The 110,138-nt window shown below is 44.8% G+C and overlaps 3 protein-coding genes and 1 long non-coding RNA gene across 29 annotated transcripts; 2 read left to right on the plus strand and 2 right to left on the minus strand.

Moving 5' to 3' along the window:
- Positions 1–5,706: 5,706 nt before the first annotated feature.
- Positions 5,707–39,038, minus strand: LOC123745663 (nuclease EXOG, mitochondrial). 26 transcript variants are annotated; one of them, XM_045726508.2, is made up of 9 exons: positions 38,809–39,038; positions 31,866–31,953; positions 31,450–31,633; positions 25,718–25,869; positions 22,168–22,308; positions 20,692–20,883; positions 13,964–14,163; positions 9,282–9,420; positions 5,707–5,983 (listed from the first exon to the last, which is right to left on the minus strand). In XM_045726508.2, the coding sequence occupies exons 2-9, from the start codon at positions 31,866–31,868 to the stop codon at positions 5,771–5,773; spliced, it is 1,224 nt and encodes a 407-aa protein (XP_045582464.1). In that variant the 5' UTR covers positions 31,869–31,953; positions 38,809–39,038; the 3' UTR covers positions 5,707–5,770. The 26 variants fall into 26 exon arrangements, with proteins under 26 accessions (XP_045582464.1, XP_045582448.1, XP_045582438.1 ...); XM_045726492.2 differs by having other exon boundaries at positions 38,640–39,038; XM_045726482.2 differs by having other exon boundaries at positions 38,629–39,038.
- A 1,392-nt stretch (positions 39,039–40,430) lies between these two features.
- On the plus strand, positions 40,431–65,760 carry LOC123752220 (protein Asterix-like). Its single transcript, XM_069321839.1, has 5 exons — positions 40,431–40,577; positions 55,118–55,284; positions 59,129–59,237; positions 62,169–62,266; positions 64,525–65,760. Exons 2-5 carry the CDS (start codon positions 55,232–55,234, stop codon positions 64,598–64,600), a joined length of 336 nt encoding a protein of 111 aa, XP_069177940.1. The 5' UTR covers positions 40,431–40,577; positions 55,118–55,231; the 3' UTR covers positions 64,601–65,760.
- LOC138363038 (uncharacterized) lies at positions 60,692–66,804 on the minus strand. Its single transcript, XR_011227992.1, has 3 exons — positions 66,541–66,804; positions 62,163–62,288; positions 60,692–61,865 (listed from the first exon to the last, which is right to left on the minus strand). It is a non-coding gene; the product is annotated as an uncharacterized lncRNA (long non-coding RNA).
- A 27,929-nt stretch (positions 66,805–94,733) lies between these two features.
- LOC123752221 (nucleolar protein dao-5-like) lies at positions 94,734–97,096 on the plus strand. Its single transcript, XM_045734280.1, has 3 exons — positions 94,734–95,236; positions 95,370–96,321; positions 96,374–97,096. The coding sequence occupies exons 1-3, from the start codon at positions 94,734–94,736 to the stop codon at positions 97,094–97,096; spliced, it is 2,178 nt and encodes a 725-aa protein (XP_045590236.1).
- Positions 97,097–110,138: the final 13,042 nt, after the last annotated feature.

A 110,138-nucleotide genomic window follows, 5' to 3' on the forward strand; every position in this document is an offset into this window, starting at 1 on the left:
AAGCCGACCATCAATATTCATTCTCGAAAGCTCACTCAAGATAACATGTCGGTTTGCAATATAAAAGGCAGATTTGAGTACTAGGAAGGTGGTATATGACTTTTCAGTGTGCAGGGTAAGAAAGGTGGTGATGCAATGATGCATATTCCTTCCATGCATGATGCCAAATATCTGGGGTGAGAGCATGGTTCTTATTCTATGGAGGAGACGGTTTAGGACCATTCTCTCGAATGTTTTCCAAATGCAGCCAGTAAGGGAAATTGGGCGGAACGCATTATCTTGATTTGGCTTGGGAACTTGAATGATTATACTGTTGGTCCGAGAGATACGAAGTTCCCAGTAACGTAGCTGATATTATACATATCAAGAAGGGGATTTCCTGGTACTAGAGGAAGCAAACGCAATATATCGAGTGATACCATCTTCACCGGGGAAAAGTGGTTTTACCTTTGTTTAGGGCCACAAGTAATTCAAACTCAGTAAATGGCCCGTTGCATTCATCTTCCTTGTGGAGCATGAAGTCAACGAGTCTTTCTCGACCTCCGTAACCAGCATTTAATCTGAATTGTTTGTCTGAGGAAAGATTATTGAAGCTAGAGGTGGTTGCCCAAGCATTGACTAACTAGTTTGCCCTGTGTAGAGGTGAGGGTGTGACGCTTGGCCGATCTTGTCGCCTTTAATCCTGGCAGTGCAGAGGGGGGGGAAGGTGCCTGACAGTGCATAGGTGGGGGGGGGGGAAGGAGGTGCACAGGTCATTGAGGTTTACAGTACCTATAAATGATAATAGGACTAACGATGTTCACGGGTAATAATGCAGCTGATGCTATCCACAGGTCGAACATCTATGTTTTTTAAACGAGCCCATCAAGAGGCTGCTGGAGGCTGGCCGGGTCTTTGCTGTCCAGGATTTAGCTGATGACACCACTCAAGGATAACATTGAGAGGGGAGACTGTGCCTTCATTCACTTGCAAAGCAGCATCTACCCGCCTTTGCTGCTTCAATCAAGGTAGCTTTTGCTTTGATGTCCATAGGGAATGGAAAGGATGGGGGAGGTAGAGGGCAAGGTAGCTTTATTATGCCTTTAGTCTTGTGTAGGGTGAACAAAATTCTGGAAAGGCATCTACAGTAGCTTACCGAGCTTAACCACTGATGTTGCCAGAGGTTCGAAACCACACTAGGCCTCTTAGACCTCCCCAGATCTACCAAGAGTTGGTACTGTAAAGAGCATATTTGATCAATAATATACTCACTCCAAACTCTCATTAGCTTAATGAGACGAGTTTGTTAAATCCACTTAACCACTAATTACAATTACTACCTCTTCCCACTGTTACATGTACAGTTCATACCTCTCTGGACTTGGTGGTACAGGTACTAGACTCTGACTGGCTCACTTTCCCTGGAGAGAATTCTGAATGGCTCTCTGAACCTGCAGGAGATCTTGTCTACAGTACCAAAGTCGAAGATGAATGGAGCCTAGGGATCTGAGATATACCCAAGACCAAGACAGAAATGTAAAGGATCAAAGCAAACAACTGGTTGCAATAATATAACAACCTGTGGCAGCCATGGCGCACGATCATTGCTGCGAGCTAAACCTAACCATGGATGACCTGGAGGACTGGCTGCCTTGTCTATCTTGCCATCCAGGCATCTTGGTCTGGGCTCAAGTGCCCCTCCTGCTCACTTTGTGGTTTGGCATTCTATTCTTCCTTGCCAGCCTTTTCCCTTAGTTGGGGCTCTGTACAGCTTGGGCTCGTGCACTCCTGGGTCATGGTGGTGGATGTGCTGGTGGTTGTGGCAGCTATAGCTATTTCATCTGAAGTTTTAAAAGTATCCTTGAAGCCTGTCTTTAATTGGCAGCAAAGTAATTTATGTAAAGTGAAGATGCTGTCAACATATGGGTTTTTTGCACCAATAAACATTCACCTGCAAATTAACTGAATTGGCACTACATTACTTAAATATTGTGAAGTAAATGATTTGACTGGCAAAGGAAACAAAGGTTCACAAAAGTTTGATAATTCGGTGCTTCACCTTGACACTATTAATTTGTGTGCGTTCAGTCAGCCACTCATCTCTTGCAATTCACATATAGCCTACAATGAAAAATAATGAAGATGTCATACAACTCGGATATATGCCAAGGATTAGTGACAAACTAATTGCCCATTACATCATTAATGCTCATTTAGTATGCATTTTTAGTTTTGAATATGGCATATGATAAAACAAGTATTTGGAAAACAATTCTATACAAAAATTATAACGACAACCATTCATGGCTGCACAGATAAACTACTGACCAAGATTTGAGCACTTGGTTGGTCAAACTGTCATATAAAAATTCACAGCACTTTATTAGTTTGTATTCTTCATTTTGGTCTCAAAATGATAAATATACAATTATTGGAACCAAAAATTTATTAAAATTATTAAGAACTTTTATCTCTAAACTGTGGTGAGGATTAGTCTCCCTCCAACCCTCATTTACCTACAGAATCATTAAGCCAACGCTCTCTTCTCAGTCCTACGCACAACACTCCTGCCTTGTCATTTTCAGCCCAATGGAAATTTTTTTTCACTTGTCATCTTCAGCACCATGGATGCTGCAGTAAGATATATAGTTAATAAAGGCAAACTGTAATACAGATAATGTAATAATTAACTCTCACAGGAATTTTTGTATAGTTGTCTGACAATACTAGTATAATGGTTGTATTTTAATTAAAATACAACAATTATACTATGTTGGATAATAGTACAGTGGCACCTCGACATACGATTGCCCCTACTTATGATAATTTCAAGTTACAATGTAAATTTCATCGAAAAATGCGACTCAACATCCGATGGTGTTGTTGACTTCCGATATTTGTTGGTACACGTTCGGGTCGACCGAGCGTGTGGTTCCCGGTCACGCGGCCGACCTGCCTCAGTTTACTACAGCTGCCTGCTTATTGACGATCGCGCCTATAAGAAATTCCGCTTTTGTGGTGAATTTTTGCATTTTGAACATTAAAGTAATTATTATATATCACGTCATGAGTTCCAGGAAAGTCATCAACAGGATCGCCAGATCTCAACATATGAGATCCCATGTAAGAATGACCATAGAGCAGAAACAAGAGATCATTCGTAAATATGAAGATAGTGTGCGGGTAGGTGATCTAGCTAGGCAGTACAACAAATCTCAGTCAACGATATCCACCATACTCGCTAAGAAAAGGACATTATGAGTGCTAAAGTGGCAAAAGGCGTATCAATAATCACGAAACATAGAACGCAAACACTTGAGAATGTTGAACAGTTATTATTAATTTGGATACACAACAAGGAGTTAGCGGGTGATAGCATTTCGGACACCATCATTTGTGAAAAGGCAAGAAAATTGCATGAAGACCTTTTAAAGAAAACCCCTGGAACGAGTGATGCAGAAGTGAGAGAGTTTAAGGCGAGCAGGGGATGGTTTGAGAAATTTAGAAAAAGAAGTGGAATTCATAGTGTTGTGAGGCATGAGGAGGCTGCCAGCTCAGACAAACCAGCGGCTGAAAGATTCATTGGCGAATTTAAAAATTTTGTGCAGAGTGAGGCATACCTACCACAACAAGTGTTTAATTGTGACGAGACAGGGCTATTCTGGAAAACATTGCCAAAGAAAACATACATTACCAACGAGGAGAAGTCATTGCCTGGACACAAGCCTATGAAAGATCGGTTTACTCTTGTGTTGTGTGGTAATGCGAGTGGCGATTTGAAAATTAAACCCTTGCTTGTGTATCCTTTCGAAAATCCAAGGGTTTTCAAAAAATATAATGTGCAGAAACACAAAATGTGTGTGATGTGGAAGGCTAATGCTAAGGCATGGGTGACTAGGCAATTTTTTACGGAGTGGGTGAATTTGGTGGTGTGCCTTGCCATCAAAAAATATTTGCAGGAGAACAGTTTGCCACTCAAGGCCCTGCTTCTCCTCAATAATGCTCCTGCCCATCCTCCAGGCTTGGAGGATTCATTGGATGAGGAATTTAGGTTTGTTACAATAAAGTTCCTTCCTCCCAACACCACTCCTCTACTTCAGCCTATGGACTAGAAAATCATTGCCAATTTTAAGAAACTTTATGAAAGGGCACTTTTCCGGGGATGTGTCGAAATGACGGATGCCACAAACCTCACCCTCAGAGAGTTCTGGAAAACCATTTTAACATTTATAGTGCTTTAAAACTTGTTGACAAAGCCTGGCAAGAAGTGACTAAGAACCATGATCTCTGGCTGGAGAAAACTGTGGCCTGAATGTGTGATATCTTGATATATATGTTGCCGAACGAGAATTTGAGGGGCTTGAGCCTGAACCTGAAGTGCCTCTTGTTGAGGAAATTGTTTCTCTGGGTTGGCAATTGGGTTTGGAGTTGGATGGTGCTGATGTGGAGGAGTTGGTGGAAGAACACAATGAAGAACTGACCACCGAAGAACTCCAAGCCCTTCAAAAGGAGCAGCAAGAAGAGGCAGCTAAGGAAATTTCTTCAGGGGAGGATGTGCCAGTACAGACTGTCTCTTCCTCAAAAATTAAGAAAATGTGTGCAGCATGGGAAGAATTGCAAACCTTTGCTGAAACGACTCACCCAAACCATGCTGCAGTAGGTCATTGCCTTAACCTATTCAATGACACTGTGATGCATCATTACAGACAAATGTTAAAACGAATGTCTCTTGACAAATTTGTAGTGAGACAAACAAGCACTGAACCACAACCAGGTCCTAGTGGTATTCAGGCAAAGCATAGGAGAGAGAGTACCCCAGAGAAAACATCACTGCCTGATGTGATAATGGAAGGGGACTCCCCTTTCCAAACAGTAACAACTCTCCTCCTCCCCCCTCATCACCATCTTCCATCAAGAGCCCTCCATAAAGGTAAGAGAAACTTTGGTACTATATTGTAGTTAGAAAAAAACATTGTATTCAGTATAAAATGTATTTGTATGTTAATATTTTGGAGGGTAGGGAACGGATTAATTCAATTCCCTTTATTTCTTATGGGAAAAATCTCTTCGCCTTACGATCCGTCTCTGGGAACGGATTAGCATCGTAAGTCGAGGCCCCATTGTATATATATACTGTACTATGTTGTATAATGTTGTATATACTATACAATTATAATTATTTTAATTATAATTGTTGTATTTTAATCAAAATATGTTGTTAATATTTTGACTCGACACTAAAATTTGTTTAGGCATGAACGATCCTCAGTAACACTCGTACAATGGATATTTACTTTCAGCTGTTCTCTCAATTTTATAAGTATGGGTACTTAATAAATATAGTATTTTACAAATTATTTTTGGAATTTTCATACACTGCACAATAGTTTACAATTAATTATGTGGATAGTAACAGATTGGTGGTGGTAACATCCAATGGTGGCTTGGGCGAACAATCTTCACTAATACGAACATATATTCCACTGAACAACTTGCACCAACCACTGTTCGGCCCATCTAGGAATTTGAGCAAGGACTCAGTGTACTTGTATTTTGCTCAAATTTTGTCAATGTTACTTATAAGTTTATTTGCACAGTACAGTAATACTTTTTAATGTTTTCTAGGACAATTTTTCCCACCCATTCCTTGTATCTTTTCTCAACTGCATTTAATTAACATATTTGTCAATTTTATATGTTGGAAAAAGGAGTAGCAAATACTGCATAAACATTTGAAAAACTTTATTTTATACTAAATGGATTACAGTTCTTTTTTTATTGATGAAAATGTTTACCCACTTGCTCCAACTCGTGTTGAAATTTGTGGCTCAAATGTAGAGTCCATATCACTTAAAGGTTTGATTGTAGTCACTTCTTGACAAGGTACCTCAACAGTCTGTACAGCTGTTACCAAATTTCCCATTTCAGAGTCTTTTCTAGAGAGATCCAACAAACGTTTTTGATAGAGCTCTTGTATTTTTGTATCAATATGAATCTCTCTCTCCTGTAACAAGTTGATGTGTGTGAATTATTTTTAGTACATAGAAGCAAATCTATCAAATACACAAGTTTGTTACAGTTTCCTTTATGCAAACACTAGAAGTGGCATACTTGTCTGAGTCTTCCCCCTCCCTCCCTCTCTCTCTCTCTCTCTGCCCAATTTCTTCTTTATCTCTCTGTCCCCATCTAAGAAAATTTAATACGGAGCACCAAAATTGCTAAAAGTTATGGAAAACATATACTCAATTTAATTTGACGAAAATCCAACCCGTCCTCGGGGTTTGTACCCATGTGGTAATCACTTCAAATCCACTACATATTGGTAATTGGTGCTATTGTCTATTCTATATTCAGGTTAGGTTGAAGCAGTATATTATTCCAAAACATATGAAATATGACATTTGAAAACTATTTAGTATTCCCTACAATTTAAAATGAAGGCTTGGATTTTCTTTATGGTAAAAATAAGTTTTCTTTGATATACTCTTAGACTTTACATATTTTAAACCATCAATTTATAACTATTATATTATAAATTGAATATACTGTTTAGGACAAAGGTTCACGTACCCGTTTATAAGTATAGTATACATACAGTATATCATTGGAACCATCAATATGCTTTTTGACCATCACAATATGTATATAACTATTCAGGAGGCATGAGAGGAAAGCTGACGTCTCATTCTAATCACTTTACCATGAGAACAGGCTGTGAAAATCCCAAAGGGGGGGGGGGTCTGTATTTATTAAATGGTGTCACTTTACACTTTTACAACCCCTCCCCCATGGAGACTAGCCCCAAGCATCTGGTCACCTATTTTAGACAAAGTCAGACATTCATTTTAGATATAAAGAAATGGTTAATTACAATATGTAATAACTATTATACGATATTTACATAAAATGATAGGATTAATGGTAATTAAGCTACTTAGGCAGAATTTACCGAGTTCTGAGAATGAAGTACAAGAGCGCACTAATCAATGAAAAAAAATAAGCCACTACTGGTACAGGTATTTTGAAAACACTAAGAAATGAAGACTGTATACAGTATTTAGATTCCAACCCAGAATCCTCCCCTCCCGGGGTGGGGGGGGGGGATTGTGCAGCAATGTGGTGATGTCATGCTAGTTTACATGTTTTCATTTGGGGAGTTCTGTCCACTCGTTTGGATCTTTTCAGTAATTTTTTCACCAGAATAGGGGCTTGTTTTGGGGCACTTACCTTTCTGGGTGCCTAAACTGGTCGATGGCAGACATAGAATGATTCCAACCAGACAGGGGTTTCTATAGACCATTGCTCCTCGTGCCTCTCTGAGGAGGGGCCAGGCTCTGGTTTGTGGTCCCCAATAGGTCTAGAGCTCCATGCACATTGACTGATGCCAGAAATCTAATATACTGTATATCTATATCAGCCTGGATAGCTCTTGGAAGCTGACGGGGCTTCCCCCAGAAAAGCAGAAAAACAATGAAATTCTTCACAAAGAATTGAAGTGCAGTTGTCACTAGGCGGGATACACTGGTAAACTGAGCATGCCTCGCCCTGTGCCCAGCAGAATCCACATGCTCGATCCATACAAAACACAATCAAATCTTCCCACAGTAGGAAAGCCGCATGTAAAGGATATGGGAATAATGATATCTGACGACCTAATGTTTAGGGAGCACAATCAAGCAAATATTGCGTCTACTAGAAAAATGATAGGATGGATTACCATCCTATTACCTTTGCCTGGGCAAAGGCAACCCACACCGGTCCCAGGGAGGTGTATGTGAGCCCCTCACCACAGCAAGGAGGCACCACGGAGGGAGGTGAACCAGAGCAAGGATGGGTGTGGGTAGTTGGTAACCAACAAAAATAAAATTAGTCAAAGAACACAAGCAAGACTCTTGGGCAAGTGCATGAATTTCATAACCACACAGGTGACGTGACAACTGAATATCCCAAAACAGTGTGCCCAGCACTAATGCTTTGGTCCAAGACCTAGACCCAAGGCACTTTGAAAGTACTGTAGTTAATAAACTGGAAAGCAGATTGTCATAATTTGGGAACAAATTGAACCAGCACAAAAAAGATACATCTCAAAGACCTGTCAGTGAAAGAATCCATATGTAAATGACTCTGGAAATAATGTACATTTAAAGCCTCCATTAATATCATAAACCACAAAAGTTTCAAATGATAAACACGCGCAAGTGAGTAACTGTGGTTTACTGTGTCGATTTGAAGTTCTGGTGGAGGTTGCGATTAGTAGCCAGACAGACTAACTAGCCAGTAGTAGAAGGCTACTCAGCAGTCTATTTGAAATCGAGCAGTTTTCATAAGGGTTTTGAGTGAGAACAAACCTTCTATACGTCACTCCAAGATGAATAAAATTTTCTCCAGTCTCCCTGGCCCCAGTACAATGTAACTTGACAGAAATGTGTGAAAAGATCTCTGCTGGGCCACAGCAAAAACTATGCTCAGTTCTGTCCTTGGAAAAACCAGGACATTGCCTAAGGAAGCAACTGAGTGCATTTGCCCAGGAACATAATAAATTATAGTAAATATTTGTGAGACAAATAGTGGATCATACCTGCTGCCAGAAAACAGCAAAGTTGTCTACAACAGATGAGGGAACTAGAGCAAATTTGTACATTCAAGAGGATTTTCACGGTTCAATAAGGCAATGGAAATCTGGAATGATGAAGAGCTAACAAATACTGTACCAGATTCATGACTTTTACAAATTTTAAAATATAGTACCTGTTACTAAAATGCTAACCAAACAAATGGCATAATTTTACAATTATTTTTATTTGCCTGTATACCTATCCCATCATTACTGCAAAACTATTCTACCTATCAGTGCATTTCAAAATAAAGAAAAACTATTAGAAACAATAAAACAAAAATGAATAAAGCAAGCATGCTAAGCCATAATACAAAGCAAGTAACATGAGATTCTTTTTCTCCCAAAGAGTATTAAACCCAAGACAGTGCTATAATGCAAAATGCATCTGGAAAGAATGGGGAAGCTCTTCACTACCACATGGCTTCAAATTCCTGCCACGGCCACCAGAGATTGTGGCTAAAAGGTAAATGCTTATGACATTGTAAACTAGCTCAAGCATATGGACTTAGTTCATTGGTACTAGCATTTAGTGTAATTAAGTGTAAAATAAATTTTAGGTGATTTTTAAATTTGTTATCAAGATATAAACAAATCTAGTATTGTTTATGTACTGCATATATTGTAGTGCATACAGCTTAAAATTTAATATTAAACTGTGCAAGGCCCATTCTGCCAAGCACCTTACCTGAATTTCCTTCCATAATTTTATTAGCTTCTGTAGACTGTTGACCCTCTTCAGCCTCTGAGTAAAGATTAACTGATCCATCTGTGTTTTGGACAACAGATTGCAACCTGTATCTTCACAAAGATCTTTTGCTTCGTCTCTGAAAATTAGTAACGATAATGATTTCTAGTGGTAATTATTATATGGCATATATACAAAGTTATATCCAAGTTATAAGGATATAACATGGATATAATACAAGTTATATCCTTATGTAATGTTCCTGTTTGTGTTAGAAAGATTGATTGAAGAAAAAAAACAGCACTGAATGTAATGAAACGTCATCTTCTGAGTGAGTCCCGGAGGCACCCCGGAGCTATCCAGGCTGATATGGATATCCCTATCTTTGGCATCAGTCGAAGTGGGTGGAATTCTAGGCCTACCGGGGACCATGAGCCAGAACCTGGCCCCCTTAGAGAGGCACGAGGAGCAATGGCCTATAAAAATGCACATGTGATTTTGGAGCATTCTATATCTGCCATCGACCGGGACAGGCACCCAGAAAAGTAAGCGCCCTCAAACAAACCCCTATTCTGGTTAAAATGATGAAAATAGACAAACGAGTGGACAGAACTCCCCAAATGAAAACGAGCAAATGAGCATGACATCACACGAGCCGTGCCGCATGTCTGCGCAGCACACACCTCCACGGGAGGGGAATGAGGAACCCCAGACCTCGGCGCCGGCGAGCCACTCCCTAGTTCTGAGGCTGGATATCAAAATACGCGAAAACCGCCGACCGGAGGGAGGGGAGGGAGGGTTGCCAGGAAGCCTCTGGGACTTGCCCAGAAAATAGTGTTTCATTACATTCAATGCTGGTTTTCTGGGGATCCCTACGATTTCCCGGAGCTACTTCACCAAAGACAAAAACAGAAGGACTTATGCAGGAGGCAGTCGGTGCTCAGATCCCAACACAAAGTCAAGACAGGCTGCAACCGCCAATCCAAAGTGACACAGGCCCAACTTGGCCCAGGAACATTTACGAGGTAGCGTGCGGCCAGGACCCTGTTTGACCACCAAAAAACCCATGCGCGAAAGGCAGCCGAAGACACGGCACCAAAGACGGCAGCAAGCGCAGCAAACATACGAACGTCATGGGCACGGGGAGAGACCGCAAGCTGGCTAGACCAAAAGACCCTGCGGATGACCGGAGAGACCCAAACCCAAGAACAGGGAAGAAGGGAAACCGGATCAACCCGAAGCGCACGCCACGGCTACAGAGGCCGTGGCGTGCAAATAACTGCGGAAAGCCACAACTGGACATAAGAATATGCACCCCCCGGCCAACAAACCAAGCAGCAACACGCCCAGGGACTCCACTGGAAAATAGCTGACCCAACCCCACCAGAAAGGAAGAAACAGCTGCAAATGAACAAACCAATCACCAGAACCCAAAAAAGTAGAAACTACCAACAAACCTGAACCAAACTGAGGGGAAGAGAGAAAAGAGCACCTTGTCCAAGAGAAGGACTGCACAGGTGGTGCATGAGCAGGCTGGAGGTGAACAATGCCCGAGACAGCCCGCAAACGGTGCAGAAGGAACAACAAAGCCGTAGCAATTCGAAGTGGCTCCGCCAGTGCTGTATGAGACAAGGCGACAGTATGCGGCAAAATGACAGTCCTGAACCTCCATGAGAGAAGGACAAGAACACGTCAACAAAAAGCACAGCACACCTACGAAGAGAAAAGAAAAGGAAGGACCGCCAGAAAACCCCTGGCGCTGCCGAGATGAAGCAAGCAGTTGGGACATTATTAAAGAAGCCTTGATCACCTAACAGAGGGTGAGAGACACTATTAAAGATCACCTAACAGAGGGTGAGAGACGCAAGTCAAGATCACCAGACTTGAAGACTCGAGGAGAAGACCGAACCAGCCCCGTCACGGAGTAGACCGATCATTGAAAAGAGGCAGAACCATGGGAAAACCCCTGGGTGCGGGCACCGAACAAGCAGCGCCGGAACCAAGGCTGTCAAGGAACAAGAAGTATGACAGCGAAAGACGAGAAAAAGCCGCTTACAGAAACTGCTGAACCGCAGACTCTGCAAACAGCAACGAAAACCTAACTAGGGTCCAGGCAGAGGCCAGCAAGGAAGCGAGCACCACGCGCCAGAACGCTAAGCGAAAAACAGTGACACTGCAATCCACAGAAGCGGCACCACCAGTCCCAGCAGGGAAGAACGACGCACGCATCACAAAGGAAGGAATGAGGAGAACTACATAAGACATGTACTGCACTAAAACAAAAATGTACTGTCCGGAAAAGGAACACAAAGAAAAGGCCGTAGCCACGGCCAAAATCCAAGCTTTCCCCCCCCTTCCCAACGAAAAGGAACTGGAGGGGCAGGAACGGGTGATTGGAAAACTGCACCCACCAGCAGACACTACAACACAGAAGCTGGTTGAGACAGGCAAGAGAAGATGAAGAGCCCAGACCCATAACAGAACACTGGGCCTGTTCAACAACAGGGAACTGAACAGGAACATAGCCAAACCTAGCTTGAGCATGAGAATTGCCAACATGCACCTACCAAGATACACAACAATGTGTAGTATAGAGGTAGTAATACAGAGCACCATTTGGTTTCCGAACCCCTTGGGGATGAGACCTGTTGGTTAACATGTAAGTTCATAAACGAGAAATAAAGGGAAAAATAAACTAGAAATGTAAAAAAAAAAAATTACAAAAAATTTGCAGAAAAACTCTGGGGGAAAAAATCGACAGGTTCCTAGAGTAAATGCGACCGTATTTTGTTTGTACTCACTAAAGTGAAGTCCTGATCTGCTTTATAAAAGTTCTTAATTGTTCCTAACTGATTATTAAGACGTCTGGCAAACATCCCCTGGATGTTTCCTGCCAGCCTGCAGGAACATCCTGCCAGCCTGCCTGCCAGCCTGCCTGCCAGCCTGCCTGCCTGCCTGCCAGCCTGCCTGCCAGCCAGCCTGCCTGCCAGCCTGCCTGCCAGCCTGCCTGCCTGCCTACCTGCCTGCCTGCCTGCCTGCCTGCCTGCCTGCCTGCCAGCCAGCCAGCCTGCCTGCCAGCCTGCATGCCAGCCTGCATGCCAGCCTGCATGCCAGCCTGCATGCCAGCCTGCATGCCAGCCTGCATGCCAGCCTGCATGCCAGCCTGCATGCCAGCCAGTCTCACTCTGTGCCTGCCTCCCTCCCTGCCATTCTGCTAACGGGTCAAGTGTGTTAGGCTTAAAATTCGGGAGTGAGCCGGTTTCTCCCCCACCACCGACAAACCCACCCCCGCTACATCCCATACTCTTTCTTAAAGGTCACGCGGTTCAACCACGTGACTATCCCTGCCTCCCTGCTTGCCAGCCAGCCTGCCTCCCTCTCTTCCTGCCATCCAGCCTGCCATCCAGCCTGCCTCCCTCTCTGCCTGCCATCCAGCCTGCCCCCCTCTGCCTGCCATCCAGCCTGCCTCTCTGCCTCTCAGCCTGCCTGCCTGCCAAAAATATATGATGATGTACATTTAAGAAACAAATCTGGGTCACAGGTTTGTCGAGTATGGTTAGGCTTACGGAGTCAGCCGGTCCCTCCGGCTGACTCCGTAACCTGACTTTGTAACCCGAAAAGTTCATAAACAGGGACATTCGTAACCCGAGGTACCACTGTACTATATAGATACCACGTCTGTGAAGGGACAAAAACATGCGTTGTTTTTTAAACTGTTTTTCATGTGAGGGAAATCTTGGAAGCCTCTTTACCGATTGCTTTGAAATTTTGACACAACGTTGCATTCGAATAGACGGTTGTTTTTTTGAAAAACAGCACCATCTGTTGCATGTAATAGCAACACACGTTATACTAACTATGTTACGATTCCATTTCAATGTTTCCTATTGCATTGGTAAATTTAATTTCCATAGATTTTGATTTATTTTCATTTTCATTTGACTATTTTGTGTGACATTGCATTGGAACTGAGCTGTGTTGTTTACCATACCATTCATTTCATGATTATAGTTTATTTTTCATTTTTTCATTTTGTTTTTTAACTGTTTTTCTTATATTTCAGTGATGGGAACACCAGATTATTTGATGTTCCCAATTTTCTGATGGGACCATCAAATCATTTGGGAATGCATCAAACGAACATTTGTGAATGCATCAAACGCAGCTCCCCCCTCCCCTCCCGGAGAGGGGGGAGCTGCGCAGACAGAGGCGCGGTGACGTGTGATGTCATACTTGTTTGCTTGTTTTCTGTTGGGGAGTTCTATCCACTAGTTCAGCTTTTGGTAGCAATTTTTACCAGAATAGGGGTTAGTTTTGGGATGCTTACCTTTCTGGATGTTTGACCCAGTCAATGGCAGACATCGAATGCTTCCAACCACATAGGGGTTTCAATAGGCCATTGCTTCCCTTGCCTCTTTGATGGGGCCAGGTTCTGGCCATGATCCCCGGTAGGCCCTAAGAACTCCATACACATGACTGATGCCAAAGTTTGACATTAGCCTGGTATAGCTCCAGGGAGCCGACAGGGCTCCCCCCAGAAATGGGGATGAAACACATACAAAGATTAATCAGGTGAAGTAGGCATGGTAAAGTGATAAGTCTTTCTGCCATATGAAGAGGGCATTAACTGCAGAAACAGAAAAAAAAATTTAAAACAACTTCCCAAAGATTTTCAACCTTACCTTTTCATATTGGTATAAAACTTAATACCAACTCTCTTCTCCAAGTAATCCAGTGACACTTGAAATTCCTTAAGGTGATGTGAGTAGTCAATAGGTTTGTTTGGCACAACAAAGGACCCAGCAACTGTGTCGTTGCCACTTCGTGCTACAATAACTTTGTAGAGGTGTGTGGGAACAGACACCTCATTCTCACCAATCACCTATTAGAAAAAAACAGCGTTGAATGTAATGAAACACCATTTTCTTGGTGAAACCTGGAGGCTCCCCGGCCCTATCCAGGCTGATATCTATCTATTAGCTTTCTGGCATCAGTCAACGTGCATGGAGTTCTTGCCTACCGGGGACCATAGGCCAGAACCTGGCCCCCCTCAGAGAGGCACGAGGAGCAATGGCCTATAGAAACCCCAGTGTGGTTGGAAGTATGCTATGTCTACCATCGACCGGGTCTGGCACCCAGAATGATAGGCACCCCAAAACAAACCCCTATTCTGTTGAAAATATTGTTACCGAAAGCTGAACAAGTGGACAGACCTCCCCAAATGAAAATTAGCAAACGAGCCTGACGTCATCACATTACCGTGCCACTGTCTGCACAACCCTGCACTCCCCCCACCCCCCGGAGGGGAAAGGGGGAGACCCAGACCCTCGTGCTGGCAATCCAACCGGCAGTTTTTAGGCTGGATTTCAAAAACACGCAAAAACACCGCCAACCTGAGGGAAGGAGGGAGGGATGCTGGGGAACCTCCGGGAATCATCCAGAAAATGGTGTTTCATTACATTCAACGCTGGTTTTCTGGGGGCTACCCGGAGCTAACTACCCAAAGACAAGAAAAACACAGCTGGGGACTTACCCGGGAGGCGGTCAGTCCTCACTCCTCAATGTGAAATCGAGACAACTGACTGCAACCGCCGACACAATGCAAAGCAGGCCCTACCAGGTCCCCACCTCACCTTGCTCCAAGGTAGCGAGCGGCCAGGACCTTGTTCGACCTCCAACAACCCTGTGCCTGAATGTCAACCCAAGACATGTTGCCAAAGACAGCAGCCAAAGCAGCAAACTTATGAACGTCGTGTGCACAGGCATAGACAGCACGTTGGCTACTTAATAACCCTGCGAACGACCTGGAAGACCCAAGCCCGGGAACAGGAAGGAGGGAAACCGGGTCAACCCATAGTGCATCCCCAGCCACTGAAGTGGTAGCATGCAAATAATGGCGGAGAGTCTCAACTGGACAACACATGATGCACCCCCGGCCTGACAAACCAAGCATCAACAACCCAAGCACCCCTCTGGAAAGCAGCAGTCTCATTCTTTGCCAGAAAAGGAGACGGCTGCAACCGAACAAACCTATCACCAGGACCGAAGGAGCAAAAACCCTTGCACCAGAGAGCATGAAGCTTCCTGACCTGACCTCCAGAGGCCAAAGCTAACAGCCTTAGAAAAACAATCCTGATCCAAAGGGGCTACTACACACCGAGGAGAAGAAAGAAGAGAGCACCCACTCCAAAGACCAGGACAGCTCAGGAGCCGCATGAGCTGGCCGGAGGTGAAACAACGCATGAGACAGCTTGTGGAATGGGGCTGAATTAACATCAATATTAAACGCAAACTGGAGTGGCTCTGCCAGCGCCGCATGATACCAGGCGACAGTATTCGGCATAAGATGACGGTCCTGGAACAACCATGAAAGGAAGGACAAGACAACCCTATCAGAGACCGAAGTACACCTACTCAGTGATAGTAAAAATCGAAAGGACTGCCAGGAAAATTCATATTACCACCGAGACAAAGCAAGCAGTTGGGAGACCAACAATGAAGCCACTTGCACCCCATACAAGTAATGATAGACTCGAGTCAGAAACTCCAGACACGAAGACTCGAGGAGAAGAACAAGCCAGCCTCGTACTGAGCTGGACTGATCTGCTGAAAGAGGCGGAGCCACGGGAAGACCTTCGGGTTTGGACATTGAGCAAGCAGCGCCTGAAACCAAGGCTGGGCCGGCCACCAAGGAGCCAGAAAAACAACTCTCCCCTAGTAAGTCTCCAAGCGAGCCAGGACCTGGAGCAAAGCTGAATCATGGAAAAAAGGTACAGGTAACCCCACCTCGCCCAGTCCTGCCTGAAGGCATCAACCCCGATGGCCTCACAGTAGGGAAGGACGCCACGTATACCGGGAGACACCTCGACCACACCGACGCGAAGAGATTCACTTCCCGAGGCCCGAAATGTATGGCAGAGGCAACTGAATGAGGTGGCATCGACCGTCCATTCCATGGACAGGGGAATGAACCAGGACAGGCCGTCTGCCAGGACATTGGACACCCCTGAACGTGAACCGCCAGGAGAGCCAGACCCCAAGAACTCACCAGACGAGTCACCCAAAGCGACCAGTTCCAAAGAGCCAAGGACCGCATGGAACCCCCCTCGGTTCAGGCAACAAACCAATAGGGAACAGTCCGAATGGAGCCGGATCGTCAAATCCGCGAGCGACCTGAATCCTCTTGAGCGACATCCACACAGCTGCGAACTCCCGCACCGTGCTGTGAGCCTGACGGAAGGACGGACCCAACCATCCCTAGCCGGCCTGGTGAGCACTAGTCACAAAGCCCCAGCCAAGAGACAAAGCATCCATGAACACATCGAGTGAGGGCTCGGGTAGACGCCAATTCATTGAACCCTGAAAAACCTGAAGAGGAAGCCGGAAATGCAGCAACCGACGCAAAGCACCCTGAAGGTCGAACCCCGCAGTCGCTACAGAGGTGGAAGGGACGTCCATGAAGGGATCAAAACAGCCGACGAAGCCAAACCCAACCCGGTGGGGGAGACCATCATGGCAAAGTTCAGGCTCCCGCACACACCCTCGAGCAACCGTCTCGTGACCCAGGAGCCCCGCAGGAACAGACAAAGGCAGGAATGCAGACGAAGCAGAGCCGCCGGAGGAAGAGACAAGGAAGCTGTCCGAACATCCCATACAAGACCCAGCCAAGACTGAACCTGAAAGGGAACCAGATGGGACTTCCGCCAGTTCACCAGGAACCCGAACTCAGCGAGCTGGGAAAGAACCAAATCCCAGGCGAGCAGACACGCTGACTGGCTGGGAGCCCATACCAGCCAATCGTCGAGGTAGGCCTGAGCCCAAACACCTAACAGATGCAGGCAGGCCACCATGACCCGAGTAAGGCGTGTGAAAACGCGAGGGGCCAGATTCAAGCCGTATGTAAGGCAATGAAAGTGGTAACCTTGATGCCCCACAACAAAACCGAGCCAAACCCTGAACCTTGGATGAATCGGGATGTACCAATACACATCCTTGAGGTCCAGGGACACCATCCAAGCGCTTGGCTCCAACAGAAGACGAACCCGACACAGATTAGTCATCCGATAGGAGGGGCAATAAACCCACGGGTTCAGACGGGACAAGTCCAGAATGAACCGGAGGTTCACACCGTCCCATTTTGTGACTGGAAACAGAAGGGAAATCCACTGGAGAGATGAGGTCGTTTCGACCACGCCCAAGCAAACCCACTCCGAGACGACTCGACAGAGCACAGGTGAAGAGGCCTGCCCGGCCAGCTACAAACCCCCCCGAAGGAGGAGCAGCCACCCATTGTCACCGCAGACCGCACGAAACGACCCGAAAACCCACAAATCGTGGGACCAGGCATAAGTAAACAGAGCGAGCCTCCCCCCCTCCCCCACTGCCCCGTTAATGGGACGAACCACAAAAAGGCTGACACACCTTACGGGAACCTAAACGTCGCACAGGGTGAATCCCCCGTCGACCAGAAACAGACGGTACCAAAGGCTGCACCTCCCCCGAATCTGGCACCACAGGCCTACCACGACGGGAAGATCCCAGAGCCCTGGCATGACTCTTCCGGGAAGGTGTCCCCCCTTCCCCCACAAGCCCCCCGGAGGATTAACAAGTCCGACATAGGACAGCAACTAGCTGAAGCTGCCTGCAGATACTGCACAACTGCAGACTCTGCAAACAGCAATGAACAAAAAGGCGTAGACAACCTAAGAGCCAGGGCCCAAGCGGATTCCAAAGAAGGGCCTTTACCAGTCTTCGTGGTGTAGTGGTAAGACACTCGCCTGGCGTTCCGCGAGCGCTTTGTCCTGGGTTCATATCCTGGCTGAGGAGGATTTACTGGGCACAAATCCTTAACTGTAGCCTCTATTTAACTCAACAGTAAAATGGGTACTTGGTTGTAAAAACGATTCTTCGTAGGGGTCGTATTCCAGGGACCATAGGATTAAGAACTTGCCCGAAATGCTATGCGTATATATATCTCAAAAAAGGATCTTGTATATATCGTATATATCTTGTATATATCTCAAAAAAAAAAAAAAGCGAGCACCGCCTGCCGACAAGTGAGCCGAGAAGTAAAAATGCCAAACCGCATCCCGCAGGAGGGGCACGAACAGCTTCAACAAAGCAGATGACGCACGCATTGCCAAGGGCAACGCACCATGCCCAGAGGCAACCCCAAGCTCCTCCATGTCCAACTCAAGCCAATCCGAGGACAGCTCGAGGAGGAAGAAAGAGGAGGGAAGTCCCCAAATGTAGAAAGGAGTCAACCAACCAAAGGTAGACCCCCACCAGGCAGGGAAAACAAAAATAAAAGAAAAAACCCCACAAGAGGACAACGTACCCAGGGGAAACAGAGCCAGCTTCTACAATAGGTGATAACTAGCTGTGCAGTACCCCGCGCCTCTACCAGTGACGAAAACTACCTCCTGCCCAGAGCCAAATAAGGGCAACAAAAAACCCAGCCGACTCCAAGGGCAGCTATGTACCGAGCATTAAAAGACACGGTGGAGGTAGGCCCCAAGGTGACTTGTGAAAAGTGGCCCCAAGCCCCAAGGGCAGTACTTCCCTTCCTAGGGAAGAAAACCCTAGGCGCATGCAGCCCGAGTACCATAGATATATTTATTACTCTTGGCTCACACACCACTTGTTGTTGGGCGCCTATCTTTCTGGGTGTCAGACCCAGTCAGTGGCCCTGTCATAGCATACTCCCAACCACACGGGGGTTCTTATAGGCCATTGCTCCTCATGCCTCTCTGAGGGGACCAGGTTCTGGCTCGTGGTCCCCGGTAGGCAAAAACTTCCTGCACTTTGACTGATGCTAGAAAGCTAAGATATACATATCAGCCTAGATAGCTCCGGGAAGCTGACAGGGCTCCCCTCAGAAATGGTTTGCAATGGCCAAATTATTTTGTTTAGATAATGTTATGTGATGCAGCAAATATCAATCCGAATGTACATACAGTACTGTATAAGCTCACTTATCCAAACTATGTGGGAAGGACCCCCCCCCCCCCCTCACTGGATAAGCCAAACATTCGGAAAAGCAGAACCCTTACCGGGGAAGCTACAAAGTGAACATATTCGCAATTTAGTTTTGTACCACAACCAACGTAATTTGAATCTATAGAACTACTATTATGAAAAAATATACCAGTACTGTAATTTAAAGCAGACACTTCAGCTTACCTTGTTGCAGTTAGGCTTCTTGATTGATGCTGCATATAGTGTTAAACCTTCAAATCAATAATTCTTGAAAATTTATGTAATCTAACTTAACACACTAAAATTACAGTACAGTACATGAGCTTGGCAAGGTCAGTTTTGACTGCCAGCTGCTGAAGATTTACTGATCTAAGAGCCTTGGCTTGCTATTTTTGCCAAATAACTATCGAGGTTTGTTTCCCTACTGTGTTCATTGGCCCCTCTTATGATAGAATCTTTGGTTCACCTCAAGTACTGATACAAGTTTCCAACTTCTGGATTTGCACAGTTGAATGAAAAATTAATTAACATGTCAACAGTAGACACGAGTAACCTGTATTTGGTTATCTGTGGTGTGCTAGCACAACCTTCATCATAACACCTCCAGGAAGATTGCTGCTACTACCAGACATAGTCTCGGCAAAAAAATTATTAAAGTTACTATGATCACACAGGCTTGACTTGTACACATGGTTTAAGAAATGTGTATTTTTATTATATTAGATAATATTTATTTAGATTTTACTGTAATGAATTGTTTTAACATCATTTTTGGTTATTCTATATAATACAGATTATAGGCCCCTCCACTTCGTCTCTCATCCCCCAGACAGTCCTTCCCAACACCCCCTATTCTGAAGCCACCCACCCCAACACCTGCCATACTTCACGCCTCAAGCCATTGCTGTACGGAATTAATATGGTACCGCCTGATGTCTGTCTGCAGCATCCGGTAAAATCTCCGCTTTTCCTGATCTCTGTCAGGATATAGTGAAGTTTAGCAGAAAGTTATTCACACCTGATTTAAAACCTATAGCTGTCTGCACTATCTACCTCAACCTCCAGTTATTTCAGTTTCTATCTGGGTATGGAGAAGTTTTATCAGAAAAATATCAGGCCACAATTGTCGTTGGATAACCCAAATATTCGGATCATCAGCCTTCAGATAAGTGAGCTCATACAGCATTACAAGTTGTCTTTACACAAGGAGTGGAAGCATTCTGAATGTCATTATATATAGCATTTGTGGCTAAAATCTACCAACAGTGGATGCATAAGTTTTCAGTTTCAAGCTTTGATGGATAAATTTCAAAGACAAGTGCAATAAATGCACTCGGAGAGAAAGTCAACCTCACACTGCATACTTTTAGATAAACATTCAACTGAAAATTTTATTGATACATATGAAAAATGAACAGCTACCATATGTTACCTCGTATGTAACCATTTTCCTGCCATCCTCTTGTTGAGTCGGGAGGAAGAGAGGCCCGGATGTAACCCATACATCCTCGTACATCCCAGTCAAGTCACGACAAAAGATTTCAAATCTATTCCAAAATCCTCCATTATTTTGAATATCTTGTGGTACAATATTTGTGAGGTAGAATGTTTCATCCATAGATTCCTAAAAACAAGAAATTAAATCAGCATATTCCATAAAGACAATAATAATACTGTACAGTGTACACTAATTGTATTATGTTAAGGATTTTTTTTTATTTACTTATATTAACATGAAGGTACATTGGGTTTGTGAGAGTACATAACATTGATGTTTTAACATTCTTGCAAAGACACTTACATGCACAGCATTTTGGGTAAGCCCTTAATCTAACAGATAATTATAAGTAAATAATTTGTATGAAAATTTGAAGAATATTAATAGGTACATTGTAGTAAAATGCGAAGATTATTACTAGATACATTGTAGTATAATTTGAAGATTATTAATAGGTACATTGTAGCAAAATTTGCATTCAACATAACAACTATGACAGAAGTTGATTGCAGTGGTCACAATGGTGAAGTTGCATGTCTTGGGCACAAATATTGGGGGTGAGTGAGCAGCACAATACGCAGTGTGAGTTTGAAGCACTAGGTAGGAAACTATGAGGATGAAATTAGGTACTTTTTGATTTTACGTTTGAATAAGGCATAGGTTGGACAGCTCTTAAATTTGTTATAAAAAAGGGCCCTTTATTTGCATAATGTGTTTGCACAGATTTAGTTTGATGTTTATGTTGTATAGTTATGCACACAGGGATGAGGATACATGGAATTAAAGCATTAATATTGAACTATGTACAGTATACCGATAATATGCATAGAGGAAAAAAGGACAGTCAAACTCTATATAAACACTTACCATGAATATCTGCTTGATTTAATAAAACAATTACAAGTGTAACATCGTATACAATAAAAAGTATAATCTTATCATGGCATTTCTGTACAAGTACTACAAGGGGTTCCGGTAGTACAGTAGGGTTCGTTCTCCATGTACAATCGAAAAGAGTTAGTCAACCTGTTGTGGAGTTGCATCATGGGTGGGGTCAGTAATTCGGGAAGGGGGGACCTCAATAAAACCTAATGTGTATGAATACACTCTGGCTTCTTGTCCCCCCACACAATAAATTATTCTCAAATTATTATGTCTTTTAAAGTGCAAATAAGAGAACATGCTATGCAACATTTGATATCAAAATCACTGAAAAATCCAGGTTAAATGCAGTGAAATGCCTCTTTCTGGTGGATTCCTTGATGGCTTCCTGAAGTACCCAACTGGAACCTTTTTAAGCCTTGTGTACCACAACAAGTTCTAATACACTGTAAATCCCTAGCAACTACCAAAAACCAGGATCATAATCTGGCATCCTCACTAAGGGAACTTGGGAGGACATGTACATACCTGAGACATCTTTTGATTGCCTGCTGGAGACATATGCCCACGACTCCAGCCAGAGCTTCGATAATCGCTGTTCTGAGCTGAAAATTCCTCTGGTATGGAAGGGTCCATCTTAAACCTGGCAGCTTGTCTGTTGGCTGAACCCTGGATAAGTTTAATATGCATTAATAAGTTCAACATCATAACTAAAATTTGAGCAATGTTCAAATGTAATTAACTTAATTTATTATTATTATTATTATTATTATTACCCAGTTTCCCTCTCCGATGGAGTGGAGAGGCATCCGCCAAGAGAAAATAGAGGAACAGAACAAGGAAATAAGCATAAAAATATTAATGTTTTACAAACATTCATTCACTATACTTCCATACTACACAGCACAGCATCAGATAATATCAACTACACCAGCCTCCTGAAAATAATCCATAGCAGCTGCTGACTACTTCATACAAGTAAGGGTACAGCTTAATATTCCTTGTGAGTTCTCAACATTTCCTCCTGCTTCACAAAATGATGCTATTTAGTCTCCTTTACCACCACCACTTCATTGAATTGACTCTTCTTCACATACTCACCATGCCTACCCCTTAATCCATGCTTACTTATTCACTTACAATATCTGTCCACCAATCCATACTTTCTCATACATTCGCCATGCTTGCCCATCAATCCATGTTTCTTCATATACTCACACCTTCAAATCCACTCTAAGTATGTGACTGTAAATTACAGTATATGTACCAGAATATTTATATTATATTTTGTAATTAGGCTAGAGGAAATATAGTGAGCAATCATCTAAATTTTTATCATAGGTGCCATTGAATGCATTCAATGGCATCTGGTAAACCAACAGCCTGGTTGACCAGACGACCAACCAGGAGGCCTGGTCGGAGATCGGGCCGCGGCTGTTAATCCCTAAAATCTCCACGAGCTAGGTAGGTAGGAAACAGGCAAATGTGATCATAAATAAGTTTTTTTGAACATCAAAAGAACCTTTCTGGGCCGCAGCATTTCACTGCTACCACTTCTTCACTTGCATGGCAGACTGGTTCTGTTGATTAGTGTAGATAGTCAGGCATTTCAACTGGTAGTTAGCAAAAGCCCTCCTTTGATGGTCACTTGTGAGGGCCAAGGAGGGTTCCCTAAGGGTTATCCAAATGTTATTCAGATGGATTAAATAATGTGTAAGGCTCCCTGTTATGGTCCAAAAGGGATCATGTGAAAAGTTCTCTCTGGTACAGGTGTCAGTGCTGACTAGCCTAACTGAATACATTCCTGTCCCATGATATTGCAGATTATAATTTTAGGGAGCATCCAAAGGATTCTGCTCAATAAGATGCATTGAAAAATTCAATTAAAGCTTTCTTTATCATAATCTCAACATTTCCACCTAGTAGAATATTTGTAGCATGAGCAAAGGAGACCAGTTCACAAGCACAGGTAGCTGAAGAAGCTAAGGAAGTTATGCATCAAGAATAGTCACAAATATTTTGTGAGAAGTGCCTCAATTTATTAAAAAGCTTTAAGAAGTGCCTTCATTATGTTATCAAAGCCAAAGAAGAAACAACAAAATATCAAGTGTTTGGGTGTGTATAAATTGTATTGAAAAAACATGCAATTATTTTAACCGATGTTGTACTGTAGTTTCACCCAATACTGTATTAATAATCAAACACTTATCCTGTTATAATATACTGTAATAATCTTACAACAAATATTAATGTACATCTTTCAGTTACATTATATTCACCCCATCATTCTGTTTGGACAGTACTTTTTGCACCTACAGTATGTGGACCATCATACATACATACATACACATACATACATACATACATACATACATACATACATACATACATACATACATACATACATACATGTAATGGACAATTAGATAATTAGATATTTTGAAACTACTTACTTTATAGAGTCTGAAAAATACCAGCGTTGAATGTAATGAAATGCCATTTTCTGGGTGAGTCCCGGAGGCTCCCCCGGAGCTTACTAGGCTGATATGCTAAAGTCGGACTTTGGCATCAGTCATGTGTATGGAGTTCTTATGGGCCTACCGGGGACCACGAGCCAGAACCTGCCCCTTCTAGAGAGGCAAGAGGAGCAATGGCCTATAGAAACCCCCGTGTGATTGGAAACATTCGATGTCTGACATCGACGGAGTTAGGCACCCAGAAAGGTAGGCGTCCCCAAATAAACCTCTATTCTGGTGAAAATTGCAACCAAAAGCTGAACGAGTGGATAGAACTCCCCCCCAAAAAACCGAGCAAACTTGTATGACGTCATCCGTCGTCGCTCCACTGTCTGCGCAGCTCCCCCTTCCCCCAGAAGGGGGAAGGGGGTAGTCCCAGACGCACTGCGCCGGCGATCCACACCCCAGTTCCGAGGCTGGATGTCAAAACACGCGAAAAAAACGCCAACCGGAGGGAGGGAGGGATGCTAGGGAGCCTCTGGGACTCACTCACAAAATGGCATTTCATTACATTCAATGCTGGTTTTCTGGGGAGAGCCTCTACGGCTCCCTGAAGCTAACTACCTACAGAGGAAAAGCATAGGGACTTACCCGGGAGGCGGTTGCTGCTCACTCCTCAACCCGAAGTCGAGACAACTGGCTGCATCCGCCACGGCAGCCACGGGGCATCCGGGTGAGCAACCAACCAAGCGTGTTGCAACAAATGAAACCTAGAATGCAACGCCTGCACAGCCTGTACCTGAAGACGATCATCCACAGATTGGGTAAATTGAGTCACCAGCAAGCAGCAATAATCACAGGACTCAGGGTCAAAAGTGTCACCGACCCAACAGTCTACCCCTTCCCCCTCCCGGGAAGGGGTGGAGCTGCGCAGACAGCAGCACAACGACGGGTGACATCATACTAGGGTGCTCATTTTTGTTTGGGGAGGTCTATCCACTCATTCGGCTTTTGGTTGCAATTTTCACCAGAACAGGTGGTTTGTTTTGGGACGCCTACCTTTCTGGGTGCCTAACCTGGTCGATTGCAGACATAGAATGCTTTCAATCACACAGGGGTTTCTATAGGCCATTGCTCCCCTTGCCTCTCTAGAGGGAACCAGGTTCTGGCTCGTGGTCCCCGGTTGGTCCATAAGAAGTCCATACACATGACTGATGCCAAAGTCTGACCTTAGCATATCAGCCTAGTAAGCTCCGGGGAGCCATAGGGGCTCCCCCCAGAAATAAAGCTAAAAACCAAACTTAAATATTTCTAGGCCTAGTATAGCACTTATGTACTGTACTATATTAGGGCCTCAGATTAGGCCTAGGAATGTTAGTTTAGGTAAGTTTTCTTTGCAACATCAGTACAAGAACATTTCCACTTTGTCCAAATTCAGACGTACCAATTTCTACTTTCTAATTGCCTTTTACATCAATATATGTACGATGGTCCTCATCATTACTATAAGCCCCAGTAATACCTAAACAGGAGGATGGGCTGTTATATCATAGGTGGGATAAACCTCGAGTCATGCTGAAAGAGAAGTCATCACACAAATTTACAGGCATAGCTAATCTTACCTTAAGAGATTCAACTGTCAGGTGTTCTGCCACCCAAACAGGTATTTTGCGAGCACAGTCGTATTCAAGGACATAATTTTTTAATTTTCTCTGAATGCGTCCACCACTGGGCCAACCAAATGATAAGACTTGATCAACTCTAGAATTTTCTTCTGAAAATTTTTTATAATTTCAGTATGACAGAAATTTATGATAAAATTACATGTTCCCATAAAGATGCAAAGTTTCATTTTTACAACCTAGATATTTATAAAAATAAATAAAACATATATAATTTAATTTGAGTACCTAATATATTACTACAATACATAATATTGAGAATGTAGTGTGAGGATGGTACCAAGAGAATGTGTTGAGAAGTTATGCTGTGACAAGGCAAATGCAAATGGAGTAGGCCATGAAATTCCATTAGAGAATACACATTACACATACTATGCAAGAGAATGATCTCTCAGCACAAGCCATGCTTACTCATGTTATGAGATGTGCTTGCAAGGTGCTTGCATGATGCAACACCCATATGCTTGGACAGAGATGGGTCATGTCTGGTGTCTAAAGTTTATTCATGTTTTAAAAGAGTTTAATAATGCTGTCCATGTTGACCTATGTCAGTTCACTGAGCTGGAATTAAGCAAGTAGTTGGTTGCTACCTGCGGAATTGACCCGACGTGTTGCAGATTTCCAAGGATTAGTATCCCCGCAGCCCGGTCTCTGACCAGGCCTCCTGGTTACTGGTCTGATCAACCAGGCTGTTTGATGGGGCTGCTCACAGCCTGACACACGAGTCACAGCCTGGTTGATCAGTATTCTTTGAAGGTGCTTGTCATGTTTTCTTTTAAACAATGCGAAAGGTTGGCCAGTTATGCCCCAAATGTGTAGGGGAAGAGTGTTGAAAAGTTTTGGGCCTTTGATGTTGATAGATTTCCCTCTTAGCATGCCTATTGCTTCTTTGTTCTTCAGTGGGGCTATTTTGCACATCCTGCCATGCCTTATGGTCTCATGCGGTGTTATTTCTGTGTGCATATTTGGAACCAGTCAATTTAATATTTTCCAAGTGTAAATTAGTATATACCTTTCCCATCTGCACTCTAGAGAATACAGATTTTATATTTTTAGGCGGTTCCAGTAATTTAGATGTTTTATTGAGCGTAGTCCAACAGTAAAAGGATCTTTGCATGCTCTTCAGGTCAGCAATTTCTCCAGTTTTGAATGGGGCTGTTAGTGTGTAACAATATTCCACTATAGAGAGTAGAGTGACCGTCTTAAAAAGAATGTCTTGAAATGTTTTGTCTTAATGTCTTAAAAAGTATCATCATTGCCGTATCATTTCTTGTTTGAAAGGTTCTTGTTATCCAACCTGTAATTTTTCTTGCGGTTGTGACAGCAACTGTATTGTGTTCTTTAGAAGTAAGGTCTTCCAACATGATTACTCCTAAATCTTTTACATTGCTTTTTCTTTCAATAATGTGGTTTGACTGTTTTATATGTGGTTTCTGCTTTGATGTTTTTGTTTTTTCCAAAGTGGAGTAATTGGAACTTAGCATTATTAAACATCATGTTAATTTTCTGTGGCCCATTGAAAGACTTGATTAACACTGGATAGGAGGTTTGCTGTCCTCTATATTGTCTACTCTCATTAGAATTCTGGTGTCATCCACAAAGGATGATACAGTACTATAGTTGGTATCCCTGCCTACGTCTGATATGAGGATGAGGAAAAGTACAAGAGCAAGCACTGTACCTTCGGGAAGCGAGCTTTTCATGGCGAATGATTCAGATTTTACTTTGGTGAGTATTACACTCTGGGTTCTGTTTATAAGTTGAAGATCCATCACCCTACTTTGCCAGTAATTCCTTTTAGCAGTAAGTAACACCATGGTCACATTTGTCAAAGGCTTTTGCAAAATCTGTGTATTACATCAGCATTTCATTTGTCTTTTATGGCATCTAAGGCCATGTCATAGTTGACTAGCAATTGTGAGAGGCAAGAGCACCCTGTTTTGAACCCATGTTGTCCAGGGTAATGTAGACACTGATTCCATGTGTTTTGTGGAATCCCTAAGCTCAGGGGGAGAAGAGATTGTTAGATGGTATGGGGAAGTGGGGGTTGACACATTGTAAATCATTGGACTAGACCCCCTCCCCCCACAATACTCCAAAATTCCTTACCACACTCCACATACCACAGTGGAGCAGCAAGACATCAACCAGGACAAGAGTGAAAGCAGGTTGCATGCTGGATTGCAGGCTACCAATCAAAAGCGAGCAGTGTTTTGATTTGCTGACAAGCCCAGGGGGAAACAGAGGGACTCCAGCAAGCCAGCAGGTGCCTACAAGCTTCATTCGGGTTTGTGAACTCGGGACGGTAACGTGTCTGTGCTAACGAAGACAACCCCCTTTACCTATAGTTACATCATCACAAGGACACCTTTCAGTACCAGGAATAAATCATTGGTTACTGTAGGTGTGTCTGGATATTGAGTATTGGAACTCTGGATTTAGACTTTAAGGACATGAGCAGGAGAACACAACTCCACGAAAGTAGTACTAAAGGACTAAGTGGGGACAGTGGGGTGCCACAAGTTCAGTGTATACAGTGCATCCAAGTGAATCCTGTGTTTGAAGTGTAAGGACTGATCGAGCCCTACAGAGGATATTCACAACAGGACCTTCAAAACCAGTCCAGATTCCCGGTGGAGGAGATTTCAGCAAATTCAAATTCAATAATAAACAGATAAACTGGGAGCAAATAAACCAGGACTTCACAGAAATAAACTGGGAAGAACAGCTAGAAAATGCAAACCTGAACCAGTGCCTGGAAAAAATAAGCTCAGTAGCACTAGAAATATGTTCAAACCGCATACCTCTAAGAAAAAAGAGGAAGAGATGCAGATTGGAACGGGAACGTCGTTCCCTATATAGGCGAAGAAAACGAATCGCGGAACAACTTTAGAGTCGCACCCTATCTCAAGAACGGCGAAGAAGGTTAGGTAGAGAAATAGAAACAATTGAACGGAAGCTACAAGAATCATACAAAACCCAGGAGAGGCAAAGAGAGCAAAAGGCCATCAGTGAAATAGAAAGAAATCCACCACACTAGTATCAGGCCCCTGCAAAAGGGAGATGGAACTTTCACCGATGACAACAAAGAAATGAGCGAGCTACTGAGGACGCAGTACGACTGTTTTCAGCGAGCCATTAAACACACTAAAGATTGATAACCCAAATGAATTTTTCATGGATACGATACCAACATCAAATCATATATCAGACGTCACCCTATCCCCACTGGATTTTGAAGAAGCCATAAACAGTATGCCTAGGCACTCTGCACCAGGCCCGGATTCTTGGAACTCCATATTCATAAAGAACTGTAAAAAACCTCTATCGCAGGCCCTCCACATTCTGTGGAGACAAAGCCTAGATACTGGCGTTATTCCTGATATACTAAAAACAGCAGAGATAGCACCACTTCATAAAGGAGGAAATAAGGCAGAGGCAAAAAATTACAGACCGATAGCACTAACATCGCACATAAAAATTTTTGAGAGAGTGCTAAGAAGTAAGATCACAAAATACATGGAATCACAGCAACTCCATAACCCCGGACAACATGGTTTCAGAACAGGGCGCTCTTGCCTGTCGCAGTTGCTGGACCACTATGATATGGCATTAGATGCTATGGAAGACAAACAAAACGCTGATGTAATTTACACAGATTTCGCAAAAGCTTTTGATAAATGTGACCATGGTGTTATTGCACATAAAATGTGTTCAAAAGGAATTACCAGAAAAATAGGCAGATGGATCTACAATTTCCTGACCAACAGAACCCAATGTGTAATAGTCAACAAAATAAAATCCAGCCCATCAACCGTGAAGAGCTCAGTCCCCCAGGGTACTGTGCTTGCTCCAGTACTTTTTCTCATCCTCATATCGGACATAGACAAGAACACAACCTATAGCACTGTATCATCCTTTGCAGATGACACTAGGATCTTCATGAGAGTAGGCAACATAGAGGACACGGCAAACCTCCAGTCAGATGTAGATCAGGTCTTTCTATGGGCTACAGAAAATAATATGGTGTTTAACGAAGATAAGTTCCAGCTCATGCGCTATGGAAAAAATGAAAATATAAAAACGGAAACCACGTACAAAACTCAGGCAAATCATAACATAGAACAAAAAGGCAATGTAAAGGATCTGGGTGTACTCATATCGGAAGACCTTACCTTTAAAGAACACAATAAAGTAGCCGTCACAACTGCAAGAAAAATGACAGGTTGGATAACAAGAACTTTTCACACTAGAGATGCTATACCGATGATGATACTTTTCAAAACGCTTGTGCTCTCTAGAGTGGAGTACTGCTGCACAATGACAGCACCTTTCAAAGCTGGAGAAATTGCTGACCTGGAGAGCGTGCAGAGATCCTTCACTGCTAGAATCCACTCAGTAAAACATCTAAACTATTGGGACCGACTAAAGAGCCTAAAACTGTACTCCCTTGAGCGCAGGTGGGAGAGGTACATAATAATTTACACGTGGAAAATATTAGAGGGGCTGGTCCCAAACCTGCACACAGAAATAACATCACATGAGACCAGAAGACATGGCAGGATGTGCAGAATACCCCCATTGAAAAACAGAGGTGCAACTGGTACTCTGAGAGAGAACTCTATCAACATCAGAGGTCCGAGACTGTTCAACACGCTTCCACTACACATAAGGGGCATAACTGGCCGACCCCTCACAGTGTTCAAGAGAGAACTGGATAAGCACCTCCAAAGGATACCTGATCAACCAGGCTGTGACTCATACGTCAGGCTGCGAGCAGCCACGTCCAACAGCCTGGTTGATCAGTCCGGCAACCAGGAGGCCTGGTCGACGACCGGGCCGCGGGGACGCTAAGCCCCGGAAGCACCTCAAGGTAACCTCAAGGTAAGGTAACAGTCTGCATCAGTGACAGAACTGGTGAATAGACCAGTGGACAGTGGGAGCTCCAGTCCCCCCCACCATCAGTTCCCCCAACTGATGGTAGAGGTAGTGCTAACGAGCTCTCACTTGTTACAAGGGATGCAGTCGTTTGTTTACATTGTTGGGGAAGTTTATACAGATAGATATACCTGTTTAACAAGTATACTTGTTTTATATCAGGCTTGTTCGCATTTGTGTTCCTCACGTGTGCCCCAAAGAATGAGGTGATTTGATAAAATGCTATGCCCAAGATTACCATCCGAGTGCTGGCGGGGAATTGGTTCAAATAGCTTCGGCTATCACTTCCTTTTGTCCGGTCGTGATGGTCAAGCGGATTAAGGCGTCCTGTACATACCAGTTGCATTGCTCCTGGCAGTATGGGTTCAAGTCACTTCCGGGGTGTGAGTTTTCAGTTATTATTGTATGTATGTATGTGTATATGTATATATATGTGTGTGTGTGTATGTATATATATATATATATTATTTCAATTCATCTCTTAGGTACCACAAGAGTGTTCAGCAAGAAACATTGTCTAGTAAGTAACACAGAACACAAAAGCTAACAGCAACAAAACATATTAGTATCATTAAACAAAGAACTCTGCTCTTTCCAGCTAGCCACACTTTTCTGGACAAGTTACCTAAAATTAAAGTCAAGGCAGGTTATATTACATTAGTTTAGGTTTGTAACAAGTTGGAAATGAGGAGGGACTCATGATGTAATCAAATATACAAATTAAAAACTTTTACCTCCTGATGATCGAGATACAATTGGGGCTTTTGGCGACTTCGTAAATTGCTGGTAGTCGTCAACAGGTGCCTCAGAATTTCTGAGCCCCAGTTTGGTAAAACTAATCAGTCCTACTGTCGACAGACACCCAGCAACCATACCACCAACAAACGGTAGTTTCATCTTCAATATTCTCAGTTCCCACTGAAAAAAAGTTCTTCTTGTGCTGCTGGATCAAATGAAATTGGTAAATTATTTATAGCAATGAAATATTGCTTAACTGTAAAGTTTTGTCACTTCCACCCTATTACATTAAACAGTGATGCAGTTTGTATTAACTAGTATGAGGCACAGTCTGCAGATAACATGTGGGTCACTGCCTGCAGGCAGGGTCAGTCTACCTACTGATAGGGTGACAAAGGGGTAAAAATCTTACCATCAATTGATCACTCGAGAGGTCAAATTGCCAGACATTCAAATTGACACACACCAACTCATCACTAAACGAACTAAACCTCACATCACTGGAAGAAAGGAAAACACTGGACATTATTACAACATATAAATTCACAGGAAAACTTACAGGATAGAAAAGAACACATTATTAAAATAGAGGAAACACAAAATGATACGTAGGTGAAAAAATCAGCGTTGAAGGTTATCTTGAGGTTATCTTGAGATGATTTCGGGGCTTTAGTGTCCCCGCGGCCCGGTCCTCGACCAGGCCTCCACCCCTAGGAAGCAGCCCGTGACAGCTGACTAACACCCAGGTACCTATTTTACTGCTAGGTAACAGGGGCATAGGGTGAAAGAAACTCTGCCCATTGTTTCTCGCCGGTGCCTGGGATCGAACCCAGGACCACAGGATCACAAGTCCAGCGTGCTGTCCGCTCGGCCGACCGGCTCCCCTTAATGGTAATGAAACTCCATTTTCTGGGAGAGACCCGGAGACTCCCCGGAGTTATCCAGGCTGATATGCTAATGTCAGACTTTGGCATCAGTCATGTGTATGGAGTTCTTAGAGCCTACCAGGGACCACGGCCAGAATCTGGCCCGCTCAGAGAGGCAAGAGGAGCAATTGCCTATAGAAGCCCCTGTGTGGTTGAAAGCATTCTATGTCTGCCATCGACGGGGTCAGGCACCTAGAGAGGTAAGCATCCCAAAACAAACCCCTGTTCTGGTGAAAATATTGCTACCAAAAGCTGAACAAGTACATAGAACTCCCAAACAAAAACGAGCAAACTAGTGTGACGTCACCCGTTGCTGCGCCGCCGTCTGCGCAGCTCCCCCCTCCATGTGAGGGGGGAAGGGGGAGGCCCAGATCTACCGTGCCAACGATCCACCCCAGTTCTGAGGCTGGATGTCAAAACACGCGAAACAAATGTCGACCGGACGGAGGGAGGGATGCCGGTGAGCCTCTGGGTCTCACCCAGAAAATGGCGTTTCATTACATTCAACGCTGGTTTTCTGGAGGGAGCCCCTACAGCTCCCCGGAGCTAACTACCCACAGAGGAAAAAAAGAGGGACTTAACCGGGAGGCAGTTGCTGCTCACTCCTCAACCCGAAGTCGAGACAACTGGCTGCATCTGCCAACCAAAAGCGACACAGGCCCCGACTCGACCCAGGGACGTTAACAAGGTAACGAGCAACCAGGACCCTGTTTGACCGCCAAAACCCCCGCGCCTGATTGTCAGCCCAAGACATATTGCCAAAGACGTCAGCAAGAGCCGCAAACTTGCGAAAGTCAAGTACACGGGGATAGACCACAGGCTGGCTAGCCTTTATTATCCTGTGGATGACCTGGGAGACCCGCACTCGCGAACAGGGAAGAAGGGAAATCGGATCAACCCAAAACGCGTCCATGGACACAGAAGCCGTGGCGCGCAAATAACGGTGGAGAGCTGCAACCGGACACAAAACATGATGCACCCCCGGCCTAACCAACCAAGCATCAACAACCCAGGGACCCCTCCAGAGAGCAGCAGTCTCATTCTTCACCAGAAAAGAAGGAGAAGGCTGCAGACGAACAAACCGATCGCCCCGACCAAAAGAACAGAAACCCCTGTGCCGGAGGAGAGCATGAAGCTCACCTCACTTCACCCAACAGGATCCCCAGGGGCTAAAGCCAACAGAAAAAAAGAGCCTTGGAGAAACAATCCTGAACCGAAGGGGCCACAACAAACCGAGGAGAAGAAAGATAAGAGAGCACTCTGTCCAATGACCAGGACGGCTCAAGCAGCACATGATCAGGCCGGAGGTGAAACAACACCCGAGGCAGTTTGCGAAACGGGGCAGACATAACATCGATACCAAAAGCAAGCTGAAGTGGCTCTGCCAGCGCCGCACGATACGAGGCAACCGTGTTAGGCATAAGTAGACAGTCCTGGAACAACCAAGAGAGAAAGGACAACACCCTAACAGAAGGCAAAGTACAACGACGAAGACGTAAGAAGAACCGGAAGGACAACCAGGAAACTTCATACTGCCGCCGAGGCAAATCCCGCAGGTGGGACACTAACAAGGAAGCCACCTTATCACCATAGAGATGATAAACTCGAGTCAAAAATACCATACGGGGAGCAGTCCAAATGGAGCCGGATCGTCAACCCGCGGGTGACCTGAAGCCCCCGAAGAGCAAACTAAACTGCAGCAAACTTCCGCACAGTGCTGCGGGCTTGAAGGAAAGACGGACCCCTCCGTCCCTGTCCGGCCTGGTGAGCACTGGTCACAAAGCTCCAGCCGAGAGATGACGCGTCCGTGAACACATCGAGCGAGGGCTTGGGTAGGCACCAAGGCACTGAACCCACAAAAAAACGAAGAGAAAGCCAACAGCGCAGCAACCGACGCAATGCCTCCGGGGTCCAAACCCAACGATCACGAGAGGGTGGAAGGGACGTCCCCGAAGGAACCAGAACAGCTGACGAAGCCAAACCCGACCAGGCAGGTAGACCAGCATCGCAAAGTTCAGGCTCCCGCACAGACCCTCGAGCAACCGCCTCGTGACCCGGGAGCCCCCCAGAAACAGGCGCATGCGGGACCTCAGCCGCAGGAGAGACTCCGGAGGAAGAGACAAGGAAGATGTCCGAGAGTCCCACACAAGGTCCAGCAATGTCCGAACCTGGGAGGGAACCAGATGGGACTTCCTCCAGTTCACCAAGAACCCGAACCCGGCAAGCTGAGAAAGAACTAAATCCCTGGCCAGCAGACAAGAGGACCAGCTGGGAGCCCAAACCAGCCAGTCGTCGAGGTAGGCCAACACCCGTACACCTAACAAACACAGATGGGCCACCACGACCCATGTAAGGCGTGTGAACACGCGAGGTGCCAGGTTCAACCCGAATGGGAGACAACGAAAGCTGTAACCTTGACGCTCCACAACAAAACCGAGCCAGTCCCTGAACCCCAGATGAATTAAAACATGGCAATAAGCATCCCGGAGGTCCAGGGATATCATCCAAGTGCCCGGCTCCAACAGGAGCTAAACCTGGGACAGCGTAGTCATCCGAATGGAGGGGCAATGAACCCAGGGGTTCAGACGGGACAAGTTCAGGATGAACCGCAGGTCCGCGCAGTCCCGTTTCGGGACCGGAAACAGACAGGAAACCCATCTGAGGGACGTCATCGTTTCGACCATGCCCAAGCAAACCCACTCCAAGATGACCTGACAGAGTGCAGGGGGAAGAGGCCTGCCCCGAACCCCCCGAAGGAGGGGGCTACCCAACGCCACCGGAGGCCACGCAAAACGACCCGAAACACCCATGAATCGCGGGACCAGGCATGAGCGAACAGCGCAAGCCTCCCCCCCCTCCATCGCCCCATCAACGGGGTGAACCGCGAAAGGGCCAGCGCCCTTTACGAGACCCAGAACCTCGCACAGAGCGAACACAGCCATATTATTATTATTAACATCTTTATTGACAAAATTAATTACAATTTTGCCTAATCTGAGCTCTCAACTGTCAATCAATAGGTGAACAGGTTCCTGGGCCAATTGGACTCCATCATATCTACATTTGAAACTATGTATGGAGTCTGGAGTCTACCTCCACCACATCAAGTCCTAATGCATTCTATTTGTTAAGTACTGTACTCTGAAACTGAGAATGTTCTTTTCTAATGTCTCTGTGGCTCATTTGGGTACTAAGCTTCAACCCGTGTCCCCTTGTTTGCGTACCACCTGTGCTAAAAAGTTTATCTTTATCTATGGTAAGCAACAGAGGTCCTACAATAGAGCCTTGAGGCCCCACTTACAACAGTTTCCCACATAAGCTTACTGGTAACTGACAAGGACCATGGACATGTACCAAATATCAGGCAGCCAGGATCCTTTTAGAACTCTAAAACTTTGGAGCCTGAATATCAGACCATGACATGAAGAAAATCGTAACCATAGCTGTGTTCTTATTTATTTATTTATTTATTTATTTATTTATTTATTTATTTATTTATTTATTTATTTATTTATTTATTTATTTATTTATTTATTTATTTATTTATTGAGATATATACAAGAGTTGTTACATTCTTGTACAGCCACTAGTACGCGTAGCGTTTCGGGCAAGTCCTTAATCCTATGGTCCCTGGAATACGATCCCCTGCCGCGAAGAATCGTTTTTTCATCCAAGTACACATTTTACTGTTGCGTTAAACAGAGGCTACAGTTAAGGAATTGCGCCCAGTAAATCCTCCCCGGCCAGGATACGAACCCATGACATAGCGCTCGCGGAACGCCAGGCAAGTGTCTTACCACTACACCACGGAGACTGTTAATTTATTTTAAATATATACAAGTATTTATATATATACATTTATATATATATATACATTTATATATATATATATATATATATATATATATATATATATATATATATATATATATATATATATATATATATATATATATATTTATATATATATATTATATATATGTATTTATGTCATACCTAGTAGCCAGAACGCACTTCTCAGCCTACTATGCAAGGCCCGATTTGCCTAATAAGCCAAGTTTTCATGAATTGTTTTTCGACTACCTAACCTACCTAACCTAACTTTTTCGGCTACCTAACCTAACCTATGAAGATAGGTTAGGTTAGGTAGGGTTGGTTAGGTTCGGTCATATATCTACGTTAATTTTAACTCCAATAAAAAAAAATTTGCCTCATACATAATTAAATGGGTAGCTTTATCATTTCATAAGAAAAAAATTAGAGAAAATATATTAATTCAGGAAAACTTGGCTTAATAGGCAAATCGGGACTTGCATAGTTGGCTGAGAAGTGCGTTCTGGCTACTAGGTACGACATTTATATATATATATATATATATATATATGTATTTATAAATATACAGTATTTATATATATACAAGAAGGTACATTGGGATTGTGAGGATACATAGTATAGTAATTACAATCTTGTAAAGCAACTAGTACGCGCAGCATTTTGGGCAGGTCCTTAATCTAAGAAAATTTTAAGTAGGTAAATACTTGCAACATTTATAAAAAATGGTAACAGTTACAAGGCAAGAAAAAAATAAAAGATGAGAGAAAATTGTAGGCATATTAAAGCACATAGGTAGCTCAGATTGATTGCAATGACAACTTGAATGGTAGTTGGCAAAAATTGGTAGGCACAATACAGCATATGGCTAGCACATAAAGAAGACAGCAATGAACACAATGATAAGGTTGTTTGGGTTAAGTACATAAAAATTGGGAGATTGGGTAACACTAGATACAGAGCAAATTTAAAGCTCAGTGTAGGAAACTACGAAGATGAAATTAGGTACTTTTTGGTTTTGCTTTTAAATGAGGCAAAAGTTTGACAGCTTTTTAATTCACTAGGGAGTGAGTTCCATAGACTAGGTCCCTTAATTTGCATAGAGTGTTTACACAGATTAAGTTTGACTCTGGGAATATCAAAGAGATATTTATTTCTGGTGTGGTGATGATGGGTCCTATTACATCTGTCCAGGGAGAGTTTCAGAGCATGGTTTGCATTTAAGAACAGGGTTTTGTAAATGTAGTTGACACAAGAGAATGTGAGGAAGGAGTTATTATTTAGCAAGTTTAGGGATTTAAACAAGGGAGCTGAGTGTTGTCTGAAAGCAGTTAGTTATTATTCTGATAGCAGATTTTTGCTGGGTGATGATGGGCTTAAGGTGGTTTGCAGTGGTAGATCCCCCATGCACAGATACCATAATTAAGATAGGGGTAGATTAGTGCATAATATAGTGAGAGGAAAGCAGAGTTAGGAACATAATATCTTATTTTAGAGAGTATACCAACTGTCTTAGAGACTTTCTTAGTTATGTGTTGAATGTGGGTGCTGAAGTTGAGTCTCTTGTCTAGGAATAGGCCAAGAAACTTGCCATCATTTTTATTAGTGATGTTAATGTTGTCTATCTGAAGCTGAATTGCATTTGATGATTTGCTTCCAAATAAGATGTAGTAAGTCTTTTCTATATTTAATGTTAGTTTGTTAGTTGACATCCATAAGTGGACTTTTTTAATTCATTAGTCACAACATTATTTAGTGTATGTGGGTTGGGGGTCTGAATAGATAAGGGTAGTATCGTCAGTAGCGTATCGTTTAGTAGTATCGTCAGTATCTTATCGTAGTATCGTCAGTATCGTATCGTCGGTATCGTATCGTTTATAATAAGATTCCTTAGGTTATCTGAGAAAAATGAATACCAACTTGCTTATGAATACCAAGGGTCCAAGGGTAGGCCACAGGTTGGCTACCTATAATGGTACTGCAGATAATCAGAGGAAAATGTGCCTTCGAACAGAGGACCAAAGAAAACAGGACCAATCAACAAGTTGTCCACCAAGGCACACAGGTAGGGGTGGAGGGAGGGAAGCACCATCAAAGGGCACAACAAATGATGCACCCTCAACTGGACCAACCAAGCATTAATGACCAAAGAACCCCCTCCACCCCAAAGCAAGTCAGCTCATTCTCCCAGTAGGTTTAGTGTGACGTGTGGATCTGGAACTCTGCTCCACAAGAGATGTCAGGGAACATCACCATTTACTTTACAGTGCGTACAGCCGCCGTATGGCACTTTTGTTGCCAGCAGGGGACGCGTAACCTCCAGGATTTTAGAGATGTTTACACCACACAGGACTGAGCGGGCACACACAGCCCCGTGCTGTAGTTGCCCCTAACCCAATAACAACAACAACAACAAACCTTGCAGAGACCTGTATGCATGATACCGATTTTCCCAATACGTAACGAAGAGTGCAGGAGCCAACTTTCTTCGAGAATGAACCAAGAGATCTTATACTGAACTAGTGTAGTGTATATAGATCCTGACGATATTTGGGATGGGCTGAGATAATATAGATTTATCCGGGAATAACGCCTCACGTTGTTACTTCTTCTTCTTGATAGCAGGTGCAGTTTGCAGGAAGGGTTTGTCCACCGATGACTGCACCAGTACAGATGTTGGCAGAGGCGTTTATGTTGAGGATGATAAGAGTTTCAAAAGTACTTGTTGCGTTGTACTGTAGATAGAGGAGCGGCGACTAAAACAGAGGTGTATGTTCATTTGTTTTCTGTGTTTAGCTGTTGGTGGCGCCTGGTATAAATGTGGCGCGGGTTAAATGTGAACCAATGTGTTGGTCGACTGGGGATATTTAGCCAGTGCTTTGACTATTTGGTATTTTTCCTGTAACGAGTGGTCACCGCTTCCTAATATATGCTCGATGGTAAAGGGTATTTTAAGTGAGATAAGTACTTGTTTGAAGTTTACCCTGGCACTATAATGTCGGAAGCAGTTTGTTTTATTATTATTATTTTCTACCACAGACGTGGCCACACATTAACAATGCTAACCATAATATTTACATTTTCTTCTGTCCTCCATGGACAGGGTTAGAGATTTGTCAAACATACAGCAGGGATTTATTGAACAATCAACCACAGAAGGTGCTTGTAGTGCTTTTAAAATACTAGGCTAAGCTACATACGTAAATACATAAATACACAGATTTATGTATGCCCTACATAAAGTGTTCGATGTGTCTTTTACATAGTGTCATTAATGTGCATTTACAATTTGATTTCTGCAAATGAAATTTATCTGAGGGGTCACTGACATATATTGGTCTCGACGAAAGAAAGGATTAGTAGAAATTCTAAGAGAGAATCAAATAGTTTCCGACTTTCATATTATTTCACCTGTCAGCTAATGATATTAGGTGAACATGCTTGTGCTTTAATTTTATTTAATAGCCCCTCATATATAATATGGTATTAGAAGTAGAAGTAGTACATTGTACTACCTAAGCTTTTAATCAAAACAAAATGCATAAATTCATTCAAAATGATCTGCTACCAGAAATTTTAGCCAAATATCCCCAGTTTGCTAACTGTAGGTAGTAACTAAGTGATTGTAACCTATCCACCGCTGCCCACTGGATGGGGGGCGGTGTGCAGGACAAACATATAACTTGTGACACTATCTCTCCACATATGTCAGTTGCTTAATTTAGAACCTGTACTTGAGGTCGATCTCGAATCCATTGTTGATGTGATGACTTATATTGAATTTTGTAACTAGCTCATCAAGATTGTAACTTGCTTAGTTAAATGAATTGTGGGGTTCAGTCCCTGAGCCCATTATGTGCCTCTGTAACCCTTTCCACTACCGCCCACAAGATGGGTATGGGGTGCATAATAAATGAACTAAACTAAAAATTCACTACACAATTGAGGTTCTTATTTGCGTCTTATTTCATTGTAAAAGGAGTTAATTTCCAAACAGGGTTGTATAAATAAATCTTATCTTTGCATTCAATTTTGTACGGTAATTTTTCAAACTTAAAATGTAAATAGCTATATATATATATACCCCCTCTAAATGAAAAATGGCCTAATTTAACATATGTGCTAAAAATATTAACATAAATAATTCGTTTGTTAGATAACAAGATATTCATAGCAATAAGGTTTCTTGGAATGGCCTATAATGCACGCAAATACTAGTTTACGCACTTTTCGGGTAGTACGCCTGGAATTTCAAAATGGCGTTCAAACGGCGGTTGGTTGTTGAAGGCTCAATTGGTCAGTACCGTCCCTGCCGTCAACGCGACAACATGTACCACTGATTTCCGACATCAGCAACATTGCTCCAGGTAAGAGTGATAATTCTTTTTGACATATTTATATCTTATATATACACAGTATATAGAATTATATAATATAATGGGGTATATAGAATTATATAATATCAATGTGTTTTTTGAGATATATACAAGAGTTGTTACATTCTTGTACAGCCACTAGTACGCGTAGCGTTTCGGGCAAGTCCTTAATCCTATGATCCCTGGAATACGATCCCCTGCCGCGAAGAATCTTTTTTCATCCAAGTACACATTTTACTGTTGCGTTAAACAGAGGCTACAGTTAAGGATTTGCGCCCAGTAAATCCTCCCCGGCCAGGATACGAACCCATGACATAGCGCTCGCGGAACGCCAGGCGAGTGTCTTACCACTACACCACGGAGACAGCTATCTCCGTGACAAATTAAGCACCTGACATATGTGGAGAGCTAGTGTCACAATTTATGTTTGTCCTGCACACCGCCCCCCATCCAGTGGGCAGCGGTGGATAGGTTACAATCACTCGGTTGCTACCTACAGTTAGCAGACTGGGGATATTTGGCTAAAATTTCTGGTAGCAGATCAGGTCCCCCATTTGTTCCGATTTTTTTTCAAATTGGATTTTACAATTCAAGTGTTATGTTATTTACTGCTTTAGCAGATAGGCGGTTCCATGGGTTTATAACCCTGTGGGTGAAAATATAGCTTATGTTTTCAGTCCTACACTGCGGCTTGTTGGACTTGAAACCGTTGTTCCTTGTTTGTGTTCCATCTGACCTTTTGAAGTTGTTCTCTGGATCCATATCTTCGAAACTGTTCAATATTTTAATAGGCAGGCGATGAGTCACAATAACGTGGCTGAAGTATGTTGACCAGACCACACACTAGAAGTTGAAGGGACGACGAGTTTCGGTCCGTCCTGGACCATTCTCAAGTCGATTCAAGTCGATATTTTAATAGTTTCGGTGAGATCCATCCTGGCATGCCTATAGTTTGCAGTGTTGTTAGCCCTGTGACCCTCAACCGTTCATGGTATGAAACTAGACCTCATTCTGCAATTATTTTTGTCGCCTGGTGTTCAATTTTCTCCATGAAAGGTTGGGCGCGGGGTGGGTTCTCTGTCGGCCTCCAAGTGGGTTCTCTGTCGGGCTCCAAGTGGGTTCTCTGTCGGGCTCCAAGTGGGTTCTCTGTCGGGCTCCAAGTGGGTTCTCTGTCGGGCTCCAAGTGGGCTCTCTGTCGGGCTCCAAGTGGGTTCTCTGTCGGGCTCCAAGTGGGTTCTCTGTCGGGCCCCAAGTGGGTTCTCTGTCGGGCCCCAAGTGGGTTCTCTGTCGGGCCCCAAGTGGGATCTCTGTCGGGGCCCCAAGTGGGATCTCTGTCGGGCCCCAAGTGGGTTCTCTGTCGGGCCCCAAGTGGGTTCTCTGTCGGGCCCCAAGTGGGTTCTCTGTCGGGCCCCAAGTGGGTTCTCTGTCGGGCCCCAAGTGGGTTCTCTGTCGGGCCCCAAGTGGGTTCTCTGTCGGGCCCCAAGTGGGTTCTCTGTAGGGCCCCAAGTGGGTTCTCTGTCGGGGCTCCGGGGTGGGTTGTCGGTCTGGGCTCCGGGGTGGGTTGTCGGTCTGGGCTCCGGGGTGGGTTGTCGGTCTGGGCTCCGGGGTGGGTTGTCGGTCTGGGCTCCGGGGTGGGTTGTCGGTCTGGGCTCCGGGGTGGGTTGTCGGTCTGGGCTCCGGGGTGGGTTGTCGGTCTGGGCTCCGGGGTGGGTTGTCGGTCTGGGCTCCGGGGTGGGTTGTCGGTCGGGGCTCCGGGGTGGGTTGTCGGTCGGGGCTCCGGGGTGGGTTGTCGGTCGGGGCTCCGGGGTGGGTTGTCGGTCGGGGCTCCGGGGTGGGTTGTCGGTCGGGGCTCCGGGGTGGGTTGTCGGTCGGGGCTCCGGGGTGGGTTGTCGGTCGGGGCTCCAGGGTGGGTTGTCGGTCGGGGCTCCGGGGTGGGTTGTCGGTCGGGGCTCCGGGCAGGCTTTAGGTACTCAACTGGCGGGCTCTGGGTGGGTGACTGTTCGGGCTCCAGGTGGGTGTCTGTCCGGCTTCGGGTGGGTTCTTGGTAGGGCTTGGGGGGGGTGTGGGTACTTGCTAGGGCTTGGGAGGGTGTGGGTACTTGGTAGGGCTTGGGGGGTGTGGGTTCTTGGTAGGGCTTGGGGGGATGTGGGTTCTTGGTAGGACTTGGGGGGGGGGGTTCTTGGTAGGACTTGGGGGGGTGTGGGTTCTTGGTAGGGCTTGGGGGGGTGTGGGTTCTTGGTAGGGCTTGGGGGGGTGTGGGTTCTTGGTAGGGCTTGGGGGGGTGTGGGTTCTTGGTAGGGCTTGGGGGGTGTGGGTATTTGGTGGGGCTTGGGGGGTGTGGTTACTTGGTAGGGCTTGGGGGGGTGCGGGTTCTTGGTAGGGCTTGGGGGGATGTGGGTTCTTGGTAGGGCTCGGGGGGGTGTGGGTTCTTGGTAGGGCTCGGGGGGTGTGGGTTCTTGGTAGGGCTCGGGGGGGGGGGGTTCTTGGTAGGGCTCGGGGGGGTGTGGGTTCTTGGTAGGGCTCGGGGGGGTGTGTGGGTTCTTGGTAGGGCTCGGGGGGGGGTGTGGGTTCTTGGTAGGGCTCGGGGGGGGTGTGGGTTCTTGGTAGGGCTCGGGGGGTGTGGGTTCTTGGTAGGGCTCGGGGGGGTGTGGGTTCTTGGTAGGGCTCGGGGGGGTGTGGGTTCTTGGTAGGGCTCGGGGGGGTTGGGTTCTCTGTAGGGCTCGGGGTGGGTTCTTGGTAGGGCTCGGGGTGGGTTCTCGGTAGGGCTCGGGGCGGGCTCCAGGTACTCAACTGACGGGTTCCAGTTCACTCAACTGGCGGGCTCCAGTTCACTCAACTGGCGGGCTCCGGTTTATTAAACTGGCGGGCTCCGGGTGTTTGACTGGTCGGGCTCCGGGTGGGGGACTGTTCGGGCTCCAGGTGGGTGTCTGTCCGGCTTCGGGTATGTTCTTGGTAGGGCTTCGGGGTGGGTTCTTGGTAGGACTTAGGGTTGGCTCCCGGTCAGGCTCAGGGTGGGCTCTTTCGGTTCGGGATGGGCTCTCGGGCTTGGGGTACCTCTGTAGAGCTCGGGGTAGGTTCTTGGTCGGGCCCAGGGTGGGTTCTCTGTAGGGCTCAGGGTGTTTTCATGGTAGGACTAGGGGTGGGTTCTCTGTAGGGATCAGGGTGGGTTCTCGGTAGGGCTCTGGGTGGGTTCTCGGTCGGGCTCGGGGCAGGCTCCAGGTACTCAACTGACGGGTTCCAGTTCACACAACTGGCGGGCTCCGGTTCACTCAACTAGCGGGCTCCGGTTTACTAAACTGGCGGGCTCCGGGTGTTTGACTGGTCGGGCTCCGGGTGGGTGACTGTTCGGGCTCCAGGTGGGTGTCTGTCCGGCTTCGGGTGGGTTCTCGGTAGGGCTTGGGGGTGGGTTCTCGGTAGGGCTTGGGGTGGGTTCTCGGTAGGGCTTGGGGGTGGGTTCTCGGTAGGGCTTGGGGCTGAGTTCTCGGTAGGGCTTGGGGCTGAGTTCTCGGTAGGGCTTGGGGCTGGGTTCTCGGTAAGGCTTGGGGCTGGGTTCTCGGTAGGGCTTGGGGCTGGGTTCTCGGTAGGGCTTGGGGGGTGGGTTCTCGGTAGGGCTTGGGGGGTGGGTTCTTGGTAGGGCTTGGGGGGTGGGTTCTTGGTAGGGCTTGGGGGGTGGGTTCTCGGTAGGGCTCGGGGTGGGCTCTTTCGGGATCAGGAAAGGCTCTCAGGCTAGGGGAACCTCTGTAGGGCTCGGGGTAGGTTCTTGGTCAGGCTCAGGGTGGGTTCTCGGTAGGGCTCGGGGCGGGCTCCAGGTACTCAACTGACGGGTTCCAGTTCACTCAACTGGCGGGCTCCGGTTCACTCAACTGGCGGGCTCCGGTTTACTAAACTGGCGGGCTCCGGGTGTTTGACTGGTCGGGCTCCGGGTGGGTGACTGTTCGGGCTCCAGGTGGGTGTCTGTCCAGCTTCGGGTGGGTTCTTGGTAGGGCTTGGGGTGGGTTCTTGGTAGGTATTAGGGCAGGGTTCTTGGTAGGTATTAGGGCAGGGTTCTTGGTAGGGCTTGGGGGTGGGTTCTTGGTAGGGCTTGGGGGTGGGTTCTTGGTAGGGCTTGGGGTGGGTTCTTGGTAGGGCTTGGGGTGGGTTCTTGGTAGGGCTTGGGGGTGGGTTCTTGGTAGGGCTTGGGGGTGGGTTCTTGGTAGGGTTTGGGGTTGGCTCCCGGTCAGGCTCGGGGTGGGCTCTTTCGGGATCGAGATGGGCTCTCGGGGTTGGGGAACCTCTGTAGGGCTCGGGGTAGGTTCTTGGTCGGGCTCAGGGTGGGTTCTCGGTAGGGCTCGGGGCAGGCTCCAGGTACTCAACTGACGGGTTCCAGTTCACTCAACTGGCGGGCTCCGGTTCACTCAACTGGCGGGCTCCGGTTTACTAAACTGGCGGGCTCCGGGTGTTTGACTGGTCGGGCTCCGGGTGGGTGACTGTTCGGGCTCCAGGTGGGTGTCTGTCCGGCTTCGGGTGGGTCCTTGGTAGGGCTTGGGGTGGGTTCTTGGTAGGTATTGGGGCTGGGTTCTCGGTAGGGCTTTAGGCTGGGTTCTCGGTAGGGCTTTGGGCTGGGTTCTCGGTAGGGCTTGGGGGGTGGGTTCTCGGTAGGGTTTGGGGGGGTGGGTTCTCGGTAGGGCTTGGGGGGGTGGGTTCTCGGTAGGGCTTGGGGGAGTGGGTTCTCGGTAGGGCTTGGGGGAGTAGGTTCTATGTAGGGCTTGGGGGGGTGGGTTCTCGGTAGGGCTTGGGGGGGGGGGGTTCTCGGTAGGGCTTGGGGGGGGGTTCTCGGTAGGGCTTTGGGGGGTGGGTTCTCGGTAGGGCTTGAGGGGCGTGGGTTCTCGGTAGGGCTTGGGGGGGTGGGTTCTCGGTAGGGCTTGGGGGGGGTGGGTTCTCGGTAGGGCTTGGGGGGTGGGGGTTCTCGGTAGGGCTTGGGGGGGTGGGTTCTCGGTAGGGCTTGGGGGGGTGGGTTCTCGGTAGGGCTTGGGGGGGTGGGTTCTCGGTAGGGCTTAGGGGGTGGGTTCTCGGTACGGGTCGGGGTGGGCTCTTTCGGGATCGGGATAGGCTCTCGGGCTTATGGAACCTCTGTAGGGCTCGGGGTAGGTTCTTGGTCGGGCTCAGGGTGGGTTCTCGGTAGGGCTCGGGGCGGGCTCCAGGTACTCAACTGACGGGTTCCAGTGTACTCAACTGGCGGGCTCCGGTTCACTCAACTGGCGGGCTCCGGTTTACTAAACTGGCGGGCTCCGGGTGTTTGACTGGTCGGGCTCCGGGTGGGTGACTGTTCGGGCTCCAGGTGGGCGTCTGTCCAGCTTGGGGTGGGTTCTTGGTAGGGCTTGGGGTGGGTTCTTGGTAGGTATTAGGGCTGGGTTCTTGGTAGGGCTTGGGGGGTGGGTTCTCGGTAGGGCTTGGGGGGTGGGTTCTCGGTAGGGCTTGGGGGCTGGGTTCTCGGTAGGGCTTGGGGTGGGCTCTTTCGGGATCGGGATAGGCTCTCGGGCTTGGGGAACCTCTGTAGGGCTCGGGGTAGGTTCTTGGTCGGGCTCAGGGTGGGTTCTCGGTAGGGCTCGGGGCGGGCTCCAGGTACTCAACTGACGGGTTCCAGTTCACTCAACTGGCGGGCTCCGGTTCACTCAACTGGCGGGCTCCGGTTTACTAAACTGGCGGGCTCCGGGTGTTTGACTGGTCGGGCTCCGGGTGGGTGACTGTTCGGGCTCCAGGTGGGTGTCTGTCCAGTTTCGGGTGGGTTCTTGGTAGGGCTTGGGGTGGGTTCTTGGTAGGTATTAGGGCTGGGTTCTTGGTAGGGCTTGGGGGTGGGTTCTTGGTAGGGCTTGGGGGTGGGTTCTCGGTAGGGCTTGGGGGTGGGTTCTCGGTAGGGCTTGGGAGTGGGTTCTTGGTAGGGTTTGGGGTTGGCTCCCAGTCAGGCTCAGGGTGGGCTCTTTCGGGATCGGGATAGGCTCTCGGGCTTGGGGAACCTCTGTAGGGCTCGGGGTAGGTTCTTGGTCGGGCTCAGGGTGGGTTCTCGGTTGGGCTCGGGGCGGGCTCCAGGTACTCAACTGACGGGTTCCAGTTCACTCAACTGGCGGGCTCCGGTTCACTCAACTGGCGGGCTCCGGTTTACTAAACTAGCGGGCTCCGGGTGTTTGACTGGTCGGGCTGCGGGTGGGTGACTGTTCGGGCTCCAGGTGGGTGTCTGTCCGGCTTCGGGTGGGTTCTTGGTAGGGCTTGGGGTGGGTTCTTGGTAGGTATTGGGGCTGCGTTCTCGGTAGGGCTTTGGGCTGGGTTCTCGGTAGGGCTTGGGGCTGGGTTCTCGGTAAGGGCTTGGGGCTGGGTTCTCGGTAGGGCTTGGGGGGTGGGTTCTTGGTAGGGCTTGGGGGGTGGGTTCTCGGTAGGGCTTGGGGGGGTGGGTTCTCGGTAGGGCTTGGGGGGGTGGGTTCTCGGTAGGGCTTGGGGGGGGGGGTTTCGGTAGGGCTTGGGTGGGTGGGTTCTCGGTAGGGGTCGGGGTGGGCTCTTTCGGGATCGGGATAGGCTCTCGGGCTTATGGAACCTCTGTAGGGCTCGGGGTAGGTTCTTGGTCGGGCTCAGGGTGGGTTCTCGGTAGGGCTCGGGGCGGGCTCCAGGTACTCAACTGATGGGTTCCAGTGTACTCAACTGGCGGTCTCCGGTTCACTCAACTGGCGGGCTCCGGTTTACTAAACTGGCGGGCTCCGGGTGTTTGACTGGTCGGGCTCCGGGTGGGTGACTGTTCGGGCTCCAGGTGGGTGTCTGTCCAGCTTCGGGTGGGTTCTTGGTAGGGCTTGGGGTGGGTTCTTGGTAGGTATTAGGGCTGGGTTCTTGGTAGGGCTTGGGGCGTGGGTTCTCGGTAGGGCTTGGGGGGTGGGTTCTCGGTAGGGCTTGGGGGGTGGGTTCTCGGTAGGGCTTGGGGTGGGCTCTTTCGGGATCGGGATAGGCTCTCGGGCTTGGGGAACCTCTGTAGGGCTCGGGGTAGGTTCTTGGTCGGGCTCAGGGTAGGTTCTCGGTAGGGCTCCAGGTACTCAACTGACGGGTTCCAGTTCACTCAACTGGCGGGCTCCGGTTCACTCAACTGGCGGGCTCCGGTTTACTAAACTGGCGGGCTCCGGGTGTTTGACTGGTCGGGCTCCGGGTGGGTTCTTGGTAGGGCTTGGGGTGGGTTCTTGGTAGGTATTAGGGCTGGGTTCTTGGTAGGGCTTGGGGGTGGGTTCTTGGTAGGGCTTGGGGGTGGGTTCTCGGTAGGGCTTGGGGGTGGGTTCTCGGTAGGGCTTGGGGGTGGGTTCTTGGTAGGGTTTGGGGTTGGGTTCTCGGTAAGGGCTTGGGGCTGGGTTCTCGGTAGGGCTTGGGGGGTGGGTTCTCGGTAGGGCTTGGGGGGTGGGTTCTCGGTAGGGCTTGGGGGGGTGGGTTCTCGGTAGGGCTTGGGGGGTGGGTTCTCGGTAGGGCTTGGGGGGGGTGGGTTCTCGGTAGGGCTTGGGAGGGTGGGTTTTCGGTAGGGCTTGGGGGGGTGGGTTCCCGGTAGGGCTTGGGGCTGGGTTCTCGGTAGGGCTTGGGGGGTGGGTTCTCGGTAGGGCTTGGGGGGTGGGTTCTTGGTAGGGCTTGGGGGATGGGTTCTCGGTAGGGCTTGGGGCTGGGTTTTCGGTAGGGCTTGGGGGGTGGGTTCTCGGTAGGGCTTGGGGGGTGGGTTCTTGGTAGGGCTTGGGGGATATGGGTTCTCAGTAGGGCTCGGGGTGGGCTCTTTCGGGATCGGGATAGGCTCTCGGGCTTGGGGAACCTCTGTAGGGCTCGGGGTAGGTTCTTGGTCGGGCTCAGGGTGGGTTCTCGGTAGGGCTTGGGGCGGGCTCCAGGTACTCAACTGACGGGTTCCAGTTCACTCAACTGGCGGGCTCCGGTTCACTCAACTGGCGGGCTCCGGTTTACTAAACTGGCGGGCTCCGGGTGTTTGACTGGTCGGGCTCCGGGTGGGTGACTGTTCGGGCTCCAGGTGGGTGTCTGTCCAGCTTCGGGTGGGTTCTTGGTAGGGCTTGGGGTGGGTTCTTGGTAGGTATTAGGGCAGGGTTCTTGGTAGGGCTTGGGGGTGGGTTCTTGGTATGGTTTGGGGTTGGCTCCTGGTCAGGCTCGGGGTGGGCTCTTTCGGGATCGGGATAGGCTCTCGGGCTTGGGGAACCTCTGTAGGGCTCGGGGTAGGTTCTTGGTCGGGCTCAGGGTGGGTTCTCGGTAGGGCTCGGGGCATGCTCCAGGTACTCAACTGACGGTTCCAGTTCACTCAACTGGCGGGCTCCGGTTCACTCCACTGGCGGGCTCCGGTTTACTAAACTGGCGGGCTCCGGGTGTTTGACTGGTCGGGCTCCGGGTGGGTGACTGTTCGGGTTCCAGGTGGGTGTCTGTCCGGCTTCGGGTGGGTCCTTGGTAGGGCTTGGGATGAGTTCTTGGTAGGTATTGGGGCTGGGTTCTCGGTAGGGCTTTGGGCTGGGTTCTCGGTAGGGATTTGGGCTGGGTTCTCGGTAGGGCTTGGGGGGGTGGGTTCTCGGTAGGGCTTGGGGGGGGGTTCTCGGTAGGGCTTGGGGGGGGGGGTTCTCGGTAGGGCTTGGGGGGGTGGGTTCTCGGTAGGGCTTGGGGGGGTGGGTTCTCGGTAGGGCTTGGGGGGTGGGTTCTCGGTAGGGCTTGGGGGGTGGGTTCTCGGTAGGGCTTGGGGGGGTGGGTTCTCGGTAGGGCTTGGGGGGGTGGGTTCTCGGTAGGGCTTGGGGGGTGGGTTCTCGGTAGGGGTCGGGGTGGGCTCTTTCGGGATCGGGATAGGCTCTCGGGCTTGGGGAACCTCTGTAGGGCTCGGGGTAGGTTCTTGGTCGGGCTCAGGGTGGGTTCTCGGTAGGGCTCGGGGCGGGCTCCAGGTACTCAACTGACGGGTTCCAGTTCACTCAACTGGCGGGCTCCGGTTCACTCAACTGGCGGGCTCCGGTTTACTAAACTGGCGGGCTCCGGGTGTTTGACTGGTCGGGCTCCGGGGGGGTGACTGTTCGGGCTCCAGGTGGGTGTCTGTCCAGCTTCGGGTGGGTTCTTGGTAGGGCTTGGGGTTGGTTCTTGGTAGGTATTAGGGCTGGGTTCTTGGTAGGGCTTGGGGGTGGGTTCTTGGTAGGGCTTGGGGGTGGGTTCTTGGTAGGGCTTGGGGGTGGGTTCTTGGTAGGGCTTGGGGGTGGGTTCTTGGTAGGGCTTGGGGGTGGGTTCTTGGTAGGGTTTGGGGTTGGCTCCCGGTCAGGCTCAGGGTGGGCTCTTTCGGGATCGGGATAGGCTCTTGGGCTTGGGGAACCTCTGTAGGGCTCGGGGTAGGTTCTTGGTCGGGCTCAGGGTGGGTTCTCGGTAGGGCTCGAGGCGGGCTCCAGGTACTCAACTGACGGGTTCCAGTTCACTCAACTGGCGGGCTCCGGTTCACTCAACTGGCGGGCTCCGGTTTACTAAACTGGCGGGCTCCGGGTGTTTGACTGGTCGGGCTCCGGGTGGGTGACTGTTCGGGTTCCAGGTGGGTGTCTGTCCGGCTTCGGGTGGGTCCTTGGTAGGGCTTGGGATGAGTTCTTGGTAGGTATTGGGGCTGGGTTCTCGGTAGGGCTTTGGGCTGGGTTCTCGGTAGGGATTTGGGCTGGGTTCTCGGTAGGGCTTGGGGGGTGGGTTCTCGGTAGGGCTTGGGGGGGGGTTCTCGGTAGGGCTTGGGGGGGGGGTTCTCGGTAGGGCTTGGGGGGGGTTCTCGGTAGGGCTTGGGGGGGTGGGTTCTCGGTAGGGCTTGGGGGGTGGGTTCTCGGTAGGGCTTGGGGGGTGGGTTCTCGGTAGGGCTTGGGGGGGGGGTTCTCGGTAGGGCTTGGGGGGGTGGGTTCTCGGTAGGGCTTGGGGGGTGGGTTCTCGGTAGGGGTCGGGGTGGGCTCTTTCGGGATCGGGATAGGCTCTCGGGCTTGGGGAACCTCTGTAGGGCTCGGGGTAGGTTCTTGGTCGGGCTCAGGGTGGGTTCTCGGTAGGGCTCGGGGCGGGCTCCAGGTACTCAACTGACGGGTTCCAGTTCACTCAACTGGCGGGCTCCGGTTCACTCAACTGGCGGGCTCCGGTTTACTAAACTGGCGGGCTCCGGGTGTTTGACTGGTCGGGCTCCGGGTGGGTGACTGTTCGGGCTCCAGGTGGGTGTCTGTCCAGCTTCGGGTGGGTTCTTGGTAGGGCTTGGGGTTGGTTCTTGGTAGGTATTAGGGCTGGGTTCTTGGTAGGGCTTGGGGGTGGGTTCTTGGTAGGGCTTGGGGGTGGGTTCTTGGTAGGGCTTGGGGGTGGGTTCTTGGTAGGGCTTGGGGGTGGGTTCTTGGTAGGGTTTGGGGTTGGCTCCCGGTCAGGCTCTGGGTGGGCTCTTTCGGGATCGGGATAGGCTCTCGGGCTTGGGGAACCTCTGTAGGGCTCGGGGTAGGTTCTTGGTCGGGCTCAGGGTGGGTTCTCGGTAGGGCTCGAGGCGGGCTCCAGGTACTCAACTGACGGGTTCCAGTTCACTCAACTGGCGGGCTCCGGTTCACTCAACTGGCGGGCTCCGGTTTACTAAACTGGCGGGCTCCGGGTGTTTGACTGGTCGGGCTCCGGGTGGGTGACTGTTCGGGCTCCAGGTGGGTGTCTGTCCGGCTTCGGGAGGGTTCTTGGTAGGGTTTGGGGTGGGTTCTTGGTAGGTATTGGGACTGGGTTCTCGGTAGGGCTTTGGGCTGGGTTCTCGGTAGGGCTTGGGGCTGGGTTCTCGGTAAGGGCTTGGGGCTGGGTTCTCGGTAGGGCTTGGGGGGTGGGTTCTCGGTACGGCTTGGGGGGTGGGTTCTCGGTAGGGCTTGGGGGGGTGGGTTCTCGGTAGGGCTTGGGGGGTGGGTTCTTGGTAGGTCTTGGGGGGGTGGGTTCTCGGTAGGGCTTGGGGGGGTGGGTTCTCGGTAGGGCTTGGGGGGGTGGGTTCTCGGTAGGGCTTGGGGGGGTGGGTTCTCGGTAGGGCTTGGGGGGGTGGGTTCTCGGTAGGGCTTGGGGGGTGGGTTCTCGGTAGGGCTTGGGGGGGTGGGTTCTCGGTAGGGCTTGGGGGGTGGGTTCTCGGTAGGGGTCGGGGTGGGCTCTTTCGGGATCGGGATAGGCTCTCGGGCTTGGGGAACCTCTGTAGGGCTCGGGGTAGGTTCTTGGTCGGGCTCAGGGTGGGTTCTCGGTAGGGCTCGGGGCGGGCTCCAGGTACTCAACTGACGGGTTCCAGTTCACTCAACTGGCGGGCTCCGGTTCACTCAACTGGCGGGCTCCGGTTTACTAAACTGGCGGGCTCCGGGTGTTTGACTGGTCGGGCTCCGGGTGGGTGACTGTTCGGCCTCCAGGTGGGTGTCTGTCCGGCTTCGGGAGGGTTCTTGGTAGGGCTTGGGGGTGGGTTCTTGGTAGGGCTTGGGTTCTTGGTAGGGCTTGGGGGTGGGTTCTTGGTAGGGCTTAGGGTTGGCTCTCGGTCAGGCTCGGGGTGGGCTCTTTCGGGTTCGGGATGGACTCTCGGGCTTGGGTTACCTCTGTAGGGCTCGGGGTAGGTTCTTGGTCAGGCTCAGGGTGGGCTCTCTGTAGGGCTCAGAGTGGGTTCTTGATAGGACTCGGGGTGGGTTCTCTGTAGGGATCAGGGTGGGTTCTCGGTAGGGCTCTGGGTGGGTTCTCGGTCGGGCTCGGGGCAGACTCCAGGTACTCAACTGACGGGTTCCAGTTCACACAACTGGCGGGCTCCGGTTCACTCAACTGGCGGGCTCTGGTTTACTAAACTGGCGGGCTCCGGGTGGGTGACTGTTCGGGCTCCAGGAGGGTGTCTGTCCGGCTTCGGGTGGGTTCTTGGTAGGGCTTGGGGGTGGGTTCTTGGTAGGGCTTGGGGGTGGGTTCTTGGTAGGGCTTGGGGGTGGGTTCTTGGTAGGGCTTGGGGGTGGGTTCTTGGTAGGGCTTGGGGGTGGGTTCTTGGTAGGGCTTGGGGGTGGGTTCTTGGTAGGGCTTGGGGGTGGGTTCTTGGTAGGGCTTGGGGGTGGGTTCTTGGTAGGGCTCGGGGGTGGGTTCTTGGTAGGGCTCGGGGGTGGGTTCTTGGTAGGGCTCGGGGGTGGCTTCTTGGTAGGGCTCGGGGGTGGGTTCTTGGTAGGGCTTGGGGGTGGGTTCTTGGTAGGGCTTGGGGGTGGGTTCTTGGTAGGGCTTGGGGGTGGGTTCTTGGTAGGGCTTGGGGGTGGGATCTTGGTAGGGCTTGGGGGTGGGGTCTTGGTAGGGCTTGGGGGTGGGGTCTTGGTAGGGTTTGGGGGTGGGGTCTTGGTAGGGCTTGGGGGTGGGGTCTTGGTAGGGCTTGGGGGTGGGGTCTTGGTAGGGCTTGGGGGTGGGGTCTTGGTAGGGCTTGGGGGTGGGGTCTTGGTAGGGCTTGGGGGTGGGGTCTTGGTAGGGCTTGGGGGTGGGGTCTTGGAAGGGCTTGGGGGTGGGGTCTTGGTAGGGCTTGGGGTGGGGTCTTGGTAGGGCTTGGGGTGGGGTCTTGGTAGGGCTTAGGGTTGACTCCCGGTCAGGCTCGGGGTGGGCTCTTTCGGGTTTGGGATGGGCTCTCGGGCTTGGGGAACCTTTGTAGGGCTCGGGGTAGGTTCTTGGTCGGGCTCGGGGTGGGTTCTCTGTAGGGATCGGGATGGGTTCTCGGTAGGGCTCGGGGCGGGCTCCAGGTACTCAACTGACGGGTTCCAGTTCACTCAACTGGCGGGCTCCGGTTCACTCAACTGGCGGGCTTCGGTTTACTAAACTGGCGGGCTCTGGGTGTTTGACTGTTCGGGCTCCAGGTGGGTGGGTGTCCGGCTTCGGGTGGGTTCTTGGTAGGGCTTGGGGGTGGGTTCTTGGTAGGGCTTGGGGGTGGGTTCTTGGTAGGTCTTGGGGCTGGGTTCTTGGTAGGTCTTGGGGCTGGGTTCTTGGTAGGGCTTGGGGGTGGGTTCTTGGTAGGGCTTTGGGTTGGCTCTCGGTTGTCAAGCTCGGGGTGGGCTCTCGGGCTTGGGGTACCTCTGTAGGGCTCGGGGTAGGTTCTTGGTCGGGCTCAGGGTGGGTTCTCTGTAGGAATCGGGGTGGGTTCTCGGTTGGGCTCTGGGTTGGTTCTTGGTCGGGCTCGGGGCAGGCTCCAGGTACTCAACTGATGGGTTCCAGTTCATTCAACTGGCGGGCCCCGGTTCACTCAGCTGGCGAGCTCCGGGTGGGTGACTGTTCGGGCTCCAGGTGGGTGTCTGTCCGGCTTCGGGTGGGTTCTTGGTAGGGCATAGGGTTGGCTGCCCAGACAAGTACAAGGGGAATGTTGTCTACGCTTATGTCGACCGTGCTCTAAGCCACAGCTCAGGATGGAAGCAAGTCGATGAAGAACTCTGTAGGGTAAGGCAGGTCCTAGTCAACAACGGCTTCTCCAATGGTTTCGTTGAAGACATCATAAAAAGGAAGGTGAAACACCATGCAACCTCTGAAGAGTCAACTAACACAACACCTGTACCCCCTATTAGACTATTTTACAGGAACTTCTTTTCCACAGCTCATAAAACGGAGGAAAGGGTCCTGAAAGATATTGTTAATAGGAACGTTATCCCTACAGACAAAAATCAGAAGATACAATTGACAATTTACTATAAAACCAAAAAAAACAGCCAACCTACTTATGAAAAACTCTCCTGACACAAAGCAGAACGCCTTAAAGGAGACTAACGTCGTCTATACCTTCGAATGCCCACTTGGGGACTGTAAGCCTCAAAGAACTCAGTATATAGGCAAGACAACAACATCTCTTTCCAGGCGATTAACAATGCATAAGCAACAGGGCTCCATTAAGAAACATATCTCTTCCCACAACCAGGCCATCACCAGAGAAGTCTTAACAAACAACACAGAAATCATCGATAGATACAGCGATAGCAGGCAGCTTGACATCTGTGAGGCACTACACATCAAGAAGTCAACACCAGCAATCAACAGCCAATTGATGCACAACTATATTCTACCCACTTCAAGACTCCGTACCAATATAGAAGCATCAAGAGGAAGTATGGGTCAATAGGCCCTTTGCAGTTACTTCCATTCTTCCCTCTCATTTATCCAATTTATACCCATTGTTCCGAGTTCTGCGTTGGTCAAAAGTTTGTTCACCTCTTCCAAAACTGTTGCAACACATCACCTCACCCAAATGCGAGTATATAAGACAAGCTGTTTAATGTTAGCATAAGTAAAACTCTGTTTAGTGTTCTCAGGTTACAGTTGTGTGTGTATAAACTAAAGTCTCTGAAAATGTAACAAGTTATTACGAAACGCGTTCAAGCCTCGCGTCAGACTAGAAATAAAAATGAATTTTGGAGAATTGATTTTTCAATTACCATCCACAGTAAAAAAGAAACATAAGAAATATTGAGAAAATTCGTGGTAGAATTATTAATCTTACCTTTTCGGTCATATTTAACAAAATATACATTATATATAATATATATATATTACTCTTATTACAAATTCGGTACTTACCGCAGTTTGGATCTGGCAACCGAGGTCCCCGTGGCCCGGAACCTTCGGCCTCCACCAGCACTGTTGTGGACCAGCAGACGACATACAGGAGCAGCTCGCCAGCAACATTCCCACTCAAAATGCAGACGTCAAACAACAGCTCTGACCCACGGAGAGTGGATAAGATTGTTAGGTAAGTGAATGTGGGGGGGGATATTGTAGTGCAAGATGTTATTATTGTGTAATGATGAGGATCTGTGTGTGTGTGGGGGAGGAAGTTAGTAGGTCATCATATGGACAATTCGTTCTTATATAGGCATGGGTTTTCTTGTCTCTGTACAATGCTTTGGTGTGATGTTTAAAGAATTACTTGTCTGTACACCTATATGGGTGGGATTTAGGGTATTATAGTTCGGTATTTTTGCTGTAGGGGGTATAGGTCATTACGTATACAAGATGCTTAGTTAGCAGACTTAAAACGATAATGATTAATGATAAAACAACCTAATCCATATAACATAACCAAGTCTAACGTAGTAGTACATTTTTATCAGAAAACTAGCCTTGTTGAAATGATTTTTTACTCCCATTTTGTTTGGAGTTTGAAAAGAAATGGCGAGGGTTAAACAAAGTTCATTTATTTATTTATATACAAGAAGGTATATAAGATTTTTACTTAATTTTTAGTTTTGACAGATAAGACCATATTAAATCAGATACAAGTCATACCATATACACGATGACTCACAAACAAATGTTAAAACCTATCTAACCTAGGGTTTCCGGGTTCGATCCCCGGTGAAGGCAGAGATAAATGGGCAAAATGTTTTTCATCCTGATGCCCCTGTTACCTAGCTGTAAATAGGTACCTGGGAGTTAGACAGTTGCTACGGGCTGCTTCCTGGTGGGGGTGTAACAAAAAAGGAGGCCTGATCGAGGACCGGGCCGCGGGGACGCTAAGCCCCGAAATCATCTCAAGATAACCTAGCTCAACCCAACCTAAACTAACCAAACCAAGAATCAACCTAACCCAAACCAAAGGAGTCCAGTACAGCTTAACCTAAGCTAATACATCCTACCATAACAGTATAGTGTATACGGTTTTAACAAACGGGAAAACGAGCATCGTCGAATTATTTCATGTCCAAAAAGTACCATCCATAAAGTTTGATACGTTAGTATGTATTAGCCAAGATTAGGCTGTGTTAGGCTTGGTTGGTTTGAGTTAGCCTGGGTAAGGTTAGGTAAATTTTCCAATCCATTGGTGAACAGTCATGTGTACAGGGTGACACATTATTACAGACCGTTTTACTAGTGATAACAAAGCAATGTAGGACTAACACAACTATTGGAAAACAACAGTTGTGTTATCAGTGTATAGTAGTAATTAATAATTTTGTACAAAGTTTGCATAAAAATGTTAGGTGTTTCAAGTAACTCACTAGGTTCTGGTAGACCTTTCATGACCCGTATAAAGGCCAGGCTGTGTGTGAGGAACTGTTAAAACCATCAACAGGTAATATACAGAAATGTTTATTGAACTAAATGCAGCTGGCCGAAGCAGCCATTGACATGAAACTGTTAGCGGCCAGTTTCATGTTAGTTACGTATTTATGGAAACTCTCCATCAGCGACCACATAACCAGATTTTAAAATGCACTATAATCTTAATTTAAATATATTTTGTTATTACAGTACTGTATCTGGGTTTCTTTACAAAGTACAGTATTTATATCATCCTACCCACAACAGTTGTTTAATTTCCGAGTACCTGTTTACTGCTAGGTGAACAGAAGAATTAGGTGAAAGGAAATGTGCCCAGCCATATCTGTCCTGACTGGGAATTGAACCCAGGATCCCCAATTGGGAGTCAAGGAGGAAGGCAACCGATTTTTACCTGACTTTACCTGAGGGCCACTAACGTATTAGTGGCCTCGACGAGAACAGAAAAGCTTGTCCAAAGTCCCCTCATTTGCCTTGATTATTTTTTTCCAGTTGGATTTTAAAATGTAAGAGTTTGGGCAATTATGTTTGGCAGGTAGGCAGTTCCATGGGTTTATAACCGTATGGGGGTAAAAGGCATCTCTTGTTTTCAGTCCTATGTTGTGGTTTGTTGAGCTTTTATAAGACATTATCTGGATCAACATCCTCCAAATTGTTCAGTTTTTTAAAATTTCAATGAGGTCTGCTAAGTCATGTCTGGTTTGAAGTGTTGTTAGTGCTGTGTCCCTCAACTGTTCCTGGTATGAGAGTTGATTACACTGTGATACCCTCAACTATAATAAATTCTGTTTTCAGACAACATACAGCCTCTTTGCTCAAACCCCTGGACATACTAAACATTTAATCCGTACTCTTCATTCTCTTCACATTATAAACACTTGCAAAGCTCTCTTCCTTAATACTAACTCAGATTTTAAACTTCCGAATTATATGAAATAAGAATGTTTGTGATGTTCTGCATGAACATCACTGCTGAAATATCTCTAAGATTCTCTATGCAGGTCTCTATATAGAGAGACCAAATGTGTGGAATTTCCTAACCCAATGTCTTCACTTTAGTATCCCACATTGTGCTAATTACTCATCTAGTGCTGTACTATCTACAAATGCACTCCATCAACATAATTTCTCATCACCCTTATTACTACCTTACCTCTCGCTTAACAATTAGCTTAGCTTAGATGTCACGCTATTGTGATTTCTGTATATAATGAAGTAAGGGCGAAGAGGTAGAACGGCCTATTGACATAGCTCGAATGCATGGGGGGAGTTGTGTAAAATCCTGGTTTGTCTCTCGGAGAGGCTGCAGGATCCAAGTAAATTCAGAAGAATTTCTGGTTGCAATTCTTATACCATGTCGTAGCTCAGTCGATTAAGGCAGCGTCTGGGATGCTCTTGGACGCAAGTTCGAATCCTCGTCACGGCCCCTTGTAGATTTGTTCTCTTAAGATTAACTGTTTCCCTTGTACAATAATTTAAAATTCACTGCAAATTTTGCGTTAGCTTTAAGATTTGCCTAAAATGCTATGCATGTTAGTGGCTTTACAAGAATGTACAGATAATGGCGATTCATTTGTACAAATAGCCCATTGTAGTGAATAATATTGTAGTGTCAGGGGGGCCTAACGGCTGAGTGGACAGCGCTCCGGATTTGTATTCCTAAGGTTCCGGGTTTGATCCCCAGTGGAGGTGGAAACAAATGGGCAGAGTTTCTTTCACCCTGATGCCCCTGTTACCTAGCAGTAAATAAGTACCTGAGAGTTAGACAGCTGCTACTGGCTGCTTCCTGGGGGGGTGTAACAAAAAGGAGGCCTGGTCGAGGATTGGGCCACGGGGACGCTAAGCCCCGAAATCGTCTCAAGATAACCTCAAAATACTGTAGTGTAGTGGTCAACACAGTCAGCTCGCAATTGAAACGTTCGGGATTGATTTCTGCCGCAGGACAGGGACGTTTGGCACGTTTGCTTTTGCCCGATGCCTGTGTTCACCTAGCGGTAAATAAGTACCTAGGAGTTGGGCAACTATTGTTGGTTGCATCTTGGGAAAGACTAGTAGTTGGCCTAGAGGGGACCTTGATAAACCTAACTGGCTTTGTCCCAATGGGAAATCATACTTAAGTACGATACAAGTAAAAAACTTTTCAAAATCTTTTCTGTGGAGAGCCTTGTAGGCTCCAGGGAGCCTCTGGGCTCACCCAGAAAATGGTGTTTCATTACATTCAGTGCTGTATTCTTTTTTTCAAATAATGTTACTTTTGTGAGGGTTTGTGTACAGTAATTATTGAACTTCATTGTTGTTTGTATTTGTAATATGTTCTCTCATCTTCCCTCCTGATTTTCCATAACTAATCACTTCTTGCAAAGAGAATTATAAAACCTGTGTTTATTGAATTCATTTTATTTGCCTTCTCACTCATGCTTTAATGTTACTTATTTGATCAATAACACCTTACTGATACAGTAATAATAATAATACATTAATATTACATTTTTATACATACCAACTGCAATATAATGTAATTTGACCATTGACAGGTACAAACCATCAGCACAAGGGACTCCAGGGGCCCCTGGTGAAGATCCAACTACTGACTACATGAATGTACTAGGCATTATCTTCAGCATGTGTGGTCTAATGATGAGAGTAAGTTTTGGGTTTCTGGCATTATAGGGTCTGTTCTGAAGCCCACGGTATCATCCCTATTGTCTACCACTATCATCCCTATTCATCCTGGCACTAGCTTGCTCAGTTTTTTTTGTTTTCAACTCATATTTTATGAACTACTGTATATTGTATGTAAGTGATGTTGGTATTCATGGGAACATTTTCTGTGGGAGCCATGCTTTTTGTATTGTTTATATTCATGCTTCACTTGTCAGTTTAAGGCACCCATCTTGTGTGCCCTTAGCTGTTCATTCATTCTGATTTAGTTTAACTCTCTGCCTTGTAGCTAGTTTGTATTACCCATTCCCACCAGTAATATTTTTCAAGATTCTGGGTGTTGTCCTAGTCAGGGCTTCTCCTTTTGAGTTGCCATTACATCAGTACTGCTTGGGACTCGGTCCACGTGGCCAGGCCTGTTGCTGGGTATTTTAGTGTGTGTTATGTCTGATTCTGACTCGTGTGCCATGTTGGTGCCTTGCATCATCTTCTGTGTGTACAGTTGGAGTCACACTAATAATACTTCAATACCTGTCACATAGGTCTGATCTTTCTAGTTTTTTAATTGATAGGAGGTTGGAGAACCGTCAACTCAACCCTTGTGACTAACATGGATGTCCATTATTCGGTAATTATTGTGCCGAAGATTGTAATTAAGTCAAAATACATTTTCACTTTACTGAAAAATTTATGGCATGAGCGTGAAGTGAGCCAAAAGTGTGACAAAGCAACAGCAGTCGGCTGAATGCTGGGCATGGGGGAAGAGGGAGGGAGGGTGTGAGACTATCCCTTCCTCATTTCCTCTCTCAAGCTTGGTGAAAAAGTTCTCTCCTTTTGAATGTTTGGTTTCAATAAAGTTGTGTGTGTGTACATCTATAATTTTAATACAAAATTATCCGTGATCAGTATCATATGCCATAATCAAGACGCATCATAAAAGAATTTTTTCACAGTCACAGTTTCAGTGTAATTTTTTACAGTCTCCGTGGTGTAGTGGTAAGAAACTCGCCTGGCGTTCCGCGAGCGCTATGTCATGGGTTCGTATCCTGGCCGGGGAGGATTTACTGGGCGCAATTCCTTAATAACTGTAGCCTCTGTTTAACGCAACAGTAAAATGTGTACTTGGATGAAAAAACGATTCTTCGCGGCAGGGGATCGTATTCCAGGGACCTGCCCGAAACGCTACTCGTACTAGTGGCTGTACAAGAATGTAACAACTCTTGTATATATCTAAAAAAAAAAAAAAAAAAAAAAAAAAAAAAAAAAAAAAAAAAAAAAAAAAAAATACATGTTAGGTTTGTATCCAGGTTCTCCCCCCCCCTTTCCCCCCTATCCCTAGGGTCTAATTACTGACCCTCCCCAGTATGCAACCCCACAATAAGCTGACTGACTTTTGGGTACCTATTTCCTGCTAGGTGAACAGGTACATTAGGTGATAGGATACACACCCGCCATTTCTATCTTGCCTGGGATTTGAACCCAGAATTCTAGATTGCGAGTCAAGAACGAACTCGACTATACTACCGGTACCCTCAATTTACTGGGATTTATGTCAAGAATGGTTGAGTTTGTGTAAATCCTGGTCATTATGTTATGTTGGGACCACCAATAATTGTCATATACTGTAATTATGATTTTTAAATGGAATTGTTTGCCAATGATTGCTCTATCATATGCCATTGTCAAAATGATAAGTACATACTGTAATAGATCATGTTGGACCACAAATTTTAGATCCATTTGGCATAGGGTCTCCATTTTTGTGCAACTCTGGAGCTCTTCTCAGTGTTACCTTGAGGTGCTTCCGGGGCTTAGCGTCCCCGCGGCCCGGTCGTCGACCAGGCCTCCTGGTTGCCGGACTGATCAACCAGGCTGTTGGATGCGGCTGCTCGCAGCCTGACGTATGAGTCACAGCCTAGTTGATCAGGTGTAATTATGTTTAGAGCAGGGTTCTTCCCAGCTGGTTTCACCATTTGTGTTGTCTTCAAAGATTGCCTTGATAGCATTGCTCTAGTTGTTTGAGCTGCTGCTGTGGGATGTGGTTGCATATTTACACTATATGCGGCCTGTCGTGCTTTCCAGCGTGCAGTTCTAGATCATCAGGAATCTTCTTAGTTGTATTCCTTGCGGTTTGCCTCTCTTTTTACACCCTTTCTACTTTCTGGAGGGAAAGGGAAGGGAAGGGAATTATTAGGAGAAATCACTAAATCATTATAACTATATAGCATTTGGAAGGGATCAATATAAGGATTTTTGATGGGACATGGGGACGAAATTGTGCCCAACCACTTGGACAGTCGGGGATTGAAAACCGGCTTGCAAAAAAATGGGTCTTCGCTCTACTGTCTAGCCCAAGTGGTTGGGCGGGAAGGGAAGGTAGATCAATCTTTGATAGCTGGCAGTGCAGTATTTTAGCCTCAGTCTGCTTCAGTTGAGTTCTTCGGATCCAGCTTTGGGCCATGTGTAGATCCATATCTCCTGGTTCCTGACTGGGGTAGGGGTTCTAGTGCATCGTTCGCTCTGGACAGTGCTCCTGTTCACCCTTCGTTTTTGAAGTGTTGATCTTTTAGGCAAGTTGATTGAAACCTCAGGTAACCTCAGGGCTGTCATCTGGTGGAAGATGGGTAAATCAAGGGCCTACCAGAAAAAGATGTTTAATTATACAGTATTCAATGCTTAATTTTCACATATATAGTACAGTACATGTTTTAAGTAAATAATATCAGACTTTATCTTGGATCATTTTCTTATTTAGGGTTTTAATCTTATAATACTTATATTGAGGAATGTGATTTCTACTCTATGAATTTTAATCCTCCAAATACTGTATTATTAAAACTATGATTATAGAAATTTTAGACATTGTTGTTATAAATGATACTCTATAGTGAACTCATTATTTCTTACTTGCAGTTGAAGTGGTGTGCTTGGGTTGCGCTATACTGCTCCTGCACCAGCTTTGCCAACTCGAGAGTCAATGACGATACGAAACAAATGCTCAGCAGCTTCATGTAAGGTTTATCTTGTTTTCTTCTGAAATTTGTATATTACTAAACCCATAAAGGTACAACCTGTCCTCATAGCATGTCACATTTTAACATATACTTTACTTTACACAAGGCCAAAACCTGGTGTACTAAGGCAAATAAACATCGCGACGGGGTAAATACCCTAACTGTGCAACCTGTCCTCTTACAAATTACGTCTGAATTTGGTCGTTTGCCCATATGGCCGAAAATGGACGTAATTTAAAAATAAAAAAATTAAAATAAATTTTGGATTTTGTTTCAAAACAGTAAGTTAAGGGTCCTCTCGTAGGTTAGGAGGGCAGGAAATTGTCCTCAAGTTTCAAAAGCTATGAAAAACGTTAAATGAAAGTTTCCTCTCCTAACCTTTCCAAGTAAGCCAGAGGACTTAGAGAAAACGCGACAGTATGTCACTTTCGTGAGCCAATTTCATTTCAAATTACGTTCATTTTTGGATATAGCATGCATTCGAACGAAAAGCGACGTTATTTTCAAGAGGACAGGTTGAACCATGATGTGCCTGACCACCATCATATGGTGGGTCAGGTCACCTAAAGTCCCAGCTAGCCTGCCATCCCCGCTCGTTGAGCCAAATGGAACCCCCAAATATTCTATAAGGAAGAGAACAGGACTGGGAGGTGAGCGATTGACTACATGCCTGAAAAGGGCATTTCATTACCTGGATCTGGATTTGTACCTGGATAAGGGGGTTCTGGGATTTCTTTTCTCCAAGCCTGGCCTGGGCCAGGCATGACGTGCAAGATCTTGGTCCAGTAGACTGTTGCTTGGAGTGGCCTGCAGGGCCATATTCCCACTTACAATCTAGTTAGTCCAGCACTTCTTGCAGGAAACTCTAATTTTTTCTTGAAGAAATACTTTTGTTCCAGCCATACTTATTTTATTTGCTGTGAGGATATTAAGGAGCCGTGGTCCTTTGATATTCATACAGTGTTCTATGATTGTTCCTGTGGCACCTTTATTCTTCACTTGCGCTATTCTGCATTTCCTACCATATTGTTCGCTCCACTACCTTACCTTACCTTGAGGTTACCTTGAGGTGCTTCCGGGGCTTAGCGTCCCCGCGGCCCGGTCGTCGACCAGGCCTCTTGGTTGCTGAACTGATCAACCAGGCTGTTGGACGCGGCTGCTCGCAGCCTGACGTATGAGTCACAGCCTGGTTGATCAGGTATCCTTTGGAGGTGCTTATCCAGTTCTCTCTTGAACACTGTGAGGGGTCGGCCAGTTATGCCCCTTATGTGTAGCGGAAGCGTGTTGAACAGTCTCGGGCCTCTGATGTTGATAGAGTTCTCTCTCGGAGTACTTGTTGTACCTCCACTTTTCAACGGGGGTATTCTGCACATCCTTCCATGTCTTCTGGTCTCATGTGATGTTATTTCTGTGTGCAGGTTTGGGACCAGCCCCTCTAATATTTTCCACGTGTAAATTATTATGTATCTCTCCCGCCTGCGCTCAAGGGAGTACAGATTTAGGCTCTTTAGTCGGTCCCAATAGTTTAGATGTTTTACTGAGTGGATTCTAGCAGTAAAGGATCTCTGCACACTCTCCAGGTCAGCAATTTCTCCAGCTTTGAAAGGGGCTGTCATTGTGCAGCAGTACTCCACTCTAGAGAGCACAAGCGTTTTGAAAAGTATCATCATCGGTATAGCATCTGTTATAATATTGTGCAAATTTTGGACCTGGATATTCATACAGTGTTCTATGACTGTTTCTGTGGCACATTTTTTCTTCACTTGCGCTATTCTGCATTTCCTACCATATTGTTCGCTCCACTATGTTATAATACTGTGTAAATTTTGGACCTGGAGTTCAGTCCATGTATACAGTACATGATACCTCTCTTGTCTCCTTTCCAGAGTACATTTTGGGAGCTTCAAATGGTCCCAATAATTTATGTACTTTATTGTGTTTGTGTGCTGAGTATGTCCTCTGTATTCCCTGTGTTTCAACAATCTCTCTTGCTCTGATTTGTTATTTTTGGGAGAGCCCTGTCAGTAGTTTTCTGAGCTTACTTGTCAGTCACTATAGCATTGACTTCATGATTTTCCTAAGGGTGACAACACTTGCATAATTGTCTTTTGTTATTGAATGTAATTTAAATTACATTAATCCAACCCATTGTTACTGGCTAATAGTTCTGATTTTCAAAGTAAATTATCATAATTAAACAAATATACTTTTATTTGCTTGTCACAAATAATTTACTAATTATATTAACATTTCAGGTTGTCCATTTCTGCAGTTGTGATGTCCTACCTTCAAAACCCACAGCCAATGACACCTCCATGGTCCAATATATAAACAGTTCTATATTATCGATTGTTTTTGGTTGAATGGAAATGTATAATTGCCTCACCATACTTGTATTAAAATTGTACTGCTGAATGACAGTGACAATTTTAGTTTTAATAAACTAGCTAATGGTGCCAGGTTTGTATTATGATGTGCAATATGGAACAGTGCCAACATTTGATGATGTGCATGAGTTACAAAATGGCTTGGTTTGTTAATCTTTTAATTTGTGTAGCCTGCACTATATAATTCTTGTGTTATACTTCCCATCCAAAAGTTTCTTGTAAGCAGCTTGTCTTTTTTTTTCTTTAACAAATGGACAAATTTGTATTGTCCCATAACATTATCATGTCATTCATGCCAGTGTAAAAGGCAATAGCATGAAGGTCAAAGCTTGAAATATCCTGGAATATGAAGTACCATACGAGTTGATCCTCGAGTGACAACCACATTAGTACAGTAGATAGCCTCCATATTAGACATAAAAGGAAGACTTGATCACCACGTTAGAAATAGAAGAGTGAAAGGGAATTGGGAGTGGAATGGTAGGCAGTCAGTATGGGGGAAGGGAGACTTTTGGAGTACAGTGCAGTACTGTCCATTCAGTAGAGCCAGGCTGTCACCTGATCGTATGACAGGCAAAGTTATCAGTCACTAGCACTGATTTTATAGTTTTCTTCGAGGTGGCATCAACTGCATAATATCTTTTTGATCATGAAATTACATTAACTCCAACCAGTTACTGCTGGCTAATAATTCTTAGACATAAAGGAAAGAGGACAAATCAGAAGAGCATGTTAAGATAGGGCTACCTGAATAGGTTTCAGTTGTGGTTACTCCATCAGAGGGGCGTTCATGGGGATAAAGATAGATTCTACAGTAAATTGTTAATTCCTCTTTTAGGACTGCCTCCTCTTCCATTTTGCTTAGTTATGCACAGTTGTTGTTTTATGGTTACAAAGGAAACATATCATTCCTTAATTTCTTATTTTGACTGTATCAGAATTTAGAATTTCTAAAATATAGTTACAGGTTGTAAGTACAGTATGTATAACAGTTTATACAGTACTATACTTAGTGTATAAAATATATATTAATGCAGGCCATATGTATTATTGTTAAATATGTACTTTTGTATTTCATAGTAAACCTTTTACCATAATATATAATTATCTTCTCCTTTCAATAGTGCATTTGTCATGTTGAATTATATGGTATATCAGGATTTTATCGGTATTACCTTGTTGACTGCGTGTTCCTCCCGTTACTATACTGTATACAGTATCTCTCCTTCCCATTACAGTATTACGCTGAGATGTATCAGTAAGGTGGTTGGGCTCACTGGCTCAAGCAAAGAATATTCACTATACAATACTATATTGAATATAAATTCAGTGGATTTTGTACTACATGGGAACCTGGTCCAAGATAGGGATTTTAATCTAGCCAGTGAATTTAATCTAGCCAGTACAATGAATTTGGCATCTAGATAATGCAGAATTCCTCCGAGACTGATAATTTTAAATTAATATTACTAAAAAATTCAAACAGTGCTTTTTCAATGGGATTTCTGCATCAAATTATGCACAAATGTATGTCCTATCATGTGCACAAATAAAGGGTGAATGCTGTGGATCTTGTTGTCCATTAAAATCTGTACAATAAAGCTTTCAGTCACATGCCATCCCTAAGGTGTGGCGTTGTTTACAATTTCCCATTTAGAATCCTTTCATTAGAAAGTATTTACACCACAGTATTGTATGTCGAACATAAAAAATATTAAATGTATAAAGATATTGTACACAGTGATAAATCAATGATATAATCTTTAGAGCAGGACAGCACGATCGAACCAATGTTGTGGATAACCACAGATGTGCACCTTAACCCATGGACTAGGATGTGCAAAAAGTTACACGACCTGGGGCCGGATTAAGGAAGGTACTTACGAAGGTTTTTCCTCTTAGCTAAGAGCGTTTTCCGTCTTAGCGCCTTCGTGGCGGCTACGTCCGTATTCAATTAACTACCCTAAGTGGAAAAACCTTCGTAAGTTCATTCCTGGATTTAAGTGTGGTTTCGACCACTCGTAGCTTTACGTAAACTGGATATAAGTAATTTTTTCTCTACTACATAACACTGGGATCGATTTATGATATTGGAACATGACCAAAATATTATAGCTGGTGAATCTAGTGAAGAGGAATCCTTCGTGTTAGTTATATACGCATTCTCTGCTTGAAACTTGAAGTAAATATGTGTTTGATGATAGTAGAATTAGTTTTATAATAGCAAGATATTATACCAGTAGTTATTAAGTAAATAAATACTGGTGAACATGAAATATGAGAGAAGGTGATGAGCCCTGCCTGATGGGATCATTTACTATCACCAAATGCGCTTGTTCACCTAGTAGTAAGGGTGTACCTTAGCTATACATACCCATTTCTAATTTATTTAGTTTGGTTTTATTTTGAAATTAAATCTGGGTGAGACATAAAATAAAAATATGCTGCACAAATGATGTTAGGTAAGGAAAAGGATAAAAATGTCAAAAACTTTATTCATTGAATACTTAAAGCTATAATTATGACTATATAGATTATTAAAAAAGAGAGGGGGAAGTAGGGGTCCAAGACCTCTTCCTGTTATTCTCATCGTTGTCCATTCTTCAATGGAACGTTCGAGGTTATTACGCCAATTTCCTCGAACTCCAACTTCTGCTTTCGCGGTTTTCGCCCCTTTGTGTCTGTCTCCAGGAGCCAATGCTTGGTGCTCGTCCTGGTCGTTTTCGTGGCTCTTCCTTTCTCTCCCCCCCCCCCCCAGCCATTGCTGGGGCTTCTAATTCTTCTGCTCTCTTGATTCGTGCCGATGTTCCCTTTGTTCCTTTGCTTTTTCCTTCGCCTCTCCATTGTTCTGCTGCTCGTATCTTTGTGGGGAAATGGTACACAATTTGTTCCATTTATCTCCCCCCGAGTGTCCCGCTCTCTCTTCCTGATTTGAAACACCTCCTAGACTCCTTGCCGGAGCCTGTGCTCCTGCTGGGTGACTTCAATTGTCGTCATTCTCTTTGGGGTGACGTTCTGACGAATACCCGGGGTCGCCTCCTTGAGCCGTTTCTCCTCTCTTCTTCCCTGTCTCTTCTGAATTCTGGTGAGCCCACTCATTTGGACTCTCGGACTCGCACCCTTTCTTGTCTTGATCTTTCTCTCTGCTCTTCTTCTCTTTACTTAGATTTCACGTGGCAGGTTCTTGATGACCTCCATGGAAGTGATCATTTCCCTATCCTTGTTTCCTTTTTCTCTTTTCGCCCTTCCCTCTCTTTCCCTAGGTGGCAGTTTGCTAAGGCAGACTGGACCCTATTTACCCTCAGTGCTGCTCTCTCTGACCTCTCCCTTATGCCTCTCTCTCGCGCTCTCCTCCTTTTTCATGACACTGTCTTCAACGCTGCCCTCCGCTCTATTCCTCGCTCTTCCTCTCGGGGTCCACGGAAGTGCGTTCCCTGGTGGAATGCGGACTGTGCTCGGGCTGTCCGCTGTAAGCGTGCAGCCTGGAAGAGGCACCGCCGTAGGCAGACGACCGATTCTTTTCTTTTCTTTCGGAAAGCGAGTGCGGTGGCCCGTAGGGCCATCCGTACGGCTAAACGTGAATGTTGGGCATCTTATGTCTCAACAATTACGTCCGAAACCCCTCTGGCCCAGATCTGGAAGCGTATCCGCAAGATAGCGGGTAAGTTCGTTCCCGATGTTTCACCGGTCCTTCACCTCCATGATACTCTTGTGGCGGACCCGTTGCAGGTCGCTTCCGAACTGGGTTCCCACTTTTCTTCTGTTAGCTCTGGTCTTCATCTTCCCCAATCTTTCCTTCTTCGTAAACCTGTCCTTGAGTCTCGTCCTTTAGATTTCAGAGAACAGTCTCCGTGGTGTAGTGGTAAGACACTCGCCTGGCGTTCCGCGAGCGCTATGTCATGGGTTCGTATCCTGGCCGGGGAGGATTTACTGGGCGCAAATCCTTAACTGTAGCCTCTGTTTAACGCAACAGTAAAATGTGTACTTGGATGAAAAAACGATTCTTCGCGGCAGGGGATCGTATTCCAGGGACCTGCCTGAAACGCTACGCGTACTAGTGGCTGTACAAGAATGTAACAACTCTTGTATATATCTCAAATTTCTGCACTCATCTTCAGCTTCCCTATAATGATCCCTTCTCTCTCTCTGAACTTCGTTCTGCCCTGGCCCTCTGCGGTTCTACGGCGGCGGGCTCCGATGGTATTCATTATGAGATGCTTCGCCATCTCCCTCCGAGCACGTCTCAGTATTTACTGAGTCTGTATAATCGGATCTGGGAGTCGTCGTCAGTCCCTGAGGACTGGCTCGATGCCGTTGTCCTCCCTGTTCGCAAACCGGGGTCTCTGGGTACTTCCCCTAAGGACTTTCGCCCTATTGCTCTCACAAGTTGTGTCTGCAAACTCTTTGAACGTATGGTTAACGTTCGTCTGATGTGGTTCCTGGAACACCATCACCTCCTCTCCCCTTCTCAATTTGGTTTCCGCAAGTGCCGCAGCACGACAGATGTCCTGGTGAACTTGGAGGTCTATATTCGTACTGCTTTTGCTGCGAAGACCTCCTTTGTTGCCGTCCTTTTTGACCTGGAAAAGGCTTATGACACCACTTGGCGTTATCATATCCTATCTCAACTTCATTCTTTTGGCCTTCGTGGTCATCTCCCTCTCTTTCTCCGCGGCTTCCTCTCTCGTCGTTCCTTTCGGGTGCGCCTTGGTACCGCTCTCTCTCCCTCTTTTCAGCAATACGAAGGTGTGCCCCAGGGTAGTGTTCTGAGCACTACTCTTTTTCTGGTTGCCCTCAATGGTCTTCTTTCCTCTCTTCCTTCTGGTGTCTTCTCCGCTCTCTATGTCGATGATCTTACCCTTTGTTGTCAGGGTGATGATTCGCCTCTCCTTCAACGCCGGCTTCAACTTGCAATTGATGCCGTGTCGTCTTGGGCCACTGATCATGGCTTCAAGTTCTCTACTTCTGAGACTTGTGCCATGACTTTTACGCGGAAACGGGTTGTTCTTCGTCCCTCTTTGTCACTTTATGGTCATCCCCTTGAATACAAAGATTCCGCGAAGCTTTTGGGGTATTCCTTGACACTCGTTTGTCTTGGTCTCCCCATATCCCTTACCTCCGTGTTGAGTGCTCTAAGGCCCTTACCCTCCTTCGGGTCTTGTCCCATACTTCTTGGGGGGCAGGTAGGCGCACTCTCCTTGCTTTACATTCCTCTCTCGTCCTGTCTAAGCTCGATTATGGTTGCCCTGCTTACTCGTCTGCTTCTCCTTCTACTCTTCGCCGTCTTGATGCTTTGCACCATACTGGGTTGCGCCTCAGTTCTGGTGCCTTTCGTTCGACTCCCGTCCTTAGCTTGTATGTTGACACTGGCTTCCTGTCTCTCCAGGACCGCCGTGATCGCTACTGTCTTCGCTATCTTGCGCGGTCCTTGCAACATCCTTCCTCTCGCCTCTGTCGTGCTTTAACTTTTACCCCTCCTGCGGTTCCTGTTCCTCTTCACCACCTCCCTCTTTCTGTCCGGTTATCTCGCCTGCAGGATTCTCTTTCCATTCGTATTTCTGATGTTTCTCCTCGTGTTGTTCCTTCTTTGCCCCCGTGGAGGGTCCCTCTTCCGCGGTTTTGTACATCCTTGACCTGTATCACTAAAACTTTTACCCCTCCTACGGTTCTAAAACGCCTTTTCCTCGAGCACTTTTCTTCTCACTCCCGCTCCGTTTCTGTCTTCACCGATGGGTCTAAATCAGCGGACGGTGTTGGCTACTCTGTTGTTTTTCCTGATCGCACTTATATGTGTCACTTATATGAGACTAGCATCTTTACAGCGGAACTTTATGCTATTCTCTATGCTCTTCGTCTCCTGCTTTCTCGTTGTCAGTCTTCCTTTGTAGTTGTTGTTGACTCTCGTAGTGCCCTCATGGCTCTCGGGTCCTTTAATCCGGTTCATCCAGTGGTTGTCGAGATCCAGCATTGGCTGTTTCTCGTTCACAGTAAATTTAAGTCGGTTGAGTTTTGTTGGGTTCCCAGCCATATTGGTGTGTCTTTAAATGAGCGTGCGGATGCTGCCGCCAAGGAAGCTGTCCGCTCTTGTCCCATCTCTCGTAAGGGCATTCCGTATTCCGACTTTTACCCGGTTATCCATTCCTCAGTCCTTACCCGTTGGCAGGCTTCTTGGTTGTCTGTTACTGGTAACAAGCTGCGTACTCTTAAATGTTGTGTTTCCTCGTGGCAGTCCTCCTTCCACCGTAACCGGCGGTGGGAAACAGCTCTGGCGAGGTTGCGTATTGGCCATACTCGCTTAACCCATGGTCACTTGATGGAGCACTGCCCTGCTCCTTATTGTCCTAGTTGCATTGTCCCTCTTATGGTCATGCATGTCTTTCTTGAATGTCCTGACTTCCAGGACGAGCGTGTGTCTTGCTTTCCGACCGCCCCTCGCGGTCACCTGTCCCTCGATAGTATTCTTGGTGACTCGGATACTTTTGATATCTTTCGCCTTATGCGTTTTTGTTCTCGTATTGGCATCCTTGGTGATATTTAGCGCCCTCTGATTATTTTGCGTATTTGATGATGCTACATAGCCTTCCCGGTTTGGTGCCTTCTTTTGATAATTACTTACTTACTTGTCATTCCATTGTTTTTACATTCAGTATTTATTTTTGCCAACAAAGCATTAAAAAAAATTAATTTTTCAAAGATACCAAAAAATTTGTAATGAAACTTTAGTTGATGTGCTATGAAGGAAACCTTGCATCATTGAAAAACTGTAAAGTACAATTAGGGCCAGGATTCAACGAGCATTTATGCATCTCTTTGTGAACCTGTACATGTTTTCTCAATTTTTGGTGGCTTTGGACTTCCAGGACGAGCGTTTCTTGCTTTCCGACCGTCCCTCGCGGTCACTTGTCCCTCGATAGTATTCTAGGGGAATTGGATACTTTTGATATCGTTCGCCTTATGCGTTTTTGTTCTCGTATTGGCATTCTTGGTGATATTTAGCGCCCTCTGATTATTTTGCACTTTGATGGTGCCACATAGCCTTCCCAGTTTGGTGCCTTCTTTTGATAATTACCTTACCTTACCTCTTCCTGTTATACAATTTGGGTGTGGAACAAGTAATTATCAAAAGAAGGCACCATGCCGGGAAGGCTATGTAGCAGTGAGGTGAGGCAGCTACTTATTTGAGAAATGCTTATTTTATTTACCTTATAAGCTGAGGCAAGTTATTTTATTTGAGGAATACTCAGCTGATTCCTCTACATTTAGCATGGAACAAATTTGTGTCCAAGACCTCTTCCTGTTACTCAATTTGGCTGTGTGTAACCAAACTAGAAGTGCTCTACAAATCAAGGGACCCAGAATGTGGAATGACCTCCCGAATCATGTCAAAGGCTGTACCTCTCTCAACCAGTTTAAGAGTTAAACCAAGTACTGCCAAATTAACTCCATGTAACCTAACTTACCTCCTAAATGTCAACCCATGTCTTGCTATTTTTTAAACAACGCTGTTCACCAACATGTGCAATTGCTGAGTTATGCTTTGCTAACCCCCCTTTTTGTATTTTTTATTCCTTCTTTCAACACAATTTATACCTAATCCCGATTACTATTAAGTTTTAGTCTGTGTTTTTTTCCCCCCACACCTTGCCCGAAATGCTATGAGTATTAGTGGCTTTAGGTATTGTATGTACTAGCTCTGCCTATAAATCCATCATTATGTTTGTAAATCAACTGTGTGTACTTTTCCTGAATAAAATGTATTTATTATTTATTTTTTAATCAGTAAGTATTAATTAAAAGAAGGCACCAAGCTGGGAAGGCTATGTAGCACCATTGTGTGTAATAATAAACCAAATTTTTTTTTAACAAACAATGCACCTGTATGGGAAAACAAATCCTGTCAACTGTAAAAATATTGATGCAGTTATTTAAATGAAAAATATAATGAAAGAAATATTACTGGTTTATTTTTATCCTATCTTTTTGTACTGTACAGTATATCCAAGGAAGTGAAAAATTGAGACATAATGCACAATTTAATGAATGATTAGCAGTTCAAAAGAAATATGACTTGTATTACATATCAACATGAGATCTTAATGATCCATGGTCAACATGATTTAATAAGGATAATACAGTACTGTATTTGTAATACAAACTATAATTTAAAATCTTTATTACTGATTTTTTTTATTAAGAAGATTAGGTATACACAGCAATGTGCTGCTACCCTAGTCTATATGGAATATTACACAGTGTAGATAAAAAACTAGCTATAAATTTATCTAATACTCCCATCTCACAGGATGGTTAGACATACTGTACATGGAATCAATTTAGAAAATACCAGCCTCAATACAAAAAACAAATCAACTCTAAGCAATTTTCACAAGAGGTAAGCACTGAATCATGGAAACATTATATTATAATTACTCTTACCAGTTTCTACAAAACTCCTCTCAAACAATGTATTTTTAAACATGTTTAGGTATACACAGCAATGTGCTGCTTCCCTATTCTGTATAAAGGACCACACAGTGTAGATCAAAAACCAGCTACAAGCTCACCCAACATCCTCACCTCACAGGATGGCCAGTCATACATGGAATTAGAAGAGAACAAAATACTTAATGCTGATCTATTAGCCTCCACTGGCAAAATCTGGGTGCAGCACAAGAATATCTTCCAATATTCCTGAGTGTATGAAGTAATTACAGAGCTCAAAATACCTCATACCATTTGGTATGAAGTCACTGATAACAGGACAATCACAGATATAGTGTTGGAGAGTATGTTCTCTCAAGTAGGACTGAAAACAGATGTTTTTTTTCCACCAAGAGGGCTATAAACCCATGGAACCGCCTACCCGCTGAAGCCGTAAATGCCAAATTCCAGCTAAAAAATATCATTAAGACAATTGGCGGGCCCTTTAACAAGCCGCCGGCTTTCTGTCCTCTTCGAGGTTACTAGATAGTTAGTGGCCCTTGGGTAAATTCAGTAAATATATACAATAATTGTCAGCGCATCTTCCGAGCAACAAGGACAGCTACACAGTATCTCTTAGAATTACGTAGGTAAACAACAAATGTAACATATTTGTTTACTACAATGTCGGTGCTGGCTGTAGAAGTTGAAAAAACATTGTTTTACTTCGAAATATACTAATTTTATAAGAAAATTCGACGTAAATAGGAGGCAGTAGAGCTCCGATAAGCCAGTGCTAAATCTTTAATATGAAGAATGTTGCTGCTCTCTGATTGGCCAAACGAAACACAGTATAGTGACCTCTATCGGCACGCAGGTGAACCAACAATTTTCTTCCTAAGTATACCTTATTGAATCGCACCTAAGCATCTTCTTAGGGCGCACTTAGGAACCTTCGTAGCAAACCCACTTACGAAGAAATACACAGAGCTTCCTGAATCTAGGTCAAGGAGTGTAAATTATGTAGTATGCCGTACGCCCACACCTTAGAACATTATGTATTAGAGTGTCACCTTATTGAAAAATATAGAAATAATGAAATAAATAGTGTACCACATCAAATTGTTTGGATGTGTGATAATGGTATAATAGACAGTATACTTAGGAGCTACAAGAATTTTGCCCCAAGAATGTAACAATTATATGCTGTACTTGTTGTATGCAATGTTAAATGGGATTCTTGTACTGTTATATGTCTATTTGTACTCACTGAATTTGTGCGCCCCTTGAGGGACTTGAAGTAGAGGGGGGTAGAAATAGCCTAAGCTACTCTATCCCTTTGAGATGTATTTATTGCTTATCTCAATAAACATACTTGAACTTGAACTTGAACTTGTCGCTTGGACCGTCGACTTCCTATGGCGTCACCTCTCACATATTTACGTCTCATTTCGTTATGAAATCAGATTATTTCAGAGTAAAAATAGGTTTGATCATGTTCTACGTGTAGCACCAACATTATAGTAAGTAAATATACCATATTTCTTCATTACTTACGTAATGCTAAGACGATTTGTGTAGTTTTGGGCTGATTTGGGTAATTCTATGGACCGATTGTGACACCCTGATCAGCTTCCACATATACTTTATACACATACATATATATACACACACACACACACATATACGTACATATACATATATAGACACATATATACACACACACATGCATACACATACATTTGTCTTATACTCTGACAGGGTGAGATAGCTGATAAAGAAACTAGTGTGCAATTCAGATTCAGATTCAGATTCAGATTCAGATTCAGGTAAGGTATATACATACAAATGATGTTACATTAATGGATTGATATATAGATAGAGCTAGTACATACAATGCCTAAAGCCACTATTACGCAATGCGTTTCGGGCAAGAAAAACATTAATATCTAGAACTTAATACTAATTGAGCATAAAGAATAAAAAGTGTTGAGAACAAATACAAATAAAGATAAAAAAAAAGGGGGAACATGACTGAAAAAGCAGCACAAATACAATAGGTTGACAAACAGTGTTGATTAAAAAAAAAGAAAATAAGACATGGGTTGACAATAGAGGAGTGAGGTAGGTTACAGGGAATTTATTAGGTAGTGTTTATTTTTTATCTTAAACTGGTTGAGAGAGGTACAGTCTTTAACATGGTTGGGAAGGTCATTCCACATTCTGGGCCCCTTGATTTGCAGAGCATTTCTAGTTTGATTAAGTCGTACTCTAGGAATATCAAAACTGTATTTATTTCTGGTGTGGTGCTCATGGGTTCTGTTACAACCTTCTATGAAGCTTTTGAGATCAGGATTGGCATTATAGTTTAGCGTTTTATATATGTATAATACACATGAGAGAATGTGCAGTGACTTAATATCTAACATATTCAGAGATTTGAGTAGGGGTACCGAGTGATGTCTGGGGCCAGAGTTGGATATTGTTCTAATAGCAGCTTTGTGTTGGGTAATTAGAGGACGTAAGTGATTTTGGGTAGTAGAACCCCAAGCACAAATACCATAGTTGAGATATGGATAGATAAGGGAGTAATAGAGAGTCACCAGGGCAGGGCGTGGTACAATTAAGCACTTAATCACTGAAGGTGATTAAGATGCTTTCACAAGCTCAGGTTATATAGTTACATCACATTCATTCATTGTATAATTGATACATTACATGGTCAATCTATGATACAAGTCCAATATATCATCAAGTGTTCCAGTACTCATATAGTAGTTACAGAGTTCAGCATATCTTAGCCCAGGAGGGTGAAAGTCAGTCAATATGGGACATTCTACAATATAATGTTCAAGGGAGTGCATGTTTTCTCTTTCACTGAGTTGACACATTCAATTGTGTACTCGACATTTGGGGGTTTGAGAAAGCTGCCAAATACGTCTATATCCCAGGCGTATTCTGGCCACTATAACATCACATTGCCGAGTTCTTGTTCTATTAGTCCCATATGTGAATGTCTGCTCACGATATCTATCATAATATTTAATGCTACAACTTTCAGGTCTTTGTGAATTTGTTAGGTCGGTGAGATTTTCATTAGATATTTGTTTAAGTATTCTCTTTGTCACTGCTAATGAAACCCTCATATCAATTTTTATTACTGGTTTTCTACAGGCTGTCTTTGCAAGCATATCAACAGTGTCATGCCTTGAGATGCCAACATGTGATGGTATCCATAAGAACTTATTTTCAAATCTCTTTTCTTTAGCAGCTAAAACATTCATTCGAATATCACTGACTATTTTCTGGGTGTTATTACTATGTGCGTTCAATGCCAGGAGTGCACTCTGCGAGTCACAGTATATAAGTCCACTGCCTTTGTCTTTTAAAAATTCCGTGGTAAGGTATATGCCTGCAAGTTCGGTTTGAGTTGTACTTGCCCAATCATTGACGCGTTTCATTGCTGTATGTACGAGAGAAGATTGTTCAAATATATTATATGCGCAACCGGTACATCGTCCACCTACTTCCACAGAATCGTCGGTGTAGCACTGATACACATTGTTACTCATATCCTGAGTACTCTCAGTGATGCTTTTCAGTGTTAACTGTTTTAATAATGTAGAGTGTACAGTGAAGGAGATAGTGTTCGATTGTTTCAGGCACCTGACAGTGGATGCAGAATTCGTTAATGTCTGTTCTGTACTTAGAGCTGTGTGCTGCCAGTTTGGTGTGTCCCAGCCTTAATCTGGTCATCGTTATATCAATTTCTCTGCTTTTATATCTGACATGTTTCAAAGTTCCCATTTCTTTTTAATGGACCCATAGTACAAAGGTGAGCATGACGTTTTCCATTTCGTCGCAAAATCTTGGGTGATGGTATTTTTGAAGGCTCCTTTACGTGCAACATGGGGAATTGGTTGATGGGTAATGTGAGGCGTGTTGTGCATCACTTTGGCTAGTTGATCTATTAGTTCAATATGGAGAATACCACAATCTGAGAAAAGCTGTCAAACTTTTGCCTCATTCAAAACCAAAAAGTATCTAATTTCATCTTCGTAGTTTCCTACACTGAGCATTAAATTTGCTCTGTATCTAGTGTTACCCAATCTCCCAATCTTTATATACTTAATCCAAACAACTTTATCATTGTGTTCATTGCTGTCTTCTTTTATGTGCTAGCCATATGCTGTATTGTGTCTACTAATTTTTGTTAAACTACCATTCAAGCTGTCATTGTAATCAATCTGAGCTACCTATGTGCTTTAATATACCTACAATTTTCTCTCATCTTTTATTTTTTTTCTTGCTATGTAACTGTTATCATTTTTATAAATTTTGCAAGTATTTACCTACTTAAAATTTTCTTAGATTAAGGACCTGCCCGAAACGCTGCGCGTACTAGTGGCTTTACAAGAATGTAATTACTATGCTATGTATCCCCACAATCCCAATGTACCTTCTTGTATATAAATAAATAAATAAATAAATAAATAAATAAATAAATAAATAAATAAATAAATAACAATGCACTGAGACCCATTGGATAGAGGTATCATAACCGTTCAATCGATGTTCATGAAGAAGTTGAAGACATGGGTAAACAAACTCCTTGCACCTTGTTGAAGAGTATGTACTGTAATTGCTTGAATCGCACTCCTGGAGTCACTGCAGATTGTATATGTCCCGATTGATAAATGGCCCCTGCTTTACCTGTAAAGCTGGGGGTGGGGGGTTCTGCTAAGAAAAACATTTGCGCAGCGCTTCCCGCGGGTGCTGCGTGCGCAGTGTAGGGTGGTGTACTTAAGGGAATGTACGAGGCGTCTCTCCCTCACTTACATTGCAGCTCTGGTCCACGTCGCATCGAAACTCACACTGCAGCTCCGGTCCGCTTCGCATCGACACCGCTCACCCACGACACCGCTCCAGTACGTAGATCATTTCAATGACACAGAAGTTTAGCTTGTCCAAATGTGCCCCCATCATCAGCAAACTCGGTCCCGGACCTCGCCCTATCAGACCTCCTCGTCGGGAGCCCATCAACATCTCAGAGCAACCCGTCAGGGGCGTCCTGCCCTCCTCAACATGTTCTAAGGTAGAGTTGTGTCTACTTCCCCTCCACATGAAGCGTGGAGCCCCCACTTAGGCTAGGGCTGCCCCCAGTGTCTGACGTGTACCTAGCGCCGAGTCCCTTGTGGTACGTGTTGTGCCGCCCTAGCTGGCTTCCTCCCTGGCCGGGCCGGAAGGCCCAGCTGCTTCTCTCTTGGGTGCTAAGCCGTGAGGGTGCTCGGCACGGTCCCTCCCCGCCTTCCGTGGCGCGCCGGGCATGCGCCCCTGTGGCAAGCCTGTGTGGGGCTCTTTCACCGGTGGGCTGGCAACGCTGTCTGGCGTGCCGCACATGTGGCCTGGGCCCTCGTTGCTTTCAAGCCCTAGGGGTGGTCCCCCTTGGGCCCTGGCCCGCCTCTCGCTCAGCAGGCGGCCCCCGTCCACGGGCGGCGGCGGGGCCTGAGGGTCAGGTGGAGTTTTTTTTTTTTTTTTTTTTCTCTCTCCCGTGTCGTTTTATGTGCTGCTTCTTGGGGCCAGTTTATTATTTACTCTATTTTAATATGTTTATTCAGTCTTCTATGTTCTTTATGGTTCTTCATTATTATTTACTAATTATTTATTTGTTTCTCCATTTATTGGTTATTTCAATTTTATTACTTACGTAATTGTTTATTATATAGTTAATTCTAATTTATTTAATTTTCTTCTTTATTTAGTGCTTGGTATAGTATATTATTTAGTTATATCTAATTTATTTATTTATTTATTTATTTATATATATACAAGAAGGTACATTGGGTTTGTGAGAATACATTGGATAGTACAGTATTTACATTCTTGTAAAGCCACTAGTACGCGCAGCGTTTCGGGCAGGTCCTTAATCTAGCAGATAATTTTAAGTAGGTAATTTCAATCAGAATTGATAAATGATAAAGATACATTACAAGAGAAAAATGAGATGAGAGAGATAAGTAGGTATATTAAAGCACATTGTTATATTAAAGCTCTGATTAATTACATTGACAGCTTGATTAGTAATTTAAACAAGGTTAATAGACACCATACAGCAGATTGACAGCACATATAAGAAAACAGCAATGATCACAATGGTAAAGTTGTTCAAATTGGGAATATAAAGGTTGGGAGATTGGGTAGCAATTGATACAGTGCAATTTTAGGGCAAAAAGTGAAAAACTATGAAGATGAAATTAGGTACTTTTTAGTATTGATTTTGAATGATGTAAAAGTTGGACAGCTTTTCAATTCAGTAGGGAGTGAGTTCCATAAACTGGGTCCCTTTATTTGCATAGAGTGTTTACACAGATTAAGTTTAACTCTGGGGATATCAAAGAGATATTTATTTCTGGTGTGGTGATAATGGGTCCTATTACATCTGTCCAAGAAGAGTTTCAGACAAGGATTTGCATTTAAGAACAGGGTTTTGTAAATGTAGTTGACACAAGAGAATTTGTGGAGTGAGATTATGTTTAGCATGTTTAGGGAGTTAAACAAGGGGGCTGTGTGTTGTCTGAAAGCAGAATTTGATATTATTCTGATAGCAGATTTTTGCTGGGTGATGATGGACTTGAGGTGGTTTGCAGTGGTTGAACCCCATGCACAGATACCATAGTTGAGATAGGGATAGATTAGTGCATAATATAGAGAGATGAGAGCAGAGTTAGGAACATAATATCTGATTTTGGAGAGTATACCAACTGTTTTAGAGACTTTCTTAGTTATGTGTTGTATGTGGGTACTGAAGTTGAGTCTCTTGTCTAGGAATATGCCAAGAAACTTTCCATCATTTTTATTGCTAATGTTTACATTGTCAATCTGAAGCTGAATTGCATTTGTAGATTTGCTTCCAAATAGGATGTAGTAGGCAGGCGATGAGTCACAATAACGTGGCTGAAGTATGTTGACCAGACCACACACTAGAAATTGAAGGGACGACGACGTTTCGGTCCGTCCTGGACCATTCACAATCGACTTGAGAATGGTCCAGGACGGACCGAAACGTCGTCGTCCCTTCAATTTCTAGTGTGTGGTCTGGTCAACAGCATGTAGTAGGTCTTTTCTATGTTAAGTGTTTATTTTTATTTATTTAAATTCTTCTATATTTAGCTTCTTGATTTAGAAGAATCTCCCTTAAATTAATATCTCCATTTTTTTCGTCTGCTCTCCCTCCTTCCCTCTTCAGGGTCGTTGCCGTTTTCTTTGTATTCCTTATTTTATCTTTCTCTTTCTCCCGTTTCGTTCTGTGCTGTTTCTTGGCGACACTTTTATTTCCCGATACTTATTAATGTAATTATGGAGTATACTAACTTATTATGTTTCTTTACAGTTCTATATTATTATTCATGGTTTATTTATTTTGGTTCCTTCTTTTATTTTTATTCAAGGTTTAATTTATTATTTTAACATATTTCTGTTTATTATTTAATTATTTACTATTTATTTATTTTCTTCATTATTTATTTGTATTTCCCCCCTTTTTTCGTCCCTTTTAATTTCTTTACGTATTTTGCTTTTTAGTTATGTACTTTTATTATTTATTTATTTTTTATTTATTATTTGTCTAGCCCCCTTTTTTTGTCTGCACGGGCCTCCTTCCCTCTTTGGGGGCCGCCGTCGTTTTCTCTTTGTCTTATTTACTATTCTCTCCCCTTTTTCTCCAGTCACATTTTATGCGCTGTTTCTGGGGACAGTTCTCTAGTCCTGGCTTTTTATTCTAGTTCTCCTTCCTGTTTCTTGTCTTCGGGATTTCTCCTTTCTCTGGTTGTAGCGTTTGCTCCATTACGCTTTGTGGCTTATTTACGTCTTTTTCTTATTAGTGTCCTTTCGTGAAGGCTTCTTTCTCCTCCCGTCCACATCCAGTCTGGCTTGGGCCGAAGTCCCCTTCAGGGCTGGGTCTCAGTCATCCTTCCTGTTATCGTTATTGGGTTCTCTTTACCTCTTTGCCTTTGCTTGGGATGTGTTAAAGACATATGGGTCCTTGCGTTATTTGTTATTAGTTTATTTGCTGCGTTATTCGTATTTGCCCTTACCGCCTGCTTACGTTTCCTATCTCCGCAGTACAGAGAAGCCAGTCCACCCTCCCGCGGCGAGGAAGAGGACACGGGCGGCGCCGAAGAAGTTATCCAGCCAGCTGAACCATCAGCTGGAGCCTCGTCGGCCGTAACATCAGCAGCTGGAACATCTGCAGCTGGACTTCAGCATCCAGAACATCGTCAGCTGGAACATCTTCGGCTGGAACATGCCAACTGGAACTTCGGCAGCTGGAACATCTTCAGCTGGACACCGCCAGCTTTAACATCAGCTACCGGCTATTCAGCTGGAACCTCATCAGCTGGAACATCAGCTGCTGGATCATCGACTGGAACCGCATCAGCCAGAACATCAGCAGCTGGAACATCAGAGGCTGGAACATCATCAGCTGGAACAACTTCAGCTGGAACTCCGCCAGCTGGAACATCAGCTGCTGGATCATCGGCTGGAACCTCAACAACCGGAACATCAGCAGCTGGAACATCAGCGGCTGGAACATCAGCGGCTGGAAAATCCTCGGCTGGAACACCGCCAGCTGGGGCATTAGCTGCTGGATCATCGGCTGGAACCTCAGCAGCTGGAACATCGCCGGCTGGAACAGCATCAGTTAACTGGAACATCCTCAGTTAGAACATCAGCTGCTGGAACATCATCGGCTGGAACACTTCAGCTGGAACACTGCCAGCTGAAACATCAGCTGCTCGATTATCGGCTGGAACTTCCTCAGCCGGAACATCAGGAGTTAGAACATCAGCGACTGGAACATCCTCTGCTGTAACTCCGCCAGCTGGAACATCAGCTGCTTGATCATTGGCTGGAACCGTATCAGCTGGAACATCAGTAGCTGGAATATCAGCGGCTGGGACATCATCAGCTGGAACAACTTCAGCTGGAACTCCACCAGCTGGAACATCAGCTGCTGGATCATCGGCTGGAGCCTCCTCAGCCAGAACATCAGCAGTTGGAACATCAGTGGCTGGAATATCCTCACATGGAACACTCGGCATTGCTTATAAGGGACGGTAGTACTGCGAGAGGATGCTCAGCATGGGGGCTGCACCCTCCTGCAGGATCTTCGAAACGTTCTCCTGTGCCCTGCAATGGATCCTCGCAGAAAAGTTCGGCGTGCGGGATGTAGAGAAGGTGCTTTCACGCCTACAGGCACTGCCGCCCTCGTTCCTACGAGATGCAGCCCTCGCCGAGATGCCAACACCATCCCTCAGCATCTCCTGCCCTGCAACTGTGAGGACGCTGCTCGACTCCCTGCGACCCGGTGTGCTTCAGAATAAGTGGGCGGAGTATGCGACGTACGTATGCGGCGGCCTGCGACAGGGGTGTCCCTTCGAGCTGCACCCTCGATTCTGGCGAACTTCTTGCAACTGCTGCTATCCCGGGGCTTGGCATTCCGCTCTCGAAATGCATACCTCGCGGCGATCGCCTTCGTGTTCAAGCTGCATGGTCGTGAGGACCCTACTTGCCAGTTTCTAGTTACTCAACTGCTTAAGATGGCGCGGAACACGGCGCAACGGCTTCTGGCACGGCGTCTACCTGTGACCAGGGGCCGGATTCAGGAAGGTACTTACGAAGGTTTTTCCTCTTAGCTAAGAGCGAATTCCTTCTTAGCGCCTTCGTGGCGGCTAGGTCCGTATTCAAGTAGGTACCCTAAGTGGAAAAACCTTCGTAAGTTCATTCCGGGATTTAAGTGTGGTTTCGACCACTCGTAGCTTTACGTAAACTGGATATAAGTCATTTTTTCTCTACTACATAACACTGGGATCGATTTATGATATTGGAACATGACCAAAATATTATAGCTGGTGAATCTAGTGAAGAGGAATCCTTCGTGTTAGTTATATATGCATTCTCTGCTTGAAACTTGAAGTAAATATGTGTTTGATGATAGTAGAATTACTTTTATAATAGCAAGATATTATACCAGTAGTTATTAAGTAAATAAACACTGGTGAACATGAAATATGAGAGAAGGTGATGAGCCCTGCCTGATGGGATCATTTACTATCACCAAATGCCCCTGTTCACCTAGTAGTAAGGGTGTACCTTAGCTATACATACCCATTTCTAATTTATTTAGTTTGGTTTTATTTTGAAATTAAATCTGGGTGAGACATAAAATAAAAATATGCTGCACAAATGATGTTAGGTAAGGAGAAGGGTAAAAATGTCACAAACTTTATTCATTGAATACTTAAAGCTATAATTATGACTATATACTGTAGATTATTAAAAAAGAGAGAGGGAAGTAGGGGTCCAAAACCTCTTCCTGTTATACAATTTGGGTGTGGAACAAGTAATTATCAAAAGAAGGCACCATGCTGGGAAGGCTATGTAGCAGTAAGGCAGTGAGGTGAGGCAGCTACTTATTTGAGAAATGCTTATTTTATTTACCTTATAAGCTGAGGCAACTTATTTTATTTGAGGAATACTCAGCTGATTCCTCTACATTTAGCATGGAACAAATTTGTGTCCAAGACCTCTTCCTGTTACTCAATTTGGCTGTGTGTAACCAAACTAGAAGTGCTCTACAAATCAAGGGACCCAGAATGTGGAATGACCTCCCGAATCATGTCAAAGGCTGTACCTCTCTCAACCAGTTTAAGAGTTAAACCAAGTACTGCCTAATTAACTCCATGTAACCTAACTTACCTCCTAAATGTCAACCCATGTCTTGCTATTTTTTAAACAACGCTGTTCACCAACATGTGCAATTGCTGAGTTATGCTTTGCTAACCCCCCTTTTTGTATTTTTTATTCCTTCTTTCAACACAATTTATACCTAATTCCGATTACTAAGTTTTAGTCTGTGTTTTTTCCCCCACACCTTGCCCGAAATGCTATGAGTATTAGTGGCTTTAGGTATTGTATGTACTAGCTCTGTCTATAAATCCAACATTATGTTTGTAAATCAACTGTATGTACTTTTCCTGAATAAAATGTATTTATTATTTATTTTTTAATCAGTAAGTATTAAAAGAAGGCACCAAGCTGGGAAGGCTATGTAGCACCATTGTGTGTAACAATAAACCAAATTTTTTTTAACAAATAATGCACCTGTATGGTAAAACAAATCCTGTCAGCTGTAAAAATATTGATGCAGTTATTTAAATGAAAAATATAATGAAAGAAATATTACTGGTTTATTTTTATCCTATCTTTTTGTACTGTACAGTATATCCAAGGAAGTGAAAAATTGAGACATAATACACAATTTAATGAATGATTAGCATGGATTAGCAGTTCAAAAGAAATATGACTTGTATTACATATCAACATGAGATCTTAATGATCCATGGTCAACATGATTTAATAAGGATAATACAGTACTGTATTTGTAATAATACAAACTATAATTTAAAATCTTTATTACTGATTTTTTTTATTAAGAAGATTAGGTATACACAGCAATGTGCTGCTACCCTATTCTATATGGAATATTACACAGTGTAGATAAAAAACTAGCTATAAGTTTATCTAATACTCCCATCTCACAGGATGGTTAGACATACTGTACATGGAATCAATTTAGAAAATACCAGCCTCAATACAAAAAACAAATCAACTCTGACTAAACAACTCTAAGCAATTTTCACAAGAGGTAAGCACTGAATCATGGAAACATTATATTATAATTACTCTTACCAGTTTCTACAAAACTCCTCTCAAACAATGTATTTTTAAACATGTTTAGGTATACACAGCAATGTGCTGCTTCCCTATTCTGTCTAAAGGACCACACAGTGTAGATCAAAAACCAGCTACAAGCTCACCTCACAGGATGGCCAGTCATACATGGAATTAGGAGAGAACAAAATACTTAATGCTGATCTATTAGCCTCCACTGGCAAAATCTGGGTGCAGCACAAGAATATCTTCCAATATTCCTGAGTGTATGAAGTAATTACAGAGCTCAAAATACCTCATACCATTTGGTATGAAGTCACTGATAACAGGACAATCACAGATATAGTGTTGGAGAGTATGTTCTCTCAAGTAGGACTGAAAACAGATGTTTTTTCCACCAAGAGGGCTATAAACCCATGGAACCGCCTACCCGCTGAAGCCGTAAATGCCAAATTCCAGCTAAAAAATATAATTAAGACAATTGGCGGGCCCTTCAACAAGCCGCCGGCTTTCTGTCCTCTTCGAGGTCACTAGATAGTTAGTGGCCCTTGGGTAAATTCAGTAAATATATACAATAATTGTCAGCGCATCTTCCGAGCAACAAGGACAGCTACACAGTATCTCTTAGAATTACGTAGGTAAACAACAAATGTAACATATTTGTTTACTACAATGTCGGTGCTGGCTGTAGAAGTTGAAAAAACATTGTTTTACTTCGAAATATACTAATTTTATAAGAAAATTCGACGTAAATAGGAGGCAGTAGAGCTGCGATAAGCCAGCGCTAAATCTTCAATATGAAGAATGTTGCTGCTCTCTGATTGGCCAAACGAAACACAGTAGTGACCTCTATCGGCACGCAGGTGAACCAACAATTTTTCTTCCTAAGTATACCTTATTGAATAGCACCTAAGCATCTTCTTAGGGCGCACTTAGGAACCTTCGTAGCAAACCCACTTACGAAGAAATACACAGAGCTTCCTGAATCTAGGTCCAGGACCCTACTGCATCGACTGCTGGGGGGCCCTGGGAGAGGTCTGTGGCTCGGATTATGAGAAGACCTGCTACCGAACACTCTTCCCCCTGGCTTTCCACGCCTGCCCTCGTCCGGGGGAGGCGACCTACGTGGAGCAGGAGAGATTGCTGAAATAGAGGGAATACCGAGAACATATACGGCACGTATAGATGAGATAAAGCACCTAAATTATTGGGATCGTCTCAAAGCTCTCCAAATGTACTCACTAGAAAGGAGACGAGAGAGATACCAAATAATATACACATGGAAAATACTGGAGGGCCAGGTCCCAAATCTGCACAGTAAAATAACAACGTACTGGAGTGAACGACTTGGAAGAAAATGTAGAATAGAACCAGTGAAGAGCAGAGGTGCCATGGGCACAATCAGAGAACACTCTATGAACATCAGAGGTCCACGGTTGTTCAACGTCCTACCAACGAGCATCAGAAATATTGCAGGAACAACCGTGGACATCTTCAAGAGGGAACTAGATTGTTTTCTTCAAGGAGTGCCGGACCAACCGGGCTATGATGGGTATGTGGGCCTGAGGACCGCTCCAAGCAACAGCCTGGTGGACCAAACTCTCACAAGTCAAGCCTGGCCTCGGGCCGGGCTTGGGGAGTAGAAGAAATCCCAGAACCCCATCAACCAGGTATATAAGAAATAGAAGAGGTCCCAAGATGCTGCCCTGTGGCACTCTAACGGTTATTGGTAGAGTGGAAGAGGTTGTATCATTGATGGTTGCACATTGGTGTCTGTCACTAAGATAGGATCGGATATAGTCCAGGGCAAGGCCTCGGATTCCATAATGCTGGAGTTTAAGTAAGAGGTAGTTGTGATTAACAGTATCAAAGGCTTTTCTTAGGTCAATGAAGAGTCCAATCGGAAACTCATTTTTGTCAAGGGCTGAGTAGATTACGTCAAGGAGACTAATGATTGCATCATTGGTGCTCTTTTGGGACCGGAAGCCAAACTGGCAGGGGCTGAGTATGTCGAATTTTACGAGGTAGGAATAGAGCTGTTTGTAGATATTTTTTCAAATATTTTTGATAGAGTGGGTAAGTTTGATATTGGTCTAAAATTGTTTATGTCCGCCGGATTGCCTCCTTTATGGACTGGCATTACTCTTGCTTTTTTAAGGATGGATCTCTATGGATTTGTTGAACAGTAGAGCTATGGGTGGCGCAAGGGCATGGGAGGCGCTCTTGTATAAATGGACGGAATTTCACTGGTGTTCCCTGCCTTGGTTTTTATTGAGTGTATGATGGACACAACATCTCTATCTATAAATCCATCAATGTTTGTATCACACCTTGTATGTATGTACTTTACCTGAATAAGCATTTGAATTTGAATTCATAGTTTCCTACCTAGTGCTTTAACTGGCACTGTATCTAGTTATTTTATTTATTTTATTTTATTTATATATATACAAGAAGGTACATTGGGTTTGTGAGAATACATTGGATAGTACAGTAATTACATTCTTGTAAAGCCACTAGTACGCGCAGCGTTTCGGGCAGGTCCTTAATCTAGCAGATAATTTTAAGTAGGTAATTTCAATCTTGTAGGTAATTCAATCTTGTAGGTAATTTCAATCAGTAGGTAATTTCAATCTGATAGTGCTATCCAATCCCCTCAATATATGTACCTAAGCCATATAACTTTACTATTGTAATCTTTGATATCATCTGATATCATGTTGTTATATTGAGTGCATATTCTACTGCATTACTCCTTGATATGATCCTCAAATTGTGCTACAGTGGACCAATGTATAACCCTGAAATTTGATCTTAATGTACCTAGTAATCCTTGTTCATTATACAGCAGTGTATTGTTATTATTGTGTATTAATCTAATCTTTGTTTATTGTGTCAAAATTTCTTACAGTGTACCTGTAAACATGTTTTGTTAATTTTACTGTAAATTATCTACTTAAAATTATCTGTTAGTTTAAGGACTTGCCCGAAACGCTATGCATGCTAGAGGCTTTACAAGAATGTAAAATCAACATCATTTATATGTACTTTCATAACCCCCCAATGTATCTTCTTGTATATAAATAAATAAATAAATGACAATGGTGTGCTTCTGACACTGCTATTGAATTTAATAGGTTCTTTCCAAGGGATGTCCATTGGGACACCCCTTGCTAATGATATTCCATGCTCCCTAATTAATGTTAAGGACTACCTTACAGATAAAGTAAAGTAAAGTAAAATTTTATTCAGGAAAGTACATACATAGTTGATTTACAAACATAATGTTGGATTTATAGACAGAGCTAGTACGTACAATACCTAAAGCCACTAGTACGCATAGCATTTCGGGCAAGGTGAGGGGGGGAAAAACACTTAGGACTAAAACTTAATAGTAATTGAACCTTAAAGTATAAAATGCGTTGAAAAAAAATAAAAGATAAAAAAGGGGGGAACATGGTAGAAAATAGTTAATATACAAGTTGGTCAACAAACAGCATTGTTTAAGAATAGTAAAACATGGGTTGACATTTAGGGGTAGGGTAGGTTACATGGAGTTAATTAAGGTAACTATCCAGGTATTAAGGTAATTAATAAGGTAACTATTAAGGTAATTAATAAGGTAACTATCCAGTCTCTGTACCTAACTCCGGCTAATTCCACTGATGTCAATGAGATAATCCTTTCACTTAAAACAAAGTCAAGTCCCCTTGCTGAGTTACCAACTGTGTCAACAGTTGATAATCTGCCTTTAATGGAGAAATTGAGTATAACCTTGGATTGTCAATAAGCAGTCTGAGAGCAATAGTACATCAAGAACTTCAACAAAATCTTGTAGATTTGAGACAAAGTGAAATCGACACCAGTAATTACATCTATCATCATCCAATCATGCAAGACGAGCCACACATCTATGGTTCATCCAATAAAATCAGCAGACCTCTAGATGGGTATCTACAGTGTAACCTTGGATTGTCAATTAGCAGTCTGACAGCAATAGTACACCAAGAACTTCAACAAAATCTTGTAGATCTGAGGCAAAGTGAAATCGACATCAGTAATTCCATCTATCATCATACTATCATGCAAGAAGAGCTTATGGTTCATCCAATAAAATCATCAGACTTTTAGATGTTACTACTGCTCGGCTTAGACTCGGTTACAAGTATCTCTAGGAATTCTCATTATCTGCTTTTTTTCTTTTTTTTTTTGCAGGGATATTCCAGCGCGGGCCCTAAGGCTGGCCCACTAAGTGTTGCTTGTTTCTGTTCTACTTGGGCGGAGTATGAGTATTTATGACTCGTATGGTCGCTTCAGTAAGATTTTGCCATATGTGTTTAACAACTTCTTCTGCTCTGTTGAATCTAAGTTGAAATCTTAATGGGTTTGTAACTGTGCACTGTGTTAGATAATGTTCCAGTGGCCTGTCGGGCATTTCTCCACAGAGTTGACATTTCCTCTCATTTTCCAGAACCTGTAAACCTATTTCCCATGCACATGGGTATCCAAGCCTGATGCGATGTAAGTGTACCTTTCATCAAACTAAGTGATTCATACACTTTAAGTGATTCATAGTTGGTTGAATTCTTGTACCAATCCGCAGATCCTGATGTTGCAACTGCTGTGTTGCGGTCAATGTACATCTTCTGCATTGCTCTGTTTCTAATTACTTTTTTAATCTGTGATAGACTCTGTGGTATGTAAATGTCTACATTTCTTCTCTTAGTTGCAAGTTTTGCAGCTTCGTCTGCAATGTCACTTTCTATTATTCCCATATGACTTGGCACCCAGTTGATAAGTACCCAATGGCCTTCATTATCTGCCGATGTAGACCTGACCAAATAATAATAATAAAAATAATTTATTTAGGAAAACTAAATCTGCATCTAAAACTAAAACTCTGCATCTACTTACATAGATGCAGCGTTACAAACATTTTGATTATTTATAGGTAGAGCTAATACATACAAATACCTAAAGCCACTAATACGCGTAGCATTTCGGGCAAGGTGTGGAAGAAAAAACCTGACTAAAACATAATAATAATTGAACTTAAAGTATAAATTCGATTGAAAGAAAAAATAAAAGATAAAAAGGGGGGTTCACAGTAGGGGGTACAAACATGGCACAAAATAGCCAATAAACAAGTTGGTCAACAAACAGCATTGTTTAAAAATAGTAAGACATGGGTTGACATTTAGGGGGTAAGGTAGGTTACATGGAGTTAATTAGGTAGTACTTAGTTTTCATCTTAAACTGGTCGAGAGAGGTACAGCCGTTCTGTACTGTTCTGTTCAAATGTAAACTGTGTCAACAAAATTATTCGCACACCCTCCGTCACTATGTGATGGAGTGCGAAAAGATACGTGATTTCAGAGACAACTCTATAACAAATGTTCAAGAGATGTGTAAATATTTCATTCAAAATGATCTGTTGCCAAAAGTCTTGGCCAAATATCCCCAGTTTGCTAATTGTAGGTAGTATCTGAGTGATTATAACCTATCCACCGTTGCCCACTGGATGGGCCGGGCGGTGTATAAGATAAACATATAAATTGTGACACTAACTCTCCACATATGTCAGTTGCTTAAATTAGAAAATGTACTTGTGGTCGATCTCGAGCCCATTGCTGATGTGACGACGTGCATTGAATTTTGTAACTAGCTCGTCAAGATTGTAACTTGCTTAGCTAAATGAATTGTGGGGCTCAGTCCCTGAGCCCATTATGTGCCTCTGTAACCCTTTCCACTTTCGCCCACAAGATGGGTATGGGGTGCATAATAAATGAACTAAACTAACTTCATCGGAAACATTTTTGGCACATACTTTTTATATTTTATACGAACAGTTTTAAATACAATAAAGTTATAAGTAGAGAATAACAGCTACAGCCCCGCTCCTGTGCTACTACGGTCCACTCACCATAGCCCGTGCTACTTGGAACATTTTGTTCTGAGTAGCTAAATCTAAAGTAAGTAATTATCAAAAGAAGGCACCAAACCGGGAAGGCCATGTAGCACCATCAAATGCGCGGGATAATCAGAGGGCGCTAAATATCACCAAGGATGCCAATACGAGAACAGAAACGCATAAGGCGAGCGATATCAAAAGTATCCGAGTCAGCAAGAATACTATCGAGAGACAAACGACCGCGGGGGATGGTTGGAAAACAAGACACACGCTCGTCCTGGAAGTCAGGACATTCAACAAGGATATGCTCGACCGAAAGAGGGACAAAGCAATTAGGACAATAAGGAGCAGGGCGGCGCTCCATTAAGTGACCATGAGTTAAGCGAGTATGGTCAATACGCAACCTTGCCAAAGCCGTTTCCCATCGCCGGTTACGGTGGTAGGAGGACGGCCACGAGGACACACAACTCCTAAGAGTACGCAGTTTGTTACCAGTAACAGACGACCAATAAGCCTGCCAACGGGTAAGGATGGAGGAATTGATAACCGGGTAAAAGTCGGAATAAGGAATACCTTTACAAGAGATGGGAAGCTAAAGCTAAAACAACAACATTGACAATAATCTCTGTTCAGAACAAACTTTCACTTCCCAGTTTACATGAAGATTATTCCTGGAACCATAATATGCTTTCAGACCATCACAAATATCTAGATATCTATCCTGGTGGTTTTGAGTGTTTTTGTTCCCATTACCATGGGTGTGGTTTCTCATGGTAATGGATTTGGTCTGAGGATGACAGCACACATGAGAAAAGAAAGGCAGAGGCGACGTTTCGGTCTGTCCTGGACCATTATGACACGCCTTGATGATGGTCCAAGACGGACCGAAATGACGTCACTTTCTTTATTTTTCAGATTTCTGGTTGGGTGTCTTAATTCTTATACTCTTATGTATACAAAAACTTAATTCACTGTTAAATATATGAACCAACTGGTGCATATATATGGAGTAGTGGCAACGAAAAAATTTCATATATCTGTTTACTAGAAGTAATCTCGTAAGGTAATCTCGATCTATCAAGTTACATGAATGTAAAGTGTAAAGTCTCATCACGGGACTTATTTAAAACGCAACATATAGTTAGGAACTTGTGACACATTGTGAAATGCATGTTGAAGATGCTACATCATATTGCATGACAGGATTCAAAATATTATAATATGCAAAATCAATAATTTCGTACTTCTGACTGTTTTTAGTTCAAAGCGCTTGGACGGTGTTCCTGGCAGTCTGTGTTTTCCAGTCTGAAATTAGCGCGTAATATCTCATCAATACCAAACTTGAGCGTCGGATTCTTGTTAACATTGGTGGGTGCGCGGGAACCCCAGGAATTTGAAGGATTTCTGTCTCCATGCTCGTGAATTGTGGCCGGAAGCTGGAGGTATGCAGACCGCCTCGAGGACCAATGGCAGCTACTCCACTCAACAACATCCATCAGACTTGCTGTTGACTCTGTACTTGACACATCTGAAGTCAAAGTCACGTTGGAATTTGATCTCGTATTCGACTCACAAGATCTCAAAGACGCACTTGAACCTAAGCTCGTACTCAACTCGCAGGGACTCAATGACACCTTTGTGTCTGAACTTGTATTTGCTCGGCAGGAACTCGTCACACTTATCCTTAAGCTTGTCAGGGAGGACTTGTGAATGGTTGATTGTTTCTTGTGGCCGATGAGAGACGCGCCGCAGTTGAAGCCAGTAGATGAAGAGGACAGTAATGGAACGGAGCTGATCTGATAATACTGTGGACCAGCAGACAGGTCAGAAACTCTTCCGTTTGATTCTTTCAACATTTCTTTGCAGGGGCACATTAAATCCTGTTGAAAGTCTTTATCAATCAAGGGGTCTCCCTGCCGTTTTCTCCTCTTTCTGGATGTTGCTGGCATCGGAGCAAACAAGGTCGACGCCTCCCGCTTTCCTGTCGTAAGCTTGCCACATGACGGAAAACTCGGAGTTGTTGACGTTTGAAATTGGTGTAAAGGTGCAAGACACCTCTGGGAGATGAGATTTCCAAATGAAGGATGGGCGGTTGTGATCGAGGGTGTACAACGTGGAGATAAAGGTTGTGTTGAAGGGAAAGAATGTTTTAAACGAAACATGTGGTGTCTTAGTGTTGAACTTAGTTGATTTTTAGTTAGCGGATAATTTTTTGGAGGTAACGGAGAGTTTCTTAGTGATAGAGATTCATTGTTTAGAGGTGAAGATGGTTTTCTCAGTGTTAATGGTGCCAATCCTTGTAGTAATGTTGGTAGTCCTTGAAATACTGTTGGTAGTCCATGGAGTAATGGCGGTTGTTGTTGTTGTGGCGCCTGAGATATACCTAGCATAAATGGTGGCTGTCCTGGAGGTAATAAGTATTTTTCTAGTTCTAACCATGATTTCCCTACCGTCAACAGAGTCTTTTCTGGTAGTAACGGAAGTTGTCCTGACTGTAGTGAAGCCTGTCTTGACAATGATGTGGTTTTCCCTGACGTTATAATACGCTCTCCTGGCACTAATGAAGATTTTCTGGGCGCCAAAAATGCAGATTTTCTTAGCGTGGCTGAAAGTTCTCGTAGCTGAAACGGAGGGGATTTTCCTAGAGGTGTTGAGGAGCTGGTGAGCTTCCTGCTGGAGGGGCGAGGAAGGTGACGTGGGTCAAGGGTCCACAGGTTGTCCTTGCCGTAAGGGCGCCGTGGATCACGCAGGATTTTCCTGAAACACTGAGGAAAGGAAGGAGACACCATGTAAGAACGTAACCAATTGTTGTAATATAACATGTACATATTTTAATTGTTATAATAGTAACAACAGTTTGGCTAACATTTTATGTGGATATTTTAATTGAATTTATTTATTTTGTTCTCATGAAAATGCTAATGTCATTCTAATAGGAGATTTAAACGTTGACTTTGCACGGCACAATAAATACACTGATATACTTGAGGTATTTCACTATATGTATTAGGAGCTCCTGGCAGAGATGAATTTTTATAAATACACTCTGCTAACTGAATTTAGCATTGAGTTAATCATGTATTTCACCTGACTCACACGACAGGGTGGACAAAGACAAACTTTTAGCACAGGTGGAATACGAATGTAGAGAGTAAACCTTATATACTCGCTCCATTATTTCATCATCTTAATAGCGTAACTCATTAGCGCTAATTACACAAGCTATAATCCTATCCCTATTTACAGGTAACAGTTCTTCCATCCTATTATCTTATTGGAGGGAGCTGAGGTGTAGTCACCATATATAAGCAAGCGATATGAGAATAGCAACCGACGGGGGAGACATCTACCGTCACGCAAGGTGCATTCGCACCTCCACAGATCTCCAGTATCAGCTATTGATACTGGTAATTGCTCAAAAGGGCCACCACTTACGGGCTATTCATGCCCGTGCCACCTCTTAGGTGGCTTAATCTTCATCAATCGAATAGCAACGACACATAGCACCGCTCCTGTGCCAGGTAAACTACGGGCTCACCATAGCCCGTGCTACTTGGAACTTGTTCCGAGTAGCTGAATCTATAACAACAACAACAGAATAGCAAACAGTGCAATTTCCAGTCAAGAATGTAGCACAAGGCGCATACAGTTCTAATCGACCCCAAAACACTACAGCTTCGACACAAAACAGACAGCAGACTAAGGACCGCATCCAGCTACAACGCTCTCGTACGTTATACGAACAAGGGGGCACAGGTGGAAAATTAGTACCTAAATGACCCACAGAGACATTAGAAAGATTTTTTCAGTGTCAGAGTAGTTAACAAATGGAATGCATTAAGCAGTGATGTGGAAGAGGCAGACTCCACAAAGAGTTTCAAATGCAGATTTGATAGAGCCCAGTAGGCTCAAGAATCTGTACACAGGTTGATTGACTGTTGAGAGGCGGGACCAAAGAGTCAAAGCTCAACTCCCACAAGCACAACTAGGCGAGTACAGCTGCGTTGATCACATGCTGGCGGGAGCTTTGATCCAATCAGGTCACTCGGTACCCAATTCTCTCAAACGGGGACAAGTTATCAGAAAGTTTGCAAAATTTAATTTTCTCTTCATTGAACGACGAGACGTCCTAGTTATGATCTCACGGCCTAAACGCCATAGCCAGTCATCAAGTAGCAGTAGTCATAAAGAAGTACCAGTTATCAGGAAGTACCAGTCATCAGGAAGTGCCGGTCATCAGGAAGTGCCGGTCATCAGGAAGTACCGGTCATCAGGAAGTGCCGGTCATCAGGAAGTACCGGTCATCAGGAAGTGCCGGTCATCAGGAAGTACCGGTCATCAGGAAGTACCGGTCATCAGGAAGTACCGGTCATCAGGAAGTGCCGGTCATCAGGAAGTACTGGTCATCAGGAAGTACCGGTCATCAGGAAGTACCGGTCATCACGAAGTACCGGTCATCAGGAAGTACCGGTCATCAGGAAGTACCGGTCATCAGGAAGTACCGGTCATCAGGAAGTACCAGTGATCAGGAAGTACCAGTGATCAGGAAGTACCAGTGATCAGGAAGTACCAGTGATCAGGAAGCACCAGTGATCAGGAAGTACCAGTCATCAGGAAGTACCGGTCATCAATAAGTACCAGTCATCAGGAAGTACCAGTCATCAGGAAGTACCAGTCATCAGGAAGTACCAGTCATCAGGAAGTACCAGTCATCAGGAAGTACCGATCATCAGGAAGTACCAGTCATTAGGAAGTACCAGTCATCAGGAAGTACCGATCATCAGGAAGTACCAGTCATCAGGAAGTACCAGTCATCAGGAAGTACCAGTCATCAGGAAGTACCAGTCATCAGGAAGTACCAGTCATCAGGAAGTACCGATCATCAGGAAGTACCAGTCATCAGGAAGTACCAGTCATCAGGAAGTACCAGTCATCAGGAAGTACCAGTCATCAGGAAGTACCAGTCATCAGGAAGTACCAGTCATCAGGAAGTACCGGTCATCAGGAAGTACCAGTCATCAGGAAGTACCAGTCATCAGGAAGTACCAGTCATCAGGAAGTACCGATCATCAGGAAGTACCAGTCATCAGGAAGTACCAGTCATCAGGAAGTACCAGTCATCAGGAAGTACCAGTCATCAGGAAGTACCAGTCATCAGCCAGTACCAGTCATCACGTCATCAAGAAGCAGAAGTCACCAAGAAGCACCAGTCATCAAGAAGCAACAGTCATCAAGAAGCAACAGTCATCAAGAAGCAGCAGTCATCAAGAAGCAGCAGTCATCAAGAAGCAGCAATCATCAAGAAGCAGAAGTCATCAAAAGGCAGCAGTCATCAAGAAGCACCAGTCATCAAGAAGCAGAAGTCATCAAAAAGCAGCAGTCATCAAGAAGCAGCAGTCATCAAGAAGCAGCAATCATCAAGAAGCAGAAGTCATCAAAAGGCAGCAGTCATCAAGAAGCACCAGTCATCAAGAAGCAGCAATCATCAAGAAGCAGCAGTCATCAAGAAGCACCAGTCATCAAGAAGCACCAGTCATCAAGAAACACCAGTCATCAAGAAGCACCAGTCATCAAGAAGCACCAGTCATCAAGAAGCACCAGTAATCAAGAAGCACCAGTCATCAAGAAACACCAGTCATCAGGAAGCACCAGTCATCAAGAAGCACTAGTCATAAAGAAGCAGCAGTCATCAAGAAGCAGCAGTCATCAAGAAGCAGCAGTCATCAAAAAGCACCAGTCATCAAGAAGCAGCAGTCATCAAGAAACACCAGTCATCAGGAAGCACTAGTCATAAAGAAGCACCGGTTATCACGTCATCAAGAAGCAGCAGTCATCACGTCATCAAGAAGCAGCAGTCAACACGTCATCAAGAAGCAGCGGTCATCACGTCATCAAAAAGAAGCAGTCATCAAGAAGCAGCCGTCATCAAGAAGCAGCGGTCATCACGGCATCAAAAAGCAGCAGTCATCAAGAAGCAGCCGTCATCAAGAAGCAGTAATCATCAATAAGCAGCAGTCATCAAGAAGCAGCAGTCATCACGTCATCAAGAGGCAGCAGTCATCACGTCATCAAGAAGCAGCAGTCATCACGTCATCAAGAGGCAGCAGTCATCACGTCATCAAGAAGCAGCAGTCATCACGCCATCAAGAGGCAGCAGTCATCACGTCATCAAGAACCAGCAGTCATCACGTCATCAAGAAGCAGCAGTCATCACGTCATCAAGAAGCAGCAGTCAACACGTCATCAAGAAGCAGCGGTCATCACGTCATCAAAAAGAAGCAGTCATCAAGAAGCAGCCGTCATCAAGAAGCAGCGGTCATCACGGCATCAAAAAGCAGCAGTCATCAAGAAGCAGCCGTCATCAAGAAGCAGTAATCATCAATAAGCAGCAGTCATCAAGAAGCAGCAGTCATCACGTCATCAAGAGGCAGCAGTCATCACGTCATCAAGAAGCAGCAGTCATCACGTCATCAAGAGGCAGCAGTCATCACGTCATCAAGAAGCAGCAGTCATCACGTCATCAAGAGGCAGCAGTCATCACGTCATCAAGAAGCAGCAGTCATCACGTCATCAAGAAGCAGCAGTCATCACGTCATCAAGAAGCAGCAGTCATCACGTCATCAAGAGGCAGCAGTCATCACGTCATCAAGAAGCAGCAGTCATCACGTCATCAAGAAGCAGCAGCAGGCCAGCCATGTACCTGGTTAAGAGAGAGGTTGTGGCGGAGAGAGTTGCGCCATCCCTGGTACTGGCCGCTGAAGAAGGGGTACCGGCGCCGCAGGTACTGGGTGATACCGGCCAGGGTGAGGGCTCCTGTAGGGGAAGACTCCAGCGCCTCCACTATCAGCTCCACGTACGACTGTCAAGGAAACCCAAGCTCTAAATTACTGTTGTGGTTCATATTATTATTAATTATTATTAATTATTATTATTATTATTATTATTATTAGTATTAGTAGTATGTGTTTTTATGTGTGTGTTGTAATGCGGCATTTATGCAATTAAACATTTATAATGATGAAAAATGTGGAATTTTTATCAAATTTTTACTTAAAACTACCTTAAAACGATATATACTAGAGGAAGTAGATCTTCATAATGATTAGATAATCCTGAAGAAGAGCCAAATTATAATATAAATATAAAGAAAACAAATGTGAAAAAATATTCTTCAAAATATTTGATACAAAAAAGAATACTAAAAATATACAAAAAAAGACCGATTAAGCAGTTAAAAAGAAAGTTTGCACAAATAGAGATAAAGTGAATGTGAGGAACAGTGGTGTCTCAGGTTCACAGTGAGGTGGGAACAGTGGCCTCAGGGTTCACCTCCTTTATCTTCTATTATATCTCAAATACATAACTTATTTAGATACATGAGTGAACAGCACCATTAGTCAATACTGATAATGCTGAAATACGCATGGTAGTATTTTCTGATAGCAGATATAGTTCGGTGGTGAATTTGGTTTTAAATTCGTATCTTAAATCAAATTGTAAATATGGCTCTGAGAGTCATTTTTCTGGGAGTCATAATGTCATTTTGATGACATTAAAGAGACCTAATACAAGTAAGTATAATTATCAAAAGAAGGCACCAAACCGGGAAGGCTATGTAGCACCATCAAAGTGCAAAATAATCAGAGGGCGCTAAACATCACCAAGAATGCCAATACGAGAACAGAAACGCATAAGGCAAACGATATCAAAAGTATCAGATTCACCATGAATTCTATCGAGGTACAAGTGACCGCGAGGGACGGTCGGAAAGCAAGACACACGCACGTCCTGGAAGTCAGGACATTCAACAAGGATATGCATGACTGTAAGAGGGACAACGCAATTTGGACAATAAGGAAGACCTAATACAAGGGAGATATAACGCGTGTGTGATGAAAACATGACCAAAACGACAGTCTGGTGACATTCATACCTAGAAACTCAGTTGGTTAATGATACTGTGGCCTAATAATCTCCGATAGATCGCTGGCCGTAACTGTTCGTGAACCATGAGAAGAATATACAATTGACAGTTTACTGCAGTCTAACTCTCTTAAGACTGGTGCCTCAATCCTGGGACAATAGTCTGACAGGGCACAAGTCACCTGGATCACCACTCACCCGGGGCACCTCACTACTGGGGCATCTCACATCTGGGTGAGATGTGAGTCTACCCACCCGGGGTATCACTCACCTAGGGCACCTCACACCTTCACGAAATGGACAGAGAGAAGGATCTAGGGGTTGATATCATACCAAACCCACCCGGGGTATCACTCACCTAGGGCGCCTCACACCTTCACGAAATGGACAGAGAGAAGGATCTAGGGGTTGATATCATACCAAACCTGCCTCCTAAAGCCCACATCAAAAGAATAACATCTGCGGTGCATGCGAGCCTGGCCAACATCAGAACTGCCCACAGAAACCTGTGTAAGGAATTTTTCAAAACCTTGTATACCACATATGTAAGGCCAATCCTGGAGTATGCGGCCCCAGCATGGAACCCTGGGAACCCTGGGAACGTCTTGTACTTTGTAAAGCACAAGACGAAACTGGAAAAAGTTCAGAGGTATGCCACTAGGCTAGTCCCAGAACTAAGAGGTATGAGTTATTAGGAAAGGCTCAAGGAATTGCACCTCACGTCGCTGGAAGACAGAAGACATCGGGGAGACATAATCACCACATACAAGATTCTCAGAGGAATTGACAGGGTAGATAAGGATGGATTATTTAAGACGGGTGGTACACGCACAAGAGGATACAGGTGGAGGCTGAGTACCCAAATGACCCACTGAGACATTAAAAAGAACTTTTTCAGTGTCAGAGTAGTTAGTAAATGGAATGCGTTAAACAGTGTTGTGGTGGAGGCTGACTCCATACACAGTTTCAGATGTAGATATGATGGAGCCCAGTAGGCTCAGGAATCTGTACACCTGATGATTGACAGTTGAGAGACGGGATCAAAGAGCCAAAGCTCAACCCCCGCAAGCACAACTAGGTGAGTACAACTAGGTGAGTACTACTAGGTGAGTACACCTGGGGCGTCACTCACCCAGGCAACTCACACATGCCGTTAACTATTAATTTTTCGTCGATTTTATCAATAATAAATAATATGGATTTTCTTGACTATTTACAGATAATTATTTTTTCCAACCCAAAACAGTTTAACACCCCAGGTACCTTTTTACTGCTGGGGGGGAACAGAGGTGCGAGCTGGTAGGAAACGCGTCCATGTATCACTCCCAACACGGGAATCAAACCCAGGAGCAATAGCTTGTGAGCCGGACTGCAGAAATGTACATGCTAGTGCATACCTTCACACGAACTGATGAGAGACATGACGATGCGTCGAGAGACGGGAAGAACCAACCAGTTTTGTTTCTGAGCTCAACGCATTGAACATAATCTTAACGACGCGAACATACGAGGCATAAATACTCATACTCCGCCCAAGTAAGACAGAAATGAGACACGGGTAACACATACCGGGCCAGCCAGAGGCTTAGGGCCCACACGGGAATATCCCTGCAAACAAAAGATAAAAAACGCAAATGAAGTGCACTTTGCCCGTTTGGAGAAGATAACTACAACACGACTTAATTCCAGGAGGTGAAGGCTCAGCTAAGATGAACAAGAGAATGGAATTATTAAGAGGGTTTCCATTTCATTATTCCTGTCGAAACTAGCACCAGAGTTAAAGACTTTTGTGGCAATCGAAACCTTCGTTGTAAAAAGATATTTTTTTGGACGATGTGCGCCGCTTTCCACACTGGCGGGAATTTCAAATCGACTTGTGTTTTTTTTATATATATACACAAGAGTTCTTACATTCTTGTATAGGTTAATTATAAGAGAGTTAACCCTAGCGTCATATTCATCAACAAGTGCTAGTATCCAAAGCTCTTCACACCATGATTTCTGTGATTAAAATGTGATCAAAACTGTGAACTTGATCAGGTCTCAAAACTTGATCAGACGGCTGTTTCGTCAATATGGTGATGACTTGAAAGCGACATATCAGTACCGTGGATTTCGTTCACAGTTTTAGTAACACTCGCAGGCTGGCACATCTTGCGACATCTTCAACAATGTGAATGGCGTAAACTCGTCAGTATAAGAAATCGGTGAGACTGTAGTCACCTTACTGGAAACTCTTAATTCATTTCCCCAATCTTAACCCGTTAATGACAGTATTGCAGCATTGCCAACGTAGATGACCTGGTGCCAGTATTTCCAGGTCACAGCTCTACCGTAATAAATCATCTTAAGCACCACTTTCTTGATCTTACTTCCCACAGCAGCATGGGAAATCCATTTGAGTTAACCTACGAACACACACACAAAACGTAAACTGTGTAAAGCATATTTATTCCCACCCAAACTCAATTCAACTTCCGCAAATGTCTAACCTACGCTTAAAACACTTCAGCGCTCGAACGTCTACTATGTAACCTGGTAATTTGTTCCACAACTCAACACTACCGATAAAAGGTCATCCTTGGCTTCAAGGAGGAATATTGGGGTTACAAACGTGATTTTAAGGTGATTTTATTGTCCTGACGAGTGTGTCACACTCACCTAGGAGGCGCTACTCACCTCACCGGGTAACACTCACCTAATAAGTTTTACTCACTTGACGTGCCACTCAACTGGAGAACCACTCACCTTGGTGGGAAGCATTGGCTGATGAGTACCACTCATTTACGGGGTACCACTCAGATCGGGTGCTGCCGTTCACTGACTGGAAACCACTCCCACTAGTGTGATGGAGTAGGAGCGGGGGGGGGGGGGTTATTGCACACCTACGTAAGCTTCCAGGAACCTGTGAGATACCACCTACCTGAGGAGGCTTAGGGTGCCGGAAGTAGGTCCTCCTTCCCCCGGAGCGACGCTCAGACTGCTGCAGGAGGCTGCTCTCCCATCCCCAGCTCGAGGGCGAGGTGAGGGGGACTAGAGGAGGCTGGGGAGTGGGGGAAGGCGATGGAGGAGACGGCGGGGAGGAGAGAGGGGAGCTGGTGGGTGAGGGAGAGACGGGGGAGGGGAAAGAGGGAGAGAAGTGTGGTCTGGAGAGAGACGCCATCGATGACGTGCGGCCGATCTGGAAGAATAAGGAGAATGAGAGAGAGAGAGAGAGAGAGAGAGAGAGAGAGAGAGAGAGAGAGAGAGAGAGAGAGAGAGAGAGAGAGAGAGAGAGAGAGAGAGAGAGAGAGAGAGAGACAGAGACAGAGACAGAGACAGAGAGAGAGAGAGAGAGAGAGAGAGAGAGAGAGAGAGAGAGAGAGAGAGAGAGAGAGAGAGAGAGAGAGAGAGAGAGAGAGAGAGAGAGAGAGAGAGAGAGAGAGACAGACAGACAGACAGACAGACAGACAGACAGACAGACAGACAGACAGACAGACAGACAGACAGACAGACAGACAGACATAAAGACAGACAGACAGACAGACTGAGAGGGGGGGGGGAGAGATGGCGAAAATAAGGAAAAGAGAAACGTGGAGGGAACATTTAAATTAGAGATATCAAGACACAAGAAGAATGACAGAAAAAACAGGCAGACAGAGAAGAGGAGTGACCTAGAGAAAAGGTAGAGAGACAGGTAGACAGGCAGGTGGAGACAGGTAGACAGAGAGGTGGAGAGACAGGTAGCAAGGTATTTGGAGAGACAGGAAGACAGGCAGGTGGAGAGACAGGTAGACAAGCAGGTTGAGAGACAGACAGAAAGACAGGCGGAATGATAAACAGACAGGCCACAAAATATTCTCACTATTTTGCAATAGACAACACACGCTATACATAAGGTCTTAATGCAAATACAAAATATATAAAAAAAGCGTACTTAAAACAACAAAGAAAATAGAGAAAGCTTGAAAGTCTTAAGGAATTAAGAATCCCCTCACAAGACTCGTAAGTCTTAAGGAATAGGGATTATCCCCCTCACATGACTTAATATCTGTATATTTTTTAGTAATTATAAGTGCTTGACTGTACTTTTCTTCACCATTTAATGGAGTTTTGTTTACATATTGTATTGTAAAACACCGAGTTCGCTGACACTTGTTATATTAGAAGTTACTGCCATACCATACCCCCACCCCTCACCCACCCCCATCAACATATGTTGGGACCCCTCACACCTACACACAGCCTCTACATAGCAATATATACTCTCATCTTTTAATCAAAACTATTTTCTACACGCAGGATTATGTCTACGGCAAGCACACATACATATTCAACTACCCTATCCACATATTCCATACTCTAGCACATACCACTGCATACCCACACCCCACATACTCTCCTACCCCCAACAACATGACCCCCCATCTTTCCTGACCGCATACCCAAACACCGGACGCTCACACGCGTCCGACACGCCCCAACTTCCGGGAAAATCCTCCTACAACCCTATGGGGCCACATACCTTTGACCCACATGCCCAGCTGGCTCTCATAGAGCCACCTGGCCAGATGGTGCGCATGGTCGTAGGCGTATATTTCACTACTGAGGATGAGGATTTAGGATAGGACGGGGGGGGGAGGAATGGTACCCAATTACTTGGATGGTCGGGGATTGAATGCTGACCTTCATGAATCGAGTCCGTCGCTTTACCGTCCCAACCCCTCCTCTGACCAAGTCCTTTCTATCCAGCGGAATGGAATGTGTTCGGACGTCATCAGTTGTGAGTTGTGGATGTGTGTGTAAACCGTTTTTCATTCATAAACAGGGGGTTTGGCGGGATGCATGGAGTGGACTTTGGGTCTTTGTTTGGAGGATGAACTGTTTACAGCATTGTGATTCGAACAAAATTTGTCAGTGAAGCACGTGTGTTCTGAAAGTGTTCGAACGTCATCAGTTGTGAGTCGCAGCCCGTCCTCCAAACAAAAATCCAAAAGTGATTCCATGCACCCGCCAAACCCCCTGTTTATGAATGAAAAACGGTTTACACACGACTCACAATTGATTTCGTTTAAACACTTCATGAACAAGTGCTTCACTGACGAATTTTGTTCGAGCCATAACACTAAATGCTTCACCCCACGTACTACAAATACAAATAATCGCCAACAGAACCTAAACACCTAACCTAACCTAACTTTTTCCTATATATGCACAATATGCTAATATAAAATAATATTAATTTATATTTGAGAAAATTCCTGTTTTGAATGAAATGTATGTACAAATTTATGAATGTGTCTGTGGGGTCGACCGCTGGGTGTAATGAACTTGAGTCGAGGACGGGTTGGAAATAGTTGGGCGCATTTTCTTTCACCTAATTCGTCTGTTCACCTAGCAGCAAGTAGATACTCAGGATCGAGTTAGTCAGCTTGTTGTGGGGTTGCATCCTGGGTTGGGTCAGTAATTCAACCTTAAAGTGAGAGGAAGACCTCGATATAAGTCTAACGTGAATGAATACACTCTGGCTGCCTGTCCCCCAGCACAATGAATTATTATTTTACGTTGAGAACCCGAAGGGCCTTTGTTTTGATGATGGGTTGAATAAGAAACAAGAGGATCGAAAACTTTTTAAATGGCGATAAGAGAGGTTCAGCCCAAGAGCTGAACCTTCCCCTGCAATCATATGAATACATAGATGTAGGTATTACTTCTCTTAGTGAATGTTTAAGTAATAATAAATTCAAGCATCGTCAAACTCACCTGCAACAACAGCAAAAAAAGTCCACAAGCTCGTCAGTCCTCTCTTGCTATAGCTGCTTCCTCTTATACACTAAACAGAGAACGCCAAGAAATATTAATAACAAGAGACGAGCCACACACATATATATATATACACACACACGAACTGGATTTGGTGCGCATGCTCAGATGTCAACAAATAATTCCTGAAAAAAGCGCGCGCATGCTCCGGGGTCAACAAACAGTGGTGGAAACGGCGCGCACAAGCTCGGATGTAAACAAACAGTTTGCCAGGAAATCCGAGCCCACAAGGAACATAAACCTCGAGACGAGAATGTTTCTCCTGTCTTTGTCCTTCATATATTTGTTTAGCGACAGCTAATGTCTTCTCCTATGTCTATCTGCACGTAAAAATCTTTTTGTTGTTGTTGTCTCAGAGTTTCAGCATTTAACTGGCATTTGTTCTACCTTGAAATTGTTATAATTTGCAAATCCTATTCATTTTTATCTAGTTATTCTGCTGCTTGGATTTGGTTTTTATCTCGGGTTTACATATAGTTACAGAGGCAAGACTAACAAGGAAAGAGATATGCAAAATGCTAGAAGTATTGAGAATTTCATTGGAAATTATAGATATGGATGATAATATTCGCAACGACAGCCATATAGAGGTTCATAATGGGCGATGGATAAATCATACAGTCGGCATGGAATAAAGATATGACCGTAGATTATCGCCGTGGACCATATGCAGGTTTTACGTATGAGACAGAAGGGATGTCGAGAGTGGGTAAAGAGGGGGAGGAGATCACGCCGGGGTCGAGGGACTCCACCGCAAATATTGACCAGTCTGATTGTTTCCTGACCTGCTTAAGTGGCCGACCCTCTCTTGTGTTGGGTCAGCACACACTGCAATTTGACCCCTTGTCCCGGGCTCTCCCCGTAACTGTCCCACACCAAGCTACACTGTCCCAGCCATTGTCTCGCTGTCCCAACAAATGGTCCACTGTCCAAATTAATATTCCATTCTTACAGGACGTCTTTGTTCAAGGACCCCTCCTTACAACGGCCCATCTTCATAAATAATTACCAAATGCTCGTTAATCCAGCCGCCAAGCACCACGTTTATCAATAAATAACCCTTTACAATGACTCGCAACTGATTACATTCGAACTTTGCTTAAACAGTGCTTCACTTTCTGCCTGTGTTCCAATCGCACGTACCCCTTTAAATGTCTCACCCACGTATTGCAAAAACATATAATTGCCAACACAACTAAACCACCTAAGCTAACCTATCCTAGGCATAATTATACTCCAAATTTTAATATATCTTTGAGATGAGCACCTGCAACAACAGCAAAAAATGTCCACGAGCTCGTCAGTCCTCTCTTGCTATAGCTGCTTCCTTTTATACACTAAACAGAGAACGCCAAAAAATATTAATAACAAGAGACGATGATTGATTGATGAAGATTAAGCCACCCAAAAGGTGGCACGGGCATAAATAGCCCGTAAGTGGTGGCCCTTCGGAGCCATTACCAGTATCAAGAGCTGATACTGGAGATCTGTGGAGGTGCGACTGCACCCTGCACGACGGGAGATGTCTCCCGTGCAAAGAGACAAGCCACAAACACACACACACATATATATATATATATATATATATATATATATATATATATATATATATATATATATATATATATATATATATATATATATATATATATATATATATATATATATATATATATATATATATATATATACACACACGAACTGGATTTGGCGCGCATGCTCAGATGTCAACAAAGAATTCCTGGAAAACGAGCGCTCATGCTCCAAGCATGGCATGCTTGGACGAGCATGCCATGAGAACGGTCTGAAATAATCTATAAAATCAAGTCAAAATTAAATAAAATCAAATACTTTATGCATAAATATCTGGACGACCTGTGAGCTGCAAATATAACTTACTGTTAGCTTAACAAAAGTCGCGAAGCTAACCTATCCAAGGCCTAGTCACAGTACGTGAGCAACCCGTCCTCTTAAAAATAACGTCACTTTTCGTTCGTATGCGCGCTATGGCCAATTTGGACGTAATTTGAAATGAAATCGACTCACAAAAGTGACGTACTGTTCCGTTTTCTGTTTGAGTTGTCCGGCTTACTCGGTAAGGTTAGAAGAGGAAACTTTCAATTAACGTTTTTCATAACGTTTTGAAACTTTATGAGAATTTCCTGCCCACCTAACCTACCAGAGGACCCTTAACTTACTGTTGTTGAAAAAAATCCCAAATTTATTTTCATTTTTTTTTTCATTTTCATATTACGTCCACTTTCGGCCATACGGGCAAACGGCCAAAAGCGACGTTATTTTTAAGAGGACAGGTTTAAAGAATAATAAGAACTTATATTTGTGGTGGTTCCGTGTTTCATTACTCTTCGTGCGAAATATTAACAAAAATGTTAGTATGGACTCCTTTTTCATTCTTTTTTTTTATGGGATAGAATTTTTTTGGAGGAATAGATATAATTTGAGAAGATAGATAATGATGGAGAGAAATATAAATTTAATGGGAAAAGGTTTTGCTTTAGAATGAAGCCAGCAGTAGATCGAGACTTATGTTATTAAAGGTCATTCAAGTGATATTCTTGTAAGAGCTGGTTATTAAAAAGAACGATTTCAATAATAAAAAAAATTACGTACTGACATCTATTATTTTAATAAAATCAGAAATAAATTGTCACGACTTCTAACCAGCTCTTACAAGCATGCTATTTGTGATAAGCCTATAAGAAAACTGATCCCAGGTACTGTAAACCTGGGAACCTTTACCAGGTTCCCAGGTTCCCAGAAGTTGTACACAACTTCTGTTGTGTTTCAGAGTTGTACTGAAACAACTTTTGTTTAATTAATAAATTATTAATTTGTTTCACTTCACTTTCACTTGTTTCAACTATTTCAGAGTTGTACACAATATAGGTGCTGAATTGTACATAGGACAGGTACTGCGTTGTACATGATAGGTGCTGAATTGTACACAGTACAGGTACTGCATTGTTCATGATAGATCCTAAATTGAACACAACAAACAGTTCTGAATGAGATTGATAACAAATTAACAAAAGAGAAATATTAGTCGCCAGTTATTATTTTTCTCACACTTTGTCTTCAAGTATTATTCATAGCGATTTGAATTATTTTATTTTGCAAAAAATAAATAAAAATAGCTGACAAAAGTCATTGAGAATCAGGAGTTTCTGGGTATTTATTACTTCCCGATGCTACTTTGAGCAATTACATCAAAACTCACCTCAAATACTTGGAATTTGACAGGTATATGAGCAACTATATTAACATAAAGAGATTTCGCTTTAGCAGTCTAATGTAAAACCATTCTCCAGCATGAGATGTGAAGAGGTGAGTTGTGAGGTTGGTGTATAAGGCTGCAAGGAACGTATCACCAGTCAGGCATTAAGAGTGAGTAGTGAGTAATGAGTCCGACAACACCACAACTGACGTCATGCATAGATATAGGGTATAGACTCATTCGTCTCAATGTTTGCTGATGATACAAAGATTATGAGAAGAATCAAGACAGATGAAGATAGACTACAGGACGAGACCTGGACAAACTGGTGGAATGGTCTAGAAAATGGCTACTAAAGTTCAACTCAGGAAAGTGTAAAGTAATGAAATTAGGTGAAGGGAGCAGGAGGCTGAACACAAGGTACCATCTGGGAGGTGATATCCTGCAAGAGTCAAACAGAGAGAAAGATCTGGGGGGGTTGATATCACACCGAACCTGTCCCCCCAGAGGCCCACATCAAAAGAATATCATCAGCGGCATATGCTAGACTGCCAACATAAGAACTGCCTTTAGAAACTTGTGTAAGGAATCGTTCAGGATCTTGTATACCACCTATGTCAGACCTATCCTGGAGTATGCAGCTCCAGCCGGGAGTCCATACCTAGTTAAACACAAGATAAAGTTAGAGAAGATTCAGAGGTATGCCACCAGACTAGTCCCGAAATTGAGAGGTATGAGCTACGATGAAAGGCTACGGGAGCTTAACCTAACATCCCTGGAAAACAGAAGAGTAAGGGGAGACCTGATAACCATTTACAAAACTCTCAGGGTAATTGACAGGGTGGACAAAGACAAACTCTTCAGCACGGGTGGAACACGAACAAGAGGACACATGTGGAAACTTAGTACCCAAATGAGCTACAGAAACATTAGAAAGAATTTTTTCAGTGTCAGAGTAGTTAGTAAATGGAATGCATTAAGTAATGATGTGGTGGAGGCTGACTCCATACACAGTTTCAAATGTAGATATGATAGAGCCCATTAGGCTCAGGAATCTGTACACCTGTTGGTTGACAGTTGAGAGGCGGGACCAAAGAGCCAGAGCTCAAACCCCGTAAGCACAACTAGGTGGGTACAACTAGGTGAGTACACACACAAACTCGTTCATTTTAGCCTTCGGCTTCCTTTTAAGCCTGATAGGCTTATCGAGCTTCCTCTTGCCAACGACTGGCCTTTACTAGTTTGTAAACCACTGCACTTACGTAACTCCTATTTACTATTAGGTGAACAGGTGCAGTAGGTGTAAGACAACGTGCCAAAAAGGCTCAACCTGGGTGGGAATCAAACTAGGGACCAATCAGTCACCCTATATATTTATATACTCTACTGGTTCTTTTGGACAAATTAAATGTCCCAATATATTTTTTATGTATATAAATCCCGTCGTAGGGATTTTGCTTTAAATAACTAACTTAGCTTGAGTTAAAGGAGATATACGAGTGCTTGTACCTGGCTCGTACACGAGTGCTTGTACCTGGCTCGTACACGAGTGCTTGTACCTGGCTCGTACACGAGTGCTTGTACCTGGCTCGTATACGAGTGCTTGTACCTGGCTCGTATACGAGTGCTTGTACCTGGCTCGTATACGAGTACTTGTACCTGGCTCGTATACGAGTACTTGTACCTGGCTCGTATACGAGTGCTTGTACCTGGCTCGTATACGAGTACTTGTACCTGGCTCGTATACGAGTACTTGTACCTGGCTCGTATTCGAGTGCTTGTACCTGGCGCGTATACGAGTACTTGTACCTGGCTCGTATACGAGTGCTTGTACCTGGCTCGTATACGAGTACTTGTACCTGGCTCGTATACGAGTGCTTGTACCTGGCTCGTATACGAGTACTTGTACCTGGCTCGTATACGAGTACTTGTACCTGGCTCGTATACGAGTGCTTGTACCTGGCTCGTATACGAGTACTTGTACCTGGCTCATATACGAGTACTTGTACCTGGCTCATATACGAGTACTTGTACCTGGCTCGTATACGAGTACTTGTACCTGGCTCGTATACGAGTACTTGTACCTGGCTCGTATACGAGTACTTGTACCTGGCTCGTATACGAGTGCTTGTACCTGGCTCGTATACGAGTACTTGTACCTGGCTCGTATACGAGTGCTTGTACCTGGCTCGTATACGAGTGCTTGTACCTGGCTCGTATACGAGTGCTTGTACTTGGCTCGAATACGAGTGCTTGTACCTGGCTCGTATACGAGTGCTTGTACCTGGCTCGTATACGAGTGCTTGTACCTGGCTCGTATACGAGTGCTTGTACCTGGCTCGTATACGAGTGCTTGTACTTGGCTCGTATACGAGTGCTTGTACCTGGCTCGTATACGAGTGCTTGTACTTGGCTCGTATACGAGTGCTTGTACCTGGTTCGTATACGAGTGCTTGT

Source organism: Procambarus clarkii, chromosome 10 (genome assembly GCF_040958095.1).
Source record: "Procambarus clarkii isolate CNS0578487 chromosome 10, FALCON_Pclarkii_2.0, whole genome shotgun sequence".
In the NCBI taxonomy this organism is placed as follows: Eukaryota; Metazoa; Arthropoda; class Malacostraca; order Decapoda; family Cambaridae; genus Procambarus; species Procambarus clarkii.

Excerpts from the sequence above, each read along its gene's own strand:
- LOC123745663 (XM_045726508.2), bottom strand. Across the intron at positions 20,884-22,167 it reads GCAATCAAAAGATGTCTCAG|GAATCTATGGATGAAACATT; the intron begins GTATGTACATGT and ends TCTTGTTTTTAG. Across the intron at positions 5,984-9,281 it reads AATTATGGAAGGAAATTCAG|GAGAGAGAGATTCATATTGA; the intron begins GTAAGGTGCTTG and ends AACTTGTTACAG.
- LOC123752220 (XM_069321839.1), top strand. The coding sequence starts at position 55,232 with ATGCAGACGTCAAACAACAGCTCTGACCCACGGAGAGTGGATAAGATT. Across the intron at positions 59,238-62,168 it reads TGTGTGGTCTAATGATGAGA|TTGAAGTGGTGTGCTTGGGT; the intron begins GTAAGTTTTGGG and ends TCTTACTTGCAG. Across the intron at positions 62,267-64,524 it reads CAAATGCTCAGCAGCTTCAT|GTTGTCCATTTCTGCAGTTG; the intron begins GTAAGGTTTATC and ends TTAACATTTCAG.
- LOC123752221 (XM_045734280.1), top strand. The coding sequence starts at position 94,734 with ATGCTGGCGGGAGCTTTGATCCAATCAGGTCACTCGGTACCCAATTCT. Across the intron at positions 95,237-95,369 it reads GAAGTACCGGTCATCAGGAA|GAAGTACCAGTCATCAGGAA; the intron begins GTACCAGTGATC and ends ACCAGTCATCAG. Across the intron at positions 96,322-96,373 it reads CCAGTCATCAAGAAGCACCA|TCATCAAGAAGCACTAGTCA; the intron begins GTAATCAAGAAG and ends AGGAAGCACCAG.